The following is a 144,179-nucleotide window of genomic DNA, read 5'->3' on the forward strand; positions in this document are numbered from 1 at the left end:
AGTGAGAGATTGGGTGAGAGAGAGAGAGTGGGCGTGAGAGAGCGGGCGGGGGAGAGAGTGGGCGAGAGAGAGAGAGTGGTCATGAGAGAGTGTTGGAGAGACAGAGAGTGGGTGAGAGAGATCGTGGGCGAGGGAGAGAAAGCGGGCGAGAGAGAGAGTGGGCGAGAGGGATAGTGGGCGAGCGAGGGTAGGCGGGAGAGAGAGTGAGCAAGAGAGAGAATGGGTGAGAGAGAGAATGGGCGAGAGAGAGTGTGGGTGAGAGAGAGAGAGTGCGCGTCAGAGAGCGGGCGAGAGAGAGAGTGGGTGAGAGAGAGAGAGTGGGAGTGAGAGAGCGGGCGAGAGAGAGAGTGGGCGAGAGAGAGAGCGTGGGCGAGAGTGAGAGTGGGCGAGAGAGAGTGTGTGAGAGAGAGTGGGCGAGAGAGAGTGGGCGAGAGAGGGAGTGGGCGAGAGAGAGAGCGGGCGAGAGAGGGAATGGGTGAGAGAGAGTGGGTGAGAGAGAGAGTGAGCGAGAGCGAGATTGGTCGAGAGGGAGAGTGGGTTAGGGAGAGAGTGAGCGAGAGAGAGAAAGTGGGCGAGAGAAAGAGTGGGCGAGAGAGATAGTGGGCGAGGGAGAGTGGGCGGGAGACAGAGTGGGCAAAAGAGAGAGTAGGTGAGAGAGAGAGAGTGGGCAAGAGAGCGTGCGAGAGAGAGAGAGTGGGCGAGAGAGAGAGTGTTCATGAGAGAGTGTTGGAGAGACAGAGAGTGGGTGAGAGAGATCGTGGGCGAGGGAGAGAAAGCGGGCGGGAGAGAGAGTGGGCGAGAGAGCTAGTGGGCGAGGGAGAGTAGGCGGGAGAGAGAGTGGGCAAGAGCGAGAGTGGGTGAGAGTGAGAGAGTGGGCGTGAGGGAGAGGGCGAGAGAGAGAGTGAGCGAGAGAGATTGTGGGCGAGATAGAGAGGGTGGGCGAGGAAGAGAGAGTGGGTGAGAGTGAGTGTGTGTGAGAGAGAGAGTGGGCGAGAGAGAGAGAGAGTGAGTGTGAGCGAGTGGGCAAGAGACAGTGGGCGCGAGAGAGAGAGTGGGTGAGAGAGAGAGTGGGCGAGAGATAGAGTGGTCGAGAGGTAGAGTGGGTTAGAGAGAGAGTGAGCGAGAGAGAGAAAGTGGGCGAGAGAAAGATTGGGCGATAGAGATAGTGGGCGAGGAGAATTGGGCGGGCGAGATAGTGGGCAAGAGAGAGAATGGGTGAGAGAGAGAATGGGCGAGAGAGCGTGTGGGTGAGAGAGAGAGTGGGCGTCAGAGAGCGGGCGAGAGAGAGAGTGGGTGAGGGAGAGAGAGAGTGGGGGTGAGAGAGCGGGCGAGAGAGAGAGAGTGGGCGAGAGAGAGAGAGTGGTCATGAGAGAGTGTTGGAGAGACAGAGAGTCGGTGAGAGAGATCGTGGGCGAGGGAGAGAAAGCGGGCGAGAGAGAGAGTGGGCGAGAGAGATAGTGGGCGAGGGAGGGTAGGCGGAAGAGAGAGTCAGCAAGAGAGAGAGTGGGTGAGAGTGAGAGAGTGGGCATGAGAGAGCGGGCGAGAGAGAGAGTGGGCGAGAGAGATTGTGGGCGAGAGAGAGAGGGTGGGCGAGGGAGAGAGAGTGGGCGAGAGAGAGTGTGTGAGAGAGAGAGTGGTCGAGATGGAGTGTGGGTTAGGGAGAGAGTGAGCGAGAGAGAGTAAGTGGGCGAGAGAAAGAGTGGGCGAGAGAGATAGCGTGCGAGGGAGAGTGGGCGAGTGAGATAGTGGGCAAGAGAGATAGTGGGCAAGAGAGAGAGTGGGTGAGAGAGGGAGTGGGCGATAGAGAGCGTGTGTGTGAGAGAGAGAGTGGGCGTGAGAGAGCGGGAGAGAGAGTCGGCGAGACAGAGTGTGTGAGAGAGAGAGTGGGCGAGAGAGAGTGTGGGTGTGAGAGAGTGGGCAAGACAGGGAATGGGCGAGAGAGAGAGCGGGCGAGAGAGGGAATGGGTGAGAGAGAGAGAGTGGGTGAGAGAGAGTGGGCGAGAGAGAGAGTGGTCGAGAGGGAGAGTGGGTTAGGGAGAGAGTGAGCGAGAGAGAGAAAGTGGGCGAGAGAAAGAGTGGGCGAGAGAGATAGTGGGCGAGGGAGAGTGGGCGGGAGAGATAGCGTGCGAGGGAGAGTGGGCGAGTGAGATAGTGGGCAAGAGAGAGAGTGGGTGAGAGAGAGAGTGTGTGTGAGAGAGAGAGTGGGCGTGAGAGAGCGGAAGAGAGAGTGGGCAAGATAGAGTGTGTGAGAGAGAGTGGGCGAGAGAGAGTGTGGGTGTGTGAGAGTGGGCAAGATAGGGAATCGGGGAGAGAGAGAGCGGGCGAGAGAGGGAATGGGTGAGAGAGATAGTGGGCGAGGGAGAGTGGGCGGGAGAGATAGTGGGCAAGAGAGAGAATGGGTGAGAGAGAGAATGGGCGAGAGAGAGTGTGGGTGAGAGAGAGAGAGTGCGCGTCAGAGAGCGGGCGAGTGAGTGACTAGGTGAGAGTGAGAGAGTGGGCGTGAGAGAGCGGGCGAGAGATAGAGTGGGCGAGAGAGAGAGCGTGGGCGAGAGAGAGAGTGGGCGAGAGAGAGTGTGTGAGAGAGAGAGTGGGCGAGAGAGAATGGGCGAGAGAGGGAGTGGGCGAGAGAGAGAGCGGGCGAGAGAGGGAATGGGTGAGAGAGAGTGGGTGAGAGAGAGAGTGAGCGAGAGTGAGATTGGTCGAGAGGGAGAGTGGGTTAGGGAGAGAGTGAGCGAGAGAGAGAAAGTGGGCGAGAGAAAGAGTGGGCGAGAGAGATAGTGGGCGAGGGAGAGTGGGCGGGAGACAGAGTGGGCAAAAGAGAGAGTAGGTGAGAGAGAGAGAGTGGGCAAGAGAGCGGGCGAGAGAGAGAGAGTGGTCGAGTGAGAGAGTGGTCATGAGAGAGTGTTGGAGAGACATAGAGTGGGTGAGAGAGATCGTGGGCGAGGGAGAGAAAGCGGGCGAGAGAGAGAGTGTGCGAGAGAGCTAGTGGGCGAGGGAGAGTAGGCGGGAGAGAGAGTGGGCAAGAGAGAGAGTGGGTGAGCGTGAGAGAGTGGGCGTGAGAGAGCGGGCGAGAGAGAGAGTGAGCGAGAGAGATTGTGGGCGAGATAGAGAGGGTGGGCGAGGAAGAGAGAGTGGGCGAGAGAGAGTGTGTGTGAGAGAGAGAGTGGGCGAGAGAGAGAGAGTGAGTGTGAGCGAGTGGGCAAGAGAGAGTGGGCGAGAGAGAGAGAGTGGGTGAGAGAGAGAGCGGGTGAGAGAGAGAGTGGGCGAGAGATAGAGTGGTCGAGAGGTAGAGTGGGTTAGAGAGAGAGTGAGCGAGAGAGAGAAAGTGGGCGAGAGAAAGATTGGGCGATAGAGATAGTGGGCGAGGGAGATTGGGCGGGAGAGATAGTGGGCAAGAGAGAGAATGGGTGAGAGAGAGAATGGGCGAGAGAGAGTGTGGGTGAGAGAGACAGAGTGCGCGTCAGAGAGCGGGCGAGAGAGAGTGGGTGAGGGAGAGAGAGAGTGGGGGTGAGAGAGCGGGCGAGAGAGAGAGAGTGGGCGAGAGAGAGAGTGTGGTCATGAGAGAGTGTTGGAGAGACAGAGAGTCGGTGAGAGAGATCGTGGGCGATGGAGAGAAAGCGGGCGAGAGAGAGAGTGGGCGAGAGAGATAGTGGGCGAGGGAGGGTAGGCGGAAGAGACAGTGAGCAAGAGAGAGAGTGGGTGAGAGTGAGAGAGTGGGCATGAGAGAGCGGGCGAGAGGGAGAGTGGTCGAGATGCAGTGTGGGTTAGGGAGAGAGTGAGCGAGAGAGAGTAAGTGGGCGAGAGAAAGAGTGGGCGAGAGAGACAGCGTGCGAGGGAGAGTGGGCGAGTGAGATAGTGGGCAAGAGAGATAGTGGGCAAAAGAGAGAGTGGGTGAGAGAGGGAGTGGGCGAGAGAGAGTGTGTGAGCGAGAGAGACTGGGCGTGAGAGAGCGGGAGAGAGAGTCGGCGAGACAGAGTGTGTAAGAGAGAGAGTGGGCGAGAGAGAGTGTGGGTGTGAGAGAGTGGGCAAGAGAGGGAATGGGCGAGAGAGAGCGGGCGAGAGAGGGAATGGGTGAGAGAGAGAGAGTGGGTGAGAGAGAGTGGGCGAGAGAGAGAGTGGTCGAGAGGGAGAGTGGGTTAGGGAGAGAGTGAGCGAGAGAGAGAAAGTGGGCGAGAGAAAGAGTGGGCGAGAGAGATAGTGGGCGAGGGAGAGTGGGCGGGATAGAGAGTGGGCAAGAGAGAGAGTGTGTGAGAGAGAGAGTGGGCGAGAGAGAGAGAGTGGGTCTGAGAGAGTGGGCAAGAGAGAGTGGGCGAGAGAGAGAGTGTGCGAGAGAGAGTGGGCGAGAGAGGGACAGGGTGCGAGAGAGAGAGTGGGCGTGAGAGACCGGGCGAGAGAGGGAGTGGGCGAGAGAGTGAGCGTGGGCGAGAGAGAGAGTCGGCGCGATAGAGTGTGTGAGAGAGAGAGTGGGCGAGAGAGAGAGAGTGGGTGTGAGACAGTGGGCAAGAGAGAGTGGGCGAGAGAGAGAGAGTGGGCGAGAGAGAGTGGGCGAGAGAGGGAGTGGGCGAGAGAGTGAGCGTGGGCGAGAGAGAGAGTCGGCGCGATAGAGTGTGTGAGAGAGAGAGTGGGCGAGAGAGCGAGAGTGGGTGTGAGACAGTGGGCAAGAGAGAGTGGGCGAGAGAGAGAGTGGGCAAGAGAGAGAGTGGGTTAGCGAGAGAGAGTGAGTGAGAGAGAGAAAGCGGGTGAGAGAGAGAGTGGGCGAGAGAGATAGTGGGCGAGGGAGAGTGGACGGGAGACAGAGTGGGCAAAAGAGAGAGTAGGTGAGAGAGAGAGAGTGGGCGAGAGAGCGGGCGTGAGAGAGAGAGTGTGCGAAAGAGAGAGAGTGGGTGTGAGAGAGTGGGCGATAGAGAGTGGGCGAGAGACAGAGTTGGCGAGAGAGAGAGTGAGCGAGAGAGAGAGAGTGGGCGAGAGAGAGAGAGTGGGTGTGAGAGAGTGGGCGAGAGAGAGTGGACGAGAGAGAGAGTGGGCGAGAGAGAGAGTGGGTGAGAGAGAGTGGGCGAGAGAGAGAGTGGGTGAGAGAGAGAGAGGGCGAGAGAGATAGTGGGCAAGGGTGAGTGGGCAGGAGAGGGAGTGGTAAAGAGAGAGAGTGTCTGAGAGAGAGAGTGGGCGAGAGAGAGAGAGTGGGCGAGAGGGAGAGTGGGTGAGAGAGAGTGGGTGAGAGAGAGAGAGTGAGCGAGAGGCAGAGAGTGGGTGTGAGAGAGCGGGTCAGAGAGAGTGGGCGAGAGAGATAGTGGGCAAGGGAAATTGGCGGGAGAGAGAGTGGGCAAGAGAGAAAGTGGGTGAGAGAGAGAGTGGGCGAGAGTGAGAGTGGGCGATAGGGAGAGTGGATGAGAGAGAGTGGGTGTGAGAGAGAGAGAGTGGGCGTGAGGGAGATTGGGCAAGGGAGAGTAGGCGGGAGAGAGCATGGGCACGACAGAAAGTGGGTGAGAGAGAGAGTGGGCGAGAGAGAAAGAGTGGGCGAGGGAGAGGAGGCTGGAGAGAGAGTGGGCAAGAGAGAGAGTGGGTGAGAGTGAGAGAGTGGGCGTGAGAGATCGGGCGAGAGAGAGTGTGGGCGAGAGAGATTGTGGGCGAAATAGAGAGGGTGGGCGAGGGAGAGTGAGTGGGCGAGAGAGAGTGTGTGAGAGAGAGAGTGGCCGAGAGAGAGAGTGGGTGAGAGAGGGAGTGGTCGAGAGAGAGAGCGGACGAGAGAGGGAATGGGTGAGAGAGAGAATGGGTGAGAGAGAGAGTGGGCGAGAGAGAGAAAGTGGGCGAGAGAAAGATTGGGCGATAGAGATAGTGGGCGAAGGAGATTGGGCGGGAAAGATAGTGGGCAAGAGAGAGAATGGGTGAGAGAGAGAATGGGCGAGAGAGAGTGTGGGTGAGAGAGAGAGTGGGCGTCAGAGAGCGGGCGAGAGAGAGAGTGGGTGAGAGAGAGAGAGAGAGTGGGGGTGAGAGAGCGGGCGAGAGAGAGAGAGTGGGCAAGAGAGAGAGAGTGGTCTTGAGAGAGTGTTGGAGAGACAGAGAGTCGGTGAGAGAGATCGTGGGCGAGGGAGAGAAAGCGGGCGAGAGAGAGAGTGGGCGAGAGAGATAGTGGGCCAGGGGGGGTAGGCGGAATAGAGAGTGAGCAAGAGAGAGAGTGGGTGAGAGTGAGAGAGTGGGCATGAGAGAGCGGGCCAGAGAGAGAGTGGGCGAGAGAGATTGTGGGCGAGAGAGAGAGGGTGGGCGAGGGAGAGAGAGTGGGCGAGAGAGAGTGTGTGAGAGAGAGAGTGGTCGAGATGGAGTGTGGGTTAGGGAGAGAGTGAGCGAGAGAGAGTAAGTGGGCGAGAGAAAGAGTGGGCGAGAGAGATAGCGTGCGAGGGAGAGTGGACGAGTGAGATATTGGGCAAGAGAGATAGTGGGCAAGAGAGAGAGTGGGTGAGAGAGGGAGTGGGCGAGAGAGAGCGTGTGTGTGAGAGAGAGAGTGGGCGTGAGAGAGCGGGAGAGAGAGTCGGCGAGACAGAGTGTGTGAGAGAGAGAGTGGGCGAGAGAGAGTGTTGGGTGTGAGAGAGTGGGCAAGACAGGGAATGGGCGAGAGAGAGAGCGGGCGAGAGAGGGAATGGGTGAGAGAGAGAGAGTGGGTGAGAGAGAGTGGGCGAGAGAGAGAGTGGTCGAGAGGGAGAGTGGGTTAGGGAGAGAGTGAGCGAGAGAGAGAAAGTGGGCGAGAGAAAGAGTGGGCGAGAGAGATAGTGGGCGAGGGAGAGTGGGCGGGAGAGATAGTGGGCAAGAGAGAGAGTGGGTTAGCGAGAGAGAGTGAGTGAGAGAGAGAAAGCGGGTGAGAGAGAGAGTGGGCGAGAGAGATAATGGGCGAGGGAGAGTGGACGGGAGACAGAGTGGGCAAAAGAGAGAGTGGGTGAGAGTGAGAGAGTGGGCGTAAGAGAGCGGGCGAGAGAGAGAGTGGGCGAGAGAGATTGTGGGCGAGAGAGCAAGGGTGGGCGAGGGAGAGAGAGTGGGCGAGAGAGAGTGTGTGAGAGAGAGTGGGCGATAGAGAGATAGTGGGTGGTAGAGAGTGGGCAAGAGAGAGTAGGCGAGAGAGAGAGTGGGCGAGAGAAAGTGGGCGAGAGATATAGTAGGCGAGGGAGAGTGGACGGGAGAGATAGTGGACAAGAGAGAGAGTGGGTGAGAGAAAGAGTGGGCGAGAGAGAGAGTGGGTGAGAGAGAGAGAGTGGGCATGAGACAGCGGGCGAGAGAGTGGACGAGATAGAGTGTGTGAGAGAGAGAGTGGGCGAGGGAGAGCGTGGGTGTGAGAGAGTGGGCGAGAGAGGGAATGGGTGAGAGAGAGAGTGGGTGAGAGAGAGAGTGGGCGAGAGAGTGTATGGTCGAGAGGGAGAGTGGGTTAGGGAGAGAGTGAGCGAGAGAGAGAAAGTGTGCGAGAGAAAGAGTGGGCGAGAGAGATAGTGGGCAAGAGAGAGAGTGTGTGAGAGAGAGAGTGGGCGAGAGAGAGAGAGTTGGTGTGAGAGAGTGGGCAAGAGAGAGTGGGCGAGAGAGAGAGTGGGCGAGAGAGAGTGGGCGAGAGAGGGAGTGGGCGAGAGAGAGCGAGGGCGAGAGAGGGAATGGGTGAGAGAGAGAGTGGGTGGGAGAGAGAGTGGGCGAGAGAGAGATTGGGTGAGAGAGAGTGGGCGAGAGAGAGAGTGGGCAAGTGAGAGAGTGGGTTAGAGAGAGAGTGAGCGAGAGAGAGAAAGCGGGTGAGAGAGAGAGTGGGCGAGAGAGATAGTGGGCGAGGGAGAGTGGACGGGAGACAGAGTGGGCAACAGAGAGAGTAGGTGAGAGAGAGAGAGTGGGCGAGAGAGCGGGCGAGAGAGAGAGAGTGGGCGTGAGAGAGAGTAGGTGAGAGAGAGAGAGTGGGCGAGAGAGAGTGGACGAGAGAGAGATTGGGCGAGAGAGAGAGTGGACGAGAGAGAGAGTGGGCGAGAGAGAGAGTGGGTGAGAGAGAGAGAGGGCGAGAGCGATAGTGGGCAAGGGAAAGTGGGCGGGAGAGTGAGTGGGAAAGAGAGAGAGTGTCTGAGAGAGAGAGTGGGCGAGAGAGAGAGAGTGGGCGAGAGGGAGAGTGGGTGAGAGAGAGTTGGTGAAAGAGAGAGTGAGCGAGAGAGAGAGTGGGTGTGAGAGAGTGGGCAAGAGAGAGTGGGCGAGAGGGAGAGTGGGCGAGAGAGAGTGGGCGAGAGGGAGAGTGGGCGAGAGAGAGTGGGCGTGAGAGATAGTGGGCAAGGGAGATTGGGCTGGAGAGAGAGTGGGCAAGAGAGAAAGAGGGTGAGAGAGAGAGTGGGCGAGAGTGAGAGTGGATGAGAGAGAGTGGGTGAGAGAGAGAGAGTGGGCGAGAGAGAGAGTAGGTGAGAGATAGAGAGTGGGTTAGAGAGATAGTGAGCGAGAGAGAGAAAGCGGGTGAGAGAGAGAGTGGGCGAGAGAGATAGTGGGCGAGGGAGAGTGGACGGGAGACAGAGTGGGCAAGAGAGAGAGTAGGTGAGAGAGAGAGAGTGGGCGAGAGAGCGGGCGAGAGAGAGAGAGTGGGCGAGAGAGAGAGAGTGGGTGTGAGAGAGTGGGCGAGAGAGAGTGGACGAGAGAGAGAGTGGGCGAGAGAGAGAGTGGGTGAGAGAGAGAGAGGGCGAGAGAGATAGTGGGCAAGGGAGAGTGGGCGGGAGAGTGAGTGGGAAAGAGAGAGAGTGTCTGAGAGAGAGAGTGGGCGAGAGAGAGAGAGTGGGCGAGAGGGAGAGTGGGTGAGAGAGAGTTGGTGAAAGAGAGAGTGAGCGAGAGAGAGTGGGTGTGAGAGAGTGGGCGAGAGAGAGTGGGCGAGAGAGAGAGTGGGCGAGAGAGAGTGGGCGAGAGAGATAGTGGGCAAGGGAGATTGGGCTGGAGAGAGAGTGGGCAAGAGAGAAAGTGGGTGAGAGAGAGAGTGGGCGAGAGGGAGAGTGGGTGAGAGAGAGAGAGTGGGCGTGAGACAGCGGGCGAGAGAGTGGACGAGATAGAGTGTGTGAGAGAGAGAGTGGGCGAGAGAGAGAGTGCGTGTGAGAGAGTGGGCAAGAGAGGGAATGGGCAAGAGAGAGCGGGCGAGAGAGGGAATGGGTGAGAGAGAGAGTGGGTGAGAGAGAGAGTGGGCGAGAGAGTGTATGGTCGAGAGGGAGAGTGGGTTAGGGAGAGAGTGAGCGAGAGAGAGAAAGTGTGCGAGAGAAAGAGTGGGCGAGAGAGATAGTGGGCAAGAGAGAGAGTGTGTGAGAGAGAGAGTGGGCGAGAGAGAGAGAGTGGGTGTGAGAGAGTGGGCAAGAGAGAGTGGGCGAGAGAGAGAGTGGGCGAGAGAGAGTGGGCGAGAGAGGGAGTGGGCGAGAGAGAGCGCGGGCGAGAGAGGGAATCGGTGAGAGAGAGAGTGGGTGGTAGAGAGAGTGGGCGAGAGAGAGATTGGGTGAGAGAGAGTGGGCGAGAGAGAGAGTGGGCAAGTGAGAGAGTGGGTTAGAGAGAGAGTGAGCGAGAGAGAGAAAGCGGGTGAGAGAGAGAGTGGGCGAGAGAGATAGTGGGCGAGGGAGAGTGGACGGGAGACAGAGTGGGCAAGAGAGAGAGTAGGTGAGAGAGAGAGAGTGGGCGAGAGAGCGGGCGAGAGAGAGAGAATGGGCGAGAGAGAGAGAGTGGGTGTGAGAGAGTGGGCGAGAGAGAGTGGACGAGAGAGAGAGTGGGAGAGAGAGAGAGTGGGTGAGAGGGAGTGGGCGAGAGAGAGAGTGGGTAAGAGAGAGAGTGTCTGAGAGAGAGAGTGGGCGAGAGAGAGAGAGTGGGCGAGAGGGAGAGTGGGTGAGAGAGAGTTGGTGAAAGAGAGAGTGAGCGAGAGAGAGAGTGGGTGTGAGAGAGTGGGCGAGAGAGAGTGGGCGAGAGGGAGAGTGGGCGAGAGAGAGTGGGCGAGAGGGAGAGTGGGTGAGAGAGAGTGGGCGAGAGAGATAGTGGGCAAGGGAGATTGGGCTGGAGAGAGAGTGGGCAAGAGAGAAAGTGGGTGAGAGAGAGAGTGGGCGAGAGGGAGAGTGGATGAGAGAGAGTGGGTGAGAGAGAGAGAGTGGGCGAGAGAGAGAGTAGGTGAGAGATAGAGAGTGGGTTAGAGAGAGAGTGAGCGAGAGAGAGAAAGCGGGTGAGAGAGAGAGTGGGCGAGAGAGATAGTGGGCGAGGGAGAGTGGACGGGAGACAGAGTGGGCAAGAGAGAGAGTAGGTGAGAGAGAGAGAGTGGGCGAGAGAGCGGGCGAGAGAGAGAGAGTGGGCGAGAGAGAGAGAGTGGGTGTGAGAGAGTGGGCGAGAGAGAGTGGACGAGAGAGAGAGTGGGCGAGAGAGAGAGTGGGTGAGAGAGAGAGAGGGCGAGAGAGATAGTGGGCAAGGGAGAGTGGGCGGGAGAGTGAGTGGGAAAGAGAGAGAGTGTCTGAGAGAGAGAGTGGGCGAGAGTTAGAGAGTGGGCGAGAGGGAGAGTGGGTGAGAGAGAGTTGGTGAAAGAGAGAGTGAGCGAGAGAGAGAGTGGGTGTGAGAGAGTGGGCGAGAGAGAGTGGGCGAGAGAGAGAGTGGGCGAGAGAGAGTGGGCGAGAGAGATAGTGGGCAAGGGAGATTGGGCTGGAGAGAGAGTGGGCAAGAGAGAAAGTGGGTGAGAGAGAGAGTGGGCGAGAGGGAGAGTGGATGAGAGAGAGTGGGTGAGAGAGAGAGAGTGGGCGAGAGAGAGAATGGGCAAGGGAGAGTTGGCGGGAGAGAGAGTGGGCAAGAGAGAGAGAGAGTGGGTTAGAGAGAGAGTGCGTGAGAGAGAGTTGGTGAGAGAGAGAGTGGGCGAGAGAGAGTGTGGGTGAGAAAGAGTGGACGAGAAAGAATAGTGAGAGTGGGGGGAGAGAGACGGGGTGAGATAGTGAGGGGGTGAGAGACAGGGGCTGTGATAGAGAGACATGACATGAGAGAGAGGGAGTGAGAGAGAGAGAGGGACTGAGAAAGAGAGGGACTGAGAAAGAGAAAGTGAGAGTGAGAATGAGTGAGAGTCAGAGAAGGGCGAGAGTTAGAGGTGAGAGAGAGAGTGTGGGCGAGAAAGTGTGGGAGAGAGAGGATGAGAGAGAGGTGGGTGCGAGAGGGGTGAGATAGTGAGGGGGTGAGAGGGAGGGGGTGTGAGAGAGAGGCAGTGAGAGAGAGACTGAGAAAGAGGGAGTGAGAGTGAAAGGGTGTGAGGGAGAGTGGTGAGAGAGAGGGGCAAGAGAGAGAGGGTTTTGAGAGAGAAGGTTTGAGAAAGAGAGTGGGTGAGAGAGGGAGGGGCTGTGGAAGAATGGGGGTGAGTAAGAGAGGGGGTGAGAGACAGAGGTGTGAGAGGGAGAAGGGCAGAGAAAGGGGGTAAGAGAGGGGGTGAGAGAGAGGGATGCGGGTGGGAGAGAGAGGGAGTGACAGAGAGAGAGAGGAGTGAGAGAGAGAGGGGCTGTGAGAGAGTAAGTGCGTGAGAGGGAGAGCGTGTGTGAGAGACCGTGGGAGATAGAGAGGCGGAGAGAGAGATGGGAGAGAGTGAGGGGGTGAGAGAATGGGGCAGAGAGAGTGAGGGGAAGAGCGAGTGAGGGGGTGAGAAATGAGTGGGTGAGGAAGAGAGGGGTTTGAGAGAGAGAAAGAGGCTGACAGAGTGAGAGCGTGAATGAGAGGTGAGAGAGGGGTGAGAGACAGGCGAGAGAGAGAGATATGGTGAGAGAAAGAGGAGGGTGAGAGAGAGAGAGAGAGTGGGTGGGAGAGAATGGGCGATACAGAGAGTGGACGAGCGAGTGACTGAGGTGAGAGAGAATGGGCGAGAGAGAGTGGGCGAGGGAGAGAAGTGAGAGAGAGAGGGTGGAGAGAGAGAGGGGGAGAGAGAGGGGGGAGAAAGAGGGGTGAGACAGACGGGGTGAGATAGTGAGGGAGTGAGAGAGAGGGGGTGTGAAAGAGAGACATGATATGAGAGAGAGGGAATGAGAGAGAGTGGGACTGAGAAAGAGACGGACTGAGAAAGAGGGAGTGAGAGTGATAGTGAGTGAGAGAGAGGGGTGAGAGATAGAGGTGAGAGAGAGAGTGGGCGAGAGAGAGAGAGGTGAGAGAGAGGCTGAGAGAGTGCGAGAGGGATGAGAGAGAGGAGTAGAGGGAGATGGGTGCGAGAGGAGTGAGAGAGACAGGGTGAGATAGAGAGGGTGTGAGAGGGAAGGGGTGTGAGAGAGAGAGACAGGGCGTGAGAGAGAGGGAGTGAAAGTGAGACGGTGTGAAAGTGAGAGGCTGAGAGAAAGAGAGGGATTGAGAGAGAGAGAGTGGGCGAGAGAGAGAGGGAATGAGAGTGAGAGGGGTGAGAGTGAGAGGGTGTGAGAGAGAGAGGGACTGAGAAAGAGGGAGTGAGAATGAGCGCGAGAGGGGTGAGACAGTGAGAGGGTGTGTGAGAGAGAGAGGGAGTGAGAGAGAGAGTGGCTGAGAGAGAGAGTGGGCGAGAGAGAGAGAGTGGGCGAGAGAGAGAGTGGGCAAGAGAGAGAGTGGGCAAGAGAGAGACTGGGCGAGAGTGAGGGTGGGTGAGAGAGCGAGTGGTGGGAGAGAAGAGTGGGCAAGAGAGAAAGTGTGCGAGAGAGAAAGTGTGCGAAAGAGAGTGGGCAAGAGAGAGTGGGCGAGAGAGAGAGTGAGAGGGGACCAGAAGTAGAAAGTGGGCGCGAAAGAGAGTGGGCGAGAGAGAGAGTGGGAGAGTGTTGGGGCGAGGGAGAAAGAACGTGTGAGAGAGGGAGGTGAGAGAGGGAATGAGGGTGAGAGAGCGCGAGAGGGGTGAGAGCGAGAATGTCGAGAGCAAGAAGGTGTGAGGAAGAGAAGGGGGTGAGAGAGGGGCTGAGAGAGAGGGGGTGAGAGAGTGCGTGAATGGTGAGAGAGAAGGGGTGAGAGAGACAGGGATGAGAAAGAGGGAGAGGTGAGAGACAGAGTGAGGGGAGAGTGTGATAGGGGTCAAAGAGAGCCTGACTGGTGAGAGAGAGAGGGGTAAGACAGGGGGTGTGTAAGAGAGGGCTGTGAGTGAGAGCAGGAGTGAGTGAGAGAGGGCGAGAGTGAGAGAGTGAGGAAGAGAGGGAGGGAGGGTGAAATGATGAGAGAGAGAGGGAAGGGGGTGAGATAGAGAAGTGGGTGAGAGAGAGAGGATGAGAGAGAGGGTCTGGGAGAGAGAGGGGAGAGAGAGAGGGGGAAAGAGGCTGATGGGGCGAGAGAGTGAGGGGGTAAGAGAGAGGGGGGCTGAGAGACAGGGGGAGAGATAGAGGGGGAGATAGAATGAAGAGTAAAGACATGGGGCAAGAGAGAGGGGGCGAGAGAGAGGGGGCAAGAGAGAGGGATGAGAAAGAGGAAGGGGTGTGAGAGGGGTGAAGGAGAGCCAGAATGGTGAGAGAGAGAGGGGTAAGACAGGATGTGTGTGAGAGAGGGCTGTGAGTGAGAGCAGGATTGAGTGAGAGGGGGAGGGAGTGAGAGAGTGAGGGAAAGAGGGAGGGAGGGAGAGAGGAAGAGAGAGAGAGGGAAGGGGGTGAGAGAGAGAGGATGAGAGAGAGAGGGTGTGGGAGAGAGGGGGGGGAGAGAGAGAGGGGGAGAAAGGCTGATGGGGTGAGAGAGAGAGGGTGTAGGAGAGAAGGGGGCTGAGAGACAGGGAGAGAGATAGAGGGGGAGACAGAGTGAAGGGGAGAGACAGGAGGCAAGAGAGAGGGGCGAGAGAAAGTTGGCAAGAGAGGGGGTGAGAGATTGGGAGTGTGAGAGAGGGGGGTGAAAGAGAGAGAGGCGTGAGAGAGAGGGGTGAGCGAGAGCATGTGGTGAGAGAGAGGGGTGAGAGAGAGGAGTGAGAGAGAGGGCATGAGAGAGAGAGGGTGAGAGAGAGAAGGTTCGAGAGAGAGGGAGTGTGTGGGTGGCGTATAAGAGGGAGAGGGGTGAGAGAGAGAGAGGGGTTAGCGAGAACATGGGCTGAGAGAGAGAGAGAGGTGAGAGAGGGGGCGAGAGAGAGAGAGGGTGCGAGAGAGGGGTGAGCGACAGAGAGGGGTGACAGAGAGGGGTGTGAGAGAGAGAGAGAGAGGGTGAGAGAGGGGGAGAGATATAGAGGTGAGAGATCGAGGTGAAAGAGAGAGGGCTGAGAGAGAGAGTGGGGTAGAAAGAGAAGGGAGCTGAGAGCGACGGGGGGGCGAAAGAGAGAGGCTGAGAGAGTGGGCGTGTGAGAGAGAGGCGTGAGAGTGAGGGGTGAGAGAGAGATAGAGGATAAGAGAGAGAGGGTGAGATACAGAGCGTGGGTGAGATAGAGTGGGCGAGAGTGTGGGCGAGAGAGATAGTGGGCAAGAGAGGGAGAGTGAGGAAGAGAGGGGGTGAGAGAGAGGGGAGTGAGAGGGAGAGGGGCTGATAGAGGGAGTGAGAGAGGGGTGAGAGAGAGGGATGCGGGTGGGAGAGAGAGGGGTTGACAGAGAGAGAGGGGTGAGAGAAAGAGAGGCTGTGAGAGAGTAAGGGCATGAGAGATAGAGTAGTTGAGAAACAGTGGGGAGAGAGATGTGGAGGGAGTGTGGGGAGAGAGTGAGGGGGTGAGAGAGAGGGGTAAAGATAGAGGGGGAAGAGAGAGCGAATGGGAGAGAGAGTGAGGGTGTGAAAGATTGAAGGTGTGAGGGAGAGAGACAGTCGGATGAGGGAGAGAGAGAGGGCTGAGAGAGGGCTGAGAGAGAGGGGTGTTAGAGAGAGAGGGGTGAGAGAGAGAGGGTTGAGAGGGAGAGGGGTGAGAGAGAGGGGGTGAGGGAGAGAGAGGGGGTGAGAGAGAGACAGGGGTGAGAGAGAGCGGTGAAAAAGAGGGGTGAGAGAGCGAGAAGGGTGAGGGAGAGAGAGGGCTGAGACAGAGGGGTGAGAGAGGTAGGGGTGTAAGAGAGAGGGGTGAGAGAGAGGGGGCATGAGAGAGAGATGGTTGAGAGAGAGAGGGGTGAGGGAGAGAGAGGGTGAGAGAGAGACAGGGGTGAGAGAGAGAGGGGTGAGGCAGAGGGGTGAGAGAGAGAGAAGGGTGAGAGTGAGAGGGGGTGCGAGAGAGCGAGTTAGAGAGAGTGAGGGGGCTGAGAGAGAGAGAGGGAGTGTGAGAGAGGGGGATAAAGAGAGAAAGGGTGAGGGATAGAGGGGGTGAGAGAGAAGTGTGAGAGACAGAGAGGTGTGAGAACGAGAGTGCGAGAGGGGTGTGAGAGACAGAGAGGGTGAGAAAGAGATGGGTGTGAGAGAGAGAGGGGGGTGAGAGAGAGAGGGATGAGAGAGATAGGGGTGAGAGAGATAGAGAGGGGTGTAAGAGAAAGGGGTGAGAGAGTGGGATGAGAGAGAGGGGAAGGGAGAGAGAGGGAGAAAGACGGAGAAAGAGAGTAATGTAAGAGAGAGAGGGTAAAAGAGGGATGAGAGAGAGCGGAGTGAGAGAGATAAGAGAGAGAGAGAGACGCGGGAGTGAGAGAGAGAGACGGGGTGAGACAGAGGGGTCGAGAGAGCGGCAGTGTGTGAGAGAGGGTGGTGAAAGAAAGAGGGTGAGAGAGAGAGGAGTGAGAGAGAGAGAAGAGTGAGACAGAGAGGTGTGAGATAGAGAAGGGTGAGAGCGAGAGAGAGAATGTGTGTGTGTGAGAGAGAGGTGAGAGAGAGGGTTGAGAGAGAGAGAGGTGTAACAGAGAGAGGCTGAGAGAGAAGGATGAGAGGGAGATAGGGGTGAGAGAGAGGGGCGTGAGAGAGAGAGAGGGGTGACAGAGAGAGAAGGGCTGAGAAAGAGAGGGTGAGAGAGAGAGGGGTGAGACTGTGAGAGGGTGAGAGAGAGAGAGGGGTGAGAGTGTGAGAGAGAGAGAAGTGAGAGACAGAGAGGGAGCGAGAGAGAGAGTCGGGTGAGGGAGAGAGAGGGCTGAGAGAGGGGTGAACGAGAGAGAGAGAGGTGTGTGAGAGAGAGGGTGTGAGAGAGAGAGGATGAGAGAGAGGGGAGTGAGAGAGAGGAGGTGAGACAGACATGAGGTGAGAGAGAGTGAGAGAGGGGTGAGAGAGAGAGGGATGAGAGAGAGGGGGGATGAGTGAGAGGGGAGATGAGTGAGAGAGCGTGTTGAGAGATAGGCGGTGAGAGAGAGAGAGGGAGAGAGAGGGACGGGGTGAGAGAGTCAGGGGGTGAGAGACGGGGGAGAGATAGAGGGGGAGAGAGAAAGGTGGCGAGAGAGACAGGGGGCGAGATTGAGGGAGTGTGTGAGAGAAGGGGTGAAAGAAAGAGGGTGAGGGAGAGCGGTGAGGGAGAGGGGTGAGCGAGAGCATGGGGTGAGAGAGAGAGCGTGAGAGAGAGGGGGCGAGAGAAAGGCGGGGAGAAAGACAGGGGGCGACAGAAAGGGAGTGTGTGACAGACGGGGTGAAAGAGAGAGAGGGTGTGGGAGAGCATGGGGTGCGAGAGAGATGGGCGAGAGAGAGAGGGGGGTGAGTGAGAGAGCGTGTTGAGAGAGAGGCGGTGAGAGAGAGAGTGACGGGGTGAGAGTGTCAGGGGGTGAGGTGACGGGGAGAGATAGAGGGGGAGTGAGAAAGGTGGCGAGAGAGACAGGGGGCGAGCTTGAGGGAGTGTGTGAGAAACGGGGTGAAAGGAAGAGGGTGAGTGAGAGGGGTGAGCGAGAGCATGGGGTGAGAGAGAGATGTGAGAGAGAGAGGGTGAGAGAGAGAAGGAGTGAGAGAGAGGGGGTGAGAGAGGGAGAGAGAGGGCTGAGACAGAAAGAGAGGATGAGAGGGAGAGAGAGGGTGAGATATAGAGTGTGGGTGAGATAGAGTGGTGAGAGAGATAGAGAGGGGTGTAAGAGAGAGGGGTGTAAGAGAGAGGGGTGAGATTATGGGATGAGAGAGAGAGGGGAAGGGAGAGAGGGAGAAAGAAGGAGAGAGAGAGTAATGTAAGAGAGAGAGGGGTGAGAGTATGAGAGTGCTGAGAGAGGGATGAGAGAGAGGGAGGAGTGTAAGAGAGAGAGGGGGTAAAAGAGGGATGAGAGACAGCGGAGTGAGAGAGATAAGTGAGAGAGAGAGAGAGGCGTGAGAGAGAGACGGGGTGAGACAGAGGGGTCGAGAGAGAGGCAGTGTGTTAGAGAGGGCGGTGAAAGAGAGAGGGTGAGAGAGAGAGGAGTGAGAGAGAGGTTTGAGAGAGGGAGAGGTGTGAGAGAGAGAAGGGTGAGAGCGAGGGAGAGAATGTGTGTGTGTGAGAGAGAGAGGTGAGAGAGAGGGGTGAGAGGGAGATATGGGTGAGAGAGAGGGGCGTGTGTGTGTGGGAGAGAGAGAGAAGGGCTGAGAGAGAGAGGGTGAGAGAGAGAGGGGTGAGACTGTGAAAGGGTGAGAGACAGAGAGAGAGAAGGAGTGAGAGACAGAGAGGGAGCGAGAGAGAGAGTCGGGTGAGGGAGAGAGACGGCTGAGAGAGGGGTGAACGAGAGAGAGAGAGAGCTGCGAGAGAGCGGGTGTGTGAGAGAGAGAGGATGAGAGAGAGGGGAGTGAGAGAGAGGAGGTGAGACAGACATGGGGTGAGAGAGGGGTGAGAGTGAGAGGGATGAGAGAGAGGGGGGATGAGTGAGAGAGCGTGTTGAGAGAGAGGCGGTGAGAGAGAGAGAGAGGGAGAGAGAGGGACGGGGTGAGAGAGTCAGGGGGTGAGAGACGTGGGACAGATAGAGGGGGAGAGAGAAAAGTGGCGAGAGAGACAGGGGGCGAGATTGAGGGAGTGTGTGAGAGACGGGGTGAAAGAAAGAGGGTGAGGGAGAGCGGTGAGTGAGAGGGGTGAGCGAGAGCATGGGGTGAGAGAGAGAGGGGTGAGAGAGAGGGGGCGAGAGAAAGGCGGGGAGAAAGACAGGGGGCGACAGAAAGGGAGTGTGTGACAGACGGAGTGAAAGAGAGAGAGGGCGTGGGAGAGCATGGGGTGCGAGAGAGTGCGGCGAGAGAGAGAGTGAGAGGGGTGAGAGAGAGAAGGGCGAGAGATAGAGGGGGCAAGAGAAAGGCGGCGAGAGAGTGAGGGGGCGAGATTGAGGGAGTTTGTGAGACACGGGATGAAAGAAAAAGAGGGTGAGAGAGAGGGGTGAGCCAGAGCATGGAGTGAGAGAGAAAGGGGCGAGAGAGAGGGGGTGAGAGAAAACGGTGAGAGAGAGAGGGGTCGAGAGTGAGGGAGTGTGTGAGAGAGGGGCGTGAAAGAGAGTTGAGAGAGAGTTGTGAGAGAGAGATGGGTGTGAGAGAGAGAGGGGAGAGAGAGAGTGAGAGAGAGGGTTTTGAGAGAGAGGTGGGGGGTGGTTAGAGAGAGTGGGGATGAGAGAGGGGTGAGAGAGATAGAGAGGGGTGAGAGAGAGGGATGCGGGTGGGAGAGAGAGGGGTTGACAGAGAGAAAGGGTGGGAGAGAGAGGAGGTGAGACAGACAGGTGGTGTGAGTGGGGCGTGAGTGAGAGGTTGAGTGAGAGTGGTGAGACAGACAGAGCGGTGAGAGAGAAATGGGATGAGTGAGAGAGGGTGTTGAGAGAGAGGCGGCGAGGGTGACAGGGGACGAGATTGAGGGAGTGTGTGATAGACGGGTTGAAAGACAGAGAGGGGTGAGTGAGAGCATGGAGTGCGAGAGAGAGGGGTGCGAGAGAGAGGGGTGTGAGAGAGAGAGGGGTGAGATAGAGAGGGGTGAGATCGGGGGGGTGAGAGAGAGGGGTGTGAGTCCGTGAGGGTTGAGAGAGAGGTGTGAGAGAGAGAGTGAGAGAAAGAGGTTTTGAGAAAGGGGTGAGAGAGAGGGGTTTGAGAGAGAGTGGAGGATGAGAAATGAGTGAGAGGGATAGAGAGATGTTTAAGAGACAGGGAAGAGAGAGTGGGATGAGAGAGCAGGGTATAGAGAGAGGGGGAGAGAGACTGAGTGGTGTCAGAGAGAGGGGTGAGAGTATGAGAGGGCGGAGAGAGGGGTGCGAGAGAGGGAGGAGTGTGAGAGAGAGAGGGGTAAGAGAGGCATGAGAGAGAGGAGTCAGAGAGAGAAGGGTGAAAGCGAGAGAGAGAGAGGGTGAGCGAGAGGGGTAAGAGAGAGGGTTGAGAGAGAGAGGGGTGAGAGAGATAGGGGGCGAGATTGAGGGCATGTGTGAGAGAGGGGTGAAAGACAGAGAGGGTAAGGGAGAGGGGTGAATTTTAGGGGTAAGCAAGAGCATGGGTTGAGAGAGAGAGAGGAGTGAGAGAGGAGGCGAGAGAGAGGAGTCAAAGATAGAAGGGGGAGAGCAAGAGAGAGAAAGGGTGGGAGAGAGAGGAGGTAAGACAGACAGGTGGTGTGAGTAGAGGGTGAGAGACAGTGTGAGAGAGGGGGGTGAGACAGAGAGAGGGGTGAGAGAGAGAGGGGATGAGCGAGAGAGGGTGTTGAGAGAGAGATGGCGAGAGAGACAGGGGGTGAGATTGAGGGAGTGTGTGAGAGATGGGTGAAAGAAAGAGAGGGTGAGGTAGAGGGGTGAGAGAGAGGGATGAGAGAGGGACGAGAGGGGGACGTGAGTGAGAGAGAGGGGTGAGAGAGAGAGGGTGAGAGAGATAAGGGGATGAGAGAGAGATGGGGGTGTGAGCGGTTGAGAGAGAGCGGGTGAGAGTGTGAGATAGAATGTGAGTGAGAGAGTGGGTGAGAGAGAGCGTGGGTAAGCGTGGGAGAGAGGGTGAGGTGGTGAGAGAGAGAGGTTGAGAGAAAGAGAGTGGGGGTGTGAGATAGAGGGGTGGGAGATAGTGGGGTTTGAGAGAGAGTGAGAGAGAGGGATGAGTGAGATAGTGAGTTGAGATAGAGAGAACGGGTGAGAGAGAAAGTGTGAGGGAGAGAGGGGGTGAGAGAGAGAGAATGTGTATGAGAGATGGTGTTGAGAGAGAGGGGGTGAGAGACGAGACGAGGTGAGACAGGAGGTGAGAGAAAGGGGGTGAGAGAGAGAGGAAGTGAGACAGACTGGAGGTAAGAGAGAGGGGGAGAGAGAGGGGGTGAGAGAGGGGGTGAGAGAGAGGGTGAGAGAGGCGGGGAGAGATAGGGGTGTGAGAGAGAGGGGAGATGAGTGAGAGACGGTGTTGAGAGAGGGGCGGTGAGAGAGAGGGGGAGAGAGTAATGTGGTGAGAGAGTGACGGGGGTGAGAAACAGGGAGAGGTGAGGGGAGAGGGGGGGGACAGAGAGCGGTGTAAGAGAGAGAGGGGTGAGAATAGGAGAGGGCTGAGAGAGGGGTGAGAGAGAGAGGGAAGAGTGTAAGAGAGAGAGGGGGTAAGAGAGGGATGAGAGAGAGGGGTAGAGAGCAGAGGGGGAGAGAGAGGTGAGAGAGAGTGGGCTGAGAGAGACGGGGAGAGAGAGAGAGACTGGGTGCGAGAGAGAGGGCGAGAGAGAGGCAGTGTGTGAGCGAGGGCGGTGAAAGAGAGAGAGGGGCTGAGAGACAAGGGAGAGATAGAGGGGGTAGAGAGAGGGGGAGACAGAGAGAGGGAGAGAAAGTTAGGGTGGAGAGAGAGGGCCGAGAGTGTGAGCGGGACAGAAAGAGATGGTGCGAGAAACAGGGGGCGAGAGGGAGGGAGTGTGTGAGAGACGGGGAGAAAGAGAGAGGGTGAGGGAGAGCGGTGAGTGAGAGGGGAGAGCGAGAGCATGGGGTGAGAGAGGGGTGAGAGAGAGGGAGTGTGTGAGAGAGGGGAGTGAAAGAGAGAGAGGGTGAGTGAGAGAGGGTGAGAGAGAGAGGGATGTGATAGAGAGGGGTGAGAGAGTGAGGGGGCTGAGAGAGAGAAGGGTGGGAGAGAGAAAGAGGGATGAGAGAGCGAGGGGGTGAGAGAGAGGGAGTGTGTGAGAGGTGGGTTGAAAGGGAGAGAGGGTGAGAAAGAGGGGTAAGGGAGAGAAGGGTGAGAGCGAGAGAGAGAGAGTGGATGAGAGAGAGAGAGGGATGCGAGAGGGACGGTGTGAGAGGGGATGAGAGAATGAGGGGGTGAGAGAGGGGGTTAGAGAGAGCGGTGAGAAAGAGAGAGAGGGTGAGAGAGAGAGGGGGATGAGAGACAGAGAAGGGGAGGGAGATAGGGGTGAGAAAGAGAGGGGTGAAAGAGAGAGGCGTGAGAGAGAGCGGGGGTGAGAGAGAGAGGGTAAGAGGGAGAGATTGAGGGATGAGAGAGAGGGTTGAGTGAGAGAGAGGGGTGAGTGAGGGGTGAGTGAGATAGTGAAGTGAGATAGAGTGAGAGAGAGAGGTATGAGAGAGAGGGGTGAGAGAGAGAGGGTGTTGCGAGAGAGAGAGGAGTATGGGAGAGAGGAGGTGAGAGAACGGGGGTGAGAGAGAGGGGATGAGAGATAGAGAGGGGTGAGATAAAGAGGGGTGAGAGATTGAGGGGGGTGAGGGAGAGAAGGGTGAGAGCGAGAGAGAGAGAGAGGGTGAGAGAAAGAGAGGGATGAGAGAGAGGGTGTGAGAGAGGGGTGAGAGAGTGAGGGGGTGGAGGGGGGTGAGAGAGATAGCAGTGAGAGGGAGAGGGATGAGAGACTGAGAGGGAGTGAGAGAGAGAGAGTCGGGTGAGGTAGAGAGAGGGGAAAGAGAGGTGTGAGAAAGAGAGGGGTGAAAGAGAGTGAGGGGTAAGAGAGAGAGACGGGGTGAAAGAGAGAGAGGGTGAGAGGGAGAGATAGAGGGATGAGAGAGAGGGTTGAGAGAGAGAGAGGGGTGAGTGAGACAGTGAAGTGAAATAGAGAGAACGGGTGAGAGAGAGAGGTTTGAGAGAGAGGAGGTGAGTGAGAGAGGGTGTTGCGAGAGAGGCAGTGAGAGAGAGAGGTGTATGAAAGAGAGAGGAGGTGAGACAGACGGGAGTGAGAAAGAGGGGGTGAGAGACAGAGAGGGGTGGAGAGATAGGAGGTGAGACAGACAGGGGGTGAGAGAGAGGGGGTGAGAGAGAGAGTGGGAGAGACAATGACGGGGTGAGATAGTGAGGGGGTGAGGGATAGAGGGGCTGAGAGACAGGGAGAGCGATAGAGGGAGAGAGAGGAGGGAGAGAGTGACGGGAAGAGAGAAAGGCGCGAGAGAGGGTGGGCGAGAGAGAGAGAGACGGCGAGAGAGACGGAGATGAGAGAGAGGGACTGTGTGAGAGACGGGGTGAAAGAGAGAGAGGGTGAGGGAGGGTGTGAGAGAGGGGGTGAGCGAGAGGATGGGGTGAGAGAGAGAGGGTGAGAGACAGAGGGGTGAGAGAGAGGGGGTGAGAGATGGGTGAGCGAGAGAGAGACGGCAATAGAGACAGGGGGAGAGAGAGAGGGAGTGTGTGAGAGACGGGGTGAAAGAGAGAAAGGGTGAGGGAGAGGGGTGAGAGAGAGGGGTGAGCGAGAGGATAGGATGAGAGAGTGGGGGTGAGAGAGAGAGTGGTGAGGGAGAGAGGGGAGAGAGAGAGTGACGCGGTGAGAGAGTCAGGGGGTGAGAGACAGGGGAAGAGATAGAGGAGGAGAGAGGGGGGAGAGAGAGGGGAGAGAGAGAGGGTGGAGAGTGTGAGGGGGTAGAGAGAGGCGAGAGAGAGAGGAGGCGAGAGAGAAAGGGGCGACAGAGACGGGACAGAGAGGGAGTGTGTGAGAGACGGGGTGAAAGAGATAGAGGGTGAGAGATGGGTGAAAGAGAGAGAGGGGTGAGCGAGAGCATGGGGTGAGAGAGAGGGGTCAGAGAGAGAGGGTGAAAGAGACGGGGCGAGAGAGAGAGAGGAGTGAGATAGAGCGGGGGCGAGAGTGAGGGAGTATGGGGGGGTTAAAATAGAGAGGGTGAGAGAGAGTGGTGTGAGAGAGAGAGACGGGGGTTAGAGAGAGGGAGATGAGAGAGAGGGGGCGAGAGAGACGGAGTGTGTGGGGGTGTGAAAGAGAGAGAGTTTGAGAGGGAGAGGGGTGACAGAGAGGGGTGAGAGAGAGGGGTGAAACAGAGGGGCGTGAGAGAGAGAGGTTGAGAGGGAGAGGGGTGAGAGAGAGGGGTGAGAGAGAGGGGGAGAGAGAGAGTGACGGGGTGAGTGAGGGGGTTAGAGAGAGAGTGTTTGAGAGAATGGGCAGAGATAGAGGGGGAGAGAGAGGGGGGAGAGAGGGGGGGATTGAGTGAGAGAGTGTGTTGAGAGAGAGGCAGTGAGAGAGAGGGGAGAGAGAGAGGAGGTGAGACAGACAGGAGTTGAGAGAGAGGGAATGAGAGAGAGAGGGGTTGGGATAGAGAGGAGGTGAGGCAGACACGGGGTGAGAGAGAGGGGGTGAGAGAGATGGTGAGAGAGTGGTGAGAGAGGGAGAGGTAAGAGAGAGAGGTAAGAGAGAGTGGTGAGAGATGGCTGAGAGAGAGATGGGTGAGAGAGAGATGGGTGAGAGAGAGGGGTAAGAGAGAGAGATGTAAGAGAGAGGGGTGAAAGTGAGAGAGAGAGAGGGGTGAGAGGGAGATGGGTGAGAGAGAAGGGGCGTGAGAGAGAGAGAAGGGTGAGAGAGAGAGAGGGCTGAGAGAGAGAGTGGGTGAGAGAGAGTGGTGAGAGAGAGGGGTGAGAGAGAGGGGCGTGAGACAGAGAGAGAGGGGTGAGAAAGAGAGTGTGGGCGAGAGAGAGAGTGGGTGAGAGAGAGAGTGAGCGAGAGATTGTGAGCGAGAGAGAACGTGAGTGAGAGAGTGTGGGCAAGAGACGGAGGGAGTGAGGAAGAGAGGGGGTGAGAGAGAGAGAGCGGTGCGTCAGGGAGAGGTTCTGAGAGTTGGGTGAGAAAAAGAGGGTGAGAGAGAGGCGGGAAAGAGAGGGGGGAAGAGAGAGGGGAGACAGATGGGGTTGAGAGGGGTGAGAGAGAGCGGAAGAGAGAGAGAGTGGATGGGATGGGGAGAGAGGCGCGAGAGAAGGGGAGAGAGAGGGGTGAGAGAGGGGAATGAGAGAGAGGGATGAGAGAGTGGGGTGAAAGACTGGTGAGAGAGAGGGGAGTGAGACGGGGGAGAGACAAGAGGGAGGGAGGAGTGTGAGAGAAATGGGGTGAGATGGGTGGAGAGAGAGGGGAGAGAGAGGGGGGAGAGAGAGGGGAAAGAGAGGGGTGAGAGAGCGGAGAGGTAGGGAGAGAGAGCAGGAGAGAGAGGGAGAGAGAGAGCGGGAGACGGGGGAGACAGAGGGGGAGAGAGGGAGGGGTGAGGGAGGGTGAGAGATGTCGCGAGAGAGAGTGGGGAGAGAGGGGGAGAGAGAGGTGGAGAGAAAGGGGAAGGGAGGGCTGAGAGTGAGGCATGATAGAGGGGTGAGAGAGTGGGAGAGGGGGAGGAGGGGGTGAGAGAAGGGGAGAGAGGGGGGAGAGAGAGGGGGTTGAGAGGGATGAAAGAGCGGGAGACAGATGGGGAAGGGGATGGGGAGAGAGGGGGAGAGAAGGGGTAGAGAGAGGAGTAGAGGGAGAGGGTGGCAGAGACAGGGGTGAGAGAGTGGTGAGAGAGCTGTGAGAGTGTGGTGAGAGAGAGGGGAGTGAGAGAGGGGTGAGAGAGGGGGGAGAAACGGGAGGAGAGAGGAGTGTGAGAGAAGGGTGAATGAGAGGGGGATGGGAGAGATGGTGTGAGAGAAATGGGGTGAGATGGGGGGAGAGAGAGGGGAGAGAGGGGGGAGAGAGAGGGGAAAGAGGGAGAGAGAGCAGGAGAGGGGTGAGACAAAGGAGGGAGAGCGGGGGGCTTAGATAGAGGGGAGAGCCTGGAGGAGAGAGGAGTGTGAGAGAAGGGTGAGAGAGAGTGGGAGGGGAGAGAGAGTGTGAGAAATGTGGTGAGATGGGTGGAGAGGGGGAAAGAGAGGAGGGAGAGTGGACAGTGGTGGGGGAGAGAGAGGAAGAGAGGGAGTGAGAGGGGGAGAGAGAGGGGAGAGAGGGGGGAGATGGGAGAGCGAGGGGCAGAGACAGTGGGGAGAGAGTGGGTGGAGAGAGTGGGTGAGAGAGGGGGAGAGATGGGCAAGAGAAAGGAATGAGAGAGGGGTGAGAGAGAGGGGAGAAGGGGAGTGAGGTGGGCGAGACAGATTGGGGAGTGTGAGGGGTGAGAGAGTGGTGTGAGAGAGAGGGGTGAGACAGAGGGGTGAGACAGAGGGGAGGGGTAGAGTGGCAGGTGATAGAGAGGGGTGAGAGAGAGGGAGGGGAGAGAGGGTGAGGGAGGGGAGAGAGGGGGAGAAGTGTGAGGCTGGAGAGAGGGGGAGAAAGGGGGGAGTGAGAGAGGGGGAAGAGAGCACAAGAGGGCAGAGAGAGGGGGAAGAGAGAGAGAGAGGTCGGGAGGGAGAGAGGGTGAGAGAGAGATGGGTTGAGAATGAGAGGGACTGTGAACGAGGGGTGAAAGAGAGGAGTGAGAGAAAGGGGTGAGAGAGAAGGGTGAGAAAAAGGGGTGAGAGAGGGGGAAGGGGGAGAGGGGGGAGGGGGAGAATGGTGGGGGAAGATTGGTGGGCGAGAGAGAGGGGTGAGAGAGAGGGGGAGAGTGGGGAGTGAGAGAGGCGGAGTGAGAGAGGAGTCGAGAGCACAAGAGGGGCAGAGAGAAAGGGGAAGAGAGAGAGAGGTGGGGGAGAGAGGGTGAGAGAGATGGGTTGATAGTCAGAGGGGATGTGAGCAAGAGGGGTTGAGAGTGTGAGGGGGTGAGAGAGCGGGGTGAGAGAGTTGGGTAGAGAGAGGGTCGAGCAAGACAGTGGGGCGAGAGTGGGGGCGAGTGAGTGAGAGAGATATTGGGGGGCAAGCGAGAGAGGTGCAACTGAGCGGGAGGGAGGGGATGAAAATGAGAGAGAGAGTCTGAGAGAGTGAAAGAGCACACGAGAAGGGAACAAGAGAGAGAGAGAAAGATAGATAGAGAGGGGACAGAGCGTGATAGGGAGAGATAGAGGGAAAGCCAGAGACAGAAGGATGAGGGAGTGAGGGACGCAAGGGAGAGAGAGAGACGGGTGAGAGAGGGTTTGGGTGGAGAGTGAGTGAGGGGGAGGGAGAGAGAGAGACTGAGAAAGAGAGAATACGAGTGAGGGGGTGAGAGCAAGGGAGAGAGAGCGAGAGAGAGAGAGAGAGAGAGATGTCTCAGGAAGGACCAGTACAGAAGAAGTGAAAGCAGGACCCTCACCAGATGGTGTGAATGAAGCCTAGAATGTAGCTGTTCCTTGCCCAGCTCTGTGTCTATGTCCTGTCTTCCAGGTCTGAATACAGAAGGTCACAAACCCCTCCATGAGCTGTTTACTGTGAGTGATCTTACCGGCTGCAGGATTTTCTGAAGGCTCCAGACCTCCCTCTTTATGTCTCTCTGACTGACCAAGCGTCTTTGATGTGGTTATGGACGAGACAAGAGTTAGGAATTCGGCTGAGACAGGAACATCCTGATGACCGACAGGAGACAGAGAAACAGACAGAATGGGAAATTAGACTGATGCAGTCAGGGTTACACATGGAGAATGGCCCTGAGTCCCACAGAGATCTGGAAAATCCCAGTCTCCATCCCTGGCCTGTGCTGCTGCGTCTCTCTGGAATGGGGAATTCTATTGGCTCAGGATCTGGAGTAGCTGCAAGAGTGAGAGACACTGACAGAGACAGCAATTAGACCCACACAGTGAGGGATACCACATGGAGAGAGACTGAGTGATATCACCAGAGTGCAGGAAGGTATCAGGATCACACAATGGTCATGATGAAAGGATTGTGATTCATGGTGCACGGGGATCCGTACCTAGTGACAGATGAGATACGAGTGGGACAGGTGATGGCCTCGTGCTATTCTCAGCCAATTGTTCATCCAGATGTTAATTCTGGTGTCCAGTATAACCCATCTAACTGCTTAATATCCTTTTAGGAAGGAAATCTATTATAGACAGTGGGTCTGGCCTACACATGATCCAGACCCAGAGCGATGGGGTTGACTCTAAACTGCTCTCTGCAATCATCCAGCAAGGCACTCAGCTCAAGGGCAGCTCGGGGTGGGCATGCGATGCTGGCCAGCCAGAGACAGCAACATCCCATGAGTGAATTAAACACAACACTGCTGGGAGAAGTGTCCTGGCCAATCATGTCGGTACGCTTATGGGCAGGACTTTAAACTGACAGACAGGATGCAGGGCCAGGGTTCAGGTGAAAGGAGCTTTCCAAATCCAAACAGAAATGGCAATGTAGCTGAAGACAAGCAGAAAGGAACAGGAAGAGACAGAGTTTAACTGAAAATGCACATCAATGAATTGGACTGTGACAAGAAATTGTGGAAAGAGTCAATCGTAATGTTCTTTTTTGGACTGGATAAAGTCTCTGCCATAAGGTGGATGGACTGTGGCATAGAGATAAATGATATTTAGTGGTGACAGGGTGAACAAAAGGTGGAACATGAACATTCTATTGTACACCTCCTTGAGGGGAGTCAGGGAGTGCAGGAGTAACCCTGACAGTAATGGGTAACAAAGACATTACAGAGAAAGCATTTGGCCTCAGACGATGAAGCTGAATCAGCCTGAATGCAGATTCTAGGTAACACGTGTCAAAAACACAAGCAGGAGAACAGTTTAGAGGCTCCCTAACAGCATTTCATTGCTCAACCCTGTTACACATTCCAATGTATTCCTCTGTAATACAAAGGCACTGTGATCATTTTGGGAGACGTCAGTCTTTGTATAATCTGGGACAATCACATCGGCAAAAGTGATGGTCTCCGAACTCCTCTTTGAATGTTTGTGTCAGTGTTTCTTTGAATAACACGTTGTGCAAACGGCCAGGGAGGTGACTATCTCAGATCGACCGTTGGGTGATGACGCTGAGGGAAGGAGTAATGTCACACTGAGATATCCTCTGGGAAATTGTAGTGTAGTGGAATTCAGCGAGATGATGGATTTTTAAAGTGACCATAAAGCACACCCAACAATCACAACCAAAGCCATTGACATGTGTTTGAGAGGAGAACTGACCAAGGTAAACAGGGGAAACAGTGAAGTGTATGGCTGGAAATGGACAGTGGAAAACATTCACAGTCATAGAGATGTACAGCACAGAACCAGGGCCTTCGGTCCAACTCATCCACACCACCCACATATCCTAACATAATCTCATCACATTTGCCAGCACTTGGCTCAAATCCCTCTCAACTCTTCCTGTTCGTATACCCATCCAGATGCCTTTTAAATGCAGTAATTGAAACAGTCTCCACTACTTCACCAGGCAGGTCATTCCATACACGCAACACCCTCCACATCAAAACGTTGTCCCTTACATTCCTTTTATATCTTTCCCCTCTCATCCTGAAACAAGGCCCTCCAGTTCTGGACTACCCAACCCTCGGGAAAAGACATTGTCTGTTCATCCTATCCATGCCTCTCATGGCTTTATAAACCTCCATATGGGTTATCCCTCTGCCTCAGACATTCCAAGGAAAACATCCCCAGCCCATTTAACCTCTCCCTTTAGCTCAAATCCTCCAATCCTGTCAGCGGCTGTGCAAATCTTTTCTGAACCCTTTCAATTTACATAACATCATTCTGATAGGGAGGAGACAAGCATTGCACGCAATATGCCAAAACTGGCTGATCCAATGTCCTGTATAGCCACAACATGACCTCCCAACTCCTCTACTCAATGCACTGATCGATTAACACAAGCATACCAAACACCTTCTTCACTATCCTATCGACCCACAATTCTCCTTTCAAGGAACAATGAACCTGAACTCCAACGTCTCTTTGTTCAGAAACACTCCCTGGGACATTAACATTAAGTGTTAAAGTCCTCCGAAGACTTCTGCTTTTCCAAAATGTAGCACTTCCCATTTATCTAAATTAAACTCCATCTGCCACTCCTCAGCCCATTGGCCCATCAGTTCACGATCCCGTTGTAATGTGAAGTAACATTCTTCACTGTCCACTACACCTCCAATTTTGGTGTCATCTGCAAACTTACTAACTATACCTGCTGTGTTCACATTCAAATCATTTATATAATTAATGGAAAGTAGTGGACACAGCACAGATCCTTGTGGCACTCCACTGGTCACAGGTCTCCAGTCTGAAAAAAACACCCCCCACAACCACCCCCTGTCTTCTATCTTCGTGCCAGTTTTGTATCCAAATGGCTGGTTTTCCCTGTATTCTGTGAGATCTATCCTTGCTCTCCAATCTCCCATGTGGAAACATTTCGAACACCTTACTGAAGTCCATGTCGCCCACATCCACCACGCTGCCCTCATCAATCCTTTTGTTACTTCTTCAAAAAACTCAATATCTTGAGCCATGATTTCCCATGTACAAGGCAATACTGACTATCCCCAATTAGACATTGCCTTTCTAAACACATGTAATTCCTTTCCTTCATGTATCCGTCTTCTAACGTGCCCACGACTGACGTCAGGTGAACCAGTCTGTAGTTCCCAGGCTTGTCCTTACCACCCTTCTTAAACAGTGGCACCATGTTAGCCTAACCTCCAGTCTCGTGGCACCTTACCTGTGAATATTGATGATACAAATATCTCAGTAAGACACTGCAATCTCCCCCTCCCAAGGAAAAAAGAATAACTAGAGAGAAAATAGGACCCTTCAAGGACCAAAGTGGACATGTTTGTGCAGAATCACAGGAGGTTTTTCTCCTCTGTGTTGACCTTGGAGAAGGACATGAAGGCCTGGGAACTTGGGAAAGTTACTGATGATCTCTTGGTGTCAGTCCATATCACAGGAGAGGATGTGTTGAATGCATTAGAATGTATGAAGGTGGATAAATCTCCTGGACCTGACCAAACATATCCAACGGCACCTCAAGAGGCGAGGGAAGTACTTGTGGGGTCCCTGCTGATCTTTTTGCCTCACCGTTAGCCACGGGTGAGGTCCCGGAAGACTGGAGGACAGCATATGTTGTGCCCTTATTCAAGAATGGCTGCAAAGTTAAACCTGTGAACTATAGATCAGTAAACCTAACATCCGTGGTAAGTAAGTTACTTGAGAAGATGCTGAGAGATTAGATAGACATGCATTTGGAAACACAACATTTGATTGGGAGTAGTCGGCAAAGCCTTGTGCATGGGAGACCATGCCTCACAAATTTGTCAGTGTACTTTATTGAAGTGATCAGGAAGTTTGACGAGGGCAGGCCAGTACATGTAGACTCTACAGATTTCAGGAAGGCCTTTGATAAGGTTCCACATGGTACCTTGCTATGGAAGGTTAGATCGCATGGAATCCAGGGGGCGTTGGCAAGCTGAGTACACAATTGGCTTGATGGTAGGGAGCAGAGGGTAACAGTCAGACTGGAGGCCTGTGACTAGTGGTGTGCCTCAGCGGTCATAGAATCATAGAATCCCTCCTCTGTGGAAACACGCCCTTCGGCCCAACAAGTTCACTGGCCCTCTGAAGATTATTTCACTCAAACCCATTCCCCTACTTTATTACTCTACATTTACCCCTGACTAATGCAACTTACTTACACATCTATGCACATTCTCGGCAATTGAGCATTGCCAATTTACTTGACCTGCAGATCTTTGGATTGTGGGAGGAAACCGGTGCACCCAGACAAAACCCACGCAGACATGGGGAGAACGTACAAACTCAGTTGGTGTGGTATGGTGGCTCAGTGGTTGGCACTGCTGCCTCACAGCGTCAGGGACACAGGTTCGACCCCAGCCTCGGGTGACTGTGTGGAGTTTGCACATTCTCCCTGTGTCTGCGTGGGTTTCCTTTGCGTGCTCCGGTTTCCTCCCCATTCCAAAATTTGCAGGTCAGATGAATTGGCCAGGCTAAATTGCCCATATTGCTAGGTCCTTTCGTTAAGGGTAAATGTTGAGTAGGGAGAATAGCTCTGGGTGGGTTACTCTTCAGCAAGTCGGTGAAGTTTGTTGGGCCAAATGGCCTGTTTCCGTACTGTAGGAAATCTAACCCTAACAGGATCGAACCCACACAGACCATCCTGTGAGGTTGGAATTGAAACCAGATCCATGGTACTGTGAGGCAGCAGTGCTAACCACTGAACCATTGTGCCACTGAGCTGGTCAGTGCTCGGCCCATTGCTGTTTGTCATCGATATCAATGATTTGGATGAGGATGTTTAAGGCATGATTAGAAAGTTTTCAGATTACACTAAAATAAGTGAGGAAGGTTCTCAGCAATTGCAACATGGCCTTGATCAGGTGGGGAATTGTGCTGAGAAATGGCAAATGGAGTTTAATATAGACAAGGGCGAGATCTTGCATTTTGGAAAGTCACATCAAGACAGGGGTTTCATGGTGAATGGTAGGGCCTGAAGGAGTGTAGTGGAACTGAGGGACCTTTGATTCCAGGAGCACGGCTCTCTGAACTCAGGGAGACAGGGCAGTGAAGAAGGCTTTTGGCACACTGTGCCCTTCACCAGACAGGGCATGTAATATCGAAGTTGGGAAGTTTTGTTGTAGTTGTGCAGGATGTTAGTGAGGCCGCACTTGGAGCATTGTGTTCAGTTTTGCCCACCTTGCTATCGGAAGGGTGTTATTAAACTGGAAAGAGTACAGAAGAAAGTTACAAGGATGTTGCCAGAACTCAACTAGACAGATATAGAGAGAGGTTGGACAAGCCAGGACATTTTCTTTCGTGTGTAGGAGACTGAGGGGGGTGTCCTTATAGAGGTGTATAAGATCATGGGAGGCATGGATAGGGTGAATGCACTCAGTCTTTATCCAAGGCTTGGGGAATCATGGATGAAAGGGCATCAGTTTAATGAGAAAGGGAAAGATTAAAAGGGAACCTGAGGGACAATGCTTTTACCCAGAGGGTGGTACATATACGGAATGAACGACCAGTGCAAGTGGTCGAGGAGGATACCTTAAATAACATTTAAAATGCACTTGGACAAATACATGGAGAGAAACGTATTGGAAGGATATGGGCCAAGTGCAGGGAAACGGGGTTAGTGTAGATGGACCAGTTTGGGCCAAAGAGCCTGTCTCCATGCTGTAGAACTCTATGAATCTATGAACATACCCAGGTGTCCCATAATACAGAAGCGACCAAAGCAATAGGAACACGAGCCAGTACAATTGTGAAACAGTCCTGCAGAATTTCACAGGAAGCCAGCCTGGCCATGTAGTGAAGGATTCCTGGCACCTGAGCTGTGGTGAGATGCCCATAGAGAGCTGGGGAGGGAAGCTGGAAAGCTCACTTCACTGCCGATAGCCTGGACGACCCCCGGCTGGGATAAGGCAGCTGGGATAAGGCAGCTGGGATCCGGTCACCCCAGGGAAACCTACAGGCTGTGACAGAGCTAGGTCTCCTACACAATGAGGAGGACAGAAGGTTGCAGGCAAATCTCACCCACATGGGAATACTCCAGTTCCAATTGGGAAGAGCCCATTCCAGTGAAAGGAGGGTCTCTGGGGATGGGGAAGCAGCCTCAGGTTACATTGACAACCTGGAAGGACAGTGTATGAGCTCCAAGCAGCTGCATGGGTCCTGTACACCTACAGCACGGAGCAACACACATCAGGCCCTAGTAGGGGGTGCCAGGAGCAAGTACAATCCCTAGGGAACCAGGGCTCCTCCCAGAATTGGATAATGTTTGCCTTTGGGGTTCTCCCTCCCTAGGGAGATAATGACAGGCCCCACACTGACACATCCACACCCGCTCACAGACGGGGACTCCCACTGCCTGTCTCCCAGGTAACTGCACATTTTGCCCCAGCCCTGACCAACAGACGGACCTAGATTCCATGAATCCTGTGGTTACCCAGTGTAAAGCAGCTTATGGTCTCACTGCGTACACAACAGCCATTCCAGCCACCCAGCTGGTTGGGCAGCACCAAAAAGGCCACTCTGTTTGATCCTGTCTCAAACCCAGATACATTTTTGGATGAGATAGACCGACAGTCTGTCATACACGGACTGGATGCTGACAAACAAATTAAATTAATCACACTGTGACTTTGTCCACCAGGCCATTCAGTTCTCGCTGAGGGACAATAGTGAGGGAGGGGCATCCATGATGAAATGAAGGCAGCGGTCCTCACTGCTCGAGAAAAGTCCAAACCCGGATTAGTGACAAACAGCGTAAATATTTGTTCCAGGAGAACACCCACACGAACATGTCTCACTGTCAGTTACAGCCTCTCACCAAGTGCTGGGTTAATGACAGCTGTAAGGACACTTTCGGTGGGGCACTGGGCTTGGTGCGAGGGATTCGAATTATCCCAAGTGACAAAGTTAGGATGGGGATCTTTGAAGTCGAAAGTTTTGGAATTACATTAAAAAAGGTACTTGGATGGGTTATCATGATTCCCTCCCACATGCTGTGAAGATAGAGGGGACATTGACAGGGACCACACTTCCGTAAATGTGAAGAAACAGGCCATACCACGGCATTTCCATCGCCTGTCATTAACGAATTCGGTTCCTCTCACATCAAGCTGTGGTCCGAATTACACTCACCTTGATATATCTCGGGATCCCGGTGGTTAGGATTGCAGGCTGCAAGAGATGGGTACGATCATGGTGAATAATGCCTGGACACACCCCCAGGGACTGGAAGGTAGATGGAACTCCCCGGGTGATCACCTAAGTTTCATTCATTTGCAGTGTTAGAGATTTCCTGGCTGGGCCCAGTATTGATTGCCTGTCCGTAGCTGCTCGGGAGCTAGTTTTGGTGGTGAGCTGCCTCCTTGAACTGTTGCAGGTGGTGGACTCACAATGTCCTTCGGGAAGGAATTCCTGGAGTTTGAACCAGCAGATCTCATTCACTTGCATTTCTTCTGCTCACTGGATGTTGGCTATGCATCACAATTCTGTATGGATTCTCAGAACGGAATATGTTTTGTCGAAACAGTTAGGAGTGCCACAGTCACTCAGTGGTTAGCACTGTTACCTCACAGCGCCAGAGACCTGGGTTTGATTCAACTCCTGAGCGACTGTCTGTGTGGAGTTTGCACATTCTCCCTACATCTGTATGGGTTTTCTCCCACTGTTCAATGCTGGGCATTTTTGACAGATTATGTCGAGAGATACTCAGGTTAGCTGGAATAGCCATGGGAAATGCAGGGTTTCACAGATATCATCAGGGGATAGATCTGAGTTGGATTCTCTTCAGAGGGTCATTGAGGAGTCGATGGGCTGAAGGGCCTGTTTCTGCTCTGTAGGGATTCTATGATATCACTTATCAGCCATATGACAATCGGTTTGACCAATGTACAAAATGGTTTTCGCTCAAATAGCAGGCTACTCTGACAACAAACATAACCAGCTTTTAAAATTAGGTTTGTAATTCATTGTATAAGCTTCTTTCTATTCAAAAGACTGGGTGGGGGAGGGGGACTGGGTGAAATGTTGCTGCCTCCTTGCTAAAACACAGATAGACAGCCAAGTGATGCTGGGTATATTGGACAAGTTATACTCCCAAATCACAAAAGCCAGACAGCAGCCAGATGGTTATCCCATCGGTTTAATGTCAAAGGCAACAGTTCCCCTGGGCAGACATATCCCTAATAACGTCTCCACCAAACAAAGGAGGGCCCAGACAGGAAGGTACCGGGTCCTGCTACACAAAGAAACTAACGGGAACAAGCCATCCAAATGATTAGCAACGCTTCAAACTATTAACTGATTCTTTGAATTGGCCAGAAGTATAGAAAGTTCTGGGAAACCATCCAGAAATGAACAAAACCAGGGTTCACCTGCAGACTGATCTCTTGAATTTTCTGGAGGCTTTCTGAGGTGACCAACATGGCAAGGGACAGAGACCAGCTTACCATCCAGAGAGAGGGAGAGCGAGAGGGAGCGAGACAAGCTGAAGGAAACCCCAGAAGCATGGGAGAGAGGGAGAGTGAAAAACCATTGAGAGAGAGAGAGAGTTGGAACCAACTGGAATACTGAGTGTCACCCCTTCAGTCTGTCCATGCTTTAACACCTGTTTGTCTCAGTCTGACTTCCCCTTCTCTCTTTGTCCTTCTCTCTCCCCGTCTGTCTCTTTCTCTCAATCTGCCTTTCTCTCACACCCTCCCTCTCACTGTCTGTCACTGCCCCATCTTTCTCTCATCCCTCTTCTCCATCACCACTCGCTGTACCTCTCTCTCTTTTTCTCTACCTCCCTTTCTCTTTTTCTTTATTTCAGACCTGAAAGTGCTCACCCAATTTTGACTCCCCGAAAAACATTTGCCCCTCATTTTAACTCTCCTCCCAAATTTATCCCCTTCCCCAATACCTTCCCTCCCAAATGTCTACCTTACCAACTGTGCCCCCCTCAAATATTTTGCTGTCCCCCCAACATTGCTGTGAGCCCCACTCCCTGGGGCAGAGTGTGTTGAGTGGAAAAGTGTGGAGCTGGAAAAGCCCAGCAGGTCAGGCCTGAACCATCGACTCTCCTGGCTGACCTGCTGTGCTTCCCCAGCTCCACACTTTGTAACTCTGACTCTCCAGCATCTGCAGTCCTCACTTTCTCACATCAGTAAACGAATCTGGGTTGACTGACTCGCCTGGGACGATTTTAATGTACAGCAAGATCCCAGTTCAAGAATTACAGAAGGTTTGCATCACAGATGGAGTCCTTTCTGCCCATCATCCCCCCTCCCCCATTAAATGATCCTGGACCGGTTCATGATCCTCAGGATTGGCCCCTGAATGGCCTCATTGACTATCCTTCCTGTGGAGATCTCTTCTCCACCCTGTCTCAGATTTTGCATCACATGCTATCCCTCCCTCCCTCTCTCTCTGACAACAGCCCATCCTTTCTCCACCAACCCCAAAACCCCATCAAACCCTCCCCCTGTCTCTGGCTGTCCCACTCTCTCCCTGTCTCCCACTCTCCTCCTTCCCATGCAGACTCACAGCCCCTGGGCTGGAGGACATAGTGCAGATACTAACTCACCTTTTGACTGGCTGTTGTAATGCACAACAAGATCCTACTCTGAAACCATCGCCAAGTACACACACTGTCCTTCTCCCTCAATATATGCCCTTCTCACTCTCTCTCTCCCTGTCTCTCTCACTCTGTCCTTTTCTCACTCCACCTCCTTGACTCTTACTGCCCATTTCTCTCTCTCCACTTTCTCCATCTCCAATCTCTCCATGTCTCTCTCTCTTTTTATCACTCCCCCTTTCTCTTTCTATTTTTCTCTATTCCAGACGCACTCAGAAAAGTACTTCATGTTCCTTCCATTCATCCCCTCCCCACAGTGGGGGTAAAACCTGAGAGAGACCAGACACTGAGGCAAGCTCTTCCCATTGCCCCTTCCCCAGTCACTGGGACAGAGCAGAGGGGTCCAGGGAGTAAGAGGGAGAGAAACTACAGGAGAGAAAGAGAGATGGACGGACAGACAGTGAGAGGGAGGGAGAGAAAACGAGAAAGATAGGCAGGCAGAGGGGGGTAGAGGAAGTGAGAAGAACTGAGAGAGAGCAGGACAGAGACAGACAGAGAGAGAGTGAAACTCCTGGAAGAGAAATACAATGTCAGACAGATACAAGGTGAAAATGGGGAGAGAAAGAGAGGGAGAGAAATTCAGGCAGACAGCAAGACAGAAATCCCAGGGAGAGATATAGAACAGAGAGAGAGAGAGGATTTTCAACAGCAGAGAGATAGAGCTGAGAGAGTGGGATGGTGGTGGATGCTGTGATGTTGCTAGAGTGATGTACAGACAGGAATAGCAACATCCCACAGAGCTGAGAGACAGATGCAGAGAGAGATGAGCAAGGTATTAGTTTTGTGAATGACTGAATGATTAAGCATTCCTGAAAAACCTGGTGAGGTGACAAAGGGGGAAGTGAATCTACTGGGAATTGTAAACAGGACAGAGATGTGAAGGATGTTGAGAGATAGGGATTGAAGGAAAGATGTGGGAGAGAGAACTGGGAACACAAAAATAGACATGAGAGCTGCAGAGAGAGAGGGAAGGAGTGAAATCTGTGGGATCAGATCCCTCTCTAGCATTTTGCTCCTTTGTCTCTCCCCGTTCCCACAGACGGCCTGAATCTCCTGTTCCTATTTTGGATGGTGTTATGTTCTTAACACTACCTCCCAGCTCTTGGTCCCCACACTGGAGGTTATGACTCCACAAGGCCCTGATCTGTAGAGTGCTGCACTCTTCCGTGAGTCTCAGAGAGAACCAGCCTGATTTGGATTGGAGTTGCAGCCTCTCAGTGAGAAGTGAAATCTCCTCGAGATTCCCCTCAGTCTCTCACTGTAAGGTGGAGCAGGCCAGTAATGAGGAAGCAAACAGCAGGCCAGATGTGCTCTGTCCTCCAGCTCCATTTCAGAAGGCCACATGGGAGGGGCTTGGTTCCTTCATCAGCTTCCCGTGTCTCCCTTCTGGGTTCGGGTGGGGGGCCGAATGGCCTTGCTCCTGGCTCTTATTGAGATGTGGCTGGATATAATTGGGTTATACAGTACATGCCCCTGGAGTGAGGTTGGTTAGCTCAGTTGGCTGGGCAATTAGCTTACCACATTAGCTAGAGTTACCCTGAAGGACTCTCCTTCCCAACCTCTCCCCTCAGCTGGGCCATAGTTACCCCCTGATTAAAACACCACCAGACACCGCTCTCTAATGAGGAGGTGTCCCATGCTCTGGTAAGACTATGGTGACATTACATTGGTTTGTACCTGGAGCACTGTGTGCAGGACTAGTCACAGCATTGCCAGAGGGATGTTAGTGTGTGGGGAGGTTTACTGGATGAATCCCCACTGGAATGAACAGCACTCTCTTTCCCCCATTTAAGCCACCCTGACAGATTTTGAGTCTTTAGAGACACAAGGACCAATTCACCTGAAACAGCAGCTGGGCACACAATAAGACTAGCTAGTTTAAACACACACACACACACACACACACACACACACACACACACACACACACACACACACACACACACACACACACACACACACACACACACACACACACATACACACACACTCACTCTCCCAAACACACACTCTCTCACAGACACTCACTCTCCCAAACACACACTCTCACTCCCTCAAACACACACGCATTCCTCTCTCTCTCACACACACGCACACAAACACACACTCAGACAGACACATACATAAACACATAATCCCTCTCTCACACACACAGACACACAGAGATACACACTCATGCACTCTCTCTCACACACACAGACAGACACTCGCTCTCTGTCTCTCTCTCTCTCACACAGAGATACACACAAACAACCACGATTACTGTACAAACATGGAGGAAGGTTCGATGGAGAGATTACTTCTCTTAGGACTGAACCCTGATCTCGCATGATGACTGCTGTACGGAGACAGACAGCAACTGCAAATGACTAGTTGGATCTTCCTGTGCACCACGTCTTGCATCGACAGCGTTGGTCTGTTTGGGTGCCTGCTTTTCTAGAGAGTCTCCAAGCTACAAGTGACCATACATTGACAACAGTTTTCCTCCAATCCATGTTTAAGACACATGGTGATGTTATTTTTCAATGTTTGTTTAAAAAGATCTGAATCTTCTAAAATGGACGTGGCCTCCATCCCAAATTGCGACACCAGTGTGCCTTGCGGACCCTGAGGGAATGATCAGGGAAGTGTATCTGTACCTTCCTACATTCTGGACCTTGTACCACCAGATAGTGCTCCCTCATACCTCAGAAAGCACCACTCCATTGTGTTTACACACAATGCCCCTCATACAGTACCTCCACAAAATATTCACACCCTTAACACCTCAGAACACAGCCCAGCCCAACTCTCAGCGTGCATTTTTCCACAAACCCCTTCACATTGTAAGGACCCACATCCACCGCAGTCCAAGATCGGAGCCCTGGTCCTCAGAACATTATTGGGTCTCTTGATTAATCATTGAATTCCTACAGTGTAAAATCAGGCCATTCAGCCCATCAGGTCCACATCGGCCGTCTGAAAAGCATCCCACCTACACTCACACTCTCTATTCTATCCCGGTAATATTGCATTTCCGATGGCTACCCCCACCTAACCAGCACATATTTGGATAATGGGGAGAAACCCGAATACCCAGAGGAAACCCACAGATACAGGGAGAATGAGTAAACTCCACACACGCAGTGGCTGGGAGCTAGAATCAAAGTTGCATCCTTGGTGCTGTGAGGAAGCAGTGCTAACCACTGAGGCACCGTGCTGTCCTGTCTCCCTGGATGTCATGTCATCTAACCTTTTACTAACCAGTCTCCCATGTGAAACCTTCTCATCTATCTTGTCAGTCAACCCTTCAAAACCTCTATCAAGTTGGATAAACCATTTCCACAAGCCATGCTGACCATCCCTAATCTATTCTTGCTTTTCCAAATGCATGTAAATTGTCTCTCAGAATGCCCTCCAACAGCTTACCCACCACTGCCATCAGGCTCATAGCTCCATAGTTCAATGGCTGTTCCTTGCAGCCTTACTTCAATAATGGCCCATCATTAATCACCCTCCAGTCTTCAGGCACTTCACCCGTTGTCACTGATTGGTCCATCTGACAAGGCCATCTCCATCCTTCTGCAATCTAAGGCTATCCTCCTCAGTATTTATCACCCAACCAATCTTCATATCATTCATGAACCCAATGATTAACCATCCACCATGCAAACCTAAATCTTTTCTATCAACCACATCAGCAAGACCCCAACAGCGAGACATGAACAGACAGAGATTTCTAACTGGGCTATCACTGTCTGCTTCCTGCCACTCAGCATTCTGCGCCAAATTCCTTGGATCTTGAGTTTTTATTTTCACTATTAGTTTCCTGTATGGATCCTGATAAAAGCCTTACTGACCTCCAAGCAGACGACAGGGAAGCATTGCGCTTATTTAAACACCTGGTCACCTCCTTAAAAAGTGCAATCCCATTGGTCAGACCTGACCTCCCCTTAACACACCATTCTGACTGTTCTTCATGAACTCCAGTCTCTTTAAATGCTGATTAATTCTATCTCCCAAAATTACTTCCAACAGACGTCCCACCCACGATATTAGCCTGACTGGCCTGAAGCTGCCTAATATATCCCATGTCCCTTCTTGAATAACAGTACCACATGGTCAGTCCAACGACACCTCTCCTGTGGCCAGAGGGGATTTGAAAATGTTTGCAAGTGTACCTGCTACTTCCTCCATCACCTCATTCGGGAAACTGAGATACATTTCCACCGTCTTTGGAGATTTATTGGGTTGTAAGAAGGCCAGACTACTCAGAACCATCTCTCTCTCTATACATGCTCATTCATTTAATTGTATCACAGAGCATCTCCACGATTTCATATCAAACCTGTCCCAATGAGCACTGACAAAATGCATCCATTCACTATAGCCTCTGGGTCCATGTACAAATTCTCACTGTGTTTCTCTCATGATCAATTCACCCTTAATGTCACTGTAAGGTGCATTCAGAATTCTATTTCCCCTCTTAGCATTCCTCTCCCCCAGGCAATTAGCCTGCGATACGATTTGAAGGAGTGTGGGATGTCATTCTGGATGTGGATGTGCATTGGGAAGCTCAGAAATAAGGAACAGCTGTGCTGAGTGTGGGTCAGTGGGATTCATTTGGGATGACCACACAGAAGCTGAGGAATAAACCTCAGGCCTGCAGCATGAAAATATCCCTTTGAGCTGGCAGGTCAGTCACATGAAACAAAAAACTCCAACACTGGGAAAAGCGGGCGGAACCTCTTCAGGTTCAATATCCAATTAAAGATGGTCTGTTTGAACACAGTCTCTGGAATCTGGACGTGGGAATCGTTACTGAGCAGGGTATGCAGGAAGCAGAGGCAGAAATATACTGAACAATTTCAGATATTCCTCTTAGACCACAAAACATGGGAGTAGAAATTAGGCCATTCAGCCCATCTGATAGTATGGCACTCAATCAGTACTGACTCCCTTACAATGCAGGTATCCCCCAGTCTGAAGCGCTGACAGTGCAGCACTCCCTCAGTAATGATCCTCTGACAGTGCAGCGCTCCCTCAGTACTGACCTTCTCACAGTGCAGCACTGCCCCCAGATTGACCCTCTGACATTGCGGCAATTCTCCATTACTGACCCCCTGATAGCGCAGCACTCCCTCAGTAGTGACCCTCCGACAGTGCTGCGCTCCCTCAGTAATGACCCTCTGACAGTGCAGCATTTAAACAGTACTGACTCTCCGACAGTACGGCACACCCGCAGTGCTGACTCTCTGACAGTGCAGCCCTCCCTCAAACTGACCCTCTGACAGTCCAGCACTCCCACAGAACTAACCTTCTGACAGTGCAGCACTCCCTCAGTACTGACCCTCTGACGGTGCAGCACTCCCTCAGTACTGACCCTCTGACAGTGCAGCACTCCCTTGGTATTGGCCCTCTGACAGTTAGACTCCCCTCAGTACTGTTCCTATGACACTGCAGCACTCCCTCAGTACTAACCCTCTGACACTGCAACAGCCCCTTGGACCCTGACGGTGCTGCAATCCCTCAGTACTGACCCTCTGACAGTGCAGCTCTCCCTCAGCACTGGTCCTTTGACACTGCAGCACACCCTCAGAAATGACATTCTGACACAAGAGCATTTCCTCAGCACTGACATTTCTACAGTGTGGCATTCCCTCGGTACTGACCCTCCGATAACACGACATTCCCTCAGTACTGACCCTCCGACAGAGCAGAACTCCCTTAGTACTGACATTCTGATAGTGCGGCACTGCCTCATTCCTGCACTTCTGATAATCCAGCACTGCCTCAGTACTGACCCTTTGGTAGTGCAACACTCCCTCAGTACAGACCCTCTGCAACAACACTCCCTCAGAACTGACACACTGACTGTGTAGCGCTCCCTCAGTAATGACCCTTTGAGTGTGCATCACTCACTCAGAACTGACCCTCTGGCAATGCAACAATCACTCAGTACTGACCGTCTGACACATAGTGTGGTGCTCCCTCAGTACTGACCCCCTCACATCGCGGTGATCCCACAGTACTGACCCCCTCACAGCGCGGTGATCCCTCAGTACTGACCCCCTCACAGCGCAGTGATCCCTCAGTACTGACCCCCTCACAGCACGGTGATCCCTCAGTACTAATCCCCTCACAGCGCGGTGCTCCCTCAGTTCTAACCCTTTCACAGTGCAGCGCTTCCTCAGTAGTAACCCTCTCACAGTCCGACACTCTGACAGCATGGCCATCCATTAGTACTGACTCTCAGAGAGTGCGCACTTCATCATTACTGACCCTCTCACTGCACAGCAATCCCCCTGTCCTGACTCTCTGTCAATGCAGCAATCCCTCCACACTGACCCTCTGACAATGCAGCACTCCCTCCACACTGACCCTCTGACAATGCTGCACACCCTCCATACTGACCCTCTGACAATGCTGCACTCCCTCCATACTGATCCTGTCAATACAGCACTCCCTCCACACTGATCCTCTGAATAGTGATGTACTCCAACAGTACTGACTCTCTGACAGTGTGGAAGTGGCCCTATATTGACCCTCTGACAGTGTGGCACAATCTCAGGACAAAACCTCTGACAGTACAGCACTCCCTCAGTACTGACTCATTGACAATGTAGCACTCCCTCAGTACTGACCCATTGACTGTTTAGCACTCCCTCAGTACTGACCCATTGACAGTGTAGCACTCCCTCAGTACTGACCCATTGACAGTGTAGCATTCCCTCAGTACTAACCCTCTGGCTCGGTCCTGCACCTCTGACAGTCCAGCAGTGCCTCAATACTGACCATCTGACAGTGTAGCACTCTCTCTGCACTGACTCTCTGACAGTGTGGCACTCCCTCTGTGCTGACCCTGTGACAGTATGGTGCTCCCTTAGTACTGACCCTCTGCCATTTTCAACCCATCCTTTGCTTCTTCATTACACTGATTTCAACAGAGGTAAAGAAACAGAGTTAGTGACCATCCACCGTGACCCTGTTATAAAACTTATTTTCAAATGTGGCTTGTATGTGATTCCCACACCCTCTAATAGTTGCCTGGAAGGTGGGGGTGGGGTGTACTCTCCTGCTGCAGTCCTTGGGTGTCCCACAGTGATGTTAGGGAGGGAGCTCCAGGAGTTTGACCTGAACCATGTAAAGAGCTCTCTTACTGGAGTGCCTTTTTAAAGTTGGGAAGATAATATAGACCAGGAGGACCCGAGAGCTGCTGTTTTGTCAGAGAGAGAGAGAGGCCTGGTGGGTCACTCACCTCAGGTGAGGGGAGAGGTTGGGAAGCTGGGGCCTTCATGGTAATTTCAGACATGATAGAGATCGAACCAACAATGTTAGCATCACGAACCTATTAGCTGTGGTAACTGACCCCCCTTTGTAGCAGAGGGATTCAATCCCTCTAATAGAGGAAGCTGGAGAATTCAACACTAAAATAAACTTGTACGGACGCGCTGGAGACCTGATACATCAATACAGAGATTGCTGAAAAGGTAAGCATGTCCGGCAGCATCTCTGAAGGGAGAGAGAGGAAGAGAAAGAGAGAGTTCACCTTTCAATCCAGTGACTTCTGCGGGAAAGTTCCTTCAGAACAGACGGTTTTGAGGAAGAGTCACTTGGAATGCGAATTGTTCCTCTCTCTCTTCACCGTTGCTTCCTGCTGAATTGTGTTGAATTTCCCCACCATCTGTTGACTTGAGAACTTGATCTTATTCAAGTGTCACTGAGTAATTCAGTCTGTGTTCAATGCCCTGAGGCTGCTACTGTTGAAAGTTGACAAACAGGTTTAAGGCTGTGTAAGGTATTGTATTCGGAGGGCAGGCTACATGGGAGAACAGATACAGAACACAGGCACATTGAAATATTAGGTCTGAGCTGTTCCTTCTGAACTAACATCACAAAGTTACATTGATCAGGATCTTTGTGAAGTGCCTTTGTCAAGTGACCCTTCCTCAAAACGGTCTGTTCTGAAGGAACTTTCCCGCAGAAATCACTGGATTGAAAGGTGAACTCTCTCTCTGTCTCTTTCTCCCTCTCCCTTCAGAGATGGTGCCTGACATACTTAGCTTCTTCAACAATCTCTGTATTGATGTTTCAGGTCTCCAGCGTGCCCGTACAGATTGAGTTTAGTGTTGAATTCTCAAGCTTGCTCTGTTCAAGGGATTGAATCCCTCTGCTACAAAGGGGGGTCAGTTACAACAGCTAACAGGTTCGTGATGCCAACATTGTTGTTTCGATCTCTATCATGTCTGAAATTACCACGAAGGCCCCAGCTTCTCAACCTCGCCCCTCACCTGAGGTGTGTGAACCACCAGGCCTCTCTCTCTGACAAGTAAGCAGCTTTCGGGTCCTCCTGGTCGAGATTGACTTCCCAACTTTTAAAAGGCACTCCAGTAAGAGAGCTCTTTACATGGTTCAGGTCAAACTCCTGGAGCTCCCTCCCTAACATCACTGTGGGACACCCAAGGACTACAGCAGGAGAGTACACCCCACCCCACCTTCCAGGCAACTATTAGAGGGTGTGGGAATCACATACAAGCCACATATGAAAATAAGTTTTATAACAGGGTCACGGTGGATGGTTACTAACTCTGTTTCTTTACCTCTGTTGAAATCAGCGTAATGAAGAAGCTAAGGGTCGGTTGAAAATGACAATGATAGCCTTTTGTAGGTTGGTGTTTATTAGAGTTTGTATCGACAGAATGAATGTTTGAGCACTTATTCAAGGGCATACAGGTAGCTGCCAAAGGAAGTGATGGGGGCTGGTATAATTGCGACATTTCAAAGGCATCAGGATAAGTAGGTGAATAGGAAGGGTTTAGAGGGATATCAGCCAAATGCTAGCAAATGGAATGAAATGAGATGAGAATACTTGTTTGGTATGGACGAGTTGGACAGGAGGGACTGGTTCCATGCTCTGCATCTCTGTGACTCTGTGCTTCTGAATAATCTATTGCAGAGTGTTTCAGACAGGCCTTGGTTCGTGTGTCTCTCTCATGCTTCCTCAGAATCTGCAAACCCTATGTTTCCATATTTCCCAAGAAATAAAAAGGGTCAGTACCGAGGGAGTGCTGCACTGTCAGAGGGTCAGTACTGAGGGAATGATGCACAGTCAGAGGGTCAGGACTGAGGGAGTGCCGCACTGTCAGTGGGTCAGCACTGAGGGAGTGCTGCACTGTCAGAGGATCAGTACTGAGGGAGTGCCACACTGTCAGAGGGTCAATACAGAGGGAGTGCTGCACTGTCCGAGGATCACTACTGAGGGAGCGCTGCACTCTCCGATGGTCATTACTGAGGGAGTGCTGCACTGTTAGAGGGTCATGACTGAGGGAGTGCTGCACTGTCAGAGGGTCATTAATGAGGGAGTGCTGCACTGCCAAAGGGTCTGTACTGAGAGAGTGCTGCACTGTCAGAGGATCAGTACTGACGGAGTGCCACACTGTCAGAGGGTCAGTACAGAGGGAGTGCTGCACTGTCCGAGGGTCACTACTGAGGGAGTGATGCACTGTCAGAGGGTCATCACTGAGGGAGTGCTGCACTGTCAGAGTGTCATTACTGAGGGAGTGCTACACTGTCAGAGTGTCAGTACTGAGGGAGGGCCACACTGTCAGATGGTCAGTACTGAGGGAGTGCTGCACTGTCAGAGGGTCAAATTGAGGGAGTGCCACACTGTCAGAGGGTCAGTACTGAGGGAGTGCCACACTGTCAGAGGGTCAGTATGAGGGTGTGCCACACTGCCAGAGTTTCAGTACTGAGGGAGTGCCACACTGTCAGATTGTCAGTACTGAGGGAGTGCTGCACTGACAGAGGGTCAGTACTGAGGGAGTGCCAAACTGTCAGAGTGTCAGGACTGAGGGAGTGCTTCACTGTCAGAGTGTCAGTAGTGAGGGAGTGCTGCACTGTCAGAGGGTCTGTCATGAGGGAGTTCTGCAATGACAGACGGTCAGTACAGAGGGAGTGCTGCACTGTCAGAGTATCAGTACTGAGGGAGTGCCACACTGTCAGAGGGTCAGTACTGAGGGAGTGCTGCACTGTCAGAATGTCAGTACTGAGGGAGTGCTGCACAGTCAGAGGGTCAGTACTGAGGGAGTGCTACACTGTCAGAGGGGTCAGTACTGAGGGAGTGCCACACTGTCAGAGGGGCCTTACTGAGGGAGTGCCGCACTGTCAGAGGGTCAGTACTGAGGCAGTGCTGCACTGTCAGAATGTCAGTAATGAAGGAGTGCTGCGCAGTCAGAGGGTCAGTACTGAGGGAGTGCTGCATTGTCAGAGTGCCAGTACTGATGGAGTGCCACACTGTCTGTCGGTCAGTACTGAGGGAGTGCTGCACTGTCAGAGTGTCAGTACTGAGGGATTGTGACACTGTCAGAAGGGTCAGTACTGATGTAGTGCCACACTGTCAGAGGATCTGTACTGAGTGATTGACACACTGCCAGAGGGTCAAAGCCGAGGAAGCCCTACACTGCCAAAGGGTCTGTGCTGAGACAGTGCTGCACTGTCAGAGGGCAGTACTGAGGGAGTGCTGCACTGTCAGAGTGTCAGTACTGAGGGAGTGCTACACAGTCGGAGGGTCAGTGCTGAGGGAGTGCTGCTCTGTGAAAATGCCAGTACTTAGTGAGTGCCACACTGCCAGAGGGTCTGTGCTGAGACAGTGCTGCACTGTCAGAGGGCAGTACTGAGGGAGTGCTGCACTGTCAGAGGGCAGTACTGAGGGAGTGCTGCACTGTCAGAGAGTTAGCACTGAGGGAGTGCTGCACTGTCAGAGGGGTCAGCACTGAAAGAGTGCTGCACTGTCAGAGTGTCAGTACTGAGGGAGTGCCACTCTGTCAGATGGTCAGTACTGAGGGAGTGCTGCAATGTTAGAAGCTTAGTACTGAGGGAGTGCCACATTCTCAGAACATCCTTACTAGGAGAGTGCTGCACTGTCAGAGTGTCCGTTCTGAATGAGCGCTGCACTGTCAGAGGGGTCAGTACTGAGGGTGTGCGGCACGGTCAGAGTGGTCAGTACTGAGGTAGTGCCACACTGTCAGATTCTCAGAGCTGAGGCAGGTCTACCCTGCCAAAGAGTCTATACTGAGGGAGTGTTACACTCCCAAAGGGTCAGTACTGAGGGAGTGCTGCACTGTCAGAGTGCCAGTACTGAGGTAGTGCCACATTGTCAGTGAGTTAGTACTGAGGGAGTACTACACTGTCAGTGGGTCAGTACTGAGGGAGTGCCACACTGTCAGATGGTCAGTACTGAGGGAGTGCTGCACTGTCAGAGGGTCAGTACTGATGGAGTGCCACACTGTCAGGCGGTCAGTACTGAGGGAGTGCCTCACTGTCAGAGGGTCAGTACTGAGGGAGTGCCTCACTGTCAGAGGTTCAGTGCTGAGGGATTGCTGCACTGTCAGAGTGACAGTACTGAGTGAGTGCCATACTGTCAGAGGGTCAGTACTGAGGGAGTGCTGCACTGTCAGAGGGTCAGTACTGAGAGAGTGCTGCAATGTCACAGGGTCAGTACTGAGGGAGTGATGCACAGTCAGAGGGTCAGTACTGATGGAGTGCCAGACTGTCAGAGGGTCAGTACTGAGGGATTGCTGCACTGTCAGAGGGATCTGTACTGATGGAGTGCCAGACTGTCAGAGGGTCAGTACTGAGGGATTGCTGCACTGTCAGAGGGATCAGTACAGATGGAGTGCCAGACTGTCAGAGGGTCAGTACTGAGGGAGTGCTGCAATGTCAGACAGTCAGTACAGAGGGAGTGCTGCACTGTCAGAGGGATCAGTACTGATGGAGTGCCAGACTGTCAGAGGGTCAGTACTGAGGGAGTGCTGCAATGTCAGCGGGTCAGTACTGATGGAGTGCTGCACTGTCAGAGTGTCCTTACTGAGTAAGCGCAGCACTGTCAAAGGGTCAATACTGAGGGTGTGCGGCACTGTCAGAGGATCAGTACTGAGGGATTCCTGCATAGCCAGAGAGTCAGTATAGAGGGAGTGCAGCATTGTCAGAGGGTCGGGACGTAGGAAGCGCTGAAATACACAGGGTAATTAGTGAGAGAGCTGAACTGTGAGAGGGTCAGTACTGAGAGAGTGTGCACTGTCAGAGGGTCAGTACTGAGGAAGTCGTGCACTGTCAGAGAATCAGCACTGAGGGAGTGTTGCACTGTCAGAGGGTCAGAACTGAGGGAGTGCTGCACTGTCAGAGGGTCAGTACAGAGGGAGTGCTGCGCTGTCAGAGGGTCCGTACTGAGGGAGTGCGGCACTGTCAGAGGGTCCGTACTGAGGGAGTGCTGCACTGTCAGAGGGTCAGTACTGAGGGAGTGCTGCGCTGTCAGAGGGTCCATACTGAGGGAGTGTGGCACTGTCAGAGAGTCAGCACTGAGGGAGTGCCACACTGTCAGAGGGTCAGCACTGAGATAGTGCCTCACTGTCAGAGGGTCAGTACTGAGGGAGTGTTGCTCTGTCAGAGCGTCAGTACTGAGGGTTGCTGCACTGTCAGAGGGTCAGTACAGAGAGAGTGCTGCACTGTTAGTGGGTCAGTACTGAGGGAGTGAGGCACTGCGAAATGGTCAGTACCGCGGGAGTGCTGCACTGCCAAAGGGTCAGTACTAAGGGAGTGCCGCACTGTCGGACAGTCAGTACTGAGGGAGTGCAGCATTGTCAGAGGGTAGGGACGGAGGATGCGCTGAAATGTCAGAGGGTCAGGAATGAGGGAGCGCTGCAGTGTCAGAGGGTCTGTACTGAGAGAGTGCTGCAATGTCAGTGGGTCATTACTGAGAGAGTGCTGCACTGTCAGAGGGTCAGTACTGAGAGAGTGCTGCACTGTCAGAGGGTCAGTACTGAGAGAGTGGTGCACTGCCAGAGGGTCAGTACAGAGGGGGTGCTGCAATGTCAGAGGGTCAGTACTGAGGGAGTGCTGCACTGTCAGAGAGTCAGCACTGTGGAAGTGCCACAGTGTCGGAGTGACAGTATTGAGGGAGTGCTGCACTGTCAGAGGATCATTACTGAGGGAGTGCTGTACGGTCGGAGTGTCAGTACTTTGGGAGTTCCACACTGTCAGAGGGTCAGTGCAGAGGGAGTGTCACACTGTCAGAGGGGTTATTACTGAGGGAGAGCCACACAGTCAGAACATTAGATCTGAGGGAGTGTTACACTGTCAGAATGTCAGTACGGAGGGAGTGCTGCACTGTAAGAGGGTCAGTACTGAGGGATTCCTGCATTGCCAGAGAGGCAGTATAGAGGGAGTGCAGCATTGTCAGAGGGTCGGGACGTAGGAAGCGCTGAAATTCAGAGTGTAATTAGTGAGAGAGATCTGAAATGTGAGTGGGTCAGTACAGAGTGAGTGTTCACTGTCAAAGGATCAGTACTGAGGAAGTGCTGCACTGTCAGAGAGTCAGCACTGAGGGAGTGCTGCACTGGCTGAGGATCAGTATTGAGGGAATGCTGGACTGTCAGAGGTTAAATACTGAGGGGGTGCCACACTGTCAGAGTGACAGTATTGAGGGTGTGCTGCACTGCCAGTACTGAGGTAGTGCTGCACTATCAGAGGGGTCAGTATTGAGGGAGTGCTGCACTGTCAGAGAGTCAGTAATGAGGGAGTGATGCAACGTCAGAGGGTCAGTACTGAGGGAGTGCTGCACTGTCATTTGTTAGCACTGTGGGAGTGCCTCAGTGTCAGAGTGACTCTATTGAGGGAGTGCCACACTGTCAGAGTGACAGGATTGTGGGAGTGCTATACTGTGAGAGAATCAGTACTGAGCGAGTTCTGCACTGTCAGAGCGTTAGTGCTGAGGGAGTCCTGCACTATCAGAGGGTCAGTACTGAGAGAGTGTTGCTCTATTAGAGGGGTCATTACTGAGCGAGTGCCACACTGTCAGAGCATCAGAACTGAGGGATTGTCACACTGTCAGAGGGTCAGTACTGTGGGAGCGCTACACTTCCAAACAGTCAGTGCTGAGTCATTGCTACAGTGCAAAAGGGTCAGTACAGAGAGAGTGCTGCACTGTCAGCGGTTCAGTACTGAGGGAGTGTCCCACTGTCAGGGGGTCAACACTGAGGGAGTGCTGCACTGCCAGAGGGTCAGTACTGAGGGAGTGTCACACTGTCAGAGGTGTCAGTACTGTTGGAGTGCTGCAATGTCAGAGAGTCAATCCTTAGGGAGTGTCACACTATCAGCGTGACGGTCAGCACTGAGGGAGTGTCACACTGTCAGCGGGTCAGTTCTGAGGGAGTGCTACACTGCCAAAGGTCAGTACAGAGGGAGTGCAATACTGTCAGAGGTTCAGTGCTGAGGGAGTGCTGCACTGTCAGTGTGTCAGCACTTTGGGAGTGCCTCAGTGTCAGAGTGACAGTATTGAGGGAGTGCTGTACTGTCAGATGGTCAGTACAGAGGGAGTGCTGCAATGTCAGAGGTTCAGTACTTAGGGAGTGTCACACTATCAGAAGGTCAGCACTGAGGGAGTGTTACACTGTCAGCGGGTCAGTGCTGAGGGAGTGCTACACTGCCAAAGGGTCAGTACAGAGGGAGTGCAACACTGTCAGAGGGTCAGCACTGTAAGAGAGTGCCTCAGTGTCAGAGTGACAGTATTGAGGGAGTGCTGCACTGTCAGAGTGACAGTATTGAGGGAGTGCTGCACTGTCAGAGGGTCATAATTGAGGGAGTGCTGCACTGTCAGAGGGTCAGTACTGATGGAGTGCCACACTGTCAGACGGTCAGTACTGAGGGAGTGCCTCACTGTCAGAGGGTCAGTACTGAGGGAGTGCCTCACTGTCAGAGGTTCAGTGCTGAGGGATTGCTACACTGTCAGAGGGTCAGTACTGAGGGAGTGCTGCACTGTCAGAGGGTCAGTACTGAGGGAGTGCTGCAATGTCACAGGGTCAGTACTGAGGGAGTGATGCACAGTCAGAGGGTCAGTACTGATGGAGTGCCAGACTGTCAGAGAGTCAGTACTGAGGGATTGCTGCACTGTCAGAGGGATCAGTATGAGGGTGTGCCACACTGCCAGAGTTTCAGTACTGAGGGAGTGCCACACTGTCAGATTGTCAGTACTGAGGGAGTGCTGCACTGACAGAGGGTCAGTACTGAGGGAGTGCCAAACTGTCAGAGTGTCAGGACTGAGGGAGTGCTTCACTGTCAGAGTGTCAGTACTGAGGGAGTGCTGCACTGTCAGAGGGTCTGTCATGAGGGAGTTCTGCAATGTCAGATGGTCAGTACAGAGGGAGTGCTGCACTGTCAGAGTGTCAGTACTGAGGGAGTGCCACACTGTCAGAGGGTCAGTACTGAGGGAGTGCTTCACTGTCAGAGTGTCAGTACTGAGGGAGTGCTGCACTGTCAGAGGGTCTATCATGAGGGAGTTCTGCAATGTCAGACGGTCAGTACAGAGGGAGTGCTGCACTGTCAGAATGTCAGTACTGAGGGAGTGCTGCACAGTCAGAGGGTCAGTACTGAGGGAGTGCTACACTGTCAGAGGGGTCAGTACTGAGGGAGTGCTGCACTGTCAGAATGTCAGTACTGAGGGAGTGCTGCACAGTCAGAGGGTCAGTACTGAGGGAGTGCTACACTGTCAGAGGGGTCAGTACTGAGGGAGTGCCACACTGTCAGAGGGGCCTTACTGAGGGAGTGCCGCACTGTCAGAGGGTCAGTACTGAGGCAGTGCTGCACTGTCAGAATGTCAGTAATGAAGGAGTGCTGCGCAGTCAGAGGGTCAATACTGAGGGAGTGCTGCATTGTCAGAGTGGCAGTACTGATGGAGTGCCGCACTGTCAGAGGGTCAGTACTGAGGGAGTGCTGCATTGTCAGAGTGCCAGTACTGATGGAGTGCCACACTGTCTGTCGGTCAGTACTGATGTAGTGCCACACTGTCAGAGGATCTGTGCTGAGTGATTGACACACTGCCAGAGGGTCAAAGCCGAGGGAGCTCTACACTGCCAAAGGGTCTGTGCTGAGACAGTGCTGCACTGTCAGAGGGCAGTACTGAGGGAGTGCTGCACTGTCAGAGTGTCAGTACTGAGGGAGTGCTACACAGTCGGAGGGTCAGTGCTGAGGGAGTGCTGCTCTGTGAAAATGCCAGTACTTAGTGAGTGCCACACTGCCAGAGGGACAGTGCTGAGGGAATGCTGCACTGTAAGAATGTCAGTACTGAGGGAGTGCTGCACTGTCAGAGAGTTAGCACTGAGGGAGTGCTGCACTGTCAGAGGGGTCAGTACTGAGGGTGTGCGGCACGGTCAGAGTGGTCAGTACTGAGGTAGTGCCACACTGTCAGATTCTCAGAGCTGAGGCAGGTCTACCCTGCCAAAGAGTCTATACTGAGGGAGTGTTACACTCCCAAAGGGTCAGTACTGAGGGAGTGCTGCACTGTCAGAGTGCCAGTACTGAGGTAGTGCCACATTGTCAGTGAGTTAGTACTGAGGGAGTGCCACACTGTCAGATGGTCAGTACTGAGGGAGTGCTGCACTGTCAGAGGGTCAGTACTGATGGAGTCCCACACTGTCAGGCGGTCAGTACTGAGGGAGTGCCTCACTCTCAGAGGGTCAGTACTGAGGGAGTGCCTCACTGTCAGAGGTTCAGTGCTGAGGGATTGCTGCACTGTCAGAGTGACAGTACTGAGTGAGTGCCACACTGTCAGAGCGTCAGTACTGAAGGAGTGCTGCACTGTCAGAGGGTCAGTACTGAGGGAGTGCTGCAATGTCACAGGGTCAGGACTGAGGGAGTGATGCACAGTCAGAGGGTCAGTACTGATGGAGTGCCAGACTGTCAGAGGGTCAGTACTGAGGGATTGCTGCACTGTCAGAGGGATCAGTACTGATGGAGTGCCAGACTGTCAGAGGGTCAGTACTGAGGGATTGCTGCACTGTCAGAGGGATCAGTACAGATGGAGTGCCTGACTGTCAGAGGGTCAGTACTGAGGGAGTGCTGCAATGTCAGACAGTCAGTACAGAGGGAGTGCTGCACTGTCAGAGGGATCAGTACTGATGGAGTGCCAGACTGTCAGAGGGTCAGTACTGAGGGAGTGCTGCAATGTCAGAGGGTCAGTACTGATGGAGTGCTGCACTGTCAGAGTGTCCTTACTGAGTAAGCGCAGCACTGTCAGAGGGTCAGTACTGAGGGTGTGCGGCACTGTCAGAGGATCAGTACTGAGGGATTCCTGCATAGCCAGAGAGTCAGTATAGAGGGAGTGCAGCATTGTCAGAGGGTCGGGACGTAGGAAGCGCTGAAATTTACAGGGTAATTAGTGAGAGAGCTGAACTGTGAGAGGGTCAGTACTGATAGAGTGTGCACTGTCAGAGGGTCAGTACTGAGGAAGTCGTGCACTGTCAGAGAGTCAGCACTGAGGGAGTGTTGCACTGTCAGAGGGTCAGAACTGAGGGAGTGCTGCACTGTCAGAGGGTCAGTACAGAGGGAGTGCTGCGCTGTCAGAGGGTCCGTACTGAGGGAGTGCGGCACTGTCAGAGGGTCCGTACTGAGGGAGTGCTGCACTGTCAGAGGGTCAGTACTGAGGGAGTGCTGCGCTGTCAGAGGGTCCATACTGAGGGAGTGTGGCACTGTCAGAGAGTCAGCACTGAGGGAGTGCCACACTGTCAGAGGGTCAGTACTGAGGGAGTGCTGCACTGTCAGAGGGTCAGTTCTGAGGGAGTGCTGCAATGTCAGAGGGTCAGCACTGAGTAGTGCCTCACTGTCAGAGGGTCAGTACTGAGGTAGTGCTGCACTATCAGAGGGTCAGTACTGAGGTAGTGCTGCACTGTCAGAGGGTCAGTATTGAGGGAGTGCTGCGCTGTCAGAGGGTCCATACTGAGGGAGTGTGGCACTGTCAGAGAGTCAGCACTGAGGGAGTGCCACACTGTCACAGGGTCAGCACTGAGATACTGCCTCACTGTCAGAGGGTCAGCACTGAGATACTGCCTCACTGTCAGAGGGTCAGTACTGAGGGAGTGTTGCTCTGTCAGAGCGTCAGTACTGAGGGTTGCTGCACTGTCAGAGGGTCAGTACAGAGAGAGTGCTGCACTGTTAGTGGTTCAGTACTGAGGGAGTGAGGCACTGCGAAATGGTCAGTACCGCGGGAGTGCTGCACTGCCAAAGGGTCAGTACTAAGGGAGTGCCGCACTGTCGGACAGTCAGTACTGAGGGAGTGCAGCATTGTCAGAGGATAGGGACGGAGGATGCGCTGAAATGTCAGAGGGTCAGGAATGAGGGAGCGCTGCAGTGTCAGAGGGTCTGTACTGAGAGAGTGCTGCAATGTCAGTGGGTCATTACTGAGAGAGTGCTGCACTGTCAGAGGGTCAGTACTGAGAGAGTGCTGCACTGTCAGAGGGTCAGTACTGAGAGAGTGGTGCACTGCCAGAGGGTCAGTACAGAGGGGGTGCTGTACGGTCAGAGTGTCTGTACTTTGGGAGTTCCACACTGTCAGAGGGTCAGTGCAGAGGGAGTGTCACACTGTCAGAGGGGTTATTACTGAGGGAGTGTCACACAGTCAGAACATTAGTTCTGAGGGAGTGTTACACTGTCAGAATGTCAGTTCGGAGGGAGTGCTGCACTGTAAGAGGTTCAGTACTGAGGGATTCCTGCATTGCCAGAGAGGCAGTATAGAGGGAGTGCAGCATTGTCAGAGGGTCGGGACGTAGGAAGCGCTGAAATTCAGAGGGTAATTAGTGAGAGAGAGCTGAAATGTGAGTGGGTCAGTACTGAGTGAGTGTGCACTGTCAAAAGGTCAGTACTGAGGAAGTGCTGCACTGTCAGAGAGTCAGCACTGAGGGAGTGCTGCACTGGCTGAGGATCAGTATTGAGGGAATGCTGGACTGTCAGAGGTTAAATACTGAGGGGGTGCCACACTGTGAGAGTGACAGTATTGAGGGTGTGCTGCACTGTCAGTACTGACGTAGTGCTGCACTATCAGAGGGGTCAGTATTGAGGGAGTGCTGCACTGTCAGAGAGTCAGTAATGAGGGAGTGATGCAACGTCAGAGGGTCAGTACTGAGGGAGTGCTGCACTGTCATTTGTTAGCACTGTGGGAGTGCCTCAGTGTCAGAATGACTCTATTGAGGGAGTGCCACACTGTCAGAGTGACAGGATTGTGGGAGTGCTATACTGTGAGAGAATCAGTACTGAGCGAGTTCTGCACTGTCAGAGCGTTAGTGCTGAGGGAGTCCTGCACTATCAGAGGGTCAGTACTGAGAGAGTGTTGCTCTATTAGAGGGGTCATTACTGAGCGAGTGCCACACTGTCAGAGCATCAGAACTGAGGGATTGTCACACTGTCAGAGGGTCAGTACTGTGGGAGCGCTACACTTCCAAACAGTCAGTGCTGAGTCATTGCTACAGTGCAAAAGGGTCAGTACAGAGAGAGTGCTGCACTGTCAGCGGTTCAGTACTGAGGGAGTGTCCCACTGTCAGGGGGTCAGTACTGAGGGAGTGCTGCACTGTCAGAGAGTCAGCACTGAGGGAGTGCCACACTGTCAGAGGGTCAGTACTGAGGGAGTGCTGCACTGTCAGAGGGTCAGTTCTGAGGGAGTGCTGCAATGTCAGAGGGTCAGCACTGAGATAGTGCCTCACTGTCAGAGGGTCAGTACTGAGGGAGTGTTGCTCTGTCAGAGCGTCAGTACTGAGGGTTGCTGCACTGTCAGAGGGTCAGTACAGAGAGAGTGCTGCACTGTTAGTGGGTCAGTACTGAGGGAGTGCGGCACTGCGAAATGGTCAGTACCGCGGGAGTGCTGCACTGCCAAAGGGTCAGTACTAAGGGAGTGCCGCACTGTCGGACAGTCAGTACTGAGGGAGTGCAGCATTGTCAGAGGGTAGGGACGGAGGATGCGCTGAAATGTCAGAGGGTCAGGAATGAGGAAGCGCTGCAGTGTCAGAGGGTCTGTACTGAGAGAGTGCTGCAATGTCAGTGGGTCTGTACTGAGAGAGTGCTGCACTGTCAGAAGGTCAGTACTGAGAGAGTGCTGCACTGTCAGAGGGTCAGTACTGAGAGAGTGGTGCACTGCCAGAGGGTCAGTACAGAGGGGTTGCTGCAATGTCAGAGGGTCAGTACTGAGGGAGTGCTGAACTGTCCGAGAGTCAGCACTGTGGAAGTGCCACAGTGTCGGAGTGACAGTATTGAGGGAGTGCTGCACTGTCAGAGGATCATTACTGAGGGAGTGCTACACTGTCAGAGTGTCAGTACTGAGGGAGGGCCACACTGTCAGATGGTCAGTACTGAGGGAGTGCTGCACTGTCAGAGGGTCAAATTGAGGGAGTGCCACACTGTCAGAGGGTCAGTACTGAGGGAGTGCCACACTGTCAGAGGGTCAGTATGAGGGTGTGCCACATTGCCAGAGTTTCAGTACTGAGGGAGTGCCACACTGTCAGATTGTCAGTACTGAGGGAGTGCTGCACTGACAGAGGGTCAGTACTGAGGGAGTGCCAAACTGTCAGAGTGTCAGGACTGAGGGAGTGCTTCACTGTCAGAGTGTCAGTACTGAGGGAGTGCTGCACTGTCAGAGGGTCTGTCATGAGGGAGTTCTGCAATGTCAGACGGTCAGTACAGAGGGAGTGCTGCACTGTCAGAGTATCAGTACTGAGGGAATGCTGCACTGTCAGAATGTCAGTACTGAGGGAGTGCTGCACAGTCAGAGAGTCAGTACTGAGGGAGTGCTACACTGTCAGAGGGGTCAGTACTGAGGGAGTGCCACACTGTCAGAGGGGCCTTACAGAGGGAGTGCTGCACTGTCAGAGTATCAGTACTGAGGGAGTGCCACACTGTCAGAGGGTCAGTCCTGAGGGAGTGCTGCACTGTCAGAATGTCAGTACTGAGGGAGTGCTGCACAGTCAGAGCGTCAGTACTGAGGGAGTGCTACACTGTCAGAGGGGTCAGTACTGAGGGAGTGCCACACTGTCAGAGGGGCCTTACTGAGGGAGTGCCGCACTGTCAGAGGGTCAGTACTGAGGCAGTGCTGCACTGTCAGAATGTCAGTAATGAAGGAGTGCTGCGCAGTCAGAGGGTCAGTACTGAGGGAGTGCTGCATTGTCAGAGTGCCAGTACTGATGGAGTGCCACACTGTCTGTCGGTCAGTACTGAGGGAGTGCTGCACTGTCAGAGTGTCAGTACTGAGGGATTGCGACACTGTCAGAAGGGTCAGTACTGATGAAGTGCCACACTGTCAGAGGATCTGTACTGAGTGATTGACACACTGCCAGAGGGTCAAAGCCGAGGGAGCTCTACACTGCCAAAGGGTCTGTGCTGAGACAGTGCTGCACTGTCAGAGGGCAGTACTGAGGGACTGCTGCACTGTCAGAGTGTCAGTACTGAGGGAGTGCTACACAGTCGGAGGGTCAGTGCTGAGGGAGTGCTGCTCTGTGAAAATGCCAGTACTTAGTGAGTGCCACACTGCCAGAGGGTCAGTGCTGAGGGAATGCTGCACTGTAAGAATGTCAGTACTGAGGGAGTGCTGCACTGTCAGAGAGTTAGCACTGAGGGAGTGCTGCACTGTCAGATGGGTCAGCACTGAAAGAGTGCTGCACTGTCAGAGTGTCAGTACTGAGGGAGTGCCACTCTGTCAGATGGTCAGTACTGAGGGAGTGCTGCAATGTTAGAAGGTTAGTACTGAGGGAGTGCCACATTCTCAGAACATCCTTACTAGGAGAGTGCTGCACTGTCAGAGTGTCCGTACTGAATGAGCGCTTCACTGTCAGAGGGGTCAGTACTGAGGGTGTGCCACACTGTCAGATTCTCAGAGCTGAGGCAGGTCTACCCTGCCAAAGAGTCTATACTGAGGGAGTGTTACACTCCCAAAGGGTCAGTACTGAGGGAGTGCTGCACTGTCAGAGTGCCAGTACTGAGGAAGTGCCACATTGTCAGTGAGTTAGTACTGAGGGAGTACTACACTGTCAGTGGGTCAGTACTGAGGGAGTGCCACACTGTCAGATGGTCAGTACTGAGGGAGTGCTGCACTGTCAGAGGGTCAGTACTGATGCAGTCCCACACTGTCAGATGGTCAGTACTGAGGGAGTGCCTCACTGTCAGAGGGTCAGTACTGAGGGAGTGCCTCACTGTCAGAGGTTCAGTGCTGAGGGATTGCTGCACTGTCAGAGTGACAGTACTGAGTGAGTGCCACACTGTCAGAGGGTCAGTACTGAGGGAGTGCTGCACTGTCAGAGGGTCAGTACTGAGGGAGTGCTGCAATGTCACAGGGTCAGTACTGAGGGAGTGATGCACAGTCAGAGGGTCAGTACTGATGGAGTGCCAGACTGTCAGAGGGTCAGTACTGAGGGATTGCTGCACTGTCAGAGGGATCAGTACTGATGGAGTGCCAGACTGTCAGAGGGTCAGTACTGAGGGATTGCTGCACTGTCAGAGGGATCAGTACAGATGGAGTGCCAGACTGTCAGAGGGTCAGTACTGAGGGAGTGCCTCACTGTCAGAGGGTCAGTACTGAGGGAGTGCCTCACTGTCAGAGGTTCAGTACTGAGGGAGTGCCTCACTGTCAGAGGTTCAGTGCTGAGGGATTGCTGCACTGTCAGAGTGACAGCACTGAGTGAGTGCCACACTGTCAGAGGGTCAGTACTGAGGGAGTGCTGCACTGTCAGAGGGTCAGTACTGAGGGAGTGCTGCAATGTCACAGGGTCAGTACTGAGGGAGTGCTGCGCTGTCAGAGGGTCCATACTGAGGGATTGTGGCACTGTCAGAGAGTCAGCACTGAGGGAGTGCCACACTGTCAGAGGGTCAGTACTGAGGGAGTGCTGCACTGTCAGAGGGTCAGTTCTGAGGGAGTGCTGCAATGTCAGAGGGTCAGCACTGAGATAGTGCCTCACTGTCAGAGGGTCAGTACTGAGGGAGTGTTGCTCTGTCAGAGGGTCAGTACTGAGGGTTGCTGCACTGTCAGAGTGTCAGTACAGAGGGAGTGCTGCGCTGTCAGAAGGTCCGTACTGAGGGAGTGCGGCACTGTCAGAGGGTCCGTACTGAGGGAGTGCTGCACTGTCAGAGGGTCAGTACTGAGGGAGTGCTGCGCTGTCAGAGGGTCCATACTGAGGGAGTGTGGCACTGTCAGAGAGTCAGCACTGAGGGAGTGCCACATTGTCAGATGGTCAGTACTGAGGGAGTGCTGCACTGTCAGAGGGTCAGTACTGATGCAGTCCCACACTGTCAGATGGTCAGTACTGAGGGAGTGCCTCACTGTCAGAGGGTCAGTACTGAGGGAGTGCCTCACTGTCAGAGGTTCAGTGCTGAGGGATTGCTGCACTGTCAGAGTGACAGTACTGAGTGAGTGCCACACTGTCAGAGGGTCAGTACTGAGGGAGTGCTGCACTGTCAGAGGGTCAGTACTGAGGGAGTGCTGCAATGTCACAGGGTCAGTACTGAGGGAGTGATGCACAGTCAGAGGGTCAGTACTGATGGAGTGCCAGACTGTCAGAGGGTCAGTACTGAGGGATTGCTGCACTGTCAGAGGGATCAGTACTGATGGAGTGCCAGACTGTCAGAGGGTCAGTACTGAGGGATTGCTGCACTGTCAGAGGGATCAGTACAGATGGAGTGCCAGACTGTCAGAGGGTCAGTACTGAGGGAGTGCTGCAATGTCAGACAGTCAGTACAGGGGGAGTGCTGCACTGTCAGAGGGATCAGTACTGATGGAGTGCCAGACTGTCAGAGGGTCAGTACTGAGGGAGTGCTGCAATGTCAGAGGGTCAGTACTGATGGAGTGCTGCACTGTCAGAGTGTCCTTACTGAGTAAGCGCAGCACTGTCAGAGGGTCAGTACTGAGGGTGTGCGGCACTGTCAGAGGATCAGTACTGAGGGATTCCTGCATAGCCAGAGAGTCAGTATAGAGGGAGTGCAGCATTGTCAGAGGGTCGGGACGTAGGAAGCGCTGAAATTCACAGGGTAATTAGTGAGAGAGCTGAACTGTGAGAGGGTCAGTACTGATAGAGTGTGCACTGTCAGAGGGTCAGTACTGAGGAAGTCGTGCACTGTCAGAGAGTCAGCACTGAGGGAGTGTTGCACTGTCAGAGGGTCAGAACTGAGGGAGTGCTGCACTGTCAGAGGGTCAGTACTGAGGAGGTCGTGCACTGTCAGAGAGTCAGCACTGAGGGAGTGTTGCACTGTCAGAGGGTCAGAACTGAGGGAGTGCTGCACTGTCAGAGGGTCAGTACAGAGGGAGTGCTGCGCTGTCAGAGGGTCCGTACTGAGGGAGTGCGGCACTGTCAGAGGGTCCGTACTGAGGGAGTGCTGCACTGTCAGAGGGTCAGTACTGAGGGAGTGCTGCGCTGTCAGAGGGTCCATACTGAGGGAGTGTGGCACTGTCAGAGAGTCAGCACTGAGGGAGTGCCACACTGTCAGAGGGTCAGTACTGAGGGAGTGCTGCACTGTCAGAGGGTCAGTTCTGAGGGAGTGCTGCAATGTCAGAGGGTCAGCACTGAGTAGTGCCTCACTGTCAGAGGGTCAGTACTGAGGTAGTGCTGCACTATCAGAGGGTCAGTACTGAGGGAGTGCTGCACTTCAGAGGGTCAGTACTGAGGGAGTGCTGCGCTGTCAGAGGGTCCATACTGAGGGATTGTGGCACTGTCAGAGAGTCAGCACTGAGGGAGTGCCACACTGTCAGAGGGTCAGTACTGAGGGAGTGCTGCACTGTCAGAGGGTCAGTTCTGAGGGAGTGCTGCAATGTCAGAGGGTCAGCACTGAGATAGTGCCTCACTGTCAGAGGGTCAGTACTGAGGGAGTGTTGCTCTGTCAGAGGGTCAGTACTGAGGGTTGCTGCACTGTCAGAGTGTCAGTACAGAGGGAGTGCTGCGCTGTCAGAAGGTCCGTACTGAGGGAGTGCGGCACTGTCAGAGGGTCCGTACTGAGGGAGTGCTGCACTGTCAGAGGGTCAGTACTGAGGGAGTGCTGCGCTGTCAGAGGGTCCATACTGAGGGAGTGTGGCACTGTCAGAGAGTCAGCACTGAGGGAGTGCCACATTGTCAGAGGGTCAGTACTGAGGGAGTGCTGCTATGTCAGAGGGTCAGTTCTGAGGGAGTGCTGCAATGTCAGAGGGTCAGTACTGAGGTAGTGCTGCACTATCAGACGGTCAGTACTGAGGGAGTGCTGCACTGTCAGAGGGTCAGCACTGAGGGATTACTGCTGTGTCAGAGGGTCAGTACTTAGAGGCTGCTGCACTGTCAGAGGTTCAGTACTGAGGGTTGCTGCACTGTCAGAGGGTCAGTACAGAGAGAGTGCTGCACTGTTAGTGGGTCAGTACTGAGGGAGTGCGGCACTGCGAAATGGTCAGTACCGCGGGAGTGCTGCACTGCCAAAGGGTCAGTACTAAGGGAGTGCCGCACTGTCGGACAGTCAGTACTGAGGGAGTGCAGCATTGTCAGAGGGTAGGGACGGAGGATGCGCTGAAATTTCAGAGGGTCAGGAATGAGGGAGCGCTGCAGTGTCAGAGGGTCTGTACTGAGAAAGTGGTGCACTGCCAGAGGGCCAGTACAGAGTGGGTGCTGCAATCTGAGAGGGTCAGTACTGAGGGAGTGCTGCATTGTCAGAGAGTCAGCACTGTGGAAGTGCCACAGTGTCAGAGTGACAGTATTGAGAGAGTGCTGCACTGTCAGAGGATCAGTATTGAGGGAGTGCTGTACTGTCAGCGGTTCAGAACTGAGGGAGTGTTGCACTGTCAGAGGATCAGTACGGAGGGAGTGCTGTACTGTCAGAGTGTCAGTACTTTGGGAGTTCCACACTGTCAGAGGGTCAGTACAGAGGGAGTGTCACACTGTCAGAGCATCAGTTCTGAGGGAGTGTTACATTGTCAGAGTGTCAGTACGGAGGGAGTGCTGCACTGTCAGAGGGTCAGCACTGAGGGATTCCTGCATTGCCAGAGAGGCAGTATAGAGGGAGTGCAGCATTGTAAGAGGGTCGGGACGTAGGAAGCGCTGAAATTCAGAGAGTAATTAGTGAGAGAGAGCTGAACTGTGAGAGGTTCAGTACTGAGAGAGTGTGCACTGTCAGAGGGTCAGTACTGAGGAAGTGCTGCACTGTCAGAGAGTCAGCACTGAGGGAGTGCTGCACTGGCTGAGAATCAGTATTGAGGGAATGCTGGACTGTCAGAGGTTAAATACTGAGGGGGTGCCACACTGTCAGAGTGACAGTATTGAGGGAGTGCTGCACTATCAGAGGGGTCAGTATTGAGGGAGTGCTGCACTGTCAGAGAGTCAGTAATGAGGGAGTGATGCAATGTCATAGGGTCAGTACTGAGGGAGTGCTGCACTGTCATTTGTTAGCACTGTGGGAGTGCCTCAGTGTCAGAGTGACAGTATTGAGGGAGTGCTGCACTGTCAGAGGGTCAGTATTGAGGGAGTGCTGCACTGTCAGAGTGTCAGTTCTGAGGGAGTGCCACACTGTCAGAGGGTCAATACTGAGGGAGTGCCACACTGTCAGAGTGACAGGATTGTGGGAGTGCTATACTGTGAGAGAATCAGTACTGAGGGAGTTCTGCACTGTCAGAGCGTCAGTTTTGAGGGAGTCCTGCACTGTCAGAGGGTCAGTACTGAGGGAGTGCCACACTGTCAGAGGGTCAGTACTGAGGGAGTGCCACACTCTCAGAGTGACAGTGCTGAGGGAGTGCAGCACTTTGAGAGTGTCAGTACTGATGGAGTGCCACACTGTCAGAGGGTCAGTGCCGTGGGATTGTCACACTGCCAGAGGGTCATTACTGAGCGAGTGCCACGCTGTCAGAGCATCAGAACTGAGGGATTGTCACACTGTCAGAGGGTCAGTACTGAGGGAGCGCTACACTTCCAAACAGTCAGTGCTGAGTCAGTGCTACAGTGCAAAAGGGTCAGTACAGAGAGAGTGCTGCACTGTCAGCGGTTCAATACTGAGGGAGTGTCCCACTGTCAGGGGGTCAACACTGAGGGAGTGCTGCACTGCCAGAGGGTCAGTACTGAGGGAGTTCCACACTGTCAGAGGGGTCAGTGCTGACGGAGTGCTGCAATGTCAGAGAGTCAATACTTAGGGAGTGTCACACTGTCAGAGGGTCAGCACTGAGGGAGAGTCACACTGTCAGCGGGTCAGTTCTGAGGGAGTGCTACACTGCCAAAGGGTCAGTACAGAGGGAGTGCAATACTGTCAGAGGGTCAGTGCTGAGGGAGTGCTGCACTGTCAGAGTGTCAGCACTGTGGGAGTGCCTCAGTGTCAGAGTGACAGTATTGAGGGAGTGCTGCACTGACAGAGGGTCAGTCTTGAGGGAGTGCTGTACTGTCAGATGGTCAGTACTGATGGAGTGGCACACTGTCAGATGGTCAGTACAGAGGGAGTGCTGCAATGTCAGAGGTTCAGTACTTAGGGAGTGTCACACTATCAGAGGGTCAGCACTGAGGAAGTGTCACACTTTCAGCGGGTCAGTGCTGAGGGAGTGCTGCACTGCCAAAGGGTCAGTACAGAGGGAGTGCAACACTGTCAGAGGGTCAGTGCTGAGGAGGTGCTGCACTGTCAGAGTTTCAGCACTGTAAGAGAGTGCATCAGTGTCAGAGTGACAGTATTGAGGGAGTGCTGCACTGTCAGAGTGACAGTATTGAGGGAGTGCTGCACTGTCAGAGGGTCAGTATTGAGGGAGTGCTGCACTGTGAGAGTGACAGTATTGAGGGAGTGCCACACTGTGAGAGAGTCAGTACTGAGGGAGTTCTGCACTGTCAGAGTGTTAGTACTGAGGGAGTCCTGCACTATCAGAGGGTAAGTACTGAGGGAGTGCCACACTGTCTGAGGGTCAGTACAGAGGGAGTGCCACACTCACAGAGTGACAGTGCTGATGGAGTGTTGCACTGTCAGCGTGTCAGTACTGATGGAGTGCTGCCCTGTCAGAGGGTTAGTGCTGCGGAATTGTCACGCTGCCAGAGGGTCAATACTGAGGGAGTGCTACACTGTCAGAAGGTCAGTAATGAGGGAGTGCTACACTGCCAGAGGGTCAGTACTGAGGGAGTGCAGCACTATCAGACCATCAGTACTGTGGGATTGTCACACTGTCAGAGGGTCAATACTGAGGGGGGCGGTACTGTCAGAGGGTCAGTCCTGAGAGAGTGCTGCAATATAAAAGGGTAAGTACTGAAGGAATGCTGCACTGCTAAACGGTCTGTACTGTGGGAGTGCCACACTGTCAGAGGGTCAGTACTGAGGGAGTGCTGCAGTGTCAGAGGGGTCATTACTGAGCGAGTGCCAAACTGTCAGAGCATCAGTACTGAGGGAGTGCCACACTGTTAGAGGGTCAGTGCTGAGGGAGTGCTGCAATGTCAGAGTGTCAGTACTGAGGGAGTGTCACACTGTCAGAGGGTCAGTACTGAGGGAGTGCTGCACTGTCGGAGGGTCACATTGAGGGAGTGCTGCACTGTCAGAGGGTCAGTCCTGAGGGAGTGCTGCAATGTCAGAGGGTCAGCACTGAGGGAGTGTCACGCTGTCAGCGGGTCAGTGGTGAGGGAGTGCTACACCGCCAAAGGGTCAATACAGAGGAAGTGCAACACTGACAGAGGGTCAGTACTGAGGGAGTGCTGCACTGTCAGAGGGTCTGTACTGAGGGGGTGCTGCACTGTCAGAAGGTCAGTACTGAGGGAGTGCTGCACTGTCAGAAGGTCAGTACTGAGGGTGTGCTGCGCTATCAGAGGGTCAGTACTGAGGGAGCGTTCGACAATCAGGGAGTCAGTACTGAGGGTGCTCCGCAATGTCAGAGGGTTGAGTACTGAGGGAATGCTGCACTGTCAGTGGATCAGTATGCAAGGAGTACAGCATTGTCTGAGGGTCAGGACGGAGGAAGCACTGCAATGTCAGATGGTCAGTACTGAAGGAGTGTTGTAATGTCAGAGAGTCAGTACTGAGGGTTTGCCACACTGACAGAGGGGTCAGTACTGAGGGAGTGGCACATTGTCAGAGGGGTCAGTACTGAGGGAGTGGCACACTGTCAGTGGGGTCAGTACTGAGGGAGTGCTACACTGTCAGAGGGGTCCGTACTGAGGGAGTGCTGCAATGTCAGAGGGTCAGTACTTAGGGAGTGCTGCAATGTCAGAGTGTCAGTACGGAGAGAGTGCAGCACTGTCAGAGGGTTATTACTGAGGGAGTGCTGCACTGTCAAATGGTCATTGCTGAGGGAATGTTGCACTGTTAAATGGTCATTACTGAGGGAGGGCTGCACTGTCAGGTGGTTACTACTGAGGGAGTGCTGCACTGTCAGGGGATCAGTACTGAGGGAGTGCTGCGCTGTCAGATGGTCAGTACTGAGGGAGTGCTGCGCCGTCAGGGGGTAAGTACAGGGGGAGTGCTACGCTGTCAGGGGGTCAGTCTGAAGGAGTGCTGCGCTGTCAGGGGGTCAGTACTGAGGGAGTGCTGCACTGTCAGAGGGTCAGTACTGAGGGAGTGCTGCCCTGTCAGCGGGTCAGTCTGAAGGAGTGCTGCGCTGTCAGGGGGTCAGTACTGAGGGAGTGCTGCGCTGTCAGGGGATCAGTACTGAGGGAGTGCTGCGCTGTCAGGGGGTCAGTACTGAGGGAGTGCTGCGCTGTCAGGTGGTCAGTAATGAAGGATTCATGCAATGTCAGAACGTCCATATGGGTGTCAGAGGGTCATTACTGAGGGAGCACTACACTGTCAGCGCATCAGTCTGGGGGATACCTGCATTGTAAGAGAGTCAGTACTGAGTGTGTGCCACACTATCGGATGGGCTGAAAGTCCTAGTTTCTGCTCCCATGTCTTGTGGTCTAAGAGGAATATCTGAAGTTGTTCAGTATATTTCTACCTCTGCTTCCTGCATACCCTGCTCAGCAATGATTCCCACGTCCAGATTCCAGAGACTATGTTCAAACAGACCATCTTTAATTGGTTATTGAACCTGAAGAAGTACCACCCTCTTTTCCCAGGGATCGAGTTTTTGTTTTATTCCTCAGCTTCTATGTGCTCATCCCAAATGAATCCCACTGCCCCACATTCAGCACTCAGCAAGTGTGTGTTCCCTTTTTCTGACCTTCCCAATGCTAATCCACATCCAGAATGACATCCCACACTCCTCCAAATCGTATCGCAGGCTAATTGCCTGGGAGAGAGGAGTGCTAAGAGGGGAAATAGAATTCTGAATGTACCTTAGAGTGACATTACGGGTGAATTGATAATGAGAGAAACACAGTGAGAATTTATGCATGGACCCAGAGGCTACAGTGAATGAATGCATTTTGTCAGTGCTCATTGGGACAGGCTTGACATGAAATCGTGGAGATGCTCTGTGATACAATTACATGAATTAGCATATATATAGAGAGAGATGGTTCTGAGTGGTCTGGCCTTCTTACAACCCAATAAATCTCCAAAGACGGTGGAAATGTATCTCAGTTTCCCGAATGAGGTGATGGACGAAGTAGCAGGTAAATTGCAAACATTTTCAAATCCCCTCTGGCCACAGGAGAGGTGTCGTCGGACTGACCATGTGGTACTGTTATTCAAGAAGGGACATGGGATATATTAGGCAGCTTCAGGCCAGTCAGGCTAATATCGTGGGTGGGACGTCTATTGGAAGTAATTTTGGGAGATAGAATTAATCAGCATTTAAAGAGACTGGAGTTCATGAAGAACACTCAGAATGGTTGTGTTAAGGGGAAGTCAGGTCTGACCAATGGGATTGCACTTTTTAAGGAGGTGACCAGGTGTGTAAATAAGGGCAATACTTTCCTGTCGCCTGCTTGGAGGTCAGTAAGGCTTTTATCAGGATCCATATTGGAAACTGATAGTGAACATAAAAACTCAAGATCCAAGGAATTTGGCGCAGAATGCTGAGTGGCAGGAAGCAGACAGTGATGGCCCAGTTAGAAATCTCTGTCTGTTCATGTCTCACGGTTGGGGTCTTGCTGATGTGGTTGACAGAAAAGATTTAGGTTTGAGTGGTGGAGGGTTAATCATTGGGTTCATGAATGATATGAAGATTGGTTGGGTGATAAATACTGAGGAAGATAGCCTTAGGTTACAGAAGGATGGAGATGGCCTTGTCAGATGGACCGATCAGTGGAAACGGGTGAATTGCCTGAAGTTTGGAGTGTGATTAATGATGTGCCATTATTGAAGTAAGACTGCAAGGAACAGCCATTGAACTATGGAGCTATGAGCCTGATGGCAGTGGTGGTTAAGCTGTTGGAGGGCATTCTGAGAGACAATTTACATGCATTTGGAAAAGCAAGAATTGATTAGGGATGGTCAGTTTGGCTTTGCTTGTGGAAACGATATGTCCAACTTGATAAAGGTTTTGAAGGGATGACCAAGGAAACAGATGAGAAGGTTTCACATGGGACACTGCTTAGTAAAAGGTTAGATGACATGGCATCCAAGGAGACAGGACAGCACAGTGCCTCAGTGGTTTGATTCTAACTCCCGGTGACTGTCTGTGTGGAGTTTACACATTCTCTCTGGATCTGTGCGGGTTCCCTCCAGGTGATCCAGTTTCCTCCCACCGCCAAAAGATGCCATGGGAAATGCAGCATTACAGGGATAGAGTAGAGGATGTGAGTCTGGGTGCAATGCTGTTCAGACAGTCAGTGTGGAGCCAATGGACGGAATGGCTTGCTTCTACACTGTAGGAATTCTAAAATTAATACAGAGAGACAAGTAATGTTCTGGGGACCTGGGCTCCAATCTTGGACAGGGGTGGATGTGGGTCCTTACAGTCTGAAGGGGTTTGAACACAATCTGAGGGGGAGCTGGGCTGCATCCTGAAATGTTGAGGATGTGAATGTTTTGTGGAGGTAATGTCTGAGGGGCTTTGTGGGTTAAACACAACAAAGTGGCGCTTTCTTAGATATTGAAGGAGCACTTGCTGAGGTATTGAGGGAGCACTATCAGAGGTATTGAGGGAGAACTATCTAAGGTACTGAGGAAGCACTTTCTGAGGTACTGAGGGAGAATTATCTGAGGTATTGAGGGAGCCCTATCTGAGGTGTTGTGGTTCTGTTCGCCGAGCACCCGAGCTACAAATCGTATCCCAAACTTTGAACTATCTGAGGTACTGAGAGAGAACTATCTGAGGTACTGAGGGAGCACATTCTGAGATATTGAGGGTTCACTTTCTGAGGTATTGAGGGAGAACTGTCTGAGGTGGTACAGAGTGCAGAGGATAGAAATGAACAGATGTAATTTCCTGATCATTTCCTCAGACTCCCCGAGGCACTCTGGTGTCGTAATTTGAAATGGAAGCCACTCCCCATTTCAGAAGATTCAGATCATTTTCAACAATCCGTGAAAAAAAAACAGCAGCATGTGTTTGAAACATGGTTTGGGGAAAACTTTCATAATCTATTGTTACTTGTTGCTTGGAGACGTTTTAGAAAAGCAGGCACCCAAACAGACTAACGCTGTTGATGCAAGAGGTGGTGCACAGGAAACAGTCAGAGAGAGAGAGAGAGAGACTGTCCGTGTTTGTGCGTGCGAGAGTGTGGATGCATGTGTATCTTTGTGTGCCTGTATATGTGTGCGTGAGAGAGAAAGTGCATGTTCATGTGAGATTGTGTGGCTGTGTGTATATTTGAGGGGGTTTGTGTCGCTGTGTGCATGTGTGTGAGTGAGGGTGTATGAGAGAGAGTATGTATGTGTGTGAGAGACTCTGTCTGTGTGTATGTGTGTGAGAGTGTGTCTGTGTGTGAGAGATTATGTATGTGTGTGAGAGAGTGTGTAGCTGTGTTTATGTTTGAAGCAGTGTGTGTCTCTGTGTGCATGTGTGTGAGTGAGGGTGTATGAGAGAGAGTGTGTATGTGTGTATGTTTGTGTGAGAGAGTGTGTATGTGTGTGTGAGAGAGAGTGTGTCTGTGTGAGAGTGTGTGTCTGCGTCTGAGAGAATGTGTCTGTGTGTCTATGTGTGTATGTCTCTGTGTGTCTCTGTGTGTGTATGACAGTGTGTCTTGTGTGAGAGAGTGTGCATGTTTGTGTGAGAGAGTGTGTGTCTGTGTGCATGTATGTGTGAGAGTGAGTGTGTCTGTGTGTGTGAGGGAGTATGTGTCCATGTGTCTGTGTGAGACAGAGTGTATCTATGTGTGTTTGAGGGAGCGTGTGTCTGCGTGTGTATGTGTGTATGAGAGAGAGTGTAGCTGTTTGTTTATGTGTATGAGAGGGAGAGTGTCTGTGTGTGAGAGAGTGTGTGTCAGTGTGTGTGTGTGTGTGAGAGAGTGTCTATATGTTTGTTTGAGGGAGCGTGTGTCTGTGTGTGTATGTGTGTGAGAGAGAGTGTAACTGTGTGTTTATGTGTGTGTGTGAGATTGTGTCTGTGTGTCTGCCTGTGTGTATGTGTGTGAGAGAGATTGTCTGTGTGTGTGAGAGACAGAGAGTGTGTGTGTGAGAGAGAGTGCCTGTGAGTGTGTGAGAGACAGAGTGTGTGTGTGTGAGAGAGAGAGTGTCTGTGTGCGTGAGACTGAGTGGGCGTGTGAGAGAATGACAGTGTGTGTGAGAGAGTGTGTGGGTAAATGAGAGAGAGTGTGTGTATTTGTGTGTGAGAGAGTGTGGCTGTGTGTGTGAGAGAAAGTGTTTCCGTGTGAGAGAGAGTGTGTGTCTGTGTGTGCATGAGAGAGAGTGTGCCTGTGTGTGTTTGAGGGATTGTGTGTCTGTGTGTCTGTCTGTGTGTATGTGTGAGAGAGAGTGTCTGTGTGTGTGAGAGAGAGTGTCTGTGTGCTTGAGAGTGAGTGGGTGTGTGAGAGTGTGTGTGTAAATGAGAGAGAGTGTGTGTGTGTATGTGTGTGTGAGAGAGTGTGTCTGTGTGTGTGAGAGAGAGTGTGTCCGTGTGAGAGAGAGACTGTGTGTGTGTGTGTGTGTGTGTGTGTGCGTGAGAGAGAGTGTCTGTGTGTGTGAGAGACAGAGTATGTCTGTGTGTGAGTGAGAGTGTGTCTGCGTGTATGTGTGAGAGAATGTGTCCGTGTGTGTATTTGAGGGAGCGTATGTCTGTGTGTGTATGTGTGTGAGAGAGATAGTGTGTGCTTGTGTGTGTATGTGTGTGCAAGAGTGTGTCTGTGTTTGTGTTTGAGGGAGTGTGTGTATGTGTGTGGGGAGGGAGTCCTTTGTGTATGTGTGTGTGAGAGTGTCTGTGTGTGTTTGAGGGAGCATGTGTCTGTTTGTGTGTGTGTGTGTGTGTCTGTGTGTGTGTAAACTCGCCAATCTTATCAGGTGCCCATGAATATAAAATCCAGCTGCTGTTTCAGGTGAATTGGTCCTTGTGTCTCCAAAGACACAAAGGCTGCAAGAGTGAATTAACTGGGGGAAAGAGAGTGCCGTTCATTCCAGTGTGGATTCATCCAGTAAACCTTCCCCACACACTAACATCCCTCTGGCAATGCAGTGACTAGTCCTTCACACAGTGCTCCAGGTACAAATCAATTTAATGTCACTATAGTCTTACCAGAGCATGGGACAGCTCCTCATCACAGAGTGGTGTCTGGTGGGGATTTAATCAGAGGGTCACTATGGCCCAGCTGAGGGAAGAGGTTGGGAAGGAGAGTCCTTCAGAGTAACCCCAGCTGGTGTGGGAATTGAACACACGCTATTGGTTTTACTCTACATTATAAACCAACTGTCCAGCCAGCTGAGCTAACTGACCTCACTTAAGGGGCATGCCCTGTATAACCCAATTATATCCAGCCTGCACCGCAATAAGAGCCACGAGCAAGGCCATTAGGCCCCCACTCTAACCCAGAAGGGAGAGCACGGGAAGCTGATGAAGGAAAAAAGCCCCTCCCATGTGGCCTTCTGAAATGGAGCTGGAGGACAGGGCAGACCTGGCCTGCTGTTTGCTTCCCCGAGACTGGCCTGCTCCACCTTATAGTGAGAGACAGAGGGGAACCTCAAGGAGATTTCACTTCTCACTGAGAGGCTGCAACTCCAATCCAAATCAGACTGGTTCCCTCCGAGACTCACGGAAGAGTGCAGCTCTCGACAGATCAGGGCCTTGTGGAGTCATAACCTCCAGTGTGGGGACCAAGAGCTGGGAGGTAGTGTTAAGAATATAAGACCATCCAAAATAGGAACAGGAGGAGACCATTCAGCCCCTCGAGCCTGCTCTGCTATTCAATAGGATCGTGGATGATTCAACATTTGATTTGGGAGCTGAAACCCGGACAGTACAGAGACAGAGAATCAAATTATTCTGCTATAAGGAATCATCAGACGAAAGCACACACACTCACACACATACACACACTCACACACACACACACACACACGCACACACATTGAAAGGAGCAAAATGCTAGAGAGGGATCTGATCCCACAGATTTCACTCCTTCCCTCTCTCTCTGCAGCTCTCATGTCTATTTCTGTGTTCCCAGTTCACTCTCCCACATCTTTCCTTCAATCCCTATCGCTCAACATCCTTCACATCTCTGTCCTGTTTACATTTCCCAGTAGATTCCCTTCCACCTTTGTCACCTCACCAGGTTTTTCAGGAATGGTTTATCATTCAGTCTTTCACAAAACTAACACCTTGCTCATCTCTCTCTGCGTATGTCTGTCAGCTCTGTGGGATGTTGCTATTCCTGTCTCTACATCACTCTAGCCACATCACAGCAGCCCCCACCACCACCCAATTCTCTCCGCTCTATCCCACTGCTGTTGCAACTCCTCTCTCTCTCTCTCTGTGTTCTATATCTCTCCCTGGGATTTCTGTCTTGCTGTCTGCCTGAACTTCTCTCCCTCTCTTTCTCTCCCCATTTTCACCTTGTATCTGTCTGACATTGTATTTCTCTTCCAGGAGTTTCACTCTCTCTCTGTCTGTCTCTCTTCTGCTCTCTCTCAGTTATTCTCACTTCCTCTCCCTCCCTCTGCCTGCCTGTCTTTCTCTTGTTCTCTCCCTCCCTCTCACTGTCTGCCGTCCATCTCTCTTTATCTCCTGTAGTTTCTCTCCCTCTTTCTCCCTGAACCCCTCTGCTCTGTCTCAGTGACAATGGGAAGAGCTTGCCTCAGTGCCTGGTCTCTCCCAGGTTTTACCCCCACTGTGGGGAGGGGATGAATGGAAGGAACATGAAGTACTTTTCTGAGTGCGTCTGAAATAGAGAAAAAGAGAAAGAGAAAGGGAGAGTTACAAAAAGAGAGAGAGACATGGAGAGATTGGAGATGGAGAAAGTGGAGAGAGAGATGGGCAGTGAGAGCCAACGAGGTGGCGTGAGAAAAAGACAGAGTGAGAGAGACAGGGAGAGAGAGAGAGAGTGAGAAGGGCATATATTGAGGGAGAAGGACAGTGTGTGTACTTGGCGATGGTTTCAGAGTAGGATCTTGTTGTGCATTACAGCAGCCAGTCAAAAGGTGAGTTAGTATCTGCACTATGTCCTCCAGCCCAGGGGCTGTGAGTCTGCATGGAAACCGGGAGAGTGGGAGACAAGGAGAGAGTGGGACAGCCAGAGACAGGGGGAGGGTTTGATGGGGTTTTGGGGTTGGTGGAGAAAGGAGGTGCTGTTGTCAGAGAGAGATGGAGGGAGGGATAGCATGTGATGCAAAATCTGAGACAGGGTGGAGAAGAGGTCTTCACAGGAAGGATAGTTAATGTAGACATTCAGGGGCCAATCCTGAGGATCCTGACCCGGTCCAGGATCATTTAAAGGGTGAGAGCGGATGATGGGCAGAAAGGACTCCATCTGTGATACAAACCTTCTGTAATTCTTGGATTGGGATCTTGTTGTAAATTAAAACAGTCACAGGTGAGTCAGTCCACCCAGACTCCCAGAAAGTGAGGACTGCAGATGCTGGAGAGCAGATGGTTCAGGCCTGACCTGCTGGGCTTTTCCAGCTCCACACTTTTCCACTCAACACCCTCTGCCCCAGGGAGTGGGGCTCACAGCAATGTTGGGGGCAGCAAAATATTTGAGGGGGGCACAGTGGGTAAGGTAGGTATTTGGGAGGGAAGGTATTTGGGAAGGGAATAAATTTGGGAGGAGAGTTAAAATGAGGGGCAAATGTTTTTAGGGGGGTCGAAATTGGGTGAGCACTTTCAGGTCAGAAATACAGAAAAAGAGAAAGAGAGGGTGAGAAAAAGAGAGAGAGGTAGAGCGAGTAGGGATGGAGAAGGGGGATGAGAGAAAGATGGGGCAGAGACAGGCAGTGAGAGGGAGGGTGTGAGAGAAAGGCAGATTGAGAGAAAGAGACAGACAGGGAGAGAGAAGGACAAAGAGAGAAGGGGAAGTCAGACTGAGATAAACAGGCGTTAAAGCATGGACAGACTGAAGGGGTGACACTCAGTATTCCAGTTGGTTCCAGCTCTCTCTCTCTCTCAATGGTTTTTCACACTCCCTCTCTCCCATGCTCCTGAGGTTTGCTTCAGCTTGTCTCTCTCCCTCTCGCTCTCCCTCTCTCTCTGGATGGTGAGCTGGTCTCTGTCTCTTGCCATGTTGGTCACCTCAGAAAGCCTCCAGAAAATTCAAGAGATCAGTCTGCCGGGTTTTGTTCATTTCTGGATGGTTTCCCAGAACTTTCTATACTTCTGGCCAATTCAAAGAATCAGTTAATAGTTTGAAGCGTTGCTAATCATTTGGATGGCTTGTTCCCGTTAGTTTCTTTGTGTAGCAGGACCCGGTACCTTCCTGGTTGGGCCCTCCTTTGTTTGGTGGAGACGTTATTAGGGATATGTCTGCCCAGGGGAACTGTTGCCTTTGACATTAAACCGATGGGATAACCATCTGGCTGCTGTCTGGCTTTTGTGATTTGGGAGTATAACTTGTCCAATATACCCAGCATCACTTGGCTGTCTATCTGTGTTTTAGCAAGGAGGCAGCAACATTTCACCCAGTCCCCCTCCCCCACCCAGTCTTTTGAATAGAAAGAAGCTTATACAATGAATTACAAACCTAATTTTAAAAGCTGGTTATGTTTGTTGTCAGAGTAGCCTGCTATTTTAGCGAAAACCATTTTGTACATTGGTCAAACAGATTGTCATATTGCTGATAAGTGATATCATCGAATCCCTAGAGCAGAAACAGGCCCTTCAGCCCATCAAGTCCTCAATGACCCTCTGAAGAGAATCCAACTCAGATCTATCCCCTGATGATATCTGTGAAACCCTGCATTTCCCATGGCTATTCCAGCTCTTCCTGAATATCCCTCGACACAACGGGCCATCTGTCAAAACTGCCCATCATTGAACATTGGGAGAAAACCCATACAGATGTAGGGAGAATGTGCAAACTCCACACAGACAGTCGCTCAGGAGTTGAATCAAACCCAGGTCTCTGGCGCTGTGAGGTAACAGTGCTAACCACTGAGTGACTGTGGCACTCCTAACTGTTTCGACAAAACATATTCCGTTCTGAGAATCCATACAGAATTGTGATGCATAGCCAACATCCAGTGAGCAGAAGAAATGCAAGTGAATGAGACCTCCTGGCTCAAACTCCTGGATTTCCCTCCCTAAGGACATTGTGAGTCCACCACCTGCAACAGTTCAAGGAGGCTGCTCACCACCAAAGCCAGCTCCCGAGCAGCTACGGACAGGCAATCAATACTGGGCCCAGCCAGGAAATCTCTAACACTGCAAATGAATGAAACGAAGGTGATCACCCAGGGAGTTCCATCTCCCTTCCAGCCCCTGGGGGTGTATCCAGGCATTATTCACCATGATCGTACCCATCTCTTGCAGCCTGCAGTCGTAACCACCGGGATCCCGAGATATATCAAGGTGAGTGCAGTTCGGACCACAGCTTGATGTGAGAGGAACCGAATTCGTTAATGACAGGCGATGGAAATGCCGTGGTATGGCCTGTTTCTTCACATTTACGGAAGTGTGGTCCCTGTCAATGTCCCCTCTATCTCCACAGCATGTGGGAGGGAATCATGATAACCCATCCAAGTACCTTTTTTAATGTAATTCCAAAACTTTCGACTTCAAAGATACCCATCCTAACTTTGTCACTTGGGATAATTGGAATCCCTCGCACCAAGCCCAGTGCCCCACCGAAAGTATCCTTGCAGCTGTCATTAACCCAGCACTTGGTGAGAGGCTGTAACTGACAGTGAGACATGTTCGTGTGGGTGTTCTCCAGGAACAAATATTTATGCTGTTTGTCACTAATCCGGGATGGGGCTTTTCTCGAGCAGTGAGGACCTCTGCCTTCATTTCATCATGGACGCCCCTCCCTCACTGTTGTCCATCAGGGCCTGGTGGACAATGTCACATGGTGATTAATGTAGGAGGTAGAATCTCAAAGGCACACATTGTCCCATTCTGGGGGGGGTCCGAGTTCCCTAGGGATTGTCTTTGCTCCTGACACCTGCTATTAGGGCCTGATGTGTGTTGCTCCATGTTGTAGGTGTACAGGGCCCATGCAGCTGTTTGGAGCTCATAAACTGTCCTTCCAGATTGTCAATGTAACCTGAGGCTACCTCCCCATCCCCAGAGACCCTACTTTCACTGGATTGGGCTCTTCCCAATTGTTACTGGAGTAGTCCCATGTGAGTGAGATTTTCCTGCAACCTTCTGTCCTGCTCATTGTGTCGGAGACCTAGCTCTGTCACCGCCTGTAGGTTTCCCTGGGGTGACCGGATCCCAGCTGCCTTATCCCAGCTGCCTTATCCCAGCCGGGGGTCGTCCAGGCAATCGGCAGTGGAGTGAGCTTTCCAGCTTCCCTCCCCAGTTCTCTATGGGCATCTCACCACAGCTCCGGTGCCAGGAATCCTTCACTGCATGGCCAGGCTGGCTTCCAGTGAAATTCTGCAGGACTGTTTCACATTTGTACCAGCTCATGTTCCTATTGCTTTGGTCGCTTCTGTATTATGGGACACCTGGGTATGTTCATAGTGTCATAGAGTTCTACAGCATGGAGACAGGCTCTTTGGCCCAAACTGGTCCATTTACACTAGCCCCGTTTCCCTGCACTTGGCCCATATCCTTCCAATACGTTCCTCTCCATGTATTTGTCCAAGTACCTTTTTAAATGTTCTTAAATGTATCCTCCTCGACAACTTGGAGTGGGATTTCATTCCGTAAGTGTACCACCCTCTGGGTAAAAGCATTGTCCCTCAGGTTACCTTTTAATTTTCCCCTTTCACCTTAAGCTGATGCCCTTTCATCCATGATTCCCCAAGCCTTGGATAAAGACTGAGTGCATTCACCCTATCCATGCCTCCCATGATCTTATACACCTCTATAAAGACACCCCCCTCAGTCTCCTACACACTAAATAAAACGTCCTTGCTTGTCCAACCTCTCTCTCTATCTGTCTAGATGAGTTCTGGCAACATCCTTGTAAGTTTCTTCTGTACTCTTTACAGTTTAATAACATCCTTTTTGTAGCAAGGTGGGTAAAACTGAACACAACACAAGTGCGGCCTCACTAACATCCTGCACAACTACAACAGAACTTCCCAACTTCGATATTCCATGCCCTGTCTGGTGAAGGGCCCAGTGTGCCAAAAGCCTTCTTCACTGCCCTGTCTCCCTGAGTTCAGAGAGCCGTGCTCCTGGAATCCAAGGTCCCTCAGTTCCACTACACTCCCTCAGGCCCTACGATTCACCATGAAACCCCTGTCTTGATGTGACTTTCCAAAATGCAAGATCTAGCCCTTGTCTATATTAAACTCCATTTGCCATTTCTTAGCCCAATTCCCCACCTGATCAAGGCCATGTTGCAATTGCTGAGAACTTTCCTCACTTATTTTAGGGTAATCTGAAAACTTTCTAATCATGCCTTAAACATCTTCTTTCAAATCATTGATATAGATGACAAACAGCCATTGGCCTAGCACTGACCAACTCAGAGGCACAATTGCTCAGTGGTTAGCACCGCTGCCTTACAGCACTGTCGATCTGGTAGGTAAAAACAATAACTGCAGATGCTGGAAACCAAATTCTGGATCAGTGGTGCTGGAAGAGCACAGCAGTTCAGACAGCAACCAACGAGCAGCGAAATTGACGTTTCGGGCAAAAGCCCTTCATCAGGAATAAAGGCAGTGAGCCTGAAGCGTGGAGAGATAAGCAAGAGGAGGGTGGGGGTGGGGCGAGAGTAGCATAGAGTACAATGGGTGAGTGGGGGAGGAGATGAAGTTGATAGGTCAGGGAGGGGAGGGTGGAGTGGATAGGTGGAAAAGGAGCTCGGCAAGTCGGACAAGTCCGGACAAGTCAAGGGGACCCCGCTGAAGTGGAAGTTTGAAACTAGGGTGAGGTGTGGGAAGGGGAAATGAGCAACCGAGTTTGTTTCACGACATGGTTGAAGAGCGTCAGCGCAGAGGAAATGACCTGGGAGTTGCAGTGGAAGAGGGACTCCCTGAGATTCTTGTAGAGAGAGGATGCAAACTTCTTCAAGGCAGGCATCCTTGCAAGAGGATTCGCAGTAGTGTCGATCTGGGTTCAATTCCAACCTCACAGGATGCTCTGTGTGGGTTAGATCCTGTTTGGGCTAGATTTCCTACAGCATGGAAATAGGCCATTTGGCCCAACAAACCACACCGACCTGCTGAAGAGTAACCCACCCAGAGCTATTCTCCCGACCCGACATTTACCCTTAACGAGTGCACCTAGCAATATGGGCAATTTAGCCTGGCCAATTCATCTGACCTGTGCATTTTTGGAATGGGGAGGAAACCGGAGCACCCAAAGTTAACCCACGCAGACACAGGGAGAATGTGCAAACTCCACACAGTCACCCGAGGCTGGGGTCGAACCCGGGCCCCTGGCACTGTGAGGCAGCAGTGCCAATCACTGAGCCACCATGCCACACCAATTGAGTTTGTAAGTTCTCCCCATGTCTGCGTGGGTTTAATCTGGGTGCACCGGTTTCCTCCCACAATCCAAAGATCTGCAGGTCAAGTAAATTGGCAATGCTCAATTGCCGAGAATGTTCATGGATGTGTATGTAAGTTGTATTACTCAGGGATAAATGTAGAGTAAAGAAGTAGGGCAATGGGTTTGAGTGAAATAATCTTCAGAGGGCCAGTGAACTTGTTGGGCCGAAGGGCCTGTTTCCACAGAGGAGGGATTCTATGACCGCTGAGGCACACCACTAGTCACAGGCCTCCAGTCTGACTGTTACCCTCTGCTCCCTACCATCAAGCCAATTGTGTGCTCAGCTTGCCAACGCCCCCTGGATTCCATGCGATCTAACCTTCCAGATCTAACCTTCAAGGTACCATGTGGAACCTTATCAAAGGCCTTCCTGAAATCTGTAGAGTCTACATGTACTGGCCTGCCCTCGTCAAACTTCCTGATCACTTCAATAAAGAACGCTGTCAAATTTGTGAGGCATGGTCTCCCATGCAAAAGGCTTTGCCGGCTACTCCCAATCAAATGTTGTATTTCCAAATGCATGTCTATCTAATCTCTCAGCATCTTCTCAAGAAACTTACTTACCACGGATCTTAGGTTTACTGATCTATAGTTCCCAGGTTTAACTTTGCAGCCATTCTTGAATAAGGAGGCAACATATGCTGTCCTCCAGTCTTCCGGGACATCACCCGTGGCTCACGGTGAAGCAAAAAGATCAGCAGCGACCCCACAAGTACTTCCCTCGCCTCTTGAGTTGCCGTTGGATATGTTTGGTCAAGTCCAGGAGATTTATCCACCTTCGTACATTCTAATGCATTCAACACATCCTCTCCTGTGATATGGACTGACACCAAGAGATCATCAGTAACTTTCCCAAGTTCCCAAGCCTTCATGCCCTTCTCCAAGGTCAACACAGAGGGAAAAACCTCCTGTGATTCTGCACACACATGTCCACTTTGGTCCTTGAAGGGTCCTATTTTCTCTCCAGTTATTCTTTTTTCCTTGGTAGGGGGTGATTGCAGTGTTGGATAGGGATCAGTCAGGGAGGGGTGAGTGCAGTGTTGGGTACGGATCAGTCAGGGAGGGGGTTGGTGCATTGTTGGGTAGGGATCAGTCAGGGAGTGGGTGATTGCAGTGTTGGGTAGGGTTCAGTCAGGGAGCGGGAGATTGCAGTGTTGGATAGGGATCAGTCAGGGAGGGGGTGAGTGCAGTGTTTGGTAGGGATCAGTCAGTGAGGGGGAGATTGCAGTGTTGGGTAGGGATCAGTCAGGGAGGGGGTGAGTGCAGTGTTGGGTAGGGATCAGTCAGTGAGGGGGAGATTGCAGTGTTGGGTAGGGATCAGTCAGGGAAAGGGAGATCACAGTGTTTGGTAGGGATCAGTCAGGGAGGGGGAGATTGCAGTGTTGGGTAGGGATCAGTCAGAGAGGGGGAGATTGCAGTGTTGGTTAGGGATCAGTAAGGGAGGGGAGATTGCAGTGCTGGGTAAGGATCAGTCAGGTGGATATTGCAGTGTTGGGTAGCGGTAAGTCAGGGAGGGGGAGATTGCAGTGTCGGGTAGGGATCCCAGAAATGTTCTCGTTCTCACAGTCTCTGGTTAGAGAATTCAAGTCTTGACAGATTGCCCTCATGGTCTCTGTACGTTGAGGTGTTTGTCATGTACAGATGTGTAGATTTAGAGTGCAAATATCACCACAGTGTAAACACTCCCTTGTTGTCACTAAGGGAGCCCTGAATGCTCTGTTCCACTGCACTTAGTCATAGAGATGTACAGCATGGAAACAAACCCTTCTTTCCACCTCATTCATGCCAACCAGATATCCTAACCTAATCTAGTCTCTTTTGCCAGCACCTGGCCTGTGTCCCTCTATTCATATACCAGTCCAAACGCCTTTTAAATGCTGTAATTGTACCAATCTGCACGACCTCCTCTGGTAGCTCATTCCATACACACACCATACTCTATGTGAAAAAGTTGTCTCCTTAGGTCCATTTTATATCTTTCCCTCTTACTCTAGGCCTATGCCCTCCAATTTGGGACTCTCGCACCCCAAGGAATAGACTTTGTCCGATCCATGCCCCTTGTGATTTTATGAAACTTGAGAAGCCTCCGATGCTCCAGGGAAAACAGCCCCAGCCTATTTCAGCCTCTCCCTATAGCTCAAATCCTCCAACCTGGCAATATCTTTGTTAATATTATCTGAACCCTTTCAAGATTCACAGCATTCTTCATTTGGAAGGAGACCAGAATTGCACGAGGCCTAACCAATGTCCTGTACAGCCACAAAATGACCTCCTAATGCCGATACTCAATCATCTGTCCAATAAAGGAAAGCATGCCAAATGCCTTCTTCACTATCCTATCTGCCTGCAACTCTACTTACAAAGAACTATGAACTTGCTCTCCAAGGTCTCTTTGTTCAGCCAACACACCCTTACCTTTAAGTGGATATGACGTCCTCTGATTTGCTTTTCCAAAATGCAGCACCTCGAATTTATCTAAATTAAACTCCAACTGCCACTGCTAGGCCCACTGGTCCATTTGATCAAGATTCCTTTGTACTCTGAGGTAACCTTCTTCACTGTCCACTGCACCTCCAATTTTGTTGCCCCCTGCAAACTTACTAACTATACCTCCTACGTTTGCATCCAAATCATTTATATAAATGATGAAAAGCAGTGGACTCAACACCGATCCTTGGAGCACATCAGTGTGCATAGGCGTCCAGTCTGAAAAGCAACCTTACACCACCGCCTCTTGCCTTCGAGCCAATTCAAATGGCTAATTATCCCTGTATTCCATATGATCTAAGCTTGCTAGCCAGTATTCCATGGGGAACCTTGTCAAACACCTTACTGAAGTCCATACAGATCCCGTTCACTGCTCTGCCCTCATCAATCCTCTTTGTTACTTCTTCAAAAAAAATCAGTCAAGTTCGTGTGACATGATTTCCCACACACAAAACCATTGTTACTTTAAAATTAATCAAACTTTGGTCACTGGCCCCAAAGTGTTGCCCCACCGACACCTCAGTCACCTGTCCTCAGTCTGTTACCATTGTGATAGGCTGCTTCATTGCTGCGAATTTGAATTAAAATGAGAAAAACCTGGACTGACTGGACACTGCTCCTCCATCAGGTAGCTAGTGGGGCAGGATCACAGGACACCGAATTTATAGTAAATTCTGTGTTCCGTGATCTTGCCCCACTAACTACCCAATGAAGCTCTCGAAAGCTAGTATACTTCCAAATAAACCAGTTGGACATTAACCAGGTGTTGTGTGATTTTTAACTTTGGCCAGTCCAACACTGACATATCTCTGTCCTCATAGAATCCCTACAGTTCGGAAACAGGACGTTCGGCCCATAAGTACACACCAAATGAATTTGATTGATTTTCTCATTGATTAGAGTGAAGGGATATTTCAGCACCTTCTTCAGTTGCTGCCTGAACTTTGTCAGGGTAAAGGCAAAAATACCATGCAGCAACTGAGAAACTGCATAATGAATCCCAATTCCAGCACAATTCATGTAGATACATAGACCATGAGCCGATCACAAACATTTGGCTCCATATTGAATACATTGTTGACACGAACAGTAACAAGATCGATTTGCATTTCGGCGTCCCTGTGAGACTCTCCACTGGTCTCCTGTCGGCTCTGCTGGTCATTAACATGTGTCTGATGATGAAAACATTGAGCAGCAGAATCAGGGGAAATTGGAAAGTCCGGTTAGGATGTGGTGGAGGAACTCAATTATGATCCAGACTCAAGAGTAATAAACACCGATTGTTACACCACAAAGCCAGGGGGTGTTATCCAGCCAATACTGAGCTGGGAGACTAAAATACCAGAAGATGTTCTTTAAACAGCTCAGCACAGTCGCTGTTCCCAGAGCAGTTTTCTAACTGGAATATTTAAATTCAGCTTCTGGCAACAAATGGCCACAAATCAATCGAAGGTGAAAGTGATGGCAAACCAGACAGGACCGTCTGACCCGATATAAAGCATTACAGCATAGATACTACACATGAGGGCGCCCTATAGGAAACTGTGGTGTTTTCAATAAACAATCAGAATGTGTCTCAGGATAAGGTGGCGGATAACGACCAATCGACCTGCCACTACCATGGCCACTATTAATGGGTATCACATCAAGACAATCCACATTCTTTATCAAGCAGCATGAAGATCATCACTACATTCACTGTGAGGAAGGCAAGCAAACAAATTTGGAGGTAAGGTTACAGAACCTTAATGGTTCGTACTGATGCCTCACAGCGCCAGGAGCATGGGCTTGATTCCAGTCTGGGTCACCAGTCTGTGTGGAGTATGCACATTCTCCCTGTGTCTGCATAGGTTTCTACTCTGTAGTCCAGCCCAAAAATATGCAGGTTAGATGATTGGCCATGTTACATTTGCCCAAGAGTGACCAGGATTGTGCAGGTTCATTGGATTAGCTCTGGGAAATGCAGGGATCTGGTGGGGTGTTGGGCTTGAGGTCAGTGCAGACTTGAAGGGCAACATGGCATCTTGTGCACTGTAAGGATTCTATTCTATAATTCTATGCCTCACAGCACTCTGAGAAATGGAGAAAAATCTCTTCATCTCTGTAGCCAATCAAAGTTGCCTAATTTCAGAGAAAACAAAAAGTGCCCTCCAGCTCTTGTCTCAATTTTAATGTTTCTTGCAAGGAGTCACCCATGAAAGAAGCGTTGCTGTAGCTGTTCCCAGTTTTACTGAGATCGCAGCTGGAAGACTGCACGAGACTGTTTTTAATCTCCTTGCCTCAGAAAGAATTTAATTACATGAGAAAGTGTGTGGACACAGCTCACTCGGTTGATTCCTGGGATGACGAGTTCATCCCATGCGCAGTTTGGATGTATACCCTTTGAAGTTCAGCAGAAACAGACATGATCATATTGAGACATAACTGACGCTGAGAGGACTTCACAGGCTGGATGCTGAGAGGATGGCTCCCCACGTGCGGGTGTGTCGAACTAGGGAAACTGTAGAATGCTTGAAAATGTGGCCTCTTCCACTTCAGACTGAGATAAGGATGTATCTGATAATGTGTTGCCCAGAGAGCATTGAAGGCTAAACATGATACATATTTGATCAACCAAAGAGCCAGTGCTTTTGTGGGTCAGCTTTGAGAGGGTTGAATGGTCTACGTCTGTTCTGATTTGTTGTGCACCATGTCACAAATAGGAGGTGATTTGGAGCAAGGACAATCACTTTAAATGTAAGGGTGCTCCCATTTCCGATTGAGGTGAGGATGCTCCTTTGTCCTGAGGGATGTGCTAGCTGTGGCATTCTCATCTGCAGGGAGCAGTGAAGATATTCAAGGCTGAGCTCAGTAGCTCCTTGATGGTCAAGGAAGCCCAGGTTTATTGGGAACAGAGATGGACAGGGAGTTCAGCCACAGTCAGATCAGCTCTGATCTGCCTGAATGGTGTAGCAGAGACTTGAATGGCCAACTGGTGCTCCTACCTCCCGTGTAATGTCACACAACACGTCTCTGACAGAATTCCTCAAGGCTCTTACTGAGGCACAGGAATAAACCATTCAGCCCCTCTAAAGAGTTGCATAGAATCTTGTATTCAGCACTTAGAACGTACTGCACAGTGTACCAAGGAGATGATTTAACTCTTTTAAACAACTCCTCCTCATCTGACCAGATTCTGTGTATGTGTAGGGCTCGTCCATAGGGGCTGGCTGTTTTAATATGTGTTGGGTGAAAGCTGGAGAAGTGTAGCATTGTGAGGTTATCTGTGGGTTTGCGGTAGAGTGAGGTGCCCATCCTTGATGGAGATACATGTGTCCAAAATGAGACATTAGAGAGTAGTCCATTGTGAGTTTGATGGTGGGATAAAACTTGTTGATATCACTGTGTAGTTTTATCAGTGACTCCTCGCCATGGTTCCAGAGGAAGAAAATGTCGTTGTTGTACCTGGTGTATAGTGTTGGTTGGAGGTTCTGCGTAGAGAAGAAATCTTGTTCAGACATGTGCCTAAAGATCTTGGCATATTGGAGTGCAAATTTGGTCTCCGTGGTTGAACCGTGTGCCTGGATGAAGAACCTGTTGTCAAAGGTGAAGACATTGTAATTGAGGATAAAGCGGATGAGTTGTCGGACGGTGGTCGGAAATTGGCAGTTGTTGCTCGTCTTTAAAGAACTACCAAACCTCAAACAGGTGAAGGGGTAAATGTAGGGAAATGGTTCGGTGTGGACTTGTTGGGCCAAAGGGCCTGTTTCCACACTGTAAGTAATCTAATCTAATTCAAACTATAGAGGAAACAGAGAGTAATGAATAAAGAACAGTACAGCACAGGGACAGGCCATTCAGCCCACCAAGACTGTGCTCACACTTGATGCCTTTTCAAATGAAAACCCTTTTATCTATTCATGGTCCATATCCCTTGATTCCCTACCTATTCAAGAAATTGCTATTGTATCCACCTCCACCATTACCTTTCCGAAGTACATTTCAGGTACGTATCACCATCGGTGTAAAAAAGCTGTCTCACATCTCCTTTAAACTTTCCCTTCTTATCTTAAAACTATGTCCCCTTGTAATTGAGATGAGTATCCTGGGAAAAAAGGCTCTGACTATCCACAGTAATAGCCTGGGGCTCTGATTGCAAGTGTAGTGATATTATCACAATCCCACTGACCACTATGGGCGGCACGGTGGCACAGTGGTCAGCACTGCTGCCTCACAGCGCCGGAGACCCGGGTTCAATTCCCGCCTCAGGCGACTGACTGTGTGGAGTTTGCACGTTCTCCCCGTGTCTGCGTGGGTTTCCTCCGGGTGCTCCGGTTTCCTCCCACAGTCCAAAAATGTGCAGGTTAATTGGCCATGCTAAATGCCCGTTGTTCGGTAAGGGGTCGATGTAGATGTAGGGGTAAGGGAGGGTACGCTTCGGCGGGGCGGTGTGGACTTGTTGGGCTGTTTCCACACTGTAAGTAATCTAATCTAATCTAAAAATGACTCTCCTGAAGTCAGTACCTTTCAGGGAGAACACTCAACATTTCTGGTCAAAGTTTGTGAGAAGAATTGTAGATCGGGTGCTCGTTGTTGATGTTCTGTTCGCCGAGCTGGGAATTTGTGTTACAGACGTTTCATCCCCTGTCTGGGTGACATCCTCAGTGCTTGGGAGCCTCTTTTGAAGCGCTTCTGTGATCTTTCCTCCGGCATTTGTAGTGGTTTGAATCTGCCGCTTCCGGTTGTCAGTATAATTGCTATTATACGTCAAGCCAAACAGAGAACAGCCAGGGAATTTCAAGAGGAATGGCACTCATCCACAGATTCAATCAATAAGCACATTGACCTGGACCCAATATACCGGCCACTGCAGCGGACAGCTGGTACTGACAACCGGAAGCAGCAGATTCCAACCACTACAAATCCGGAGGAAAGATCCCAGAAGTGCTTCACAGGAGGTTCCCAAGCACTGAGGATGTCACCTAGACAGGGAACGAAACATCTGCAACACAAATTCACAGCTCGGCGAACAGAACCATTTCTGGTCAAAATAGTTGTGGCAGGAAGAGAATAGGAACAGTTGAATCTGGATATAACAAAGGTGCAGATGATGGTTTATTCTATGGTAGACCTGAGATATTGCGGAGTTGATAGTGAACAGGATTGGTTCTGGAGAGAATATGGAAATAGATATCAGCTTAGAGCCGAAGTACATGTTGGAGTTATACGCAGTTTGATTCCACTTCAGCTATTGGCATTAAAATTGTTTGGTTAGGAATGGAGTTTGTGAACAGAAGTCATGGCAACAGCTTCCTTTTTTCAGAATTTCAATTATGAGGACATTAAGTTAGTTCAACAAAGATTATTGAATTCATCGTCAGATAGAAAGACTTACCAGGAATAATAGTGAGGAGAGGATAGAAATCAGCTTGAATCAGCCAAAGCACTTTTAAGGTCCACCCAATCTTGAGGAAGATTGTGAAGACCCAAATGTAAACCCCTGGTCAGTATTGGAACATTCCAGTCTATTGTTCCCATGTTCTGGTCCATTGTTGGAACACTCTCGTTCATTGTTCTCAGACTTTGATCTCTTCTCTCCCTCACTCTTGAACTGTTGATCCAGGTTAGTGCTACAAGTGAAGTTCCTACTGATACTATGTGATAATATTGTAAGACCCCCCCACCCTCATTAATAGGAAGTAAACCTTTTAGTGAAATAATTTGATGCATGGAGACTGACATTAACTACAATCACTGAACGAGCAGGTTCACTTAACCCCATTCAAACCAATTTGTTTTATAACAGGGTAAATTAAGACATTTGCTCAGTCTGAATGGGACGTCTGAGTGTTTCTGAGGAATGGACACAACAGCAAAGTGATTGATCTTAACTATTTAATGCTCCATAGATATGGAAGTGCGGTCAGAGGACTGAAGAGTTTTCAATTATCATCTCTTTTCATAAAAGAAGAGACAAACCCTGTAATAAAGAATAGCCAATATAATATAATTAAAATATTGAGGAGACTTCTAGAGTCTACCATTTGGGGAGAATAATCTGTTCCTCAGAAACATTGGATTTACACAAAGCAACTAGAATAGAGACGCAAATGGAAAACACATGTATAGACAAGAAAGGACAGTTGATTAAGCTAGTATCAGAGCAGATCAATGAAGATAGTGCTGTAGATTTTCTCAACTAAAATACAATCAAGTGTCATTGTTGTGGAAATTACATCTACTCAACTATTAGCAGGAGCAAAGAAAGGATCTTTATTTTGAATCCTGCAGGATTGACTCACTACCCTAAGCCAGATACCTTAATGCAAAGAGCACTGAAACATATTACAGATGCTTGCCATATAGTGCTCCTTATCACACTCTCAAGGGCAATTCCCTGGTCTTTCAGACATAATGGTTCTTCAGCCTTCACTGAGTTCGACTATTGCAAGGTCAAGTAGAATGTTTACAGAATTCGCACAGAGTTAAGAAGGCAACCCTTTATCAAAGCATCGTTTACAAAGATCAGTACAGCATTGAATTAAAGAAAAGTATTCTCTTTAAATTTCACAGTAAATGGATAATTAATTTCACAGTAAATGGATAATTTCCCATTTCATTGTCCCCCTTTTTGTCATTTTATGGCAACAAGCCCAACTACAGCAACAACTACAAAGAAATACAGAGCCGTAATAGCTATACATCAAAAAAAGTTTAGGAAACACCAGGCCTTTCCTCAGATACCACCTCCCCGAAACACAGCTTTGTGGTGGTATCTTCCCTTGCTCTGGTGTGCCCTGTATTCAGCCCATTTGTGAGCTGCGGCAGCCCCATTATCGTATGAGGCTTCTAATCACTACTTGCACTTAATTGGTTCTGGAGCTGTCCGGTATCTTCTCGGGCCCAACTACACGCTTGTAATGGCTGGTGTGTACCCACGTGGCACTTTTTGCGATCTTAACTGCTGTCTGTGTTACAAAGAGCACTGGAAACGCTCCAAGCCACCTCTTCGCCTTTCAGTTGTTCCTCCTGAAGTCGTTCACCACTATCCAGTCTCCAGGTTTTAGATTATGCAGCTTCCCTCCTGCTGGTTGGGGTAGTTCTGCTTTCACTTGATTCTATATTTGAGACAAAAGTGCAGTAACACAGTAACACAACATCTCATCCTCACAGCGGCCTGTTATCTGTGTTACCTTAGGTCTTGGGCCCATTCCTGTGTTGGGCGGTCTACCAAACAAAATCTCAAACGGTCTAGGATTAACTCTTCCTCTCCTCCTCGATCTCATATACACTCGCACAATCGGAAGTGCCTTTATCCATGTCACCCCTAATACCTCACAACATTTTGTCAATTTATATTTTAGGAGAGCATTTTCACTTTCCACTGTCCCACTACTCACTGGGTGGTAGGCACAGGGTTGTCTCATATATTTTACCAAATAATCACTGATCTGCTGTAAGGCATTATTGGCAAATGGTGTCCCATTGTCACGATTGATCCTTTCAGGGATGCCCCATCTCGGAATTATCTCAGTTAGCAAAGCCTTGGCTACTGCACTGGCATCCTGGTTAGACGTGGGGAACGCTTCCACCCATTTGGAAAACATATCAACTATTACCATACTATCCTTTCCCTTCGCTGGGCGTTAGTTCAATGAAATCCATCTGTAAATGTACTAAAGGGTTTTTGGGGTTGGGGGTGTGCTGCATGACTTATCTGTATTCCCCTTCCCATATTATTAGTGACACAGATAAAACAATATTTCTGGGATTAATGAGTAAATCCCTTAGTATACCAGTGTGCCAAAATACTGTCGTACGCCCACCCTTTGGACACATGGTCCTTACCGTGTGTCAGTTTGGCATATAATGGAAATAATGATAGTGGTAGACAGGGTTTCCCATTGGGACCACACCATACTCCTTCCCTCACACTGCATCCTGCTTTCTTCCACTCACGATTTTCCTCTGGTGTGGCCTGTGACTGTAACTCCCATACATCTGCTGTTGGGTTACAAATTTTTATCATAAACATGTCAATCTGCTCAGTTGGTGGCTGCTGGGCTGCCGTTCTTGCTGCTGAGTCTGCCCTTGCATTGCCTTGGGAAATAAGATCATTATTTTTTGTGTGAGCTTCACACTTACGCACAGCGATTGATTTAGGCAACAGGACCACTTCCAGGAGGTCGGAAATCAGGTCGCGGTGTGTGATGGGCTTTCCGGTGGAGGTCAAGAACCCACAGGGTTCCAAAATCATGTACAACTCCGAATGCATATCAGCTATCGGTGTAAATATTCACTGTCCTTCTCTCAGCCAAATTACAGGCCTCAGTCAAGGCAATCAGCTCCGCTGCTGGCGCTGACAGATGAGAAGAGAGTGATCCCACTTTGTCTACCTCGTAGGTAGTCACTGCATCATACCCAACACAATTCTGGCCTGTCCCCTTGCTCCTGAATGTTGACCCATCCACAAAAACCTCCATATCTGGATTCTGACATGGTGAATCATGCAAAGCTGGTCTAGGGCTGCAAATTTCATTAGTTACAGGAACACAATCGTGTGGGTCTCTGTCTCCTTCTGTGGGGAGAACGCTAGCAGGGATAAGGGCGTTACATCGCTTTATTATAATGTTAGGCGTCTCCAATAACACAGTATTGTATCGGAGCCAATATGCTGCTGACATGTGTGCGGTCGTTTGCTCGGCAAGCAGTCAGGATACTGCATGTGGGACCAGTAGGATTAATTCACAACAGCCGACTATATCCCTGAATGCTACAACAGCCTTTTCAGCTGCAGCCACAGCTCACAGGCATTGAGACAATCCTACCACTACGGGGTCAAGTTTACCTGAAAAATATGCTCCCGGCCTCAATCTTCCCCCATGGTCCTGGAACAGCACAGATGTCATGCAGCCACGCTAATCATCTACCTTTTGTACAAAAGGCTGGTTTGGGTTCAGAATCCCCAGTGTAGGCGTAGTTTGATGCGCCCCTTTTTAATTCAACAAAAGCACTCTCGGCCTCTGGGGTCCACTGTAATGGACTCTGGTTCTGCAACCCTTTTCCATGGGCTATGTCACTTATGGGGCCTCAAGGGTTGTGTAATGTGTGATAAACATCCTACAGTAGGAGCACAAACCCAAAAAGGAGAGCAATTGTCTCTTCGTATGAGGCTTTGGAATTTGCTGGATTGCTTGAACTCTGTCTTGACCAATAGCCTTCCCTTATTCAGATATTAGGTGACATAAGAACGTCACATGTTGTTGCACAAATTGTAGCTTTGCGAAACTGGCTTTGTGCCCTCCCCGCGGTAGATGGCAGAGCAACGCAAAGGTCTCCTTCCACATTGTTCCTTTGTTGGTGCCACTATCAAGCAATCATCTACATACTGCAGTAGCACTGACCCCGGGGTTTGAACAAGAGTCTCCAGACTCCTGCGTAGAGCCACATTATATATGGTGGGGGAATCACAGTAACCTCGCGTGAAGGTATATGATTTCCTTTTGAATGAAAAAGCGAACCAGAATTGACTATCTGGGTGTACCAGTACATTAAAGCAGGCATTTGCTAAATCCACAACAGAGAACTATTTCCTGTCCGGTGGAATTTGAGTCAATATAGTAGAGGGTTTGGGAACATTTGAGGCACATGGAACAGCAGCGTCATTGACAGCCGGCAGGTCTTGAACAAATCTCCATTCCTCCGGTTCACCGGGAATGTTTGTCTTTTTGAACGGATAAATGGGGGTTCTCATTGGTGAGTTTTCACAAGGGATTATCACTCCAGCTCTTAGGAGGGATTCAAAGACTGCAGTAATTCCTTCTTTGGCTTCGGGTTTTAACAGGTATTGTGCTCTGCAAGGACGATACTCAGACTTCGGGGTTATCCTTATGGGCTCACAGCCCTATATGAGCCCTTTGTTTGCCCTTTGTCCACAACTCAGTAGGGACCATTTTTAATCTTGGGTTTGAGACTTCTTTCTTAGGGAAACGCCAGTCTATCCCCCTAGGCTTCTCAGGGCTAGCGGGCGTTACCTGGACTGTCCTATCTGCCTGAGTTAGCCAAGTTAGTTTCTTCTTATATGTCCGCATATCTGCATTGAACCAAATGCCCACATTGTCCTGTAAGACCCAATCTTTCGTTCTTTGTGCCTTTAGCAGCTTCGCCAGTGACACATGAGAGCAGATCCTTCCACATCAAAAAGATAGGGATTACTTGCTGTTACAGATACCTTAGATAAGTTCGCACTGACTGCACATCTGTGATCATTCCAATAAAATTCACACAATAACAACTGATCTGGTTTAACCAATCTCCTGAACCAATCCTTCTCATATGGTTCGTAAGGACCATCATGGTGTATGCGTGCTGTGCAGTGCAGCATGTCTCCAGCAAGAAAATTGGTGTTAGTAAGATTAACATGGTTGCTTGCTTCCAAGGTGAGTGAATCACTCTCTGAACTTATCGCTCTCTGGCTTAATCGCCATTCATAGACATACATCAGGGGTCGTGGGTCATATTTTATAGCCTGCACTGGTAAATCTTCCCATTTAATTATCTACAAGCCCGTCGGAGTACTGACCAAATCCAATCCCAGTCTCCGTATGAGATCCCGACCCATCAAATTTAAAGGACAAAATTCGGATAACAAGAAGGAGAATTGGAATGTTTCCCTTATCCTAGTTTTGCTTAGTAGAGGTGCAGAAAATCTCTCCCGCACCATGACTCCTGATGCACCCATTGTGTTCAGGAACCTTTCACTCATCTTTATTTGTGTAGATTGTCTAAACTGGCTTAATGTAAGGACTGAGTGTGTTGCCCCTGTATCTACCAAAAAGGTAACTGATGTACCTTCCACATATAACACTGGGGTGGGCATTGACGTATACACATCATTGTGATATTGGACATACCATCCACACTTTGCAATCTCCGTGCTGCTCATCGAGGTGTGATTTGTCTCAGTGAGCGAAAGGTTAGTAGGAGAGATGAGCATAAGCGAGTCTTCATAGTCAATCGTAAGGGAAAGAAGCTTACCTCTACCTTCTGGGCTGCCCACCTCCACCTCAGCCTTCCCCTGTCAGTCACTCTCTGAGACACACTGTGACATATTGCGACACTCTCTGACATTCTCTCAGACACACTGTGACTCTCTCTGACAGACTGTGACACACTGCGACACATTCTGACAATCTCTGAGACATGCTGTGATACTCTCTGACACTGCCTCAGACACACTGTAACTCTCCCTGACAGAGCGTGACAAACTGCAACACACTCTGACAAGCTCTGAGACATGCTGTCACACTCTTGGAGATCTCTGACACTCTCTGTAACAAACTGTGACACTCTCTGACACTCTCTAAAGCTCAATGTGGCACACTCTGACTCTCTCTGACACTGTCTGACACACAACGTAACACTCTTATACACTCTCTGAGACACACTGTGACATTCTCTGAATGACAGTGACACACTCTGACAATCTCTGAACGACAGTGACACAGTGCGACACTCTCTGACACATCCGGAAACAAACTGTGACACGCTTTGAAACTCTCTGAGGCACACTGTGACACTCTCTGACAGACCGTGACACACTGTGACAATTGCTGACATTCCCTGACACGCTCTGAGACACACAGACACTCCCTGACTCTCTCCGACACTCTCTGACTGAATGTGGGATGCTGAGACATACTGTGATGCTCTCAGATCGACACTGACACTCTGTGACTCTTTCTCTGAGAAACACTGTGACACTCTCTGACAGACTGTATGACACACTGTGACACTCTGTGAAACACACTGTAACACTCTCTGACACACTGTTGCACTCTTTTAGACACTGTGGCACCTTCTGACACTTTCATAGACGTACTGTGTCCCTCTCTAAGACACTGTGATAATCTCTGTCTCTCTCTGAGACATACTGTGATACTCTCCGACTGACTGTGACACTTCCTCACTCTCTTTAACATTCCCTGAGACACACTGTGACACACTCTGACCCTCTATGACAGTCTCTGTAACACACTGTGATAGTCTCTGACTTTCTCTGACACTCTCTGACACGCACTGTGACACTCTCTGACATTGTCTGAGACATACTGTGCCACTGTCTGATAAACGTTGACAATCTCTCATTGTCTCTGAGACACACTGTGACATTTTCTGACTCCATGTGACACACACTAACTCTCCCTGAGACTCACTGATACACACTGTGACATACTGCGACACTCTGACATTCTCTGAGACACACTGAATCTCTCTGACAGACTGTGACACACTCTGACAATCTCTGCGACATGCTGTGACACTCTCGGAGATCTCTGACACTCTCTGAAACAAACTGTGACACCCTCTGACCGAGAGTGACACACTGTGACACTCTCTGACATTCTCGTAGACACACTGTGACACTCTCTGACTGACTGTGACAATCTCTGACATTCTGTGACACGCTCTGAGACATACTGTGTCACTCTCTGACTGACATTGACACAGTTTGACACTCTCCAAGACTCACTGTGACACACTTTGACCGTCTTTGACACTCTGAGACAGTCTTTGACACTCTCTGAAACTCTCTGAAACACACTGAGACCCTACCTGATAGAGTCCGACACAGAGTGACACTTTTTGACTCTCTCTGACACTTTCTGAGGAACATTGTGACTGTCTCTGACACGCTCTGAGACACACTGTGACTCTCTCTTTCTCTGCGACACATTGTGCCACTCTCTGAGACGCACTGTGACACATTCTGAGCCTCTTTGAAACTCTCTGAGACATACTGTTGCACTCTCTGAGACACACTGTGACACACTCTGACCCTCCTTGACACTCTCTGTAACACACTGTGATAGTCTCTGACTTTTTTGAAACTCTGACACCCACTGTGACTGAGGCACACTGTGACAGACTGTGACAATCTCTGACATTCTCTGACACTCTCTGATACACGGTGACACTCTCTGACTCTCTGTGACATTGTCTGAGACACATTGCGACACTCTATGACCCTCTGAGACACACTATGACACGTTTTGTCTCTCTCTGACCGATTGTGAGACAGTGAGACACACTGTGACACTCTCTGTCTGACAGTGACTCACTCTCTGAAACAGGCTGTGACACTCTCTGAGGCCCACTGTGACCCTCTCTGACAGACTGTGACACACTATGGCAATCGCTGACATTCGCCGACACTCTCTGAGACACACTGACACTCCCTGACACTCCCTGACACTGTCTGAGACACATGTGACACTCTCTGACTCTCCCTGACAATCTCTACCACGATCTGAGTCAGACTGTGACACTCTCTGACAGAATGTGATACACTTTGGCACTCTCTGCCTCTCTCTGACACTCTCTGAGACATACTGTGACACTCTCTGACAAATTCTGACACTCTGTGACTCTCTCTCTCTGACACACGGTGACACTCTTTAAGACACTGTGACACTTTCTGACACTCTCAGAGACATATGGTTTCCCTCTCTAAGACACTATGATAATCTCGGCCGCTCTCTGAGACAGATTGTTATACGCTATGACAGACTGTGACACACTGTGGCACTCCATGACTCTCTCTGACACTCTCTGAAACAGACTGTGACACTCTCTGAGGCACACTGTGACTCTCTCTGACAGGCTGTGACACAGTGTGACAATCGCTGACATTCTCTGACACTTTCTGAGACACACTGACACTCCCTGACTCTCTCTGACACTGTCTGAGACCCACTGTGAAACGCTCTGTCTCTCTCTGTATCTCTCTAACCGACTATGAGACACTGAGACACACTGTGACACTCTCTGACCGACACTGACACACTGTGACACTCTATGAGGTACACTGTGACACACTCTGACCCTGTTTGACACTCTCGGTGACAGACTGTGACTCTCTCTGACACTCTCTGAAACACATTGTGACACTCTCTGATAGAATGAGACACAGTGTGACACTTTTTGACTCTCTCTGACACTCTGAGACGCACGCGACACTCTCTGAGACATTCTGTGCCACTCTTGAACACACTGTGACACTTTATGACCCTCTCGGAGACACACTGTGACACTCTTTGACACTCCCTTACATTCTCTGAGACACACTTTGAATCTCTCTGACAGACTGTGACACAATGTGAAATTCTCTCACTCTCTCTGCCACTTCCTGCCACTATCTGAGTCAGACTGTGACACTCTCTGACAGACTGCGATACACTGACACTCTCTGCCTCTCTCTGACACTCTCTGAGACACACAATGATGAGACCATAAGACATAGGAGTGGAAGTAAGGCCATTCGGCCCATCGAGTCCATTCCGCCATTCAATCATGGCTGATGCGCATTTCAGCTCCACTTACCAGAATTCTCCCCGTAGCCCTTAATTCCTCTAGACAACAAGAACCTATCAATCTCGGCCTTGAAGACATTTAGCGTCCCGGCTTCCACTGCACTCCGTGGCAATGAATTCCACAGGCCCACCACTCTCTGGCTGAAGAAATGTCTCCACATTTCTGTTCTGAAATGACCCCCTCTAATTCTAAGGCTCTGTCCACGGGTCCTAGTCTCCTCGCCTAACAGAAACAATTTCCTAGCATCCACCTTTTCAAAGCCATGTATTATTTTGTACGTCTCTATTAGATCTCCCCTTAATCTTCTAAACTCCAACGAATACAATCCCAGTATCCTCAGCCGTTCCTCATATGCTAGACCTGTCATTCCAGGGATCATCCGTGTGAATCTCCGCTGGACACGTTCCAGTGCCAGTATGTCCTTCCTGAGGTGTGGGGACCAAAACTGGACACAGTAATCCAAATGGGGCCTAACCAGAGCTTTATAAAGTCTTAGTAGTACATCTCTGCTTTTATATTCCAACCCTCTTGAGATAAGAGACAACATTGCATTCGCTTTCTTAATCACAGACTCAACCTGCATGTTTACCTTTAGAGAATCCTCGACGAGCACTCCCAGATCCCTTTGTGCTTTGGCTTTATTAATTTTCTCACCATTTAGAAAGTAGTCCATGCTTTTATTCTTTTTGCCAAAGTGCAAGACCTCGCACTTGCTCACGTTAAATTCCATCAGCCATTTCCTGGACCACTCTCCCAACCTGTCTAGATCCTTCTGTAGCCTCCCCACTTGCTCAGTACTACCTGCCTGTCCACCTAACTTCGTATCATCGGCAAACTTCGCTAGAATGCCCCCGGTTCCCTCATCCAAATCATTAATATATAATGCGAACAGCTGTGGCCCCAGCACCGAACCCTGCGGGACACCGATCGTCACCGGCTGCCATTCTGAAAAAGAACCTTTTATTCCAACTCTCTGCCTTCTGTTAGGTAGCCAATCCTCAATCCATCCCAGCAGCTCACCTCGAACACCATGGGCCCTCACCTTGCTCAGCAGCCTCCCGTGTGGCACCTTATCAAAGGCCTTTTGAAAGTCTAGATAGACCACATCCACTGGGTTTCCCTGGTCTAACCTACTTGTTACCTCTTCAAAAATTTCCAACAGGTTTGTCAGGCATGACCTCCCTTTACTAAATCCATGTTGACTTGTTCTAATCAGACTCTGCTCTTCCAAGAATTTAGAAACCTCATCCTTAATGATGGATTCTAGAATTTTACCAACAACCGAGGTTAAGCTGATTGGCCTATAATTTTCCATCTTTTGCCTTGATCCTTTCTTGAACAAGGGGGTTACTGCAGCCATCTTCTAATCATCCGGGACCTTTCCTGACTCCAGTGACTCTTGAAAGATCTCAACCAATGCCTCTGCTATTTCCTCAGCAACCTCTCTCAGAACTCTAGGGTGTATCCCATCGGGGCCAGGAGATTTATCAATTTTAAGACTTTTTAACTTTTCTAGCACTATCTCTTTCGTAATGGCAACCATACTCAACTCAGCCCCGTGACACCCTTTAATTTTTGGGATATTACTCATGTCTTCCACTGTGAAAACTGACGCAAAGTACTTGTTAAGTTCTCCTGCTATTTCCTTATCTCCCATCACTAGGCTCCCTGCATCAGTTTGAAGTGGCCCAATGTCTACTTTTGCCTGTCGTTTGTTTCTTATGTACTGAAAGAAACTTTTACTATTATTTCTAATATTACTGGCTAGCCTACCTTCATATTTGATCCTCTCATTTCTTATTACACTCTTTGTTATCCTCTGTTTGCTTTTGTATCCTTCCCAATCTTCTGATTTCCCACTGTTCTTAGCCACTTTATAGGATCTCTCTTTTTCTTTAATACATTTCCTGACTTCCTTTGTCAGCCAAGGTTGTCTAATCCCTCCCCGGTTAATCTTTCTTTTCTTGGGAATGAACCTCTGTACAGTGTCCTCAATTATACCTACAAACTCCTGCCATTTTTGCTCTAGTGTCTTCCCTGTTAGCCTCTGCTTCCAGTCTATTTTAGTCAGTTCCTCTCTCATGCCTTCATAATTACCTTTATTCAACTGTGACACCATTACATCAGATTTTGCCTTCTCCCTTTCAAACTCCAGACTGAACTCTAACATATTATGGTCGCTACTTCCTAAGGGTTCCCTTACTTTAAGATCTTTTATAGAGTCTGGTTCATTGCAAAGCACTAGGTCCAGAATAACCTGCTCTCTTGTGGGCTCCATGACAAGCTGTTCCAAAAAGCCATCCTGTAAGCATTCCATGAATTCCCTTTCTTTAGATCCACTAGCAACATTATTTACCCAGTCCACCTGCATATTGAAGTCACCCATGATCAATGTAACCTTGCCTTTCTGACATGCCTTCTCTATTTCCCGGTACATGTTGCGTACCTGGTCCTGACCACTGTTAGGAGGTCTGTACACAACTCCAATTATGGTTTTTTTTGCCTTTGTGGTCCCTCAATTCCACCCACACAGACTCCACATCATCCGACGCTATGTCATTCAATACCATAGTACCAATGATACTCTCTGTCTCTCACTGAGACACACTGTGGCACTCTTTAAGACACTGTGACACCTTCTGACACTCTCAGATACATACTGTATCCCTCTCTAAGACACTGTGATAATCTCTGACCCTCTCTGAGACATACCGTGATACTCTCTGACAGACTGTGACACACTGTGACACTCCCTCACTCTCTTTGACACTCCCTGAGACACACTGTGACACTCTCTGAGATACACGGTGACAAACTCTGACACTCTTTGACACTATCTGTAACACACTGTGTAACTCTCTGACTTACTCTGACACTGTCTGAGACATAATTTTCCACTCTCTGATACACTTTGACACTCTCTCGCTGTCTCTGAGACACACTGTGACATTCTCTGACTCACTGTGACACTCTCTAACTCTCTCTGATACTCACTGAGACACACTGTGACACACTGCAACATTCTCTGACATTCTCTGAGACACACTGTGACTCTCTCTGACAGACTGTGACACATTGCAACACACTCTGACATTCTCTGAGACATGCTGTGACACTAGCTTCACTCTCTGAGGCACACTGTGACACACTCTGAATTTGTCTGACACTGTCTGACACACAACGTGACACTCTCATACACTCTCTGAGACACACTATGACACGTTCTGTCTCTCTCTGATCGATTGTGAGACAATGAGACACACTGTGACACTCCCTGACCGACAGGGATACACTGTGACCCTCTCTGACAGACTGTGACACACTGCAACACTCGCTGACACTTTCTGAAACAGACTGTGACATTCTTCGACACTCTCTGAGGCACACTGTGACACTCTCTGACTCTCTCTGACACTGTGCGAGACAAACTGAGACACTCTCTGACTCTCTCTGAATCTCTCTAACCGACTGTGAGACACTGAGGCACACTGTGACACTCTCTGACCGACACTGTCACACTGTGATACTCTCTGAGACATTCTATGACACACCCTGACCCTGCGTGACACTTTCTGAGATAGTCTGTGACTCTCTCTGACAGGGAGCTTCACAGGAGGCTCCCAAGCACTGAGGATGTCACCTAGACAGGGGACGAAACGTTTGCAAGACAAATTCCCAGCTCGGCGAACAGAATCACAACGAGCACCTGAACTACAAATATTCTACCAAACTTTAAACACTGTGACACATTATGACCCTCTCGGAGATACACTGTGACACTCTCTGATGGTCTCTGAGACCTACTGTGACAGTCTCTGACCCTCTCTGACACTCGCTGAAACACACTGTGATACTCTCTGACTCTCTTTGACACTCTCTGACACTCCCTGTGAGACACACTGTGAATCTCTGAGACACACTGCGAATCTCTGACAGACTGTGACACACTGCCAATCTCTCTGACTCTCTCTGACACTCTCTGACACTATCTGAGACAGACTGCAATACTCTCTGACAGACTGTGATACACTGTGACACTCTCTGCCTCTCTCTGACACTCTCTGTGACACTCAATAATATTCTCTGAATCTCTCTGAGACAGTGTGGCACTCGCTGACACATTCTGACTCTCTCTGACGCGCTCTCTGACACACTGTGACAATCTGTGACACACTGTGACACTATGACACTCTGAGACACATTGTGACACTCTCTGAGACAGACTGTGAAACACTTTGACACTCTCTGACTCTCTGAGACACATTTTGACACATTGTGACTCTCTCTAACTGAATGTGACACACTGCGACTCTCTGAAAGACTGTGACACTCTCTGATACTCTGAGGCACTTTGTAACACTCTCTGACAGAGTGTTACACACTGTGACACTCTCTGACTCTCTCTGATACTCTCAGAGACACACTGAAACTCTCTGAATCTCTCTGACACACCCTGAAACACACTGTGACAGTCTCAGATAGACTGTGAAACAGTGTGAAATGTTTGGACTCTCTCTGAGCCTCACATGACACTCTCTGACACTCTGAGTCATACTGTGCCACTCTCTAACACACTGTGACACTTTATGACCCTCTCGGAGACACACTGTGACAATCTCTGACTGTCTCTGAGACATACTGTGACACTCTCTGACCCTCTCTGACACTCGCTGAAACATGCTGTGACACTCTCTGACTCTCTTTGACACTCTCTGACACTCCCTTACACTCTCTGAGACACACTGTGACTCTCTCTGACAGACTGTGACACACTGTCGAATTCTCTGACTCTCTCTGCCACTCTCTGCCACTCTCTGAGATACACTGTGTCACTCTCTGACACTGTGCGTGACACACGGTGACACTCTCTGACTCTCTCTGAATCACTCTGACCGACTGTGAGACACTGAGACACACTGTAACACTCTGTGACCGACACTGACACACTGTGACACTCTCTGAGATATACTGTGACGCACTCTGACCCTGTTTGACACTTTCTGTGGGAGACTGTGACTCTCTCCGACACTCTCTGAAACACACCGTGACACTCTCTGATAGACTGTGACACAGTATGACACGTTTTGACTCTCTCTGACACTCTCTGAGACTCACGTGACACTCTCTGAGTCTTACTGTGCTACTCTCTAACACTCTGTGACACTTTATGATCCTCTCGGAGACACACTGTGACACTCTCTGACTGTCTCTGAGACATGTTGTGACACTCTCTAACCCTCTCTGACACTCGCTGAAACACACTGTGACACTCTCTGACTCTCTTTGAAACTCTCTGACACTCTCTGAGACACACTGTGACATTCTCTGACAGACTGTGACACACTGTGAATCTCTCTGACTCTCTCTGCCACTCTCTGAAACTATCTGAGACAGACTGTGACACTCTCTGACAGACTGTGCTACACTGTGAAACGCTCTGCCTCACTCTGACACTCTGTGACACACACTGATACTCTCTAACTCTCCCTGAGACACAGTGTGACACTCTGTGAGCCATTCTGACTCTCTCTGACGCTGTCTCCGAAACACCGTGACAATCTCTGACACACTGTGACACTCTGACACTTTGAGACACACTGTGACACACTCTGAGACAGACTGTGAAAAACGTTGACACTCTCTGACTCTCTGAGACACACTCTGAATCGCTCTCACACTGTGTGACTCTCTCTGACAGAATGTGACACACTGTGACTCTCTGACAGACTGTGCCACTCTCTGACTCTCTCTGACACTCTCTGACAGATTTTACACACTGTCACACTCTCTGACTCTTTCTGACACTCTCTGACCGACTGTGAGACACTGTGACACTGTCTGAGACACAATGTGATACTCTCTGTTTTTCTCTCACACCCACTGTGACACCCTCTGACACTGTCTGAGACATACTGTGCCACTCTCTGATGCACTTTGACACTCTCTCACTGTCTCTGAGACACACTGTGACATTTTCTGACTCACTGTTACAGTCTCTAACTGTCTCTGACACTCACTGAGACACACTGTGACACACTGCGACACTCCCTGACACTCTCTGAGTCACACTGTGACTCTCTCTCTGACAGACTGTGACACAGTGCGACACTCTCTGACAATCTCTGAGACATGCTGTGACACTCTCGGACACTCTCTGACACTGCCTGGGGCACACTGTGACACTCTCAGACAGACTGTGACACATTGTGACAATCTCTGACATTCTCTGACACTCTCTGAGACATACTGTCACACTGTCTGAGACACACAGTGACACTTTCCGTCTCTCTCTCTCTCTCTAACCGATTGTGAGACAGTGAGACGCACTGTGACATCCTCTGAACGACAATGACACACTGTGACTCTCGGACAGACTGTGACACACTGCGACAATCTCAGAATCAGACTGTGACACTCTTTGAGGCTCACTCTGACACTCTCGGACAGACTGTGACACACTGTGACAATCGCTGACATTCTCTGCGACACACTGACACTCTATGACTCTCCCTGAGACACACTGTGACACTCTCTGACACACTGTGACACTCGCTGACTCTCTCTCTAACACACTGTGGCAATTACTAACACACTATGACATCCACTGAGACACTGTGAAAATTTCTGACACTGTGAGACACACTGTGACACTCTGAGACACACTGTGACACACTCTGACCCTGTTTGACAATCCCTGTGACAGACTGTGACTCTCTCTGAAACTCTCCGAAACACTGTGACATCTCTGATAGACTGTGACACAGTGTGACACTTTTTGTCTCTCTCTGACACTCTGAGACCCACGTGGCACTCTCTGACACTCTCTGAGACTTACTGTGCCACTCTCTAACACACTGTGAAACTTTTTGACTCTGTATGAGACACTCTGTGACACTTTCCGCCTCTTTCTGAGACACACTGTGACATTCTCTGCCTCTTTCTGAGACACACTGCGACACTCTCTGACTCTTTCTGACACTTTCTGCCACTCTCTGACACTATCTGAGTCAGACTGTGAAACTCTCTGACAGACTGTCATACACTGTGACACTCTCTTAAACTCTCTGACACTCTCTCAGACACACAGTGATACTCTCTAACTCTCTCTGAGACAGTGTGACACTCTCTGACACATTCTGACACTCTCTGACTCTCTCTCTGGCACCCTGTGACACTCTGACACTTTGAGACACTCTGACACTCTGAGACACACCGTGACTCTCTCTGACACACTGTGACTCTCTCTGACAGACTGTGACACTCTCTGAAGCACGCTGTAACACTCTCTGACAGATTGTTACACACTGTGACACTGACTCTCTCTGACACTCTCAGAGACGCACTGTGACACTCTGACACTCTCTGACCGACTGCGAAACACTGAGACACACTCTGATACACTGTGACTCTCTCTGAGACAAACTGTGACATACTCAGACCCTCTCTGACACTCTCTGCAACACACTATCGCTCTCTCTGACAGACTGTGTAACTATCTGTCTCTCACTGACACTGTCTGAGACACACTGTGACACTCTCCGACTCTCTCTGACACTCTGACCGACTGTGAGATAGTGGGACACACTCTGATACACTGTGACACCCTCTGAGACAAACTGCGATGTACTTTGACCCTCCCTGACACTCTCTGAATCATGCTGCGGCAAACTATGACTCTCTCTGACAGACTGCGACACACTGTGACTCTCTCTGACTGTCTCTGACACTCTCAAAGACACACAGTGACCCTCTCTGACTCTCTCTGACACACTCTGAAACACACGGAGACACTCTGACGCTCTCTGGGACACACTGTGACACTCTCTGAATCTCTCAGAGACACACTGTGGCACTCTCTGACTCACTGAGGCTCACTGTGACACTCTCTCACTTTCTCTGACACTCTCGGAGACACACTATGACACTCTCCGACTCTGTCTGAAACATACTGTGCCACTTGCTTGCACACTGTGCCCCTCTCTGACTCTCTGTCACTCTTTGAAAAACTCTGTGACACTCTCTGACTCTCTCTGAGACAAACTGTGATAATCTCTTACTTTCTCTGGCACACTCTGAAACACACGGTTACACACTCAGACTCTCTCTGACACTCTGTAACACACTGTAACAGTATCTGACAGACTGTGACAATCGGTTTCTCTCACTGACACGACACTCTCTGTGACACAGTGTGACACTCTCTGCCTCTCTCTGACACTCTCTGACCAACTGTCAGACACTGTGACACTTTCTGAGACACTGTGACACTCTCTGAGACATTCTGTGACATACTCTGACCCTCTCTGACACTCCCTGAAATACACTGTGGCACTCTCTAACTCTCTCTGACACTCTCACAGACACACAGTGACGCTCTCTGACTCTCTATGACACACTCTGAGACACACTGAGACACTCTGACTCTCTCTGGGACACACTGTGACACTCTGACTCACTGGGGCTCACTGTGACACTCTTTCACTGTCTCTGACACTCTCAGAGACACACTGTGACACTCTCAGACTCTCTCTGACACACTCTGAAACACAGTGTGACACTCTCTGACTCTCACTCTGACACTCTCTGTAACACACTGTGACACTCTGACTCTCACTGACACTATCTCAGACACACTTTGACACTCTCTGATTCTCTCTGACCGGCTGCAAGACACTGTGACACTCTCTGATACACTGTGACACTCTTGGAGGCACACTGTGACATACTCTGACCATCTCTGAAACACACTGTGGCACTCTCTGACTCTCTTTGACACTTTCTGAGTCCTTCTGTGGCACTCTCTGACAGACTGCGACACACTGTACCACTTTTTTGACTCTCTCTGACACTCTCTGAGACCCACTTTGACACTCAATGACTCTGAGACACACTGTGCCACTCTCTGACTCCCTCTGTCACTTTCTGAGAAACACTGTGTCACTTTCTGACAGACTGCGACAACTGTGTTACTTTTTGGCTCCGTATGAACCACATCTGTGACACTCTCTGACTCTCTCTGGGACACACTGTGACACTCTCTGACAGACTGTGACATCCACTGAGACACTGTGACACTTTCTAACACTCCGTGAGGCACACTGTGACACTCTCTGACACACTGTGACACTCTTTAATACACTGTGACACTTTCTGACATCTGTGAGTCACACTGTGACACTCTCTGACACACTGTGACACTCTTTAATTCACTGTGACACTTTCTGACACTCTCAGAGACATACTGTATCCCTCTCTAAGACACTGTGATAATCTCTGACGCTCTCTGAGACATACTGTGACACTCTCTGACAGACTGTTACACACTGTGACACTCCTTGACTCTCTCTGACACTCTCTGAGACATACTGTGACACACTCTGACCCTCTGTGACCCTCTCTGTAACACACTGTGATAGTCTCTGACTTTCTCTGACACTCTCTGACATCCACTGTGACTTTCTCTGACACTGTCTGAGACATACTGTGTCACTCTCTAACAAACTTTGACACTCTCGGACTGTCCCTGAGATACACTGTGACATTCTCTGACACACTGCAACATTCTCTAACACTCTGATATTCCCTGTCTCTCTCTGATATACTGTGACACTCTCTGACATTCTCTTTGACACACTGAGACCCTCTCTAAGACCCACCGTGAAACACTTTGATACTCTCTGACACTCTGAGACACACTTTGACACTCTGACTCACGGTAACTCTCGCTCGGACACAATGTGACACCCTATGACTCTCTCGGAACACACTGTGACTGCAATAGAAAATTATCCATTTACTGTGAAATTAATTAAACATTTACTGTGAAATTAATTATCCATTTACTGTGAATTTTAAAGAGAATGCTTTGTTTAAATCAATAATGTGCTGAGCTTTGTAAACGATGCTTTGATGAAGGGTTGCAGTTAGCTTATCTCTGAATTCTGGAGGCATTCAAATGACCTTGCGATAGTCGAACTCAGGGAAAGCTGAATAACTGTTATGTCTAGCAACAAGGGATGAGAGGATAACAACTTGAGTTTCCCCAGTCTCTGCCTTGAGAGTGTCATTAGGCACGTTATAAGGCAGGTGTCTGCGTAAATGTTTGGGTACTGATTGCATTGAGACATCTCACTTAGTGTAATGGGTCAATCTTGCAAAATATTTAATGAAGGCCCTTGCTTTGATTTTGCTAATTATTAAGTCAAGTCGATTTAATTTCAATGACAGTAAGCTTGGGGGCTCGTCCTGGGACCCCGCGACTGGATGAGATTCTGAAGATTCCCAGAAAACGCAGGTGCCAGCGCCTTGAAGGTCTTTCACTTCATCTCGAGCGCTGAATTGACCCTTTTGCGTGAGACGACTGGGAATCTGTGGATTGCCCTAGCGCCAGAGTTTCAAATCAAATAAGATTGGGGAAGAGTCGTGGTTTACGTAATCTTACATAGAAAGTCGTTCTAAGAGAATAAATGCAGCAGGAAAAGGGTTCAGTGAACTCTCACGTGGTATAAGAGTAACATCCCAAGGGAAGGGGATTGCTGTCTGAAGACTGTTTGGGAGACAGCAAGGTTAAGGCTGGTTTTTGACTTGGAACCACCACTGGCTGAGTTGGACTCACCGAAGACGTACCAGGTACGTGGTGTCTTGGTTTACGAAAACAAAGGCCTTGAGGCGGACGTGCCCAATGTGAGAGGGGAAATTCCGGAGGTAAAAGCGAAACAAAAGGGAATAGATAATGGTACTGCGAGAGAGAGACGGAGAGAGAGCTGAATACTTTTCCAGTGACATTAAAAATGGGCTCCGGCAAGAGCAAGCAAAGGGAGAGTCCACACAGGAATTGGAATGGCCAACCAAAAATGCACAGACTTGCTCACTCGTCCCTGGAGGCTGAGTGACAGGGTGACTGACAGGGGAAGGCTGAGGTGGAGGTGGGCAACCCACATGGTAAACAGGTAAGCCTCTTTCCCTTACGATTGGCAATGAAGACTCGCTTATGCTCATCTCTTCTACTAACCTTTCGCTCACTGAGACAAATCACACCTCAATGTGCAGCACTGAGATTGCAAAGTGTGGACGGTATGTCCTATATCACAATGATGTGTATAAGTCAATGCCCACCCCAGTGTTATATGTGGAAGGTACGTCAGTTACCTTTTTGGTAGATACAGGGGCAACACACTCAGTCCTTACATTAAGCCTGTTTAGACAATCTACACAAATAAAGATGAGTGCAAGGTTCCTGAACACAATGGGTGCATCAGGAGTCATGGTGCGGGAGAGATTTTCTGCACCTCTACTAAGCAAAACTAGGATAAGGGAAACATTCCAATTCTCTTTCTTGTTATCGGAATTTGGTCCTTTAAATTTGATGGGTCGGGATCTCAAACGGAGACTGGGATTGGATTTGGTCAGTACTCCGACGGGCTTGCAGGTAATTCAAAGGGAAGATTTACCAGTGCAGGCTATAAAATATGACCTACGACCCCTGATGTATGTCTAGGAGTGGCGATTAAGCCAGGGAGCGATAAGTTCAGAGAGCGATTCACTCACCCTGGAAGCAAGTAGCCATGTTAATCCTACTAACACCGATTTTTTTGCTGGAGACATGCTGCACTGCACAGCACACATACACCATGATGGCCCTGACGAACCATATGAGAAGGATTGGTTCAGGAGATTGGTTAAACCAGATCAATTGTTATTGTGTGAATTTTATTGGAGTGATCTCAGATGTGCAGTCAGTGCGAACTTATCTAAGGTCTCTGTAACAGCAAGTAGACCCTATCTTTTTGATGTGGAAGGCTCTGCTCTCATGTGTCACTGGCGAAGGTGTCCAGTGACAGGTGGCAGGATTTGGGACCATGGGTGCTAAAGGCACAAAGAACGAAAGGTTGGGTCTTACAGGACAATGTGGGCATCTGGTTCAATGCAGATATGCGGACATATAAGAAGGAACTAACTTGGCTAACTCAGGCAGATAGGACAGTCCAGGTAACGCCCGCGAGCCCTGAGAAGCCTAGGGAGATAGCCTGGTGTTTCCCGAAGATAGAAGTCTCAAACCCAAGATTACAAATGGTCCCTCCTGAGTTGTGGACAAAGGGCAAACATGATTTGGGGCTCATAAGGGGCTGTGAGCCCATAAGGATAACCCCGAAGTCTGAGTATCGTCCTTGCAGAGCACAATACCTGTTAAAACCCAAAGCCATCGAAGGAATTACTCCAGTCTTTGAATCCCTCCTAAGAGCTGGAGTGATAATCCCCTGTGAAAACTCACCAATGAGAACCCCCATTTATCCGTTCAAAAAGACAAACATTCCCGGTGAACCGGAGGAATGGAGATTTGTTCAAGACCTGCCGGCTGTCAATGACGCTGCTGTTCCATGTGCCTCAAATGTTCCCAAACCCTCTACTATATTGACTCAAATTCCACCGGACAGGAAATAGTTCTCTGTTGTGGATTTAGCAAATGCCTGCTTTAATGTACTGGTACACCCAGATAGTCAATTCTGGTTCGCTTTTTCATTCAAAAGGAAATCATATACCTTCACGCGAGGTTACTGTGATTCCCCCACCATATATAATGTGGCTCTACGCAGGAGTTTGGAGACTCTTGTTCAAACCCCGGGGTCAGTGCTGCTGCAGTATGTCGATGATTGCTTGATAGTGGCTCCAACAAAGGAACAATGTGGAAGGAGACCTTTGCGTTGCGCTGCCATCTAGCGCGGGAAGGGCACAAAACCAGTCTCACAAAGCTACAATTTGTGCAACGACAGGTGAAGTTCTTAGGTCACCTTATATCTGAATAACGATAGGCTATTGGTCAAGACAGAGTTCAAGCAATCTAGCAAATTCCAAAGCCTCATACAAAGAGACAATTGCTATCCTTTTTGGGTATGTGCTCCGACTGTAGAACGTTTATCGCACATTACAAAACCCTTGAGGTTTCCCTAAGTGACATAGCCCATGGAAAAGGGTTGCAGAACCAGAGTCGTTTACAGTGGACCCAGAGGCCGAGAGTGCCTTTGCTGAATTAAAAAGGGGCTCTCCAAACTATACCCACACTGGTGATTCTGAATCCAAACCAGCCTTTTGTACAAACTGTTCATGATTAGCGTGGCTGCATGACATCTGTGCTGTTCCAGGATCATTGGGGCAGATTGAGGCCGGGAGCATATTTTTCAGGTAAACTTGACCCCGTAGTGGCAGGATTGTCTCAATGCCTGTGAGCTGTGGCTGCAGCTGAAAAGACTGTTGTAGCATCCAGGGATATAGTCGGCTGCAGCGAATTAAACCTTCTCGTCCCACATACAGTATCCTGAATGCTTTCTGAGCAAACGACCGCACACATGTCAGCAGCACGTTGGCTCCGATACAATACTGTGTTATTGGAGACGCCTAGCATTATAATAAAGCGATCTAACGCCCTTAACCCTGCTAGCCTTCTCCCCACAGAAGGAGACGGAGACCCACACGATTGTGTTGCTGTAACTAATGAAATTTGTAGCCCCAGACCAGATTTGCAGGATTCACCATGTCAGAATCCAGACATGGAGTTTGTTTGTGGATGGGTCAGCATTCAGGAGCAAGGGGACAGGCCAGAATTGTGTTGGGTATGATGCAGTGACTATCTACGAGGTCGTCAAAGGATCACTCCCTTCTCATCTGTCAGGGCCAGCAGCGGAGCTGATTGCCTTGACTGAGGCCTGTAAGTTGGCTGAGGGAAGGACAGTTAATATTTACACCGATATTAGATATGCCTTTGGGGTTGCACATGATTTTGGAACCCTGTGGAAACACAGGGGCTTGTTGGCCTCCACCAGAAAGCCCATCACACACCGCAACCTGATTTCCGACCTCCTGGAAGCGGTCCTGTTGCCTAAATCAATCGCTGTGTGTACGTGTGAAGCTCACACAAAAAATAATGATCTTATTTCCCAAGACAATGCGAGGGCAGACTCAGCAGCAAGAACGGCAGCCCGGCAGCTGCCAACTGAGTAGTTTGACATGTGTATGGCGAAGAGGTGGCTTGGACCGTTTCAAGTGCTCCTCACAACACAGACAGCAGTTAAGATCGCAGAAAGCCAAGTGGATACACTCCAGCCATTACAAGCGTGCAGCTGAGCCCGAGGAGATATTGGACAGCACCGGAACTAAATAAGTGCAAGTAGTGATTCGAAGCCTCATACGATTATGGGGCTGCCGCAGCTCACACATGGGCTATGTACAGGGCACACCAGAGCAAGGGAAGATACTACCAAAAAGCTGTGTTTCGGGGAGGTGGTATCTGAGGAAAGGCCTGGTGTTTCCTGAACTTTTTTTGATGTATAGCTGTTCCGGCTCTGTATTTCCTTTGTAGTTGTTGCTGTAGTTGGGCTTGATGTCATAAAATGACAAAAAGGGGGAAAATGAAATGGGAAATTATCCTTTTACTGTGAAATTAATTATCCATTTACTGTGAAATTTAAAGAGAATACTTTTCTTTAATTCAATGCTGTACTGATCTTTGTAAACGATGCTTTGATGAAGGGTTGCCGTCTCAACTCAGTGCGAATTCTGTAAACATTCTACTTGACCTTGCAATAGTCGAACTCAGCGAAGGCTGAAGAACCATTATGTCTGAAAGACCAGGGAATTGCCCTTGACAGTGTGATAAGGAACACTATATGGCAAGCATCTGTACAATGGTTCAGTGCTCTTTGCATGAAGGCATCTGGCTTAGTGTAGTGAGTCAGTCCTGCAGGATTCAAAATAAAGACCTTTCTATGCTCCTGCTAATAGTTGAGTAGATTTAATTTCCACGACAATGACCCTTGATTGCATTTTAGTTGAGAACATCTACAGCACTATCTTCATTGATCAGCTCTGATACTAGCTTAATAAACTGACCTTTGTTGTCGATACGTGTGTTTTCCATTTGCGTCGCTATTCTAGTTGATCCTTGTAAATCCAATGTATCTGAGGAACAAATTATTCTCCCCAAATGATAGCCTCTAGAAGTATCCTCAATATATTAATTATATTACATTGGCTATTCTTTATTACAGGGTTTGTCTCTTCTTTTATGAAAAGAGATGGTAATTGAAAACTCTTCAGTCCTCTGACTACACTTCCATATCTATGGAGCATTAAATAGTTAAGATCATTCACTTTGCTGTTGTGTCCATTCGTCAGAAACACTCAGACATCGCATCCAGACTGAGCAAATGTATTAATTTACCATGTTATAAAACAAATTGGTTTGAATGGGGTTAAGTGAACCTGCTCGTTCAGTGATTGTAGTTAATGTCAGTCTCCATGCATCAAATTATTTCACTAAAAGGTTTACTTCCTATTAATAAGGGGGTCTTAAAAATATTATCACATAGTATCAGTAGGAACTTCACTTGCAGCACTACCCAGGAACAACAGTTCAAGAGTGAGGGAGAGCTGAGATCAAAATCTGAGAACAATGCACGAGAATGTCCCAACAATGGACCAGAATATGACAACAATAGACTGGAATGTTCCAATACTGACCAGGGGTTTACATTTGGATCTTCACAATCTTCCTCAAGATTGGGTGGATCTTAAGTGTGCTTTAGCTGATTCAAGCTGATTTCTATCCTCTCCTCACTATTATTCCTGGTAAGTCTTTCTATCTGACTATGAATTCAATAACCTTTGTTGAACTAACTTAATGTCCTCATAATTGAAATTCTGAAAAAAGGAAGCTGTTGCCATGACTTCTGTTCACAAACTCCATTCCTAACCAAACAATTTTAATGCCAATAGCTGAAGTGGATTCAAACTGCGTATAACTCCAACATGACTTCGGCTCTAAACTGATATCCATTTCCATATTCTCTCCTGCACCAATCCTGTTCACTATCAACTCCGCAATATCTCAGGTCTACCATTTTGTCTTAGTCTAGCTGCTGAATAAACCATCATCTGCACCTTTGTTATATCCAGATTCAACTGTTCCTATTCTCTTCCTGCCACAAATAATTTGACCTGAAATGGTTCTGTTCGTCGAGTTGGGAATTTGTGTTGCAGACGTTTCATTCCCTGTCTAGGTGACATCCTCAGTGCTTGGGAGCCTCCTGTGAAACACTTCTGTTTCCTCCGCCATTTGTAGTGGTTTGAATCTGCTGCTTCCGGTTGTCAGTTCCAGCTGTCCGTTGCAGTGGCCGGTATATTGGGTCCAGGTCGATGTGCTTCTTGATTGAATCTGTGGATGAGTGCCATGCCTCTCGGAATTCCTTGGCTGTTCTCTTTTTGGCTTGTCCTATAATAGTAGTTATACTGACAACCAGAAGCGGCATATTCAAACTACTACAAATGCCGGAGGAAAGATCACAGAAGCGCTTCACAGGAGACTCCCAAGCACTGAGGATGTCACCTAGACAGGGAACGAAACGTCTGCAACACAAATTACCAGCTCAGCAAACAGAACCAAAACAACGAGCACCCGAGCTACAAATATTCTCCCAAACTTTGACCAGAAATGTTGAGTGTTCTCCCTGAAAGGTGCTGACTTCAGGAGAGTCAGTGGGATTGTGATAATATCACTACACTTGCAATCAGAGGCCCAGGCTATTACTGTGGATCGTCAGAACCTTTTTCCCAGGATACTGATCTCAATTACAAGGGGACATAGTTTAAAGGTAAGAAGGGAAGGTTTAAAGGAGATGTGAGACAGCTTTTTTACACCGGTGGTGATACGTACCTGAAATGTACTTCGGAAAGGTAATGGTGGAGGTGGATACAATAGCAATTTCTTGAATAGGTAGGGAATCAAGGGATATGGACCATGAAAAGATAAAAGGTTTTTCATTTGGAAAGGCATCAAGTGTGAGCACAGTCTTGGTGGGCCGACGGGCCTGTTCCTGTGCTGTACTGTTCTTTATTCATTACTCTCTGTTTCCTCTATAGTTTAAATTAGATTCGATTACTTACAGTGTGGAAACAGGTCCTTCGGCCCAACAAGTCCACACTGACCCATTCCCCTACATTTACCCCTTCACCTGTTTGAGGTTTGGTAGTTTTTTAAAGACGGGCAACAACTGCCAATTTCCGAGCACCGTCCGACAACTCATCCGCTTTATCCTCAATTACAATGTCTTCACCTTTGACAACTGGTTGTTCATCCAGACACACGGTTCAACCACGGGGACCATATTTGCACCCCAATATGCCAACATCTTTAGGCACAAGTCTGAACAAGATTTCTTCTCTACGCAGGTCATCCAACTAACAATATACACCAGGTACATCAACGACATTTTCTTCCTCTGGACCCATGGCGAGGAGTCACTGATAAAACTACACAGTGAAATCAACAAGTTTCATCCCACCATCAAACTCAAAATGGACTACTCTCTACTCTCTCATTTTGGACACATGTATCTCCATCAAGGATGGGCACCTCACTCTACTGCAAACACACAGAAAACCTCACAATGCTACACTTCTCCAGCTTCCACCCAAAACATATTAAAACATCCAGACCTTATGGAAAAGCCCTATGCATACACAGAATCTGTTCAGATGAGGAGGAGTTGTTTAAAAGAGTTGCATCTTTTCTTGGTACACTGCGTAGTACGTTCTAAGTGCTGAATGCAAGTTCCTATGCAACTCTTTAGAGGGGCTGAATGGTTTATTCCTGTGCCTCAGTAAGAGCCTTGAGGAATTCTGTCAGAGACGTGTTGTGTGACATTACACGGGAGGTAGGAGCACCAGTTAGCCATTCGGTCTCTGATACACCATTCAGACAGATCAGAGCTGATCTGACTGTGGCTGAACTCCCTGTCCATCTCTGTTCCCAATAAACATGGGCTTCCTTGACCATCAAGGAGCTACTGAGCACAGCCTTGAATATCTTCACTGCTCCCTGCAGATGAGAATGCCACAGCTAGCACACCCCTCAGGACAAAGGAGCATCCTCACCTCAATCTGAAATGGGAGCACCCTTATATTTAAAGTGATTGTCCTTGGACCAAATCACCTCCTACTTATGACATGGTGCACAACAAATCAGAACAGACGTAGACCTTTCTACCCCCTCAAACCTGACCCACATAAGCACTGGCTGTCCAGTTGATCAAATATGTATCAAATTCAGCCTTCACTGCTCTCTGGGCAACACATTATCAGATACATCCTTATCTCAGTCTGAAATGGAAGAGGCCACATTTTCAAACATTCTCCAGTTCCCCAAGTTCGACACACCCACACGTGGGAATCCATCCTCTCAGCATCCACCTTGTCAATTCCCCTCAGGGTCAGTTATGTCTCAATATGATGAACTTCAAAGGTTATCCATCCAAACTGTGCAACATTTCCACATAGGATGAACTGGTCATCCCAGGAATCAACTGAGTGAGCTGTGTCCATACACATTCTCGTGTAATTAAATTCTTTCTGAGGTAAAGAGATTAAAAAAGCCCCATACAGTCCTCCAGTTGTGATCTCAGTAAAACTGGGAACAGCTGCAGCAACGCTTCCTCCATGGACTACTCTCTACTCTCTACTTGCAAGAAACATTAAAATTGAGACAAGAGCTGGAGGATACTTGATTTTTTATGTCTTAAATATGGCAACATTGATTGGTAACAGAGATGAAGAGATTTTTCTCCATTTCTCAGAGTGCTCTAAGGCCCAGAAATTACAGAATAGAATCCTTACATGCACAAGATGCCATGTTGCCCCTCACGTCTGCACTGACCTCAGGCCCAACACCCCCACCCGATCCCTGCATTTCCCAGAGCTAATCCAAATAACTTGCACAATCGTGGTCACTCTTGGTCAAATGTACCATGGTCAATCATTTGACCTGCACATTATTGGGCTGGACTACAGAGTAGAAACCCATGCAGACACAGGGAGACTATGCATCCTCCACACAGACTGTTGACCCAGACTGGAATCAAGCCCATGCTTCTGGCGCTGTGAGGCAGCAGTACTAACCATTAAGGTACTGTTATCTTACCTCCAAATTAATGTATAATATGTTTGCTTGCCTTCCTCACAGTTAATGTATTGATGATCTTCATGCTGCTTGACAAAGAATGTGGATTGTCTTGATGTGATACCCATTACTAGTGGCCATGGTAGTGGCAGGTCGACTGGTCGATATCCTCAACCTTATCCTGAGACACATTCTGATTGTTTATTGAAAACACCACAGTTTCCTATAGGGCGTCCCCATGTGTAGTATCTATGCTGTAATGCTTTATATCAGGTCGGACGGCCCTGTCTGGTTTGCCATCACTTTCACCTTCGATTGATTTGTGGCCGTTTGTTGCCAGAAGCTGAATTTAAATATTGCAGTTTGAAAACTATTCTGGGAACAGCGACTGTGCTGAGCTGTTTAAAGAACATCTTCTGGTATTTTATTATCCCAGCTCAGTATTGGCTGGATAACGCCCCCTGGCTTTGTGATGTAACAATCGGTGTTTATTACTCTTGAGTCTGGATCATAATTGAGTTCCTCCACCACATTCTAACCCGACTTTCCAATATCCCCTGATTCTGCTGCTCAGTGTTTTCATCATCAGATACATGTTAATGACCAGCAGAGCCCACAGGAGACCAGTGGAGAGTCTCACAAGGACACCGAAACGCAAGGCTGAGGTAAATCGATCTTGTTACTGTTCGTGTTAACAATGTATTCAATATGGAGCCAAATGTTTGTGATAGGCTATTGGTCTATGTATCAACATGAGTTTTGCTGGAAGTGGGATTCATGATGCAGTTTCTCAGTTGCTGCATAGTATTTTTGCCTTTACCCTGACAAAGTTCAGGCAGCAACTGAAGAAGGAGCTGAAATATCCCTTCACTCTAATCAATGAGTGAATCAATCCAATTCATTTGGTGTGTCCTTATTGGGCCGAACGTCCTGTTTCCGCATTGTAGGGACTGTATGAGGACATAGATGTGTCAGTGTTGGACTGGACAAAGTTAGAAATCACACAACACCTGGTTATAGTCCAACTGGTTTATTTGGAAGTATACTAGCTTTTGAGAGCTTCATTGGGTAGGTAGTGGGGCAAGATCATGGAACACAGAGTTTACGATAAATTCGGTGTCCTGTGATCCTGCCCCACTCCCTACCTGATGGAGGAGCAGTGTCCAGTCAGTCCAGGTTTTTCTCATTTCAATTCAAATTCACAGCAATGAAGCAGCCTATCACAATGATAACAGACTGTGGACAGGTGACTGAGGTGTCAGTGGGGGAGCACTTTTGGGCCAGTGACCAAAGTTTGATTAATTTTAAAGTAACAATGGTTTTGTGTGTGGGAAATCATGTCACACGAACTTGACTAATTTTTTTGAAGAAGTAACAAAGAGGATTGATGAGGGCAGAGCAGTGAACGGGATCTGTATGGACTTCCGTAAGCTGTTTGACAAGGTTTCTCATGGGTTACTGGTTAGAAAGCTCAGATCATATGGAATACAGGGATAATTGGCCATTTGAATTGGCTCAAAGGCAAGAGGTGGTGGTGTAAGGTTGCTTTTCTGACTGGACGCCTATGCACACTGATGTGCAACAAGGATCGGTGTTGAGTCCACTGCTTTTCATTATTTATATATATGATTTGGATGCAAACGTAGGACGCATAGTTTGTAAGTTTGCAGGTGGCCACAAAATTGGAGGTGCAGTGGATAGTGAAGAAGGCTACCTCAGAGTACAATCGGATCTTGATCAGACGGGCCAATGAGCCGAGCAGTAGCTGTTGGAGTTTAATTTAGATAAATACGAGGTGCTGAATTTTGGAAAAGCAAATCAGAGCACGTCATATCCATTTAATGGTAAGGGTTTGTTGCTGAACAAAGAGACCTTGGAGTGCAAGTTCTTAGTTCTTTGTAAGTAGTATTGCAGGAAGATAGGATAGTGAAGAAGGCATTTGGCATGATTTCCTTTATTGGTCAGATGATTGAGTATCGGAATTAGGAGGTCATGTTTTGGCTGTACAGGACATTGGTTAGGCCACGTGCAATTCTGGTCTCCTTCCAAATGAAGAATGTTGTGAATCTTGAAAGGGTTCAGAAAATATTTCCAAAGATATTGCCAGGGTGGAGGATTGAGCTATAGTGAGAGGCTGAAATAGGCTGGGGCTGCTTTCCCTGGAGTGTCGGATGCTTCTCAAGTTTTATTAAATCATGAGGGGCATGGATCGGACAGTCTTTTCGCTGGGGTGAGAGAGTCCCAAATTGGAGGGCATAGGCTTGGAGTGAGAGGGAAAGATATAAAATGGACCTAAGGAGACAACTTTTTTCACATAGAGGATGGTGTGTGTATGGAATGAGCTACCAGAGGAAGTGGTGGAGATTGGTACAATTACAGCATTTAAAAGGGATCTGAACGGGTATATGAATAGTAACGTTTAGAGGGATACAGGCCAGGTGCTAGCAAAAGAGACTAGACTAGGTTAGGTTGTCTGGTTGGCATGAATGAGTTGGACCGAAGGGTTTGTTTTCATGCTGTATATCTCTATGACTAAATGCAGTATATCAGAGCATTCAGGGCTTCCTTAGTGACAACAAGGGCGTGTTTGCACTGTGGTGATATTTGCACTCTAAATCTACGCATCTGGACATGACAAACACCTCAACGTACAGAGACCAGGAGGGCAATCTGTCAAGACGTGAATTCTCTAATCCGAGACTGTGAGAACGAGAACATTTCTGGGGGGCTTAATAGATGGATGAAGCTTCACAAATCAAAACACGTGTATCCTTCAGTTCCTTTGTTAAAAACAACTTCCTCATTTAAACTGACTAACAATTCCATTATCCACTGTCGTTTGTGGAACAGAGTTTTGACACAAAGCTGAGCAATGCTGTCGTGTCAGTCTCCCACAGGAGCATAAATAAACTTGTTTGTGCACCAACTTAGGGTCTGCAGCATATTACCAAGTTTGTGTGTAGATATGCACCCTAACATTCCTCCTGAACGCTCTGGCTCTCATTCTCAGAGTGTGCCCCTTTTAGAGAATTGCCAGCCAATGGAAATCATTTATCTTTTTCTATTAATATCTTGGAGGACTTCACTCAGATCAGCCCTTAACCTTCAAGGTTCTTGCGAACACAGGCTTCATTTGTATATAAGAAATCAGAAATTGTTCAGCAGGTCTGGCAAGCATCTGTGAGAGAGAAAGTAGAGTAAATGTTTCAAGTTCGGATACCCTTCTTCAGAACGAAGTTGCATGATCTGTCTTCATACCTTCAGAACATATGAAACCAGAATAGATGACAGAATACTAAAGTCAGGAAATTCTGCAGCAGCAGTGACTTTGGGAGTCTCTGTCAATGGAAGATTGTACCATGAATGCTGCTCACTGGATTGTTATCACTGTTCTGGGGTCTGGGTATGGCTGACCAGTCAAAGAGATGGTGACGTTGTTGTTCAAAAGGTAAAACCAGAGAGCAGATTAGCAGCAGATTAAACCAAGTCCAAATGCCTTTTTGCCACACCACGAACGCCAATAACAGCAAGGATGGTGTAGAACACCTTGTCCACCTGCTGAGTTGGTGGATGCATGTTTCCATGTGAGGTGATCTGTCCCTTCAGGCAGCTGACAAGCTCCTTGTTTGAAACTCTGGGCTGATGTATTCCCAGAGATGCTGCCTTATACTGTCTTAAAGCTCCTGTGGGAGACTGACACGACAGCATTGCTCAGCTTTGTGTCAAAACTCTGACAATGAACAAACTAATTACAATTACAAGGTTAATCCCAATTATGAAGGAGCGTTGCTGTTTAGTAAATCATAATGAAATAACAAAAAACAGAACCTGGGCTCGCTCAGCACTAATGCTGCCCACACAAATACCATGAGCCCCATCACAAGATCACAAATAATTTCAACCAATGCTGCATCGAGCCAGTTTATTCCATGAGTGTAAATATATCTCAGAGCTGTTCTTCTGTTCTCTAGAGTAGGAGCTGCCCTCCTTAAACAAGAGCATTTCACTCACTGATTGAAACATGATTCTTCTTACACACTGAATGTGTGCATTACTGCCGAGGTCAGCATTTATTCCACATCACTCATGGCCCAGGTTCCAGAGGTACATGGAGGAAGGGACTGAGTGAATAAGATGGGCTTCCAACAATGGAGGTATCACTGATGTCACTCTTATTGTCATTCTTCATCCTTCCCAAAGGGGCAACTCGGGACGAGTAATAAACACTGGCCCAGCCAGTGATGCCCACATCCCATTAATGGATAAGAATAAAGTGATAATAACACTGGGAGTTCGATCTACCATATCGTCTCTGGTCTGTATTCATCAGGATCATACCCACGTGTGGGGATAGGTGCCTTTTCCAAACTACAATCATAACCACCGGTATCCCAGGATATATCAAGGTGAGTGCAGTTAGGACCACAGCTTGATGTGAGAGGAGCCAAATTCATGGATGACAGGCTATGGGCATGTGATCATATGGCCTGTTCCTTCACATTTACTTAAGAGTGGTCCCTGTCAAGGCCCCTTCTATCTCCACATGTGAGAGGAAGATATGATAAGCTATCTAAATAAATTACTTTTATACAATTCCGTTAATTTGGACATCATCCTAACTTCGTCACTTGGGATAATTGGAATCCCGAACACTGAGATTGCCCTTGCAGTTGCCATTGAACCAGACCTTGGTGAGCTGCTGTAATTGGGGTGGATAGCGGCTTAGTGGTCAGCATTGCTGCCTCACAGCACCAGGGACATGGCTTCCTTTCCCGCCTTGGGCAACTGTCTGTGTGGAGTTTGCACATTCTCCCCGTGTCTGCATGGATTTCCACGCACAGGCCAAAGATGTGCAGGTTAGGTGAATTGGCCATGCTAAACTGCCCACAGTGATAGGTGCTTTGTGAGGGGTAAATATAGGGTAGGGATATGGGTCTGAGTGGGTTTCTTTTCAGAGGACCAGTGTAGACTTGTTGGGCTGAAGAGCCTGTTTCCATATTTTCGAGAATGTAATTTAAACTGACAGTGAGAGATATTGGGCTGGGTCTTCTCCTGGAACAAATGTTTACACTGTTTGTCACAAATTTGCTATAGGGCTTTCCCTTGGCTGGCCTGTATGAACTCCTCCCTCATCCTGTTCCTGCAGATACTGCACAGGGTGTCCCAGCAATAATGACGGTGGGCAACAAAACTGCATTCTGTGCAGTATCTACAACACAGAGACCCAAAGATGGAGAGCCGGAGGAAGTCAGTGATTTTGCTCCTCACCATCTCTTGGAGCTTCATCCTCCTGTTGTTCATCTATGTTTTAAGTTTCTTATATTATGTTATTCAAGGAGTCCATCCTGAAGATTACTCGCTTTTCCAGCATAACTTCACAAAACTTGGTAATATGCTGCAGACCCTAAGTTGGTGCACAAACAAGTTTATTTATGCAGCAACATTATCTCGGTTCAGAGTGAAGATCACTAACACAGCAAAGTAACGACTTACACAAATTCCTTGCATAATGAATAAATAAAACTCCTTAGTGAAGCCACAGGAGGGTCCTGTTGTTCCAGACATGAAACAATTTTTCAAATTCATTCATGGGATGTTGGCGTCACTGCCCAGGCCCAGCATTTATTACCCATCCCTAGTTGCCCCTTGAGACGTTGGTGGTGAACTGCCTTCTTGAACCCGCTATTGTCCATGTAGGTCAACCCATGACGTTGTTAGGGAAGGAATTCCAGGAATTTGACACAGGGATATATTTCCACCTCAAGATGGTTAGAAGCTTGGAAGGCAATTTGCATAAGGTGGTGTTCCCATATATTTGTTGCCATTGTCCGAAATGGAAGTGGCTGTGGGTTTGGAAGGATCTTTGGAAGGTCTGAGGATCTTTGGTGAATATCTGCACTGCATTTGTAGGTGGTCCACACTGCTGCTACTGAGAATCTTTGGTGGAGGGAGTGTATATTTGTGATTGGGGTGCCAATCAAGCAGGTTGATTTGTCCTGGATCGTGTCAGGTTTCTTGAGTGTTTATTGGACCTGCACTCATACAGGCAAGTGGAGCATATTCCATCACATCCGACAGAGCGTCCTTATCCCAGTGTAGAGGCAGGGTTGAGCTGGGAACTGGCAGATTCCCCATCTTAGCATAATCCAAAGGAATTGTCCAGGAAAATGGAATTTCCTACTGGGTAAGTCCAATCAGCTTGGAACCCTCTAACTGCCCATAGAAAGCAAATTCCTCAGTGGGTTCTGATACAGTTAAACAGACGAGTTAATCTGTAAATATTCCATGTCAACCAACCCTATACTAATGTCCCAAATAGCTTTCTTTGAGCTGTTTTGAAGTGAGAAATCGTGGCAGGTTCTAATAATGATATTAATAGAATCCACTCACCGAAGAAATGGCTGGCCTCTATTTTTCAGCATCAAGCTTCAAGTTTCTTTGCGCTGCTTATCTATTGCAGTCTCATCAGAAATTTCCTGCCATTGATTATGATGCAGAGATCGAAGCTCTCTGTTAATTAAACCAAACACCCAGAGAGTCTTGGTTCACTCTGTAATCTGTTCAAGTAATAGGGACAGAGAACTCAAAAATTCCAATACATTAAGAAAATTAAAATTATTTTCTTAACTCTAATAGTGAACACTAAACAATAACTGTTCACAAATCCAAGTCCCCTTCTTTTATCTACTTAGTATCTGACTCCAACTCCACAAAAGTACACTGTTCCAATTAATAAACTCGACACTTATGAAGCATTGCATTAACTTAATCTCAAGACCAAACAGGTTCCTCTGAATTCAATCCTCTGGCTGCTGATCTCGCTGGGCCGTCTTGTTTCGTTTTTTTTTTAAAGTGAGAAGGTTGTACATGAAAAGGTACTTTGGTTAAAATAGTTTTCTAATTTCTTTGAGAGGAAGATGTGAGATGGCCATTTAGCTCTCGGGCTCGGCAGCAGTTGCTCACTAGTCGTTGGCAGTTGCTCTCCCTCATACTTTCAAAATACCGGGTTCATATAACATCCACGACTCAATAAACTCGTATAATCAATTTCAAGGTGTCAAAACAATCAAACCAAATGCCATTGGTTTCTGGTATCCTGGGCACAACTTAAACTAATTTGGTAAATTGGAATTGTGGTCAAAACAGCAGCCAAACCTCAAGTAATTGGAACATGTATCAGTTTTGGAACAGCTCCTCTCTCAGATGGCAGGTGTTGCTGTGCTTAAATTCAAAAAGCTTTTTCTATCTTGCAGCCAACATAAACTCTATTGGCTTTGGAACAATGTGGATTCGTTGGTTACAGTTCCAGATACAGACTGTACATCTATCTGTACTGTCACCAAAAAAAAACAGATTCACCGACACTGCTGATTCCTACCGACTGATTCCTACCCAACAATGCAATCTCCCCCTCCCTGACTGATCACTACCCAACACTGCAAACATCCCCTCCCTGACTGATCCCTACCAACACTGCAATCCCCCCTCCCTTACCGATCCCGACACAACACTGCAATCTCCCCCTCCCTGACTGATCCCGACCCAACACTGCAATCTCCCCCTCCCTGACTGATCCCGACCCAACACTGCAATCTCCCCCTCCCAGACTGATCCCTACCCAACACTGCAATCACCCCCTCCCTGACTGATCCCTACCCAACACTGCACTCACCCCCTCCCTGACTGATCCCTACCCAACACTGCACTCACCCCATCCCTGTCTGATCCCTACCCAACACTGAAATCACCCCCTCCCTGACTGATCCCTACCCCACAGTGCAATCACCCCCTCCCTGACTGACCACTACCCAACACTGCAATCACCCTCTCCCTGTCTGATCCCTATCCAACACTGCAATCTCTCCCTCCCTGACTGATGCCTACGCAACACTACAAACCACCCTCCCTTTCTGATCCCTACCGAACATTGCAATCTCCCCCTCACTGGCTGATCCCTACCCAACACTGTAATAACCCCCTCCCTGTCTCATCCCGATCCAACACTGCAATCTCCCCTTCCCTGACTGATCCCTACCCAACACTGCAATCTCCCCTTCCCTGACTGATCCCGACCCAACACTGCAATCTCCCCCTCCCTGACTGATCCTTCGCGAATTCTGGGTCAGTGGTGCTGGAAGAGCACAGCAGTTCAGGCAGCACCCAAGGAGCAGCGAAATCGACGTTTCGGGCAAAATCCCTTCATCAGGAATAAAGGGAGTGAGCCTGAAGCATGGAGAGATCAGCTAAGGGAGGGTGGGGGTGGGGAGAGTGTAGCATAGAGTACAATGGGTGAGTGGGTGAGGAGATGAAGGTGATAGGTCAGGTAGGAGAGGGTGGAGTGGATAGGTGGAAAAGGAGCTAGGCAGGTTGGACAAGTCCAGACAAGTCCGGACAAGTCATGGGGACAGTGCTGAGCTGGAAGTTTGAAACTAGGATGAGGTGGGGGAAGGGGAAATGAGGAAGATGTTGACGTCCACATTGATGCCTTGGGATTGAAGTGTTCCGAGGCGAAAGATGAGGCGTTCTTCCTCCAGGCGTCTGGTGGTGAGGGAGCGGTGATGAAGGAGGCCCAGGACCTCCATGTCCTCGGCAGAGTGGAAGGGGAAGTTGAAATGTTGGGCCACGGGGCGGTGTGGTTGATTGGTGCGGGTGTCTCGGAGATGTTCCCTAAAGTGCTCTGCTCGGAGGTGCCCACTCTCCCAAATGTAGGGGAGACCGCATCGGGAGCAACGGATACAATAAATGATATTCGTGGATGTGCAGGTAAAACTTTGATGAGTGTTGAAGGCTCCTTTAAGGCTTTGAATAGAGGTGAGGGAGGAGGTGTGCGCGCAGGTTTTACAGTTCCTGCGGTGGCAGGGGAAAATGCCAGGATGGGAGGGTGGGTCGTAGGGGGGCGTGAACCTGACCAGGTAGTCATGGAGTGAACGGGCTTTGCGGAAGGCTGAAAGTGGTGGGGAGGGAAATATATTCCTGGTGGTGGGGTCTGATTGGAGGTGGCGGAATTGTCGGCAGATGATTTGGTTTTTGCGAAGGTTGGTAGGGTGGAAGGTGAGCACCCGGGGCGTTCCGTCCTTGTTACGGTTGAAGGGGTGTGGTCTGAGGGCGGAGGTGCGGGATGTGGACGAGATGCATTGGAGGGCTTCTTCAACCACATGGGAAGGGAAATTGCGGTCTCTAAAGAAGGAGGCCATCTGGTGTGTTCTGTGGTGGAACTGGTCCTCCTGGGAACAGATACGATGGAGGCGGAGGAATTGGAAATACAGGATGGTATTTTTGCAAGAGGTGTAATCCAGGGAGCTGTGGGAGTCGGTGTGTTTGTCAGAAATGTCAGTGTCAAGTCGGTCGTCATTAATGGAGATGGAGAGGTCCAGGAAGGGGAGGGAGGTGTCAGAGATGGTCCAGCTTAATTTAAGGTCAGGGTGGAATGTGTTGTTGAAGTTGATGAATATTTATTTTTCCTCGCGGGAGCACGAGGTGGCGCCAATGCAGTCATCAATGTACCGGAGGAAGAGTGGGGAGTGGTGCCAGTGTAATTACGGAATATCAACTGCTCTAGTAGCCAACAAAGAAACAGGCATAGTGGGGCCCATACGTGTGCCCATGGCTACCCCTTTGGTCTGGAGCAAGTGGGACGATTCTAAGGAGAAATTGTTAAGGTTGAGAACCAGTTCGGCCAAACGAATGAGAGTGTCGGTGGAAGGGTACTGTGCTGTGCTCTTCCAGCACCACTAATCCAGAATCTGGTAAACAGATGGCCTATCCGCGTTCTTAATTTCTGATGTTTAATTGTCTGGAATAAAAGAAATCAAAATGTAACAGTCAGAAAGACAGAGCGTAATTAATATGCTGTTTTGCAATAAAGGAACAAATGACAATTTAAACCAGAAGTAAGGACTTGGCAATTCTTTTGAGATTTAATGACTATTTGCTGCAACTGCAGTCTGGGAACTGGGTGATGGGACAACAAAACACGTTAGCATTGTTGCAACTTTAAGTTCAGATCTTGAGTAATTTCAATAGACAGATTGTAAAACTGAGGCATAAGGAAGGGGAACCTGGATCACAAAAAAAAACCTCTCACATTAACATCAAGTTATTTTCAGAAGGAAACATAAAGCTTGAATTATTTTAAGACCCAATACATTTAGAAATAGGAAAGTTTCCATTACAGATTAATAGTGAGACCACTTTCACTTTATAATTGTGTCTTCTTGTTTTCGACCCTTGGAGCAACGGTAAGAGCTGCTCTCTGTTCACCCTGTCCTGAACCCTCATGCTGTTCAACACCTCCATCAGGAGCACCTCTCAACCTTCTTTGCTTAAAAGTAAAATCAAGAAATTCTAGCCTCTCTTCATAGATTGAGTACTCTTGACTTGTTTCATCTGAAATTTATCAAATTTGTTAGTATTAATTTTCATCTGTCATCCATCTGGCTACCTGAACAATCAGTGTACACCCTCCGTACCCTAACACGTTGCTCTTCACTGTGAACTACCTCGCTAAACTTTGCATCACCCACAGCATTGTTTATCATTTCCCCCAAACTCTCTCCCTCCCATTCTCATCATCATAATTTATGAAGTTCACTCTAAGCCTTGACTTTCTTCCTGTTATTCAAATGTTACTCACAGGGAAAGAATTGAGAATCCCACTCTCTTGTTTTTTTTCGTATTTTGGACAACTTACAGCGTGATGCAGTTGAGGTCTTTTTATGACGCAGCCACAAATTTTATTTTGGACATGAAGCTGAATTCCCCTTTTGTACTATGCGCCTCTGTACGTTTCATTTATAAGGCTTTGTAACATGCCCTGCAATAGTCAGAGCTGAAGGAATTTTCGCCCGTAGGATGGACACAGATTCATAATTTTGTTTGAAAGGGCTAGAGTGATGAGGTTAAAGCTCCAATTAAATTCTACATTTGGACTCTCGGCAGGAGATCAAATCATATCGTCAAGTCTACTTTAAACTGGAAACAAATTATTAAATCATTCAGCCACGTATATTCATATTGTAAAAAAAGGTTCAAAAAATGCGCTTCGAGCAGTATGGAACTGACAGCTGCTTCTGGGATTGCAGGCCGTTAAATATTTATTATCGTCTTTTTTTTACCGATGATCAAGTTATTATAGTTTATTAATATAACATTATGTTTCAATTTCTATTAACATGCAAAAACAAGCAAGAAATCACGATTTTCTTTCTAACGAATATTTTTTAAAGAACATTTTAAGGGGTGGTTTAAAAAATTAAAGTGTATACATAATTTAAAGTTAAAAATCACACAACACCAGGTTATAGTCTAACAGGTTTAATTGGCAGCACACTCGCTTTCGAAGTGAGGCTCCTTCATCAGGTGATAGTGGAGGGCTCGATCGTAACACAGAATTTACAGCAAAGATTTGCAGTGTGATGTAACTGAAATTATACATTGAAAAATTGATTGTCTGTTAAGCCTTTCATCTGTTAGAATACAGTAATAGTTTCGCTTCTTTCTTGTGTAAATCACAAAACCCATTTTTTTAAAGTTGCATTCTCGGCTTAGTTGTTAACAATAGTGATAGCGAGACAATATGTTGAAGGTGTTATCCCCCTGTGTTCTCTGTCTATGACATGATGTTTAGATTGATACTAATCTAAAAAAAATGAGATAACAGAGTTTTACATAAATTCATGCAGTTTTTGAGCTCAGAGTTCGACATGAATGTATGTAGCTTTTGAGCAAATTGCAATGTAACTCTGCAAGTATAAATTCACCCCATAAAATATGTGTGCATGAGTGTCTTTGTCTGTCTGTGTGTGTGTCTGTCTGTCTGGGGTGGAGGTTGAGAGTGTGAGGAAATGTGTGTGTGTGTAGTGAGTGCAGAGTGTCTTAAGTCTGTGAGACGGTGCATGTGTGAGTGTGGGCGTGTGTGTGTCTATTAGGGTGTGCGTGGGTGTCTGTGTGTGCGTCTGTGTGCACCTGTGTCTGCGTGTATGTAAGAGTGTGTGTAGGAATATCTGTGCTCAAAAGCTGCATACATTCATGTAGAACTCTGAGCTCAAAAACTGCATGAATTTATGTAAAATTCTGTTATCTCACTTTTTAGATCAGAATCAATCTAAACATCAGGTCATAGACAGAGAACACAGGGGGCTAACACCTTCAACATATCGGGTAAAAACAATGACTGCAGATGCTGGAAAACAGATTCTGGATTAGTGGTGCTGGAAGAGCACAGCAGTTCAGGCTGCATCCAAGGAGCAGCGAAATCGACGTTTCGGGCAAAAGCTCTTCAAAATATTGTCTAGCTATCACCATTGTTAACAGCTAACCCGAGAATGCAACTTAAAAAAAGGGTTTTGTGATTTACACATGAAAGAAGTGACACTATCACTGTATTCTAATAGATGAAAGGCTTAACAGACAATCAATTTTTCAATGTATAATTTCAGTTACATCACACTGCAAATTTTTGCTATAAATTCTGTGTTACGATCGAGCCCTCCACAATCACCTGATGAAGGAGCGTCTCTCCGAAAGCTAGTGTGCTTCCAATTAAACCTGTTGGACTATAACCTGGTGTTGTATGATTTTTAACTTTGTGCACCCCAGTCCAACAGCGGCATCTCCAAATCATGACTTATATTATAAAAGTTTTTTTATGCTGCAAAAGATTTTTTTTCGAAAAATTAAACAGTTTTTTTTGTAAACAAGGAGTTGTGCCTTCATTCCGGAGAGTCCGACATGTTTTCAGCTCCGGAGAAAACTTGTCTCTTCCAGGCATTTATTGATGATGAATGATTTTTTATTTATTTAGCTAAATGGTTGGTTTTATTCAATATTGAGTTATGTTTGATATGTAAATGTTTTTATATTCTTTCCATCTTAACATTATTGTCTGTAGGTAATGAAAGGTAACATATATAAGGTGTCATGAAAAATCCTTCTTTAAACATAACATTACTAAGGCCAAATATAAGGTACACAGAGGATGGCTAGAATATTTAGAAAAATCATTATCCAGCACTTCAGTCAGATAAATAGTGACTGTTAGGAAATATAAGAAGCTAGTTCAAACGTCTGCGGTGACTATTACTCTCTCAAAATGAATTTCAGTTTTTAGAACTGTTGAAGGGGATTATCTCTGAGGAAAATGGAAGAACAGCCAATTATTGGAAACTTTGAATGATTCTTACGTTCGGCAGCGTTTGAGAAGATTTAGTAGAATTATTGCTACAGTGGACTCTTCTGTGAGGGACGTCAACAGGAGATTCTGTGGCGCTGAGTGGGAGTTTAGGATGGCTTGTGACTTTCCCGGTGGTAGGATTAAGAATGACGCCAAACACTTCAAGCACGTTGTTAACTGTGAGATTGAGTAGCCAGAAATTATTATACATATTGGTAGGAATTACATTTTTTAGGGAAAAGAATAAAGCAATACAGAGTGAATTGAAGAGGTGATGTCGAAGATTAAAATAAAAAAAAATTAAAGTATTCATTTCTTGTTTACTCCCAATGCCAAAATCAACCAGGAAAGAAACAAAGGGTGAAAGGAGAAAAATCAATGGCTGACGAACTGGTGTGCTGTTGAGGAATTTAGATTTTGGGAAATTGGAATGTGTTTTTGAATAGAAACGATCTGTTCAAAAAGGATTGGTCTAATCTAAACTGGAGACCAACCAATATGTTAGCAGTGAGAATTGCTCACTATGTGTAAGGAATCATTATATTCACAGAGATGGCAAGGAGGGTATTCTAAGTAGCAGTGTTAATGGTAGGATGGATGGAGACGATTATGAATGAGACGAGAACACATCAACTAGAAAAGAACGATTAGAGAATCAGAATATATAGAAATTCTGAAGAACTGAATTGTATTTATTTCACTGTAAAGGGTCTTACACGGAAGGCTGATGAACTCAGACCATGTTAAAGAACATGGGATTGGGACATCAAAGTTATGACAGAAACTTGGCTGAGTGATGTTCAAGACTGGCAATTCAATGCTCCACGTGTTAGGTGTCGTAGAAAGGATAGAAAAAGGGGCATGTGATGACCAGGGAAGCGATGCCTGCCGTTTTTGATTAAGGAATAAATTATTGTTGGAACTGGGGAAGATATTTCTGAAAACCCTCCAGATAAAACATAAGGGTAGTATTACACATAAGAAAATAAAGTTCACTTTGAAGAGATTGTACGGTATGCTTAGTTGTGGCATGGCGGCTCAGTGGTCACTGGTTTGATCCCAAACTCAGACCCCTATCTGTGTGGAGTTTGCACATTCTCATCGTGTCTGAGCGGGTTTTCTCCTACAATCCAAAGCTGTGCTGGTTAGTTGCATTGGCCATGCTAAATTTCCCACAGTGAGAGGTGCATTTGACAGAGGTAAATATAGGAGAGGGAATGTGTGTTTGTGTGTTACTCTTTCGGCGGGTCGGAATGGAGTTGTTGGGCTGAGGGGCCTGTTTCCATACTGTAGGGGGTCTAATCTTAGATGTGATAAATCGTCCCAGTGAAAATATACTGAAAGAAATTTTTAAAAATAAGGAAGGAAAGAACGCGTGGACGGTATTGTACCATATGCTCTCCAAAAGTAAGAAAGAAATTGAGAAACAAACATGGAGGTTGATTTCAGATATGTGTATACTTAATAAGGTTGTAATAATGAGGGATTTTAATCTTTTTAAAAATTGATTCGGACTACCATAGTGTTAAAGTGTTGGATGGTGACATACTTGTCAAATATATTCAAGAAAACATTCTTTATCGATATGTGCATGATCCCATTAGAGAAGGAGCAAAACTTGACCTTCTTCTGTGCAATATACAGGGCATCTGTCTGAAGTAAAGGTGGGGGAATAGTTTGGATCTTGCAATCATAACTGTATAGTTTCAAAATGGTTATAGAAAATAATTAAGCTTTCCATCAATGTTATCTTTTTAATTGGAGTACCATAAATTTTAATGGCATGAGACAAGGACTTACCAAGTTTCGTTGCAGTAGACTGTTAGCAGGTAAAACAACGCCTGACAAATGGGAGGCATTCAACAGTGCGACGACGAGAGTTGAGGGGCATTATGTTCCTGTTAGAGTGAAGGGTAAGGCTGGTAAGATGAAGGAACAATGGATGACTAAAGTTGTTGATGTCCACACAATCATAAATGAGATTGTTACTTTCGGTATAGACAATTCTATTCAATTGGATGACTTAATCAATATGAAGATGGTGGGCCATTATTTAGAGAGAAACCAGGACAGGAAAAAGGAGAAATGGGATAGTTTGGGCAGTTAAGTTCAAGGATAATACAAAAATATTGTGCCACCACATTAACATTAAAAGGGTACCCACTGAGAGGGTAAGGCCTCTCAAAGATCATGAAGGGTATTGATGCGCTGAACCCAGGAGACGGGGAATAAAATCATTCCATTCCTGGTGCATCAGACAGCAACAAACACACACTATTGACTGCACCTCGCATTCATCCAGATTGAACACAATCTGCTATTTGTCAGCACATTGACCCATTTGATCAAGATCCTTTTGTAATCTCAGAAAACCTCCTTCACTGTCCACTGTGCCACCAGTTTTGGTGTCATCCATAAACTTACGAACATGCCTTCTGTATTCTCATCCAAATCGTTTACATAAATGACAAACAATGAAAACCCAGAACCACTCTCTGTGTAACACTGTTGTTCACAAGACTTCAGTCCAAAAAGCAACTGCCCACCATTACTCTCTGTCTCCTGCCATTGCACCAATTGAAAGTGCTGGAGAGAAACCCCACAGGTCAGGCAGTATCAGAGCAGAGAAAAACGGAATTAAATTTTTGAGTGCCACAAGACTTGTTTAGACCAGGTTCATATAAGCCTCAATATGTCAACTTTGTTTCCCCGTCCAGATCCTGCGTCATCTGTTGCATCTCTCTACCATTTTGTTTGTGTTTAAGATTTCCACTATCTATACATTTTGCTTATCTTGATTGGGCTAGGTGCTGAACCACGTTATATTTGGAAATCATGCTCCAATCCTGTTCCCACTTTTTTTTTGTGTGAGTGCAATATGTATTACATTTATGCTTCTTTAAGTTCTGAAAATAAATTAACGAATCACAGCAAATTGATTTTTATTCAATAGGTATCTTAGAGACAGCTGCACGTGATGAAAACTGGGAATAGATTATTAATTATGACATTGTCTGCGCGCTTTTTGATTAAGCTTATATCCTTAGGCTTTGAAAATTTACAACACGTTTCTCAGAATAATTATAGAAAAGATGGTGGTCACGTAGCCCATCATCTCTGTACCACTCTTACTCTGCTGTAACTCCCTGTAATCTAACATATTTTGTTATCTGTGTCTGTTTTTAATTCTGAATATCATGTCCATTTATAAACAATCTTCTCAACCTATATAACCTGTGAGTAAACAGTCTAAACATAAAATACAATTCCACATATCTCATTTAAAATTGTCCTGTTCTACTCACATTGTCGTTCAGCATTCCATGTACCAAAGATTATCTGTTATCTTGCTCTGCATTGCATTTCATTCCATTTGTCAGAAAGAGTGATGGTTGAATACTCGTGACCAGGATATGTTACTGTTCTCCCCTCAGCGCTGCTCAGCCACTGGCCCAAGCCCTTCCTGTCTCATAGCCAATATCCTATTCATTCCATCCCATACTCATTAATTCATGAATTGTAATGAACAAGGCTATTATACATTGTTATGGACCAGGCCCAACTCCTCAAAACATTTTAAGCAGGTAGCCCAGACCATAAGTTTGCTATTTATTGAAGGCTAGTGTATATTTCTGGTGGGAATTAGCTGGTTCAGACGGCCGAGTTTTAAACAAACAATATTTATTTTCCAAATTACGGAATGAAGCACACGAACCGAAGATATAATACCCGAATAACTAATTCTATCCAACCGATAGGGTATCCCGACTTAAGGATGCTGTTCCAAACTACTTGCAACAATCGCAATCAACAAACCTCTTAGGACAAATCTGACACAAAAAGCTTACAGGTTTTGAGGTCAGAAAGGCAGAAGGAGGTCGAGAGCGTCCAGTGTCAACAGTGACCCTGACTCATCTAACCCCCAAACTTAAATGATCTGCCCATCCCATCCATGTCCTCTTGATTACACGAGTTTGTTTTTAAATGAAATGAAAGTGGTCTACATGAGGCATTACCTGCTACAATCAAAGGGGCCCCAATGGACTTTTCAAAATTCAAATATATTGGAATCTTGGGTTTTTAGAACCCTCTCTGAAAATAAACAAGGACAACATAAACTTTTAAAGGGACTGGCTTTGTAACATGCCACATTTGGCTTTGGACTGAATTCAAAGAAATCTAAGACTTACTGGTTTGAAGCAAATCAAGTGCATTAAGATGTTTGTGAGTTTGAATTGAAAAATACTTTAGCGCATTGTTTATTGAAGATACAAAATTGCGTTATCAGAGCAATTAAAGGAATGCCCAGACAGACCAACACTTGCTGTGTATGGTCACGGCAAATATGCCCACTGAGAATCAATTGGCTTTGCGTAATCCAGTTGAGGAGAGATTGGCTCAGTAACAGCATCTAGGTTGTGTTTCTCGGGGGTGGTTGTGGGAGGTTCAGGCAGTTACAACATTGCAAACAGACAGCACTGCAGAATCATCCAGCCTGCGATAAGAAAACATCCATCATTCTCCCTCACAACGAACTTCACCAGAGCAATGGGTGATGGGAGATGTGACCAATAGCCATCAACGTCAGCATCCAGTCCAGTCCTGTTCTTATTATCATCTGAAGGAACCATACTGAAAGGAGTTAACTGGATCTGTTTGTCCATTGACTGTAGTTGATGTCAGTCTCCATCGACCCTAATTGTGTCACTGGATGGTTTCCCTCTTCTATTAGTAAGGGGCTTCTTGCAATGATTTATCCCATTGTAGCAGCAGATGCATCACATCCAACACTAACAGCGACCAACAGCTCCAGGTACAGTAAGAGGAGAGATCAACATCTGAGAATAGTCTGGAATGTTCCATTAATGGACCAGAATCTGAGAACATTAGACTGGAATGCTGCAACAATGGACAGGAGTTTATCCCGGGGTCTTATTATGTTTTCCTGGTCTGGGTCGACATTATCAGATCGGATATACGGTGTACTGATGATTATTCAGGCGGGTTGCTATCCCATGCTTGCTATTGTTGGTGTTCCTGGTAAGACTCTCCATCTCTATCCATTTATTAATCCCATAAACCATGTCAAACCACATTGTTATTTCTGTTTTCTATACTTGGCAAAGACGGAAACTGTTGTCTTTAGTTTCAACTGCAAATTCCATTCATTACCCACATATTTCAGAATCGCCCACACTCCTGGCCTCACAAATATCTGAGAACAAGACTGTTCACAATCCCGAAGTACCTTTTTCCCTGAATTAATTTATGTCTCGGTATTCTGGCTGTCACCAAACCTATCCACTACCAGCTCGATAATACCCCCAGTTGCCACCTTGACATCAATGCTGATGCTTAATAAATGATTTTCTATACCTTGATAAAATTCAGACTATATGGTTCCAGCTCTCGTCGAAGCACGATTTCAGTTGCAAATATTTCGATCACAGCATTGTTCTTATCTCTTAATTAACCCCACGAGAGGCACACTCTCATGTTCGTTATGTCACAACAAATTTAAGTCAGAGGGCCAGGTTGTGACACATAATGATACTGTTTCAGATCCTGCCACAGATGATATCAGAACTTAAACTTAAATGACAGGAATTGGAAAGAAAAGCAATTTTCACTCATATCAACCATATCTTCACCTGAATGTTGTCAATAAATTCATCTATTTCACTGATTTCCTTTGTTAAATACATCTAGCATTATTATCTGGTCAGACATAAGACTGATGTCAGACCCACACCTAATGTGCTTGACTGTATACTGCCTGAAAGAATGACTTTACAGGAAAATGCATTTAGTGAGGTGAACAAATGCTGCCCTTGCCAGCGATACAGACATCCCATTTAATAACAAAATTAAAGGTTAAATAAAACAAATACTTTCGCAAGAGATCAGAAACAAAAAGAACGAGAAGGTGCCAGAGAAACTGAGCCGATTTGGCAGCCTCGGATCCAGAGAAAAACAAAATTGCCATTTCGAGTACAATGAGCGTACATCAGAACTGAACACAGCTGTGAAATAGCGTGATTGATGTTGGCGACATGGAAGTCTGTTGTAAAGGGGAGTAGGACTGTGTTGAATAGATAGAGAAAGAGAGAGAGAGAAAGAAGCAAACAAAGGGATTGTTAATGGTCAGCTGGGATGGAAAATAAAACGAGATTAACCTTATTTATTTTTATCTTGTTCCTATATTACTGAAAATCATGCCCATGTAAGGTATAAATCAAAGTCACTGTTGAAGTGAATTGTGTCCCTTTTTCTCTCTTCCCTGAGTGTGATCATCTTCTTGTATTCATTAATGAATGCTGAGCCAGCATGTAATTCTCTTTCCTCATTGTCCTTGAGAAGATCTTGGTGAGCAGCCTTCCTAACCCACTGCAGTCTGGTAGCTGTAAGGAGTCAGTGCGTAGCTCTGTCCTGTTTCATTTCTTTGAGACTTTGTAGTGACTTATATAACTGATTGGCTGGCTTGGCTATTTGAAACTACAACTGAGAGTTAACCACATTGCTGTTGTTCTGGAATCACATGTAAGCCCGAACTGGTTAAGATGGTAGATTGCTTTCTCTGAAGAGCATGAGGGTGCCAGGTAGGACAATCGAGAATGGTTTCATTGTTTTATTTGATTATGAATTCCTGATATTTTATTGATTTCATTCCAACATTTGCCGGGGTAGGATTCGAAGTCTGGCTCTGGGTCATTACCTGGCTCCCTGGATTAATATTTCGGAGATAATACAGCTAAACCATCGTCTCCTCAGCATCTCCACTGACAATAGTGATGGTGCTTTTGGTGTAGCTTTGCTTCATAATGCAAAGAAATGATTTGGCAAAAATATGCCATCCTTCTCATTTTGTATTTATGAGAAGGCGAGATGATGGGAAGTGCTCTTGGTGAAAAGGAGCTGGATGTCCTTGGACATGAGCCACTGACAGAATTCATACAGAGCAGTAAGTAATCAGCACAGTAAATGTGTGGTATCGTTCATTGCAAAATGATTAATGTATAAGTGTGATGACACATTCCTTCAGTTGTAAAGTGTTATTGAGACAGTACACTGTCACTGTGAACAGATTTTCATGCCTTTATAACGTATGATCTCCCTGCTACAGAGTGACAGTTTAATGGAATATCACCATACCATCCCTGCAGTGATGGTACCATGAGGACAGTGTGAAGGAAATGACTGTTTAAGCTGTATTAAAAGAATTTTTTAAAAAAACTGATTGTATTAAAACATGAACGTTATGGAGTAACTCTTTTTATTTCCAAACCAAAACGTTGATAGCGTTAAATATAACGTGTTTTCCGCTATACACGTCTTCACACGAGGCCAAATATATAGACAGGAAATGTTGAGAAGGACATGTGCCAAGTGCAGAGAAATGAGGTTAGTATGAGTTGACAATTTTGTCAGCATGAACCAGTTTGGGCTCAGCGGACGTCTCCGTGCTGTAGGATTCTATGACTCTATGTTAGTTTTCATAGCTCTGCGGACACGCCCACCATGATGGTTGAGAGAGAGCTCCAGGTTCTGAATGAACTCTCACCGCCTCTATGTGCAGTTGTTGTTTGACCCTGCACTAAGCGTCATGTTGTTCACAGATCTGTCAGCAGTCACCCTCTGATCGAGTTAACCATTCCCACCAGATTGTGACCTCCATACAGAACACTAGCCTGTCTTCTCTGTCAAAAAAAGCTAGTCCCTTTTGTTTTCTCAAGGCTGTTCCTTGGTTCAAAGAGACTGCCCTTGAGTTTAGGGGCAATAAAACAGGACCGGACTCCAGTCAGTCTGGTTTGGTACAGAGATGAAAATTATTTTAAGAGATGTTTGTTTATATGTAAACAGATGAGACGTCAGGACAAAGTGTTCATGCTTTAGAAGTGACCTGTATAATGAAAGGGGAGTGGTCAGCTCTTTTAGATGATCTAGCTGAGCTGAGCTGAACAGTTTTCAGTTGAGTCTTGAACTGGGACGTTCAGCAGGGAGCTATGTGGAAACTCTCTCTCTCTTTTCTGTCCTTCACCTTCAACCTGTAAGCATGTGTTCCATTTATACTGCGGTTTAAAGGGAGTTTGCTAATTGAGACTGTTGTATATATTCGGAACACTTAAATTAATCTAGCTGTATAGGTTGAGTTCTATCGGGGTTCTTTACTCTGTTCTTTGTGTTTCATTGTGTAATTTTGTGATTACAGTTTTTGTGTGTTTTAAAATCTAGTAGACAACCTCGCTATCTTACTCAGGATAATTTTCATTGTACATTAAACGAACAAAATTGCAAAGTTATGGTCTGGGCTGCCTGCTTAAGATGTGTTGAGTGGTCTAGACTAGCCCCTATCAGATTGGGGGCATTTTGCGGGATTTTAAACAGAGAGTGTGAGGTGCTCGTGTCTTTATTTCGGGTGCTGGTTTTGTTGGGTAGTCAAATCTTGGTAAATTAATTTCCCTTTCAGTCGCCAGAAGTTTTCTCGATGTGAATGCAGTGACTCTGGAAGGTTTGCAAAATGTAACAAAGACCAAGTTGCAAGAATTAGCAGAGAAGCTGGATTTAGAACTGCCTGCTTCTGTGAGGAAATGAGAGATCAGAATAGCAGTAGCACATCAATTAAACCTGCTACAAAAACCATCAGAATCTGTAGAGTTGGCAACAATTCAATTGCAACTGAAGCTTGAGTTGGAGGCGAGAGGTAAGGAAAGGGCAGCAGAAAAGAAACAATTTGAGTTACGATTAAAAGCAAAAGAAAAAGAAAAAGAGAGAGCATTAGAGGACAAAAATGAGAGCTTTTTTGACCGCGAAAACTGACACTTTAAAAAGGAAAGTCAGTGTAAAAGGCTGGAGAGAAAGGCTTTGGGGGCTGAGTGAGGAAGAGAGTGGGGATGAACAAGCCCCTGATAGTCAGAAGACCAGTGAGAAGCTGTTTAAGTATGTTCAAGCATTCCCTAAATTTGATGAGGAGGACGTAGAAGTCTTTTTTCAAATTATTTGAAAAGTTGGCTCAACAAATGCAGTGGCCAGAGGCAATGTGGGTTTTGTTGATCGACACGAAACTTGTAGGTAGGGCAAGTGAGGTATTTGCATCACTATCAGAGGAGGTATCTGGGGAGTATGAGGAGGTGAAAAAAGCAATTTTAACTTCATATGAGCTTCTACTAGAAGGCTAAGGACAACTTCTCAGAAATCTAAGGAGGGATTCTGGTCAAACCTACACTGAGTTCGAAATGATCAAACAGAGTTACTTCGTTGAATGAATAAGGGCTTTAAAAATCAAGCAAAGCTACGCTGCCCTTAGAAAGGTAAGTATTTTGGATGGATTCAAAAGTTCACTGCCTCAAGTGGCGTGAACTCATATTGAAAAGAAGAGAGCTAAAACAGCACGGTGAGCTGTTGAAGTGGCTCATGATTATGAACTATTCCATAAACTCGGTTGGGATTCTAGAATCAATTTCAGGCCATGTAGGATAGAAATTGCAGCAAAGAGATTTCCTCCCGTGGAAACGGAAAGATAGATCTCAGTGAAAGTCATAAGGATAATTTACCACAGGGTAAAAAAGAAACCCTTGACGGGGACAAAGAATTTAAAAGGCGCAGGTGTTTTCATTGCAATAAAGTGGGCCACAAAAAATCACTGTGTTGGTGGGCGAGCAGAAAACCAGATGTAGGAAAATTCGACAAGCGTGGAAGTTTTGGTGGACTAGTAACAAAAAGCACAAGAGATTTGGGCGGCACGGGGGCACAGTACCAGAGATCCGGGTTCAATTCCCGCCTCAGGCGACTAACTGCGTGGAGTTTGCACGTTCTCCCCGTGTCTGCGGGGTTTTCCTCCGGGTGCTCCGGTTTCCTCCCACAGTCCAAAGATGTGCAGGTCAGATGAATTGGCCATGCTAAAGTGCCCATAGTGTTAGGTAAGGGGTAAATGTAGGGGTATGGGTGGGTTGCGCTATTGCGGGTCGGTGTGGACTTGTTGGACCGAAGGGCCTGTTTCCACACTGTAAGTAATCTTAAAAAAATAAGTTTGACAACTGTCTCAGAGTTTCAAGATGATCAGAGGTTGATTAATGAGGATGTTTCAGATCTGCTTAAAATATATATATTGAAAGATTAATGGAAATTCACATCGGCCAGGAGTAATAGGTAATGAGGTTCCAATAGTATTGGTCGCGGGATCTTCTCAGTCTGTAATGTTGAGGGATGAGGAGATAGGCAGTCCTGAGAGAGTATTGTCAGAAAATATGCTGGCAACAAGAATTCATGGCGAGACAAAAAATGTTCAGTTATGTAAAGTGAGAACAGTGGAGAATGTGTGATAGGAGTACTGGACCCTAAACTGTCAGCTCCAGGAATAAAATCTGTCCTTGCAAATGGACACCGGCTGATTCACCGGAAGGAGTGCAGCCTACTCTAATTGAAAAGCCAGTGGAGATGCAGGCAACAGAAGACCTGGAGAATGATTATCCAGGAATTTCCCTGATTATGGCATCACAGATCACAATGTACAGGTTGAAGCAGGAGGGATCAAAATGCATGGATCAAAAGGAAGCTGATGTAGAGTTATCCGAATCTTATTTTGACCAGCGAAGTAGAACAGAGAAGGAGCGGGTAGGAAAACATGAAAGTATTTTTAGCTCTGTTAAGTTGATTGACTTGCAGCAGAAAGATGAGTAATTAAAACAGTTATATCAAAGGCATTTCGCAAGCAAGAAAGAAAGCATTCCTGTCTGTGATTACTTAACAAACCAAAACTTAATGAATAAATGGAGACCATCACAATTTCAAGCAGAGCAGACATGAGCAGAAATTCATCAAATTATTTTTCCAATTGGGTATATAAAGGAGGTGCCGTGATTGGCAATTGAGCTACCAGATGGAGGTCATTTTGGGGTGAGGACAACACCGGCTAAAATATAAAGATTTGGTTACAGGCTTGGACTGCATAAAGATGTATCCGAATTTTGCCAGACGTGTCAAACATGTCACGCAGGCAGTAATAAAACTTGCATCTTTAATACCTATTCCAGCATTTGAGGAGCGTTTCACAAGAGTCTTGATTGATTGCGTAGGTCCCCTACTACAAACAAACGGTGGGAATAAGCATTTATTAACAATAACGGACGTGCCGACGAGATATCCAGAGGCCATCCCATTATTCAGCACCACAGCTTAAAAGGTTGCAGATAAAAATATTTTTTTTATATATAGATACGGACTATCAATAATGATTGAGTCAGATCAACGATCAAACTTCACATCCAAAGTATTCAAGGAGGCGACGGATAACTTGGGAATAAAGCAACTCAAATCTATTGCTCATTATCCATAATCACAGGGAGCATGAGAGAGACGGCATCAAAAACCGAAGACCATGTTGAGTTTTTGTGATCAGGATTACCCAGATGATTGCGATAAGGAAATCCGTTTTGAACTTTTTGCAATCAGAGATGCATCGAATGAATTGACCAAATTCAGTCCACTTTAATTAATTTTTGGACAAGAACTAGCAAGACCATTAAATTTGATGAGGGAAGATTTTACAAGTCAGAATTCAGAGACCACCCATTTGGACGATGTGTCAAATTTTAGGGAACGACTAAATAGAGCTGGAGAGTTGGATAAATACATTTAAAAGTATCACAGCATACAATGAAACAGGAAGCAGATAATAAATCACAAATTTACAGTTTTGCCATTGGGAATAAGGCATTGGTGTTCCTTCCAGTAACAGGTGAGCAATTAAAACCAAGGTTTCGTGTACCTTATCAAGTTGAGAAGAACTATAGTGAGATGAGATGAGCTAATTGCTAAGGACTCCAGACAGGAACAAATCTCACAAATTGTGTCATGTGAATATGCTCAAAAGATAGGTTGATAGTGAAAGCAAGCAAGAGGAGAAGGTGATCACAGAACATAGAACATAGAACAATAAAGCACAGAACAGGCCCTTCGGCCCACGACGTTGTGCCGAACCTCTATCCTAGATTAAGCACCCATCCATGTACCTATCCAAATGCCGCTTAAAGGTCGCCAATGATTCTGACTCTACCACTCCCACGGGCAGCGCATTCCATGCCCCCACCACTCACTGGGTAAAGAACCCACCCCTGACATCTCCCCTATACCTTCCACCCTTCACCTTAAATTTATGTCCCCTTGTAACACTGTTGTACCCGGGGGAAAAGTTTCTGACTGTCTACTCTATCTATTCCTCTGATCATCTTATAAACCTCTATCAAGTGACCCCTCATCCTTCGCCGTTCCAACGAGAAAAGGCCGAGAACTCTCAACCTATCTTCGTACGACCAATTCTCCATTCCAGGCAACATCCTGGTAAATCTTCTCTGCACCCTCTCCAAAGCTTCCACATCTTTCCTAAAGTGAGGCGACCAGAACTGCACACAGTACTCCAACTGTGGCCTAACCAAAGTCCTGTACAGCTGCAACGTCACTTCACGACTCTTGAATTCAATCCCTCTGCGAATGAACGATAATGCAACATAGGCCTTCTTACAAACTCTATCCACCTGAGTGGCAACTTTCAAAGATCTATGTACATAGACCCCAAGATCCCTCTGTTCCTCCACCTGACTAAGAACCCTACCATTAACCCTGTTTTCTGCATTCTTATTTGCTCTTCCAAAATGGACAACCTCACTTGGCAGGGTTGAACTCCATCTGCCACTCCCTCAGCCCAGCTCTGCATCATATCTAAGTCCCTTTGCAAACGACAAACGCCCTCCTCACTCTCCACAACTCCACCTATCTTTGTATCATCTGCAAAATTACTGACCCACCCTTCGACTCCCTCATCCAAGTCATTAATAAAAATTACAAACAGCAGAGGACCCAGAACTGATCCCTGCGGAACTCCACTTGTAACTGGGCTCCAGGCTGAATATTTACCATCTACCACCACTCTGACTTCGACCGGTTAGCCAGTTTTCTATCCAATCGGCCAAATTTCCCTCTATCCCATGCCTCCTGACTTTCCGCATAAGCCTACCATGGGGAACTTTATCAAATGCCTTACTAAAATCCATGTACACTACATCCACTGCTCTACCCTCATGCACATGCTTAGTCACGTCCTCGAAGAATTCAATAAGACTTGTAAGGCAAGACGTACCCTTCACAAATCCGCGCTGGCTGTCCCTAATCAAGCAGTGTCTTTCCAGATACTCATAAATCCTATCCCTCAGTACCCTTTCCATTACTTTGCCTACCACAGAAGTAAGGCTAACTGGCCTGTAATTCACGGGGTTATCCCTATTCCCTTTTTTGAACAGGGGCACAACATTCGCTACTCTCCAGTCCCCTGGTACCACCCCCGTTGACAGTGAAGACGAGAAGATCATTGCCAACGGTACTGCAATTTCCTCTCTTGCTTCCCACATAATCCTAGCATATATCCCGTCAGGCCCGGGGGACTTGTCTCTCATCAAATTTTTCAAAATGTCCAACACATCTTCCTTCCTAACAAGTATCTCTTCTAGCTTACCAGTCCGTTGCACACTCTCCTCTTCAACAATACGGTCCCTCGTTCGTAAATACTGAAGAAAAGTACTTGTTCAAGACCTCTCCTATTTCTTCCGACTCAATACACAATCTCCCACTACTGTCCTTGATCGGACCTACCCTCGTTCTCGTCATTCTCAGGTTCCTCACAAACGCATAAAATGCCTTGGGGTTATCCATGATCCTATCCACCAAGGATTTTTCACGCCCTCACTTAGCTCTCCTAATCCCTTTCTTCAGGTCCCTTCTGGCTATCCTGTATCCTTCCACTGCTCTGTCTGAACCCTGTTTCCTCAACTTTATGTAAGCCTCCTTCTTCCTCTTCACTAGACATTCAACCTCCCTCGTCAACCAAGCCTCCCTCACATGACCATTTCTTTCCTGCCTGATAAGTACATACTTATCAAGGACACCTCATATCGGCTCCTTGAAAAAGTTCCACATTTCCACCACATCCTTCCCTGACAGCCTATGCTCCCAACTTATGCTCCTCAAATCCTGTCTTACACCATCATAATTTCCCTTCCCCCAATTGTAAAACCTACCTTGTGCGCACCTATCTTTCTCCAAAGCCAAGGTGAAAGTCACAGAATTGTGGTCACTATCACCAAAATGTTCACCCACTAACAAGCCCATCACTTGTCCCGGTTCATTACCGAGTACCAAATCCTTTATGGCTTCCCCTCTGGTTGGACAATCTATATACTGAGTTAGAAAAGCTTCCTGGACACACTGCACAAACACCGCCCCATCCAATCAACTTGATTGAAAGAGCTTCCAATCAATATTTGGGAAGTTGAAGTCGCCCATGGCTACGACCCTGTGGCTTCTGCACCTTCCCAAAATCTGTTTCCCAATCTGTTTCTCCACATCTCTGCTGCTAAGGGGGGCCTATAGTAAATACCCAACATGGTGACTGCACCTTACCTCTCTGACTTCAGCCCATACTACCTCCAGAGGCAGATCCCCCTCAAACTTCCTTTCTGCAGCCGTCATACCATTTCTAATTAGCAATGCCACCCCCCTCCTTTTCTACCACCCTCCCTAATCTTACTGAAACATCTGTAACCAGGAACCTCCAACAGCCATTCCTGTCCCTCATCTATCCACGTTTCCGTGTTGGCCACAACATCGTAGTCCCAGGTACCGATCCATGCCTTCAGTTCACCCACCTTGTTTCTGATACTCCTTGCGTTGAAGTATACGCACATGAGCCCATCTCTGTGCCCGCAAGTATTCCCTGTCAGTGCTACCTTCTCCACAGTCTCCCTACAGTCTTGGACATCCTGACACACAGCTAGCTTACTTGTTGGACTACAAGTCCCGATCCCATCCCCCTGCCAAATTAGTTTATAAACACCCCCGAAGAGTGCTAGCAAACTTACCCCCCAGGATATTGGTGCCCTTCTGGTTCAGGTGCAACCCAACCTGTTTGTACAGGTCCCACCTTCCCCAGAATGCAGTCCAATTGTCCAAATACCTGAAGCCCTCCCTCCTACACCATCCTTGCAGCCACGTGTTCAGCTGCACTCTCTCACTATTCCTTGCCTCACTGTCACGTGGCACCGGCAACAACCCAGAGATGACGACTCTGTCCGTCCTAGCTTTTAGCTTCCAGCCTAAATCCCTGAGCTCTTGAATGACCTCCCCACCCCTCTTCCAACTTATGTCGTTGGTGCCAATATGTACCACGACTTCTGGCTGCACACCCTCCCCCTTAAATCTTCTGAAGACACGGTCCGAGACGTCTCAGACCATAGCACCCGAGAGGCAACAAACCATCCGAGAGTCTCGCCCATGTCCACAGAACCGCCTGTCCGTCCCTCTAACTAGAGAGTCTCCTAGAACACACCCACTCAAATACTAATCACTTACCTTCCCGACCAGCTCTGCGCTTCAACCTTACTTCCGCCCAGCTCGCGCCGCTCTCTGCGGTGAAAAGTCTCCCGGGTTCGCTTTTACTCGGCCACTGCTCCCACTCAAATGACCGTTGGTGTTAAAGGGTGAGTATTTATACTCACTGTTCTCCTTCCCGGCTGCCCCTCTGCTTGCCGTCACTTCCTCTGCTGCTCCCGCTCTTTCTGTGAAGAGAGAGAGAAAATAAAAACACCGCTGCCCGCTACAGGTAAGTAATTTTAAAACAAACTGTCTTACCTTAGCTGAAGTCTCCTGGGTTCACTTTTACTCGGCCGCTGCTCCCACTCAAAAATGAAGGAAGGAAGAACCAAGTCCAGAGAATTCTGAATTGGACATTCCTCAAATCAAATTGAACAATGAGAAAGTTGTCAAAAATTGGGATACATTATTCAGTTTCATTCCACAAGAAAATCGAAATGACCCAAAAGAGTTATTACTATCACTTTGGCAAATATCCCGAAATAAACTGGGAAGTACTATCATAATTGTGCATGATGCAGATATAGGAGATGCTGTTCCGATTAAGCAACATTCTAATGGGCTTAACCCTCCAAAGTTGGCACAGTTTCACAAAGAAAGAGAGAGTGAGTGCTCCAAGATGACCTGATCGAAGTGAGTTACAATGACTGGAACTCACCTATAGTCATGATGCCAAAGCCAAATGGTACCCGGTGGTCAAGTGGGGATTATCACAAAGTCAATACTATTACAAAGCCTGATGCATATCCAATTCCATGTTTGGAGAACTGTGTCGAAAACGTGGGAGAAGCAACTTACATTTCTAAGTTAGACTTGCTCAGAGGCTACTGGCAACGACCTCTGCCATTGACAGAAAAGGCAATCTCGGCGTTCATAACACCAAATGAGCTATATCAGTTCAAATCCATGGCATTTGGTGTGAAAAATGCTCCAGCCACATTTAAAGATTGACAATAATGTTTTTTGCCGGATTGCCCAACTATGTAATATACATTAATGTCCTGGTGATTTTAGTCACTCATTGATGGATCACTTTCAGCATTTATCGGACTTGTTCTCTCGAATTCAGAAGGCAGGCTTGGTGGTAAACCCAGCTAAAAGTGAATTTTCGAAAGCCCAACTCGCATTTCTGGGCCATGTTATTGGAAATGGACCAATAGCCCTCTGAGTTACAAAAACGAAAGTAGTGGCAAAATTCTCACACCATCAACAAAAAGCAATATTACGTTTACTGGGATTGACTGGATTTTACTGACAGTTTGTGCCAAACGTTACCTGTGTGGCTGCTCCACTCACCGAATTATTTAAAAAGGGCAAGAACTCTCAGTGGACAGGAAACTGTCAATTTGCCAGCCTAAAAACTGTGTTAACCACTGCCCCCAATATGAGCCCCACCGGATTACACGAAGCCTTTCAAGGTGGCTATCGATGCCAGTGATGTGGGGGTCGGTGCGGTGCTCCGACAGGAAGATGACAAGGGAATCAAGAGACCCATCGTGTATTTTTCCAGGAAGTTGAACGTTCATCAACAGAAATATTCAATGATAGATCATGAGAATTTCAGCTTGGTGTTGGCATGACAACATTTCAGTGTTTATATCACCAGCGATGTATCTGAGACAATCGTATATGCTGATCACAACACATTGATATTTGTGGATAAATTTAAGGAGAAAAGTGCTAGACTGTTTCGATGGAGCTTGTTGTTGGAGACATTCATTCTGACAGGGGGCAGGTTGCAAAAACGTGTTTGCCGATGCGTTATTGAAACTTGAATGAGATATGGAGGCGTTTTGTTGGAGGTGTACAGCGGCCTGAATTTGCATGGGGTTGGCATGTTTGCATGTTGAGAGTTGCTATCGTGTATATGTGCGTTTTTAGACTACTAACTGGGTTTGAATGGTTAAAACGGCAGTCATCTTTTGGTATTGATGGTTTATTTTTCAAGGGGGAGTCATCGTAAAGCTAGTCCCTTTTTTGTCAAGAAGCTTTTTCAAGGTTCTGGAGGACTCTGTCCTTGATTTTTTTCAGACCGACAATAAAACTGGGCTTGACTCCAGTTAGTCTGGTTTGGTAAAGAGACTAAAAGGATTTTTGAGGCCTTTTGTTGATCTGTAAACAGATGAAACTTCAGTACAAAGTGGTCGTGCTTTAGAAGTGACCTGTATAATGAAAGGGGAGTGATGAGCTCTTTTAGCTGAACTAGCTGAGCTGAGCTGAGCAGAGTTTTCAGTTGAGTCTTGAACTTGGAAGTTCAACAGGGAGCTAGTGTGGAAACTCTCTCTCTTTTCTGCTCTTCAACTTCAACCCGTAAACATGTGTTCCATTTGCACTTGGTTTTAAAGGGAGTTTGCTTATTGGGACTGTTACGTGCATTCAGAACAGCATA

The sequence above is a fragment of the Chiloscyllium punctatum genome, chromosome 16 (genome assembly GCF_047496795.1).
Source record: "Chiloscyllium punctatum isolate Juve2018m chromosome 16, sChiPun1.3, whole genome shotgun sequence".
Lineage (NCBI taxonomy): Eukaryota > Metazoa > Chordata > Chondrichthyes > Orectolobiformes > Hemiscylliidae > Chiloscyllium > Chiloscyllium punctatum.